Source organism: Perissodus microlepis, chromosome 23 (assembly GCF_051167445.1).
Source record: "Perissodus microlepis isolate ML-2025 ecotype Zambia chromosome 23, ASM5116744v1, whole genome shotgun sequence".
NCBI classification, from domain to species: domain Eukaryota; kingdom Metazoa; phylum Chordata; class Actinopteri; order Cichliformes; family Cichlidae; genus Perissodus; species Perissodus microlepis.
In genome coordinates, this window is record NC_140482.1 from 2,213,220 (window position 1) to 2,330,002 (window position 116,783).

The following is a 116,783-nucleotide window of genomic DNA, read 5'->3' on the forward strand; positions in this document are numbered from 1 at the left end:
TGCTCATTGGTCTGCACTAGAAATCAGTGCAGACCAATGAGAGCAATATAATCAGTGGAACATCATCTTACTGTTGGACTTATTGCTACTGTTTAATGGCTGATTTTTAAACGTCCTCCCTGAGGCTTTAGTTGTATGTAAATGCAGTCAGCCCAAACCATTCACTTTATTTCACCGCAGCACTAAATAACAACAACAATCGCCTCAAGTTACTTTATATTGTAAGGTAGACCCTACAAGTCATGACAGTCACGAAAAGTCGACTCGTATTTTCTTTCTTTTATGTCAATGCCTTGAAAGATGACAGGTGTGATCTAGTATATTAGTGTTGTGTCTCACAGAATAATTGCAGTGCCACAATAAACAAAAGAAAACCAAAAAAAGCCTGTCACTCAACCACTGATGACAACATTTATATTGGCGGAGAACGTCCCCAACAAAAGATCTTAACAATACTGAAAAAGCTTTGTTTGTTTGTTTGTTTGTTTATTTTTTCAATCTAAACCACGATTTATCAAAAATGAATCCAGGCTGTGGATTGAAAAAAGCAAACAAAATAAAGGGGAAAGAAGATTTTATTAAAACGTTATGAAGCAGAGACAGCTAAGCTATTAGGTTCATCAAAGCCATCACCAAAGGAAAGTTGACAGTAAATCCTCAGGTGGAAAGAAGCAAAACTGTAGAAAAACATCATAATTACAAAATGTAAAAGTATATAAATAAATACTTTTCATCATAAAGAGACACTTAAGATCCAGAGAAGACTCACTGGGGCTGGGCAGTACTTCTCCCCAGCTTTTCCTTTTTGCTGAGTGGAGCCAGCTGTGCACTGACACCAAAGGAGACAGGAGTGTCACCTGAGTAGGGGGAAAGGGAGAGATACATCATTCAGGGAAAAACCACAAACAGAGCTCTTGGAAAAAAGCCCTTTTAGCCAAAAACCCTGAACTGCAACACTTGCACTGCCATTGAGTGCATTAGGTACCACATGGTCAGCTCCACTTCAGCACAATTTCAAGGGTAGCTATAGGTTAAAACTGTGCCATGGAATTTTCTGGTTGTGTATATACATCAGGGAAGTGGTGTTACATCATCAAAAACCGACATTAATTAAAATGTACCAAAATAAAAGCGATCTCTCTCTCTGTCATACCAGACAGCAGTCATAGCATTAGCAAGTAAACCAATTGAAACACATGAGTTTCCTCTTGCTAACCACCCTTGGTCAAAATGTGTGATGTACTGAAGTTTGAAAAAGCTGTTAATAACTCCCTGAGCCTGGTTCTGCCGGAGGTTTCTTCCTGTTAAAAGGGAGTTTTTCCTTCCCACTGTCGCCAAAGTGCTTGCTCATAGGGGGTCATATGATTGTTGGGTTTTTCTCTGTATCTATGAAGCGCCTTGAGGCGACTTTTGTTGTGATTTGGCGCTATATAAATAAAATTGAATTGAATTTAATGCATTAGTAAGGAAAGCAGTGACGACTATGGACAGGGGACCATTCCATTCATTTCGCTGGTATACTAGGTATGACTGTGCAACGACAATAAAGAGTCATCTTATCTTATCATGACCATGTGTATAAAATAGGCACGTTGAACAGATGCACTTTAAGATTAACATCTACATAACACACACCTCAACCCTTTTATTTCAGAGGATTGTTATTAATATTTGAATATGCTTTTTGAAAAATCGAGATGTAGGCCTGTGTTTCTCAGCTCATGAACAATTAGTCTTCAGGGGACATTCACTACAAACATGTGACTTATACAATTTGATGCTGGGCATTAAACATAATAATAAACATATTAATAAATAAAGTATGCTCAATAAAATGAGCTCAGACTTAAATTCCATTCCAGCATTCGAGTGGTCCAAATCTTGCTTTAGCCTTGACAGCAGATGCTGATAATTGGCCTTATAAAGCTACCCTTGTACCTACATATTTTAATTTTCCATGGCTAATCTTGAAAGGGTTAGCTACAATATGTGCCTCGTATGCAGAGATAGGCATTCACTCACTTTTCTGAATATTAACTTTATAACCCAATATTTCTCCAAATTTCAAAAGAATAATCAACAATTTAGGGGCGCTCAAACAAGGGTCTGATATAAAACAACATGTGATCTGCATGCTTCCTTTAATAACGGAGCTCTGTCTATTGCAAGTGGCTCAATTGCAATGGCAAATAAATCCCTGTCCCATACCCCATTGTAGTTGGAAATAATTTAGGATTTCAAATTTCGGATCAAACTTAAATACGTACTTAATACGCAGTCCCACTCTACCCGATCAAACGCTTTTTCAGGTTCGAGTAAAAGTACCACTCACAGTTCACACCAGTGGATGGGGGTAGGTTGTATAATATGTTAAACCGATGCCTAATAGTGAAAAACAAGTAACAGCTTTTTATGAAAACTGTTTGGTCAGGAGAGATCATTTCCAGAGCCACCGTTTCTAGATGACGTGCCAACACCTTTGCAAGGATTTTGACATCTGTGTTCAGAAGAGAAACAGGGCATTCAAGAGGGTCCGTATCCTTTTTAGGCAACGGAGAAATAACAGACGGGGGAATCATTTTTGCAGTGAGGGATTTTACAAACACAGACAGCAACAAAAGAGAGAGTAGACCTGAAAATATTTTGAAAAATTCTGCCTGAAAGCAGCAATTTTCCACTATGCATGTCTCTGATCGATGATGTTATTTCTGTGTTTGAGAGGTCCCACTCCAACTTAGTACCCAAGTCAACATCCACAGAGGGACTTTTCATTAAAAAGAATTTCTACCTCAGACTTGTTGGTAGATGAATCTGAGGTATATAATGACTAAAAGAAATCTCTAAATTATAAAACATAAATGAATCTCCTTATTATCTGAATGCTCTACAGGGTGGGCCATTTATATGGATACACCATAATAACGTGGGAATGGTTGGTGATATTAAAGTCCTGTTTGTGGCACATTAGTATATGTGAGGGGGCAAACTCCTCAAGATGGGTGGTAACCATGGTGGCCATTTAGAAGTCGGCCATCTTGGATACAACTTTTGTTTTTCCAATAGGAAGAGGGCCATGTGACACATCAAACTTATTGGTAATGTCACAAGAAAAACAATGGTGTGCTTGGTTTCAACGTAACTTTATTCTTTTTTTGGAATTCTACTAGAAACAGTCGATCATGTTTGTTTGTCAAAGCTGAATTCAGGGCAAACTATGCTAAATTAGCGTTTTTAGCTAACAGCTACAATAAGCATAAAAGTTACTGTACGGCTATCATTTGTTAACATGACGCTTGTTCTTATACATGTAATACATTTATTACCAACCTGAGAGTTTATCCGCTGGTCGTTCGACATGACGAATAACTTCTGAAGTCTTAATTCAGCTCAAGATGCTGTAGATTCCCGTCAGTAACACTTTCGGTCCGCTAGTAAAACGTAGTTCTATTAATCTGCGCTCGACTACTCTTGAACCGGAACTGGATGTAAGTCCCAAAAAACTGAATTTTGGAACTGAAACTGAACGGTGAGAAGTGAATCTGAAATTATTCCAGAGCAAAATTTTTCAAGGATAAAATACAGGTTAAAAGCAAATGAATTCATTTTCAAAATATAAAATTCAATTTCAAATTAGTGATGATCATTTTCAAACCAATAAACTGAATTTCAAATTAGGCTAATTCATATTCAGTTTGTAAAAGCATTTATTCAAGTTAAAATTCAGATTCAATCCGAGGAATTCAAATTCGAATTTAACTTATTCAAATTCAGTTTCTGATGGCACAGATTTCTGCCCATAGAAACCCTTCAAATAAGCCTCTGCAGATACTGTCATGGTTCTCAAGACCTGGAGAGGTCGTGGTGTGTGTTTTTGGTCTTCGCCTCTCCCACCAGGGCAGAACTGGACCTTGATTCCTCGCCTCTGAACCCGCCCTGAAAACACCTGTGGCTCATTCACACTGATGCTGGCAGACTACTTAAGATGGCAAGAGAGGCTGCTTCCTCGCTGGATTGTCACACTACCTAGTCCAGTGTAGCCTAGCCTTTTGAGCATTCCTTGTGATTTCCTAGATTTTCCTCCTAACGTTGTTTTCCTGTGTACAGGCCTTCTAGATTCCCAGCCCGTCTTCCCTGCCGTCTGGATTCCTGTGGATGCGTGTGAGTGAGCATGAGCATTTTGGAGTGGACTATCTGAGTGAGTTGTGGATTGAGTTGGTCGGTGTTTACATCCCTCCTCAGGCCAACGCGAACTGAAGTCAAAACTGTGAAGAAGTGGACTAACGCAGCAAAGCAGGAACTGCAGGACTGTTTTGACTGCACTGATTGGACTGTTTTTGAAGCTGCATCTGAGATCCTGGATGAGCTGACGGACACTGTGACATCATACATCAGTATTTGTGAAGATGTGTGTGTGCCAACCAAGACCTTTTGCACATACAACAACAACAAACCATGGTTCACTCCTAAACTCCAACATCTTCGTAAGGCCAAGGAGGACACCTACAGAAGTGGTGACAGGGCCCTGTACAAGCAAGCCAGGAACACACTGACCAAGGAGATCAAAGCAGCTAAAAGGATCTACTCCCAGAAGCTGGAAGAACGGCTCTCAGCCAACGACTCTGCATCAGTGTGGAAGGGTCTGCTGGAAATCACCAGCTACAGATGCTCCCCACCCACTGTTGAAGCAAACAAAGACCTGGCCAACGAGCTAAATACATTCTACTGCAGGTTTGAGACAGACAGACTCTCACCCCTCACCCTCCCCTCCCCAGAGACATTGTTTCAGACATTGACCCCAACACCACCATCATCCCGGTCCCCAAGAAACCCACCATTACAGGACTGAATGACTACAGACCCGTCGCCTTGACGTCTGTGGTCATGAAATCCCATGAAAGACTGGTGTTAGCCCATCTGAAGGACATTACAGGCCACCAGCTGGACCCTCTGCAGTTTGCCTACTGGGCAAACAGGTCAGTGGATGATGCAGTGAACATGGGGCTGCATTACATCCTGCAACACCTCGACCGCCCGGGAACTTATACCAGGGTCCTGTTTGTGGACATTAGTTCGGCTTTTAACACCATTGTGCCTGAACTTCTCTCCTCCAAACTCTCCCAGCTCAGCGTGTCACCAGCTACCTGTCAGTGGATCACCAGCTTCCTGACAGACAGGAAGCAGCAAGTGAGGCTGGGGGAGATCACCTCTGAAACTCGGTCCCTCAGTACTGGTGCCCCTCAAGGATGTGTCCTCTCACCACTATTGTTCTCCCTCTACACTAATGACTGCACCTCCAAGAACTCGGCTGTTAAACTCCTGAAGTTTGCAGATGACACCACCATCATTGGACTCATCAAGGATGGTGATGAGTCTGCATACCGGCAGGAAGTTGAGCGGCTGGTACTCTGGTGCAGTCAGCACAATCTGGAGCTGAACACGCTTAAGACTGTAGAGATGACAGTGGACTTCAGGAGACATCCCTCAACTCTGCCCCCCCTCACCATATCAGACAGCCCTGTGTCGACTGTGGAGATCTTCAAGTTCCTGGGTACCACCATCTCCCAGGACCTGAAGTGGGAGACCAACATCAACTCCATCCTCAAAAAGACCCAGCAGAGGATGTATTTCCTGAGACAACTGGGGAAGTACAGTCTTCCACAGGAGCTGCTGATCCAGTTCTAACCTGCAGTCATTGAGTCTGTCCTGTGCTCCTCCATCACAGTCTGGTATGGTGCAGCCACTAAACAGGACAGGAGCAGACTGCAGCGGACTGTACGGGCAGCAGAAAGGATCATCGGCGCCCCCTGCCCTCCATCCAGGACCTGCACCTCTCAAGAACCAGGAAACGGGCAGGGAAAATCATCACAGACCCCTCACACCCTGGACACAGACTTTTTGATGGTACAGAAGCCTGCAGACCAGGACCACCCGACACAGGACCCTCGCCATCTCCCTCCTATACAGCTGAACTGTCACACTGCTCCCACTGCCAGACTGCAACTGACCTTATGTACATTCTGTGGTATTCATTTCACTTCATTTCTGTCATCCTGTATTTTCTGTATATAAGATTTAGATTGGTTATTTGTGGTTGGTTTACACAGCGTGTGTATGTTTGTGTATGTACGTGTATGCATTTGTAACTGTATATATCCACACGCGTGTGTGTGTGTGTGTATGTGTGTGTGTGTGTGTGGGTGAATTGTGTTGCTTACATTGTTGAGATATACATTGCTGTGCTTGAGAGTCACCATCTACCAGAACCAAATTGCTTGTATGTGTCTGTGCATATACATGGCCAATAAACACGATTCTGATTCTGAGTTGAAGAGGAGCGTGTGTGCACCTGCCTTGGACCTTCCCTCCCCTTCTGACACCCCTCCACTCCCTGGAGCCCCATGTTATCTGTCTCACTGTATATATGTATATATCCTCACTTGGTGCCACATTGTAAATAAACCTTTACCTTCTCTCTAAAACTTCAGAGCCCTGCGAGTGAGTCCTCTGCCTAATAATCTGTGACAGATGATCTGTTAGCTGTTTGACTCTTTCAAGGATGTTTGATATGAAAGGAAGGTTGGAGATTGGCCTATAATTAGTTAAGACTGCTGGGTCTAGAGATGCTTTTTAAGTAAAGGTTTAACTACAGCCAGCTTGAAGGCCTGTGGTACATAGCTGATTATTAGAGATAGGTTGATCATATTTAAGATTGAAACATTAATTAATGGCAGGACTTCTTTGAGCAGTTTTGTAGGAATGGGGTCTTGAAGTTAACTCAGAAAGACCAACTGGAGAAAAAGAGATGATTTTGAGTAATTTTTTCTCTAATGGTTAGAATTTTATTTGTGAAGAAGTTCATGAAGTCATTACTAGTTAACGTTGAAGGAATGGTTGGCTCAACAGAGCTCTGACTTTTTGTCAGCCGTCAATCAGTGATGAGTAGTAAGATGTTCTGGCTTTCTTATAAAGCCCCAACAGGTAACACTTTATAATAAGTGCACACTACTAAGCATTAGTTAATCATCTGTTAGTTAATGATTATCTGTGTTAGTTAATGGTTACTTAATTATCTCTACAGTATCTACAAAGTATTTCTCATAATCAGTTAATAGTTTACAAGCACTGCTATAAAAACTTTATTCATGATGATTAAGCTAATGTACAACACTTTTTATTAATCATGTTTTCATGTTCTAAAAATCATTGATTAATCATCTATAAATGCTACTCTGCATCAGTTACAAACCAGTCATTTCAGGATGTTCAATGGTATACAAAATCATTGGTAAAAGGTAAGTAGATGCTTAACACACCCTATATAATACTATAAACTCTACATGTACCACACATACTAGTTTCATACTAGATTTTCTATAAACACTGGATATCAGGGTTACATCAGTCAGCTGCTCTATCTTAACAGATGTCTTACAATACATTTATAACTGTCACTTAAAGGCTGCCAAATCTCTTTTTTTTTTCAATAGATTATCTATAAATACTCATAAATACCTTAATAAACTTTAGGAAGTTACAAACCATTTGCTACCTACCTTACAACCTATTTATAGATGTGAAAGTTTCTAAAATATATTGTAACAAAAAACAAATGACAACACACAGGGTGGATCCAGAACGCACTGTATTTTAAAGATGCCAATCACAAAAACATCAGAACAATGCTTACAGATTTGACACACAAATACAAAAATGAAAACAGTGTCATAAACTATCAGCCAATATTTGAAGTAATACAGAACATGGCTGGATGCAAACTATATGACCTGTAGCTCTTTACATAAAGTATTCAAATAACATTTTCAAAAAAGGCGAAAAAAATAGCAGTAGCAACATTAACTTTTATAATTATCTGTGTTTTTTGGAAATGTCATACATATCAGTCTCCCCAATGTACCATTTTTGTGCTTTTTTGCGAGCCACTCGTTCCACTCAATAACTGTAAGGTGATCTGACAGTAGTCCATCTGTTACCCCTGAGTCTCCAGATTTGCTCCTTGTAAGACCTCCAGGCTCTCTCCAGATGTTGGGTATGGGCACCTGTACGATGGTCAACATGCCACCTGCTGTGGTTAACAGTATGGTGTTCATACCCTAAATTTGGGAGTATACGATAGGCCCGCCATTCATTACTTATCACTGAGGAACCAATCCGGACATGAAGGGTAATCACAGGTGAACAGTTTTCCCTCGATGTTTTATTCTTCCTCTCCCCTACTGATGCAGAAACAAAAAAAAGAACACAAATGACTAAAAGATACTATGAAAGGTTGATAAATGTATAGATGTAATATAAAATTACAGTCACAAAAATGTACCTTTCGTTTGTGACCAAAGTGACTCTCATCGATCACAACAAGCTCCCTTCGGCCACCAATCTGCTGACCTGTATGACGTCTCAATCTATTTTTTTGGACATTTTACTGAGTGTTGTTGCACAATAGTGTCATCTATCATTTCGATTTGACGTAATCGCAGACCCTGAGAAAATCTTCAGAGAAAAAAAAACCTTACAAAGAGTAATTTAAATCTATTTCTGTTATATTCCCTCCTATGGTGTCAGCACACTAATTAGGGCTTATAGTCAGACTGACACACAGGTAGCTTGTTTATATTTCGACTTCTTCTCTTTATTAACATAACACAGAAATTACACACACACATATAACGGGGCGTGGTGCCCACTACTGGCGATAGCTTGTATAGCACACCATATACTTTGGTTCACATAACATCTCCTCCCCACTAAGCTATGCGACTGTGGCACCACGCACAGAAACATTTCCCTTAACTAAAGTGGTACTTTTTTTTTTCTTTATTTTTCTTATTCTTTCTCTTTTTTGGTTTTTACAACATTCATGAAAACCGGAACTAACGTTGCTTTCTGTATTAAATTGAGAATAATGTCTCTGAACCCAACATTCTCACAGAACTACTTCAATATACTCACCCATCACGATAACGAGTGGGCGGTTTGTGACTCTCACTGGGTAACGTCTCCTCTGTAACCTGTGTACAATCAGACGGTGGTGGGTTAACAGACTGGGGTGTTTCTGGAGGTATTCTGGTCCCCCAGAACTTGTTCAACAGTCTCTTCCTGCGGGGATGTACAAGGGTGAAGCATGGTGTCACTACCACTCTGGGCTGGTGACATTTGAGAGCTTGTCGGAGGATCCACTGCAACCTGCTGAGATACTGGCTCAGGACGTGTCAGCATCTGATCCACATGATGTTTCCACACTCCTTGTGCTCCCACATTCACCTTGTATGACACTGGCCCAGTCTTTTCCAGTACCGTGCATCCACTTGTCCTTGTCCTAACAGAACTAAGGAGCTAGGACTACTAGAGACAGAAATCAAAACCAAGAGAATCAAAACACATCATGAAATCAAGGATAACTAATACAAACAGAAAAACACTGAGTCCACAGACTGAGGACCGTGACAGTGGAGATACTGGTGAAACTTGCACACTCCAAAAATTATCGCCAACCCCTCCCTCTCGATCTGAGCATAGTTTCATTCTGCTTTGCTGAGAGTCCGTGAAGCATAAGCAATTAGCCGTTCTTGGCCATCAGACATGACATATGAGAGCACGGCTCCAACTCCATATGGTGAAGCATCACACGCCAAGCAGAGAGGCAGTTCAGGATTGTAGTGGGTGAGTATTTCTGGTGAGGCCAGATGTTCTTTAGCTTTCTGGAAAGCTGACTCTCAGGCAGATGTCCACTGCCATTTCTTCTCTTTACTGAGCAGTTCATTCAGCAGCTTCAGGACCGTAGCTAAATCAGGTATGAAAGGCCCAAAATAGTTGAGCATTCCCAGAAAAGAACGTAACTGGAGCTTCCATAACGGCACGCACCTTTTCTGGTGATTTGTGTAACCCTGCCGCATCAATTATGTGGCCCAGGTATTCCACTGACTCCTGGAAGAACAGGCACTTCTCCTGTTTGAGATGCAGGCCATACTCCTCCAACCTGCTCAAAACTGCCTCAAGGGTTGTCTGTTTGTCAGGACCACTGACGAGGATGTCATCCAGATAACAATGGGTGTATGGCAGGCTGAGAAGCACTTAATCCATAGCCTTCTGAAACAACGCAGGTGACGACGCCACTCCAAAAGGTAAGCGATTGAAACAGAACAGCCCTTTTTGAGTCAAAATAGTCAGCAGCTTCTTAGACTGTAGGTAAGTATTTGCTAAGTCCAGCTTACTGAATGCTGACCCCCTGCTAGAGAAGCAAACAGGTCCTCGATGCGTGGAAGTGGGTACTTATCCACACAGAGCTGTGAATTGAGAGTGACCTTGAAATCGCCACACAGTCTCACTGAGCCATCCTTCTTGTTGACAGGCACCACGGGCGTAGCCCAGTCACTATGCTCCACTGGTGTGATCACCCCAAGCTCAGTCAGGCGTTTCAGTTCCGCCTCCACCCATCGTTCGATCTCATATTCACCTCCAGTCAGTCCCAAACCATCTGAGAGTATCTTCTGTACATAATCAGATAGATCGCGCCCAGCCTCTCTTCCTTCTTTTAATCCGACCAGTCTAAGGTTCTTTCGACGAGCCCTGTTTTCTTGATCATCAATCTGGGCACATAGTTGATCAACTTTGTTAATTAGCTTGGCATTATCTTTAGCCAAGACAGCCACCTGGTCCTCTGAGATACGACTTTCAGCTTCTGTTCGCCTCGTTTGAATTGCAGCTATAGAATTTTTAAGTTCTGTAGTGTCAGTTTTAATCAACGTCACATCAGCTGCAACCCCGTTCAGCGTCACTCCGATCTTAGCAATCTCAGCAAACAGGCCCTCTATATCGCTTCTTCCGACCTTCTTCTTGGTTAACAGGTCTGGCAGAGCTAGCTTCTCCAATGGCGACAGTTGGTAGGCGCGACTGCACAATACACTTTTTTTGACTGGATGCCATATTTCGTCCCAAATTTACTTTAAATCTTTTCCAGTTTAGTTAGAGTGCTCCCCAACCTCGAGTGGTATCATAGTAGGAGTTGTTTCAGAATTTAATTTTCATTATATTATCGGCTGGGGTTCAGAGCTTTTCTACGATGCAGCCATAAAACTCCCAATACCTCCCATGGTGAGGTATTGGGAGTTTTACAGCTGGGGTGGACAAGGCTGGGGTGGACAAGGCTAAAATGGTAAATGGTAAATGGCCTGTATTTGTATAGCGCTTTACTAGTCCCTAAGGACCCCAAAGCGCTTTACACATCCAGTCATCCACCCATTCACACACACATTCACACACTGGCTAAGCATCAGGCTTTCAAATGAATTAAAAGTCTGTCTGGGTCTTTGGTTGATTAATAGGCTGGTGTGAAAAATTGCTGCCACACCGCCCCCTCGGCCTGTGCTTCGAGGTTTCTGGTAGTTAGAATGACTCGGGGGTGTTGATTCATTTAAACTAACATAATCATCCTGCTGCAACCAGGTTTCTGTAAGGCAGAGTAAATCGATTTGTTGATCAATTATTAAGTCATGTACTAACAGAGACCCTTGATTGACCTTTGACATAGTTCACTCCTGACTGCATGCAAGTGATGCAATGAAGATAATACAGCATGGGCCGAAGGAGAGCAAGGCTCATGTCAGCTGATATTTTCTTTACCAAAACGTCAAACAATGTTAATAAAATTATCATTCTCTTTTTTTAATTATTTTGGAAGGCTATTAAATCCTTTGCTTAACATAAAACGGGGATATAATTTCCCCAATGCATCAGGAAATTTCTCATGAACCAGATAGTGTTGTTTTTTTAACAAGCGTTACATTGCACCAGTTTCCTTTAAAGCTTTTAATACTATTCATAAGAATTATCCATGCTGCCTACTGATCATTCTGTGATAAATCATTAGTTTATTTCTAATCCAGTGAAAGTGTCAGAGGTGCATAAAGCTCCTAAACTTTAATCTGGCATATCCTGATCTTTAAATATCTTTATTTTGAAAGCTAATTATTTTATTTCATGATTCTTCTTGCCTAATTTGGTTGAACGTTGTAATTAATTATTATTATTATTTTGGATTGACTCTTATTTCAAAAATTTACAGCCCCATGACCAGATTATTAGTTCTGGTTAATGTCCTGGAAAGTAGCAAGTGAAAACAGAGCTACAGTGAGCCAACTTTCAGTGTGGGAGTTTTATAAAGCCCACTTTATTTGTGAGATAAATGAAATAACACTTCATTCTCACTTTCCTGTAACTTTTATTGTTGACAAGTTCCATAGTCTCCTCAGTATAACTAACATCTGTCTGTTGCTCAGGGATCTTCTGCTGGGCTGCTTTTGTTTCACTGCTCACAGTCTGTGTCCCTTACTATTTCCCCCTCCTATCACCATCAAATTCATCTGTACCGAATAGCACAAAAAAGTCAGAAAGTCACAACAGAGATATAAGATAAGATGGTCATAGATACTATTACCTATTATTGTCACAGAAATTCTAAACTATTATTTAATCATTTACCTTCTGTAGTAATGTAGGGCTGTGTAAAATGTGCTGTACAAATAAAACATGGCACCCTGATTGTCATCTCTACAGTCTTGTGCTCCACTTGGCCCCGCCTTATCTTTGCTATTATCACTCTCAGCAGAGAACTTCATTATTTGGTATTAGTGGCAACAGAACTATTTATAAAGGAAAGTAGCCCCATAATAATAACAGGAATAATAATAATAACAATAGCTTATTGTTGGACCTTAACCAGTTGTTGTGCAAGCATTTTATTTTCTTGACAAAGTATGAGGAGGTGACATCCATCCAATTTGTTTTATACTTTTCAAAGTTAGTTATGTAGCCTATTATTAGGATAGATTAGCTCCTGATGGCCACCCTAACCTTGGACTTTAAGATATCCTATCAACTCACAACATGTAGTGACCTTCAGTGAGCCTCCAAAAATAAAAACAACAAAAATAGACACAGCAGGCTTGTAAGTGATCAGCGGTTTAATGTATGCTCTGCAACACTACTTAAGTGGCCAAAGGCTGGATCACACAATATTTAAACAAAGACTTGTCTGAGTAGTGTTGTCAAAAAACAAAAGCTGTTGGATGCTTTCAAAATGATCTGTTGTGCAGAATGAACTTTAAGCATAGAAACCACTTCTAGGACCACTTCTGTTTATTTTCCATACTAACAATCTTGGTCGAGATTTCAGAGCAAATGTTTATTTTTATGCTGACTGCACAGTGTTCTACTCTTCACAAGCCTCTAATTACACTATTAAACTCTTTGTTAAGGTTTTTCAGGGCAGACTCAAGAATGCCAGGCAGAAAAAAAGTTCAATAGGTTATGTACAAGTTCACTTAGCAGGTGCAGTGTGTGTGTGTGTGTGTGTGTGTGTGTGTATATGTGTGTGTGTGTGTGTGTGTGTGTGTGTATGAACACAAGGAAGTAAGTCAACAATTTTCAAATAGGTTTCTTTGCTATCCTAGTCTGAGCCCCAGACATCTGAGGTGATCCAGGCAGTAAGATCCACTGAGGCCCTTTAGGCAAGTGTTGTGATTTGGCGCTTTGTAAATAAAACTGAATTGAATTAGGAGGTGGAGTGTATGCTACTGCACCATAACACAGAGGTATATCCCGTTCACTGTTCCATGCTGATATTAGAAATGGTTTATCTCATATTTGGTCAATGATAAATGGACTGGTTCCTTTATAGTGCTTTTTTACTCTGAGCACTAAAAGTACTTTACATAAATTGTCTCATTCACCAACTGGCACAAGCACTCTTTTCTATGTTCTTTCTATCTGATATTCACACACATTCATACTTTGATGGATGCATCAGAGAGCAGCTTGGAGTTAATATCTTGCCCAAGGATATTTTGCACACAGACTCTGAGCAGAACCATCAACCTTCCGATTAGTAGGTGACCTGCTATACCACCTGAGCTACAGCGACCCCACCATTGTTCAACTGCTGTAAAAAAATTATTTTGCTACAGCAGTTGAAATGATGAGGTATAAACAAAACCTGTTTTATTGAATCCTGTTTTATTGAACACCTGATGGAGAAACCACAAGATTTGCACCTTCGACACTGTGCGTCTTACAAGGTGATCAGTAGCACCACAAGGGATGTCCTTTCACCCTTTACACCAAGGACTTTAGCCACTGGGCAGACACTTTTCATCTTCCAAAGTTTTCTGTTGACTTTGCAGTGTTTGGATCCATCAGTGGGGGTGATGAGACGAAGTACTGGCCTTCGGTGTAGTCCTTTGTCAAGATAAACTTAGCAGTCGTCGGCATAGCAGAAATGTATGCTATGCCTTCTAATGATACTGTCTAAAGCATGTATAATGTAAACTGGTCATGAATTGGTCCTAGCCAGTGTTGGGAAGGTTACTTTTAAAATGTATTCCACTACAGATTACAGAATACATGCCCCAAAATGTATTCTGTAACGTATTCCATTACGTTACTCAACGAGAGTAACGTAACGGAATACTTTGGATTACTTAATATATTATCATGCTTTTTACAACTACATGAATTATTATTATTATTATTATTACTGTTACTGAAGGTCCGCGGCTCCGAACCGTAGTAAAGGGACCTCTGGCTAATACGTCGGGTTCGTGTCGGGCTCGTAGCTGAAAACTAGCTTTACTCTGTTGTCTGGGTCAACTTTGCTAGCGAGAGACAGAGAGAGGCGTTGAAAGGCTGCTCCAACTGAACTTATTGTTTCAGAGGAAAACACGAACACAGTGTACAGTCGAGTCTTAATAGCTTACTTACAACTGGGTTCGTCAGGCTCTCTTCTTGGCTGCAGTGTTTATTATTTTATTTACATGCTTCCAGCTCCCGTTTCTGCTCGGTGACAGCTCGTACTTTTTCTCCCTCCCTCGCTCACAGACACATGACGGGTATGACAGTCCATTCTCCCTGCAGCACGGACTACACTGCCCATCAGGCTACATTACTTAGGTAAATGCCTGTAACATTCTGCCTATTAACTTAGCACAACAACAACAACAAAAAGGCACTCTCTCACCCAGGAAACACACAGTCGCAGAGAGAGCGTGCGTCGCCCTGTAACCATGGCAACCGTAACGCTGCCGCCTGGAACAACAGAACGTAGCTGTCAAACAAAACCCAAACAGTCCTGACCCGCCACAACATGAAACAGGAAAGTACCGCCGTGTAATCCATTTATTTCAACAAAGTAACTGTATTCTAAATACCACCTTTTAAAACTGTAACTGTAACTGAATACAGTTACTCATATTTTGTATTTTAAATACGTAACGGTGGTACATGTTTTCCGTTACTCCCCAACACTGGTCCTAGCACTTTTCCACATAGTAAAATTGGTATGGCCCGGATCCGGCCCACACAATGTGCTTACACATGGCCCACGTACCGCAAAGAATGACGGCCCTTTGGTGGCCCAGACCTGGTTTGCCAGAGGTGGCCCACACATGGACCAGCACAAGGCCAGTTGCAGACACACTGCTGGCTCAGAACAGTTTCAGCTCTGGCCCCAGATGTCACCCTAATGTGTACCTCAATCAAGCCATGTAATAACAACATGTACCGGAACATAATAGTGCAAAAGTAACATGACAAAACTCTGACTGATTCTTATATAGAGCTTTTTTACTCTCCCGATTACTCAAAGTGCTCTATACAACATGCCACACTCACCCAATCACACACTTTCTCTAAACTGAGTGCTTCCTAACTACATTCATACACATTCACACTCTCGACATGCAGACTGGAGGAGCCAGGGATCGAACCACTAACCTTCTGATCAGTAGGTGACCCGCTCTACCTCCTGTTATGTTATGTTACATTAAGTTATGTAAGTGACTTATTTATCATGTGTAACCTGAGTAGCGAAAGACCGTGGGGGTCTGAAAACGATGTGCTGGGAGTTTGGTGTTCTCGCCAGATTTAGTGAGCCTTGACCTCCTGGCTAGCTATCGAGTTGGTGGGTAACAGATGTCTCCAAAAACATGGGAGCACTTTTGCAAATATGCGATGTCTTGATAAACCAAGCAGATATTTGAAGTTTACACAGCTACATTCTCGCCTGAAAAACCTTAAAACTTTATTTTGTGACCCAGAAAGAGTAATAAGTGTAATATTAAAACTAAGCAGCTGCCACATTGTTGGAAACTGGAATTCTGGGATATGGTGGGCCAAGGAAGAATACACCCGACCCGTCCTTGAAATCCGGAGAAATGAAGGACGCATTGTTCGGACGCATTTGGAGCAGCCTTTGAATTGGGAAAGCCTTCGTCGCCTGGCTGTGGCCTTCATATGCAGCCTCCGAAGGATGCAGCCTAGGTTTTGGGACTCAGCTCTTGTCTAATGTGCATTGTGTCTCGTTATGCCTGATTTGTCCCTCCTGTGTTCCCATGTGTCTCCCCCTTTGATAATCACCCTCATGTGTATGTGTTATGTGAGTTCTCCTTTGTTCCTTGCCGGAACATCTGTTCTCCCTCCTAGTTTCTCATCCATGTTCATGTTCTAGACCTTAGGTTTCAGGTTTCATGTTCTTGGTGTTTAGTTGTACCCAGTTTAGTTTATTGTCAGCGATAGCTCCCTTTTGCCTTTGTTTTGTATTCATGTTTCCTCCTAGCTTAATAAACCCCACTCTTACTTAAGTCCAGTCCTGCTACCATTGTCTGCATTTAGGTCGTCTCTCTCAAAACACAATCTGCACGTGCAGCTCTTATGTAGCTGAGCCTTAAGATGCTTAAGGTGAAGCACATTAAGGCAGTTGTTGTTTAATTTGGCAACAACAGTTTTTAGATTGTATAAATAAATGAAATTAAACGTAACTAAATATTTTAGACAAACCGCAGTAATAACTGTATATAGGCTTTATGATAGGCTTGTTGATAAATCTTTGTTGTTAAATCTGGTATTTTTTTATATTTATTTTCACATTTTTACAGCTCTTTATTTTTCATTTATTCAAAAAGTTTCTGCGACTCATGCCCCACTCACTACCTGTGGTTTGCTTCAGTAGAGACACAGACAGAAACCAGGCTGAGCATTAAACAGACTTTCATGTATCACTGTTCACACACACTGCAAGCAAAAAATCTAATTAAAAAGTGCCCTCTGCTGTGGTGAATCACACCTAATTCTAGACAACATTTTGGTGAACATCTCAGCGTCACCTGTAACGTCCCTGCGTGTGTCCCTTACAACCCAAGCATACTACTGCAAAGCAAAAGCCAGTTTGCAAACTTGCACCAGATGTGCCAATAATGCCACCTGGCACTGTTGTTCCTACAGCTGGAGGAAAGAAAAAAAAAGACACCCCACTGATTTGTAACTCAATCACCTGTAGTCAGATCAAAACCCAAGGGAAAGCATGTTCTGTGGATCAGAGCCCAGATTTACTTGGGCGACCTTCATGAGCAGACAAGCATTGCAAAAGTGTTTGCATCTCCAGCACTCGTACTCTAATGTGTGATGAGCCTCCTAATTTTTAAAAGTAGTTGGAGCTTGAAATATGTTGAGGCCTGGATAGGAGAGGAGACAAGAAAGTATTGCTGCTGGTGTTCAGAGCTGCTGACTCCAATTGATCTTTCTGAGTTAACTTCAATAATTACTTCCTCCAAACCATCAACGTGTCTTTTAGACCCCATTCCTACAAAACTGCTCAAAGAAGTCCTGCCATTAATTAATGCTTCAATCTTAAATATGATCAACCTATCTCTAATAATCGGCTATGTACCACAGGCCTTCAAGCTGGCTGTAGTTAAACCTTTACTCAAAAAGCCATCTCTAGACCCAGCAGTCTTAGCTAATTATAGGCCAATCTCCAACCTTCCTTTCATATCAAAAATCCTTGAAAGAGTAGTTGTCAAAAAGCTAACAGATCATCTGCAGAGGAATGGTTTATTTGAAGAGTTTCAGTCAGGTTTCAGAGCTCATCACAGCACAGAAACAGCTTTAGTGAAGGTTACAAATGATCTTCTTATGGCCTCTGACAGTGGACTCATCTCTGTGCTTGTCCTGCTAGACCTCAGTGCAGCGTTCGATACTGTTGACCATAATATCCTATTAGAGCGATTAGAACATGCTGTAGGTATTACAGGTACTGCACTGCAGTGGTTTGTATCATATCTATCTAATAGACTCCAATTTGTGCATGTAAATGGAGAGTCCTCTTCACACACTGAGGTTAATTATGGAGTTCCACAGGGTTCAGTGCTAGGACCAATTCTGTTTACATTATACATGCTTCCCTTAGGCAGCATCATCAGAAGACATAGCATACATTTACACTGCTATGCCGATGACACCCAGCTCTATCTGTCCATGAAGCCAGATAACACACACCAATTAGTTAAACTGCAGGAATGTCTTAAAGACATAAAGACCTGGATGGCCACTAACTTTCTGCTTCTTAATTTAGATAAAACTGAGGTTATTGTACTCGGCCCTGAAAATCTTAGAAATATGGTATCTAACCAGATTCATACTCTGGATGGCATTACCTTGGCCTCCAGTAACGCTGTGAGGAACCTTGGAGTCATTTTTGACCAGGACATGTCCTTCAATGCACATATTAAACAAATATGTAAGACTGCTTTCTTCCATTTGTGCAACATCTCTAAAATTAGAAATATCCTGTCTCAGAGTGACACTGAAAAACTAGTTCATGCATTTATTACTTCCAGGCTGGACGACTGTAATTCATTATTATCAGGATGTCCAAAAAACTCACTGAAAAGCCTTCAGCTAATCCAAAATGCTGCAGCAAGAGTACTGACAGGGACTAGAAAGAGAGAGCAGATTTCTCCTGTTTTGGCTTCCCTTCATTGGCTTCCTGTTAAGTCCAGAATTGAATTCAAAATCCTGCTCCTCACATACAAGGTCTTAAATAATCAGGCCCCATCTTATCTTAATGACCTTGTAGTACCATATCACCCTATTAGAGCACTTCGCTCTCGCTCTGCAGGCCTACTTGTTGTTCCTAGAGTATTTAAAGTAGAATTGGAGGCAGAGCCTTCAGTTTTCAGGCCCCTCTTCTGTGGAACCAGCTTCCAGTTTGGATTCGGGAGACAGAAACTATCTCTACTTTTAAGATTAGGCTTAAAACTTTCCTTTTTGCTAAAGCATATAGTTAGGGCTGGACCAGGTGACCCTGAATCCTCCCTTAGTTATGCTGCAATAGACGTAGGCTGCCGGGGGATTCCCATGATGCATTGAGTTTTTCCTTTCCAGTCACCTTTCTCACTCACTATGTATTAATAGACCTCTCTGCATTGAATCATATCTGTTATTAACCTCTGTCTCTCTTCCACAGCATGTCTTTTATCCTGTCTTCCTTCTCTCTCCCCAACCGGTCGCAGCAGATGGCCGCCCCTCCCTGAGCCTGGTTCTGCCGGAGGTTTCTTCCTGTTAAAAGGGAGTTTTTCCTTCCCACTGTCGCCAAAGTGCTTGCTCATAGGGGGTCATATGATTGTTGGGTTTTTCTCTGTATCTATGAAGCGCCTTGAGGCGACTTTTGTTGTGATTTGGCGCTATATAAATAAAATTGAATTGAATTGAATTGAATTGAATTGAATTGAACTGGCTAAACAGTTAGATGTTCCTAAACCAGAATGACAGTCACTGACAGATTCACAGACCTGCAACCAACTATTCCACCATGCTCTTTTCCCTAGTCCAATCAACCAGACTAGGCTAGGGAAATGCTGTTGCTGGGGAAAAGGAGAGTTGGATGGCCTGAAACTGGTGTTCCAGAACAGTGGAAACAATCCTCAGGGAGAAATCCATCCTGCCCAGAATACCTTGAAGTTTCCCCAGCAGCAGATAGACTGATTGCTGCAACTTGAGGTTCTCTAGTTTGTACAAATTATCTAAAAATAAAAGGTATCCGTACCAAAGCTATCTTCTATATCCCTAACAATAAATCTCCTGACTGTGGTAACTAGCCTGTAGAATTTTAGACAGCTGTTAACTGGACACTTCTTTTGGATTTTCCTCTGGGTACTTTGACTTCCTCCTACTGTTCAAAGATGTGTGTCAGGTTCATTCTTCTCTAGGTCACACCATATGTATGTCTGCTCTCGAGGAACCCATATTAGTAGCAGACATCAATTACAAGGATCAAATTTCACTCACTAGCTTGCAGTTAAAAGTGAGTCAGCATCACTTTTAACCCTTTAGAGTTAAACAAATATGATATTCCAATAAAGTTTATTATTTCAAGTAAGAATGGATGGACAGACAAATGACTATTTAAGACGATATGGTGTTTGTAAGGTTGCCCTTATTCTAGTCTGTTTTAACTTTAACTTACAACATCTTCCAAATTCAAATGCAATAAAAAATACACACATCAGTCTCCCTGTGGAAAGCACATACATTTTTTTGTTTTTCTCTTTTTATGTCAGAAACTCACAGTGGAAGCGAAGCTGGTGATGCATGGTGGAGTGAAAGATTCAGACACCAGTTGCAATTATGCGTTGCTGCTCTAATAACCTGTCCAGGGACTGGAGTTGCTGCAGCATCCCATGAGGATTCCCTCCAGTCGTTTGCAGGATTAACTGAAGTAAATCTTCATCAAGATATTGGGCAGTTAAACTCTCCTCTGTGTTATCCTGAAGATAATGATTTTTAAATGACAAGGCTGATTATGATGGGATCAAACAAATGAGGAATGATGGCATCTTTTCTGTTTTGAGAAAGAAAACAGAAGAATCCATGCGATATATCATCATTTATATTATTTTATTATATTTTGTGTAATTGTTATCCTATGAGTTACTTAACTATTCATTTACTGGGGCAACCCCCACAATTTGTCAAAGTAAGAGCTCCAATTAAACACAGCAGAAACTGCAAACACAACTACATGTCTATTTACTGTCAGCCAAGTTAAAGGCCTCGTTTTGCCATCACTTGTAAGAGAGCCTAAAGTGTGCTTTCTGGAACCAAAAATAACAGGCATGTATAAAAGTGCTTCAGGCACCAACAAACCGGGCATGACATTTGGCTACTTATTGCTGCTTCTGCAGTGAAGCTGTCCAATACGATGTGCATTACAATGAATGTTTTCATCCTATTACAGTATTGTTTCAGGCTTGCTCTCACCTGCAAATGACAGGCATCATGTGGACATACATTATTTGGCTTATTGAAGAACTAGTTCATTTTCTTGGTGAATCCATCATTTAAAAAGTATAAAATATTGTGTTGTATCAAGACAAAATTACATATAATACCTGACTAATGCTTAATGGTGTGTAGTTATTATGACGTGTTATCAAAAACAGCGAGAACAGAAAAACACCAACAGAAAATGGAAGTCAGAAAGACAAAAGGGGAAGTAGTCTGTCTCAAACCGGTTTGACCCATAACGCACAAGCTTGTCTTTAGCCCACTGACCGAGAAACACACTGCAATCACATACACCGCAGGGCTTGCAAGTGGGTGAGCCTAAGTGCACAAAAAGCATAATGTAGTGACCAGTTGCATTTATATCAACCCATAAATATAATATTTCATGTTTTCTTGCATATATTTACTTTTCAGATTATAAATAAATCAACAGAATTATTTAACCATCTTTAAAGCATGAATTTGGTACAATCCTCACCCGTGTACCAGGCTGTAGCTTCTTCTGGTTGGCTTACATATTTACCCAATCCAGTATTTAGATTTATTTTTCAGTTTGCAGAAAACCCGTGCATTTGAGTTACGTTTCAGTATCTAAACATATGTCAGCATACAGTTTTATATCATCTAGCAACATTTGAATTGTTGCTAATGTGGCAAGAATTGTTAGTGAAAATCACACCCACAGAATAATTCGATATCAATTAATTTGCACAGAAAGCAGACAAAAAGAAAAGGAAGTGCTCAATGAGCACTTGGGTGACTTTGTTCTCTCTGCTCTCATTATCTGTGTCAGGGCCCAGAGCTCCATCTGCCATAAGACATAAAAACATAGTAAAAAAAAAAGAGTCTTGAAACCACATTCTGACTTTTTGCTTGAAACAAAAGCAGATTTCTGCTTTTTTCTTGGCAGATTTCTTTGGGGTCGTGATGAAAAGTTATTTCAAATGCCGTGAGTGTGTCAGAGAAAGGAAATGCAAAAAGGCTTTCCTTTTCTTTTTCGGTGACTGTAGTGTTTTATTCATGGATGTGCGGTCCTCCTCCATGACAGAGATTAAACTAAGATGTATCCAGGAGCGATTTAAAATTCCTTTACTGTGTCATTTGAGAGTCAGTCAACTGTACCTTTCAAATTTTCTAAAAGTCATCAGAACATACTCCATTGAGTGAAAAGTAAGGAAATGGAAAATGATTAACTTTCACCCTAATAGACACAACTGCACCTGTTTAGTACATACATGCATTTTAAAATGTTTGCCTAAGTGTAGCTGTAGCTCAGGCGGTCGAGCAGGTTTGTGGTTCGATCCCTAGTTTTAGTTACACACCAGGCTGGCAGGACACCAATCACTGGTATCTTTGCACATACCTCATATGTTTCCATTTTTATCTGTGCAAATGTCTTCAGTGACTCGTTTATTTGAGGCCTTCTTGTCTTTTCAACACAACACTGCGTTGTGGCTCCTAATGACAATTTTATTTATTTATATAACACATTTTATTACATGTAAACTGATTGTGCTTAAGAAAATAAAGACATACCAACCTGTGTAATTTGAAAGTGCCAAAAGACAGTGAAAATGGGAAGACACCAAACAGGAACAGCTATCAAGCGTCAGCCTGTGTGAAAAGAAAGGTCTTAAATGTCATGGTCCTGGGTCATTGACACAGGTTTTGAGTTTGTTCTGGACTTCTGATTCACTTTCTAGAATTCAAGCTTGTATAACTTAGAAACACTAGTGAAATAATGAGTTTATTTTTAGTCCTTGGCTCTTGTTTGTTTGTTTGTTCCCTTTGGTCTCCAGTCTGTCTCTGTCTCATCTCCTGCGTCTCCCCAGGCACGTCCTCATGTCTGCCTGCTCTCCCTGTATTATCTAGTTAGGATGTCTGTATTCCTGGTTCCTGTGTTTTCCCCTTTCTGTTCTCATGTCTCCCTGTCTGTTTGTCCCCAGTCCCAGTGTCAAGTTCACACCTGAGTCTGAGTCTGTGTGTTTGTCTTGTATCTGTGATGTTCAGTTTTGCTTCCCGTCTTGTCAGTTAGACATTGTTCAGCTGTGTCCCCCGGGTGTTTACACTCTGCCCAAACTGTAATTGGTACCAGGTTGTAGTGGCCGTGAAAAGTTGTATCACATGTGCTACATGTGATACATGGCAGGGGATCAAGACACTCACTGGCTACAAAGACAGTCGCACACAAACAAACTCCCTGGACATCACCTTACCTGATACCCTAAACCAGTTCTTCGCCCGCTTTGAACAACAAAACAGGGACACCATCACCCATCCTGCTCTTTCAGAGAGGGACGACGCCCCCACCCAGCTTGAATCAGGTCAGAGCCACACTGCGCAGAGTCAACGCGAGGAAAGCAGCTAGTCCTGACAGTGTAGCAGGAAGAGTGCTTAAAACATGTGCAGACCAACTGGCAGTTGTTGCTGCACAACTGTAGATAAGATGGGGCCTGATTATTTAAGAGCTTGTATGTGAGGAGGAGGATTTTGAATTCAATATGAGAACAGCCCCACCAAGGCTGAAGACGGAGCAATGGAAGAGCACATAGGAGAAGGACGCAACACATAAACTCAATGCTCAGTGGATCTAAGAGCATACCATTGCAACTTCCCTGAACAGGATCCAGAAACAATCACAGTGACAAACATCCAAGACGGATCCCAAAATGTCGACTGGGGAGAAACGTTTCGTCACTCATCCAAGTGACTTCTTCAGTGTCAGCTGACTGCAGGTTTCCCCAACCTTATAAAACAGGACACTTCAACCTTATAAACAGGACATTTGCATGACTGAAACTAGCACGACTGACGAACAATGGGCTGCCAGGTCTGTCTCATGATCATTAATATGAAAATTGTCATGACCACCCAGTGTTGGGGAGTGTTGTACCGCCACATGTATTCCGTTAATACATGTACCGCCGTTACGTATTTAAAATACAAAATATGAGTAACTGTATTCTGCTACAGTTACCGTTTAAAAAGGTGGTATTTAGAATACAGTTACTTTGTTGAAATAAATGCATTACACGGCGGTATTTTCCTGTTTCATATTGTGGCGGGTCAGGACTGGGTTTGTGTGACAGCTATGTTCTGTTGTTCCAGGCGGCAGCGTTACGGTTACCATGGTTACAGGGCGAACGCACGCTCTCTCTGCAACTGTGTATTTCCTGGGTGAGAGAGCGCCTTTTTGTTGTTGTTGTTCTGCTAAGCCAGGGGTCTGATGGCACGACCATAGCTGGACTGGCCATCGGGCATACCGGGCATTTGCTCAAGTTTAGGTGGAGTTTATTTTTGTTATGCTGACTTTTTACAGTCAGTTACAATAACTCGTACTGCGTACTAGCTAGCATGACGGAGTTTCTATACAGCTGGGTGGGTGCTATGATGTTACTGATGTTGAACTTTATTTTATTCATAAGGTTAGTTATTAGAGTTGCCAACTGTCCCGTAAAAAGACGAATCGTCCCGCATTCAGAGAAAATATTACGCGTTTCGTATTGAGCTGAAAAGGAACAGTTTGTCCCGGACTTCAGCTACAATGAAAAAGACACAAAGCTGGAGTTATTCTGTCTTTGCTGCACAGCTGCCTCTTCTTCTCTCATTCTCTCCTGTTGCTACTTCAATCATGAAACTGATCAATGATCAGCTGATCGTCTCTCTTGTTTGTTTATCGCCCACTTTGCGCCAGAAAGAGGAAACCAGCGGATGTCGCACTAAACAACAGCAGCACTTTTAAGCTTGATCAGCTGTTGTTGGAATTGATTTAATATTAATTTCTAGTATCAGCTGATGTTTGCTGGAGCCACAGCTGTAAAGCTGTTGGTCATGATGTCGGTTTGGATATGTGGTGAGAGGGAAACATGAAGATGAAACCAGGAGATGTCCTTACTGAATCATCAGAGCTGAACAGGTGATGGAGAAACAGGTTTACCTTTTAGGTGACATGAATGAGTTGAAGGGAAGTTATGAACTGTTTCTGAGAAATAACACCAGGATCCTTTTCTAAGTAGCTGACAGCTGGTAACTGTGCAGGGGCGGCTCTAACACCAGGATCTAGTGATGGGATTTCCGGCTCTTTTTAGAGAACCGGCTCTTTCGGCTCCGAACCAGCTCTTCAGGTTGTTTTGTTGCTTTAATTAATTTATTATTAACAACGATATAAAATTATACACAAAAGGAATTACTAATGTAAAAAAAAAAAAAAAGTGGTTTTATTTATATATGTTTATATATAAATATATACGATGGCCCCTAGAGACAAAACACGTACAAACTTCAAAACACATTTCTAGCGTTAACTGAACTTCCAAACAGAGCTACCTACATCACTTAAATTACACAATTGAAAGCACGTGTGTATTGTTTGTGTATTTATACACAAGCACTCATATATATTCAAATAATTTAAAAAAAAAAAGTTCATTTACCTGTTACTACCACACACCAAATCAGGTCGTTGGTACTTCCTGGCTTGTGTAGCCACGAGGTAACAAAAGCTCAACACTGCCCCCTAGCATCCTGGAGCACTTCTGTTGTGTTTTGTACGTGTTTTGTAGTTTGTACGTGCTTTGTCTGTAGGGGCCACCGTAAATATACTTTTATTTATTCACTCCACATAAAATGTAATAAATAAATCATAACACAAAAGCCAACTATTTACATTTCAACTTTTAACTATTTAAATTTTCAGCTTTTTCCTTTTAAACAAATTTAAAGTGAAACAACACAAAACACTGCAAACCACAACACAATTAAATATAAATTAAAATATGAAAACAAAAAGAAGATGCATATTCTCTGTCATATGGACCTGCATGAATAAACTTTCTGAATCCTTTATCATCTGCAACTGAAAATAGTTGTGGATGATTACTATACCTTTCTAATGTGACGTTGTTGGCCCTGGTTCTCTTTCTCTCTCTCTCCCTCCCGCTCTGTTCCTGTGCTACTGAGTGTAACTAACGCCCCTCCCCCCTCTGCCCAGCGCAAAGCAGAGTGAAGCGGAAAAAAGTGAGAGAGAGAGAGAGAGAGAGAGAAAAAAAACACGGCTGGCGATAAGGAGCCGGCTCGCGTCGTTCACGTCAAAGATTCGGCTCTAAGAGCCATTTCGTTCGCAAACATCACTACCAGGATCCTTTTTTATGGCTGACAGCTGGTAACTGTGCAGGGGCGGACCTAGCAAAGTTTTGCCAGGGGGCCAGGTAGGGCATTAACAGGGAAAGGGGGGCACCAAGAAATACTTTTCTTTCTTATTCTCATTTAAAATGTCTCGCTTTTAATAAATAATTATCTGAATCTTACAACCAAAGTTTTTATCTGACATAAAATGTATAGAAATCATGCATATACCAACAAGACTGTACATCACTGTCACAACAGCGTTTGTTTTCATTCAAAGGCTTTATGGCTTTAATACCTGGTGGGACGGTTTCCAGTCAAAATGCACTGGCCGATTTTTGTCCCAGTCCAGCCCTGCAGACACTGTGAAATTGATGTGTGTTTTTGTTAATGATACTGAAAGTTTATAAAGAGAAAGAGATGGAAAAAAAAAAGTGCTCCAAGCTGTACAACACAATGAGAAACAGAGAAAGTGACAATGGCAAAAAAAGAAAAACATTCCAAGCTGGACGTCAAACTGACAACTTTCAACTTTCAGAACAAATGATACTGGGATACAGGAGGCCTGTCTGTGAGAGAAGCGCTGGACCCTGTAGTGCATAATAGGTTGTTGCTGTAGAGTGAACGAAAGTATACCTAACAAAGTGGCACAGTGTCCTTTTACTGTCAATAGCATTGCTTTTGTGTCAACAGGACCCCAAGAGCCTTCATTGGGAATTTGATGTGGATGTGGTGAACAACACTAGAGGCCAGACTACAGAATATTTCTCCTGTTTTGGCTTCCCTTCATTGGCTTCCTGTTAAATCCAGAATTCAAAATCCTGCTCCTCACATGCAAGGTCTAATCTTATCTTAATGACCTTGTAGTACCATATCACCCTATCAGAGCACTTCGCTCTCACTCTGCAGGCCTACTTGTTGTTCCTAGAGTATTTAAAAGTAGAATGGGAGGCAGAGCCTTCAGTTTTCAGGCCCCTCTTCTGTGGAACCAGCTTCCAGTTTGGATTCAGGAGACAGACACTATCTCTACTTTCAAGATTAGGCTTCAAACTTTCCTTTTTGCTAAAGCATATAGTTAGGGCTGGACCAGGTGACCCTGAATCCTCCCTTAGTTATGCTGCAATAGACGTAGGCTGCCGGGGGATTCCCATGATGCACTGGGAGTTTCTACTTCACTCACTATGTGTTAACAGACCTCTCTGCACTGAATCATACTTGTTATTAATCTCCGTCTCTCTTCCACAGCATGTCTTTATCCTGTCTTCCTTCTCTCACCCCAACCAATCACAGCAGATGGCCCCGCCCCGCCCCTCCCTGAGCCTGATTCTGCCGGAGGTTTCTTCCTGTTAAAAGTAGAGATGGGTATCGTTTAGGTTTTATCCGATACCAGTACCAAACCGGTACTTTTGAAACGGTGCCGGTGCTTAAACGGTGCTCAAACCGGTGCTTAAAGAATGGAGAACACAAAATTGGTCCAAAAACCTCTCATGTTCAGCTGTTTTTTTGTAAAAAGATAACAATGTTAGCCTTTTCTGCAGCTATAGGGGATTTATGGCATCACTCTTGGCCTGAAGCAGTGCTTAATCAATGGAAAAAAACACAAACTTTGTCCAAAAACCTCTCATGTTTAACTGTTTTCCACTTTTTCTTTGGTCATTTTAGCCTTTTTGGCCAGGGTGAAGGGAGCATCTGCCATCAAACAAGAAGACAGCCGCATTTTATTACAACGGTGTTTGCTAGTTCACCTTACGTGCATTAATGTAATAACGTGGTTAGCCTACTCAATGTAAATTACACACGAACAACATTAAGCTACTCACGCAGAGAAGAACGGCTGCTACTGCCATCATCATCTGTCATCATTTCTGCTACACTGGCAGGGCTAGGGGCCAGGACTCTCCTCTTCGGGTTTTTGGGGGATGTTGCTAACTCCGGGTCCGATAACAGGCACCACACCCGCAGTAGATGTGCACGATGTGAGGTCTCGCAGCAAGCTATCAAATACGGTGCATTTCTCGACTTTAAAAAAACTCCGCTATGCGTCGCCAGGTGTTTCATCAGATTCGAGGTGTTACCTCCTTTGCACAGTATCACAGTATCACCTTAAAGCACTTGTTGCAGGCTGCTGAGTTTGCATTTGCTGTGAAGTACAGCCAGACTTTTGACTGCTTCGCCTTGGGCATTTTTCATCTGTAGCTCTGCTCTAAAAGAATGTACGTACCTGGACCCGCCTACTATCCTTGGAAAGGTAAAATGATTGGCTAGAATCCAAAGTGTATGACATCTCAGGAAAAAAAAGCACCGAAATAAAGCACCGAAATGTGCGCTGCTTTTCGGTCTGGTTACTACCGTTTATGTAAGAACCGGTACCCATCCCTAGTTAAAAGGGAGTTTTTCCTTCCCACTGTCATTTGTCATTTGATTGTTGGGTTTCTCTCTGTATGTATTATTGTAGGGTCTACCTTAAAATGGATGACATCAAGCTGTATGCCAGAGTGTATGAGATGTCAATTCACTGATCCACACCACCAGGATATACAGCACATCAGGGGAAAGCCACAAGTCCCTGGGAACCCCACAGGTAAATGAGAACCATGAAGAGGCTGCTAGGATAGCCGCACCACCAAATACCTGCAGAGAGTAAGCCAACTCCTTAGGACTTACGTGAATGGGAAGAACAAGATCTGGGCAATCAACACCTATGGCAGTCATCAGATACCCAACTGGGAGAAAAAGCTGGCCAAAGGATTTGATAGAAGCCCCACTGACCTTGATGAAAACAAGGAAATGGTTTCACCCCAAGTCCAGCACTCTGAGACTGTAAACGGAAGGGAGGAGGCCAGAACCACTATCCAGGATGAGACCATGAACATCCATCTTCCATAAGGAAGATGGCCACAACTGACCACATGCTTAGTGAATACTTCAGGCAGCGCAACCCTGAAAAAGAAGACCAGCAATGAGAGGAACCATCATAGAAGAACAGGCCCCTGCACAGCATGTGCCACCGGCAAATAGAAGAAGTGACATCCAGAAAACCTACCAGTGGCTGGATAAAGCTGGACTGAAAGATAGTACAGAGGCACTAATCATGGCAATACCGGAACAAGGTCTACCATACCAGACAAGAACCCAGGTGTAGGCTGTGCAAAGATGCTCCAAACCAGGGGTCTTGTCCCTAGATGCGGGGCGATCTTGAGCCACGATCGCCCCGCATCTAGGGGGCAATCGTGGCTCAAGAGTTGGGAGCCTTGTAATCGGTAATCGGTTCGAGCCCCGGCTTGGATAGTCTCGGTCATTGTGTCCTTGGGCAAGGCACTTCACCCGTTGTCTACTGGTGGTGGTCAGAGGGCCCGGTGGCGCCAGTGTCCGGCAGCCTCGCCTCTGTCAGTGCGCCCCAGGGTGGCTGTGGCTACAATGTAGCTGCCATCACCAGTGTGAATGGTGATGGCATGGGTAGATGTGTGAATGGGTGGATGACTGGTTGTGCAAAGCGCTTTGGGGTCCTTAGGGACTAGAAAAGCGCTGTACAAATACAGGCCATTTACAAACCAACCAGACATAGAAGCGCTGCACAAGCGGAAGACAACGGCCGTAGTGATAGCTGTAGCTATACTGAGTGAGGAAGAGGGAGCTCTAGAACATTCTGAGAGAGGAGCTCTGAAAGACATGGAGGGTCAACAACAGTGGTTTCTGTGGTAATCAGACCCCCACGCTGGGGTTGCCAGGATTAACATTTGACAACTCCTGTTAAACGATATCACAGCAAAGCATGTAATCGACACGCTGGTCCACAGTGTCCAGTGTGAAATGGACATGCAATCTGGTTTTGTTTGTTTTGTTTGCACCCTTTTCTGTTTATTTAATGTTGTGTATGTAACGGTGACTTCAGTAACAGCAACTGGGGAAACTGGTAAAAAAGAGAAAGTTGACTTGTTGCTTACTGGACTCTGACATCTCCAGTCCATAACAGCTGAAACCAGAAACAATGCAAATCAAATTTCTAGTGAATCTTTCAGATATTTGAATTATTGTGTGCTTACAAACTGAATGAGTTTGACTCCTTCACAAAATAAATAATATCTCTGCATCAGAGAGTCGGGTATCACATGAGCAGGCTGGCATGCAGGGACTGCATTTGTATTCACCTGGCAGAGCGCATCCTTCTATCCTAGCTTCTGAAAATCAGATCGTAGGAGCAATGGTAGAGTTAGAAAGCATGTGGAGAGGCCATTAAACTTGGCAACAAACAATACATTTGTGTCAGTCCACAGCTTCAAGGCATTCGCAATCTGCTGTTTGAATATGAAATATTTTTGTGTAAATATAATCACTCGTGAGCAGGAAGAAATTGAAAAACTTTAATGGCTTTTTTGGTGTACTTTTACATGCATAAAAAGCAAAAGACACCATGAAAAAACAAACTACCTCCTCTTTGTTTTATTCTTTACATTCCTCTCAAAAACAAACTGGAGTTAAAACCAATTAGTAAATGTGGAGATAATGAAAGATAAAAACACACTGTTGATAATTGCGATTTAAACTATTTCATACAAATGTTTCAACAAAGAATTCCCTTGAAAAAAAAACAACATTGGCAACAGATGATTGAAAAACAAATCCTAACTTTACATCACAAGAATTCCAACGCAAAGCAACCTTAAGACATCAAAAAAGCTCAAATGCTGAAAGTTACAGGCAAAACAAAAAAGTCCGTAAACTTGGGCACAGACTTTTGGTTTGAAAGGATTCAGTAGGTGCTGCGCTCGGGTCTAAACTTTGTACAGTAAACTCTATAATACACTTTGACAAAGTCACTGAAATCCCCCCCAAAAGGAAACTAACATTAAAATAGACAGGTTTCTTCACATCATATTTACTTCATGTCAAAGCAGTGTGAAAAACTTTATTTTGTAATTGTTCCTGTTTCCTCTTCAAATATTTTAGTATTCCTGGAAAGTCTAAAACTAAAATCAATCAAAGAGCCATGTAATGAGTGGTAACATGTTTATTCTGTTGCTTGTAGATGTCCTCACCATGTTTAGAGTCATTTCAAATTTTGATCTTTTGTCTTCATACATAACAAAAAACACGAATTTCCTTGATCTCTATGCTGTTGCTCTTCCAGTGCTGACTACTGCATCATTGTGCCAACGTGTAATTACTCATTCATTTAAAACATATTTAAAAACAACACATTCTTTTCTTTGTTAGGGGAGCGGCCTAATAGTTACTGCCTTTTAAAATACACAGAAAAAATAATAAAGATGAAACTAAGGAAGCTCTCGATGAGCTACATCTTCATTTGCAGTCGCAAACCGCTGATGAAATCAATTTTACTGATGTAAATATTCCAAAATATGTTTCTTAATTGCTCCATCTGTTATATCTAATTAGATTTGTTTAACTTAAATCGATTTGATCTAATTTGACATTATTATACTTTAATATAACACCTCCCCCACAGTCACTGAATGAAAAACCGCTCTAATCACAATTTTTTCAGTCAATGGTTTTGGCAGACATGCTTGTGGTGAATCAACTTTATTAACAGGAATGATCAAAGACACGAAGGCTTTAATTCTAGATGTGTTAAATATTTAGGGCCTTATGATCCATGTCTTATAATAACAGTCAGTGTTGTGTGTTCTACCAAATCAAGATCACAGCAGTGGTGACAATGTGCAAACAACACAGGTCAGTTCTGTGCGTTAAACCTGGAAAGGACTGTGTCTCCAGTAAAACCTCGACTCATTGGTGGTTTCCTGCAGGTTCTGTTGGGGTACTGACGTCTGTGACACTCACAGCACTTCCTGTTCCACCTACTACAGCGGCAACATGCGTCTGCCAATCCACTGTTACGTTCATTCAATACATTCGGATCTCTTCTGCTGAAATATGTGGTTATTTGTGCTGAAATTATTCAAGAGGAATCACGAGGGCAGTGCCATCAGTTTGAGTTTTCTGGCTACAAATGGTATTATTAGTAAAACCTCTATGAACACATCATTTATGAAACAAAAGCACAGAACTGGAAAATATTTTAAGGCTTAGTTCAAGTATTAATCTAACAGCATTTATACTGATGATGCCAATAACCTTCATAAAATGAACTAGAGGTATTCATGGTCCCAAGAGGATGAACACTTGTGGTTTTGACCAACTCTTCTTTTCACCAGTATCCAGCCCTGCAAGGTCGAGGCTGCTCTGCTCTCAGTGTCCTTGTTGGACATTCAATAAATGTTAAAGCGGAGGATGTTGGACATGTTGAACGTGTCGTCCTAACACACATTTGTGAATTTGGTAGATGTAAAAGTTTTCTGTGTCTTTCAATATTCAAATTCAAATGAATTAAAAAAATGAAAGAATTCGACATTGGAAAATGTTTAATTTCTTCATGCTTTGTATCCTGTTTACCATCAGGTCACAATATGTGACAAAGTGTGTGTGGTTTTTATCCAGCTAGTGATTCGGATGTTTATTAGTCACATGTGTATTTTACTACAAAGAACTTTGGCCTTGAACACGTCAGCAGGACACTTAACTTTTTAATTATCAGTCTAGCTCCAGTCTGCATCCTGTATGATCTATGATCTATACACATACAGTGTCTGTAGTTTCTGACAGTTTTAGGTTTTGTGTTTGTTGTGTATTTAATAATCATAAGAAATAAAGTAAAATCATTACCATATGAACATGAGTCTTCAAAGCCCCAATTCCCCAAACCGATGTTCCAAGTCAGAGAATTTCACAAGATTTCTAAATCAATATTATTATTCTCACTAAGCTATTTAACATCAAACTATCAAAACGACTTAATAAACTTCTGAAAATGTGCGTAGCTTCACCGCAGTTAACGCCAGCCCTGCTATTTAAACCACGTTTGGCACAGCTTCACTCTCAACCTGTTTTTGAGGGCTGTCAGCAGTAAACTGGAACCTGTGTCCAGTTCAACTCGCACAAAGGCATTAAACACGTTCTGTCTGGTCAATATGAGGAAGGAGACAAAACCTTCATCCATGTCCAGTTCAAGGAGAGTTCAAATATTTTAGACAGCTGTCTCCTGATCCTCTCTCTGTATCATCTGGTAATGCTGTCTGTTCTCCAGGTACGCTGCCAGTTCAGCATCTTCAGCCTTCTCCGCCCTGTTCTTAGGAGTATCACCCTGAAGAAGAGACGCGCAGCATTACATTAAAAAATGATTATTTTTGTATGACAAAGAGCTTTGTGTTAGCCCACTAAACTTTGTTTGCATTAAACTGTTTACATGATCAAAACAAACAAACAAAACTGTGTGTTTAATGCTGCTCAGTAATGCTGCCTTCACTGTACAGGTTCCTCCCAGTTTCTGAAATGTTGCATTGCATACAAAGAAATGTAAAAGCAGAAAACAAAACTGTTTAGGAACGTTTCTCATTTGCGTCCTTGCTTCCCTGTGTCGGAGGCGGCCCAACACAGAGCAACCAGCTCACCAATCAAGACTCAGCAGTGCACTAAAAACCAAAGAAGCTATCTGAGGATAGAAGCTGCTTTACAGTGTGGGTGGTTCATGTTGTTGGGACATAAATCTATTTACTTAATTACAATATATGGAAAAAAAACATGACCGCAACTAGGACTGGGCGATGTGGCCCAAAATTCATATCTCGATCTTTAGCTGGATGGTGATATACGATATATATCTCAATATTATTTTAAAGCCAAGTAAGAACAAAAAGAGAGTTCTTAGTCAAAGCTGTGTCCCAGATCTCACACACACACTTTTATTAACATGCAGCGCAGATGTACGTGCAAAAATTATATAAATGATCAGCATTTATTAAATAATAACGCTCCATAAATAAAAGAAAACAATGTTGTTTTTGTGCATAACAAAAAGCTCACAATCGTGCAGTCAAAATGTAAACTAACAGACGCTGAGCGTACCCATATGGAAAAGAAATAGTAAAAACTTATATGATTTACTCATGAAAGTGGCCACTTTCTCATTACTTTCATACACTGTTTTAGTAAGTATCCAAAACATACAAGTTTCATTATATAATTTTTCAAGGGATCTTATATCTGTTTTCACTCTTATATGCTTTTCATACAAGTTTCACACAAGACAGATACAAACTTTATAAGATTTATAAATATCTTTTCCATATGGGTAATAACAAGCAGCTGCTCTGTTCTACTGCGTGACTGACAGCCTGGAGTTTGAAATCCTCTTTGTAACCGTGTCTCTTACAGGTGCCATTTATGGTCCTTATACACACACAGTGAAGCAGAGTACGCATCACTCCGCGAGGCTCCTGACTACGGTAGCCGTAATGCTCCAACAATCCATCAAGCGGTGCGGCCTCGTAGCTTAGCAAAGTTGTACCAAAACATTTTTGACAGATTGCTGAGCGCCGTGTACATAAAATCAGTTTGCAGTCAGTAAGCACAACCAGAAGTCATGCATAAGGCGCACTGATGATTTTTGAGAAAATGAAAGGTTTTTATTGTGAGGTTACGAGTTTTGTAAGGTGGTTTGTTTCGGGGCAGGATGCTGGGAGACGGTCTGGGATGCAGCACACAGTTTCACACACTCTTCATTTTGCACTTTTGGCGCTGTTGTAAATGGTGAAGATACTGGTAGTGCTACCTGCACGGCCGCGCAGCCCCACGCACGGGGCGACCTGCGGTAACTCGTTAACGGAGATTTGTCGGGTTAATGCAGTTACGGCGTTAACGTCATTTTAACGAGAGTAACGCTGCAGCACTAAAATAATAATCTTCAAATGTTTTCTTTTTGCCGAGCAGCTCCTCTGTGATAGCTGCCGTGTCCGTCTTGTCGTTGCCTGCAGGTGAAGCGATGGGGGAGGGGGAGAGGCGAGGCAGAGTAACGCAGCGTGGAGACAAAAGTGGACGAAAGAGAGGCAAACTTGCGGCTCCACAAGTATAATTATAACGTAACATAGACTATATTGATATAAACGATATTGCCACATCTCATATAAAAAGTTATCGATATATTTAAAAACTCGATGTATCGCCCAGTCCTAACCGCAACCATAACAGTGGTAAAGCCACGGGTAGGGTTTACGCTCCAGGAAGAGCGAGAGCCAAGCAGGAGAGAGTCCAAGTGCAGAGACATTTTAAGATGAAACAAAGTACTTTATGGTGAATGTTAAAACTTCTCTTGTTTTCTCTCTCTCTCTCTACATCCTCCCCCCTCTCCTCCCCTCAGTATCTAGGTCATTGCTGAGTCCAGTGAGTTAAGAGCTTTTTCTATGCAGTTAAAACCTCCACAGAAAAACTAAAAAAGAAACATATTTGAGACCAGAACACAAACATGTGCTAAAGCCACTGCAATAGTGCTATTTTTGCACTGCATTCACCAAAATGTGCAGTCGTTCATCAGCTCCCCTCTGTAATGCTTCCTGAGCGAGTGTTTCAGACATATGTTCTCCACATACGTGTTGTTCACTACACATTTGTGTTGATGCTTTATTCTCTGAAAAGGCAAATTCTAGCTGTGTGGATTGTGCTTCTTCGCTGAGACGATTAAAGTAAAGAAGACTCGACATACTCCGGGGCTGAGAAAGACAAAATGGAACAAAATGTGTGTGAAGCTTTGAAAGGATTTCTGCACAGATTGGTCACAACATGCAGTTTTCTTCCTTTTAAACCACTTCGTTGTACATTCACCTGTGTGCTTCAGCACTGTCTTGCATCACCCGACCTCTCCTAAGCTTTAGTCATGACTAAAGCTTAAGACAGGGGTGAGTCACTTATTTACTCAGAAGAGCAGACTGTGTCAGTATACGTCTTTATGGGGAAATCTACAACCCACTAATTTTATCTCTGTGACAGAAACATCGTCAAGTAACTTTTGGACATCTCCATTTTCCAGCCAGCCATCGGTGATACTCAGTATATCCAGTAACGATGGCAAAAATACTGTTTGTATGTAGGTCTGTCATCGTGAGCTACATGAATCAGGAGTCAGTCTGCAAATATAAAAAGCAATTTGACACTGACAAAGAAGGAGGGCGTTTCCTTTTTGTTTAACAGAGTCGTGGAGTACTGTAAATACTACTGAACCTACCAGCAGGTCTGTTTTCATGAGTGAGGCTCCTGCTTCGACCAGATAATGACAGATAGTCCTGTGACACAGCGACGCAGCCTGATGAAGAACCGTTTCCCCACTGGTGGTCCGTGATGCAGCACCAGAGAGAAAAGAAGAGAGCGAGCTGTATTTCATGTATGCTGGGAGTGAAACACAGCTGATGAAGAGGCACCCAACTGATTCTGTTTGGCTTTTATGTTTATTCTCTTTAATGTTTTCTACACTTGTTGGAATGCCAGGCAACAGAAAGAGACCAGAGCTCATTGGCATCACCATCAAAGCTTGAATACAGTCAGTTTATTGCAGACAGAGAACACACAAACCTCGTTATTATTCTAAGACTAGTGTTAACACGCAGCCCAAAACAAATCCCCTCAAGTTATTTGTTCCTACTGTAACATCTAAATGTTTCACATACTTACTGTAGTTTTTCAGTGACATCAATCAGCTCACTTGGTGCTGGAAAACAGAGAAGGAGGAGTGACTGTAGAGACACAAGGTTCATCCAACTATGCAAACTGGTTTTTTAACCTTCAGTTAGAATTTCTGCACATTGTGCTTTGCAGTATCATCTTATTATCAGCAACAGTGGTAGCAGTATTTTCACAGTCATAGCCCTGTGAGGTCATCCCACCGACTTGACAAATAGAAAAAGATGAACGGATGGATGGATGGAGCTCTGCCACAGCCTAACAGAACTACACCAGCATGTTTTTCATTACTGTAAATACTAGATCTTCATCTCCACTCGATGCTTTTCTGTTACCATTGTCAAGGATGTAGCGCACCATGTCCTTGCTTCCTGTACTAACAGCATGGTGTAGCAAGCTCCACCCTGACTGGTCCAGGACCGTGAGGTCGGCTCCCCTCAGGTGCAGCTCCTGCAGCTGCAGGTGATATACAGGCGAGATAAACGTTAACAGAAAGGCTTTTTTAACACGATGACAAACTAAATTTGTAATTAAAGTCTAAATGCATCACAATGAGATGTTAATCCTACTGTTAGCTGTTAACACATGGAAAGGATGCGAAAGGTGTGAGAGGTGTCTAAGAGGAACGTGTTTCCATGCAACTTCCTTAAGTTAGCTACGGACAAATAAATAAATATGCAAACACTTATCAGTACTTACCTTCTTCAAGTCCTTGTTCTTCACACAATCCATTAACATTTCTACGAGACAGAGAGAGAATGCAAAAACAAAATCACAGTTTCATTGTCACGTTACAGAAAGCATCTGCATAAACAACCAAACATCATATCATCGTGTCCACTTCTTTGGACATTTACAGAAACAAGTAAAAAAACATGTACAGGCAGTAAATTACTGAGTATTACATCCACGAGGGTCAGAATATTAGAAACACCTGAACAGCATTACAGCTCATCACAAACAACAGCTTCAGTGCTGTGACACAATAATTATTTTGTATATTTATTACATGGATAATTGGTATATTTACTGAGTCATGTTTGTAGTGATAGCTGGCATTTTATGTTCTAATGGAAATTATGAAGCAAACAGGGATCAGCCACTCTGTGGCTACAGTGCAGTAGCTGAATGATTAGATAACGCCACAAAGGATCATCATTATATTGAACATCCCCATGAAAACTGTTCATAGTGTTGTTACTGGGTGAAACAGTTGGTTGGTGTGTGTCTGTCTAAGCCGAGATATGAGATGAATGTTTATTAGGTTGACCTCAATACTTGCTTTCACTCCCTCTCTCTTTAGTAGCTGAGTCCTAATCCAGTTATGTTAGGCTTAGGGTGTGTGTGTGTGTGTGTGTGTGTGTGTGTGTGTGTGTGTGTGTGTGTGTGTGTGCATATGAGAGAGTGAGACAGAAAGAGAGAGAGGGGTGCAAAGAGTGAGTGAAAGGAGGGGGAGAGAAAGCGAGCAGACTTCAAAAACCTCTAAGAGCGTTTGTAGCTGTAAGACAAATCAAAAACAACACACACAGTCGCACACACACACACAACAAAACCAAACACACACTGTGAATTAAATGAATTTAGCCGAGGGAAAGAATTAAGTAAACCAGAGAAAATAAGATTCAGTCTTACGACACAAGAAAGGAGAAAAGGTAGAAAGAGGACACACAAACACACAAACACTCGCACACGTCACTTGGTCCATTGAACTCTTCAGTTTGATGCAGTCAGCCTGTCTGACCCTTATGGGAGCTGCGTCTGTGCGTGTGGATGAAAGCAGATGTATGCATGTACGCAAGAAAGAAAGCCTGGAGTCACATTTCATTAAAACAAACGGAACGAAAACAGGACACAAGCCGAGCCTCACATGTTGAACATCCTGCGTGTCCACTCACAATCATACACACAGCGCTGCACCTGAAACTAATGTTTTACAGTCTGCAGCAGCCATAGAGTCATATTCACTGATGGTTACTGTTTTGTATCACATTAAACTAAATGTGTTCATTTCAGAGTAAAAAACTGGGACATTTTTGCAGAGTGCTGGGATTCCCTGTGTTTTCACACATGTATGTTTAAGGCTTTTCCACCACAGTCCCACACCTGGCTTTGTGTTACTTCATTTGAATAATCTTTGCTTCTTCTTCTTGTACCACACAGTCAGACAACAGGAACACTGCCACAGTGCACTGGCATTGTGCAGGATGTGATTTGCCATTGAAATACTAAAACAAGTAAAGGCTTCCTCGTTAAGCCGGATGGTTTCACTCTTAATCACAGAGGAGTTGTGACAAATTTGGAATCGTCAGACTACAGAGCAGAGTCACACTCTTCCCCGTGAAGACGGTGGGATTTCCTGCCTTTGTTTACAGTAAGTGGATTTTTGTATTTCTGGCTGAACTATGAACAGCGACAGTGGGTTGGATGTGGAAGTGTTCCTAACCCCACAACATCATTCTTTTTAATCACATGGCCCGCTGTGGCTCATGAAAGAGAACTTATTTGTAGAATAACTGTTGGGATACATTATTTTTCCATTATTGAACGTGAGTAATGAGTGATTTTTATTTCAGTCCAGTCTTTTTACAGTAAATCCTCTTCCTGACCTTTTGTCCGACCAAATTCAGAGTGACGTTCTTCTTCAGGTGTTTTTGGAAATACACAATTTGTACAGACTTTTGTTGCCTCTGTTTTTTCTGAAGCAGATGCTGAGCATATGGTTGATGTAAAAATACCACAAACAATGGGATACATGATATCCAAATTTCTGGCAATTCAGTAGGTATAGCGGCGTAGCTGTAGGTCAGGAGGTCGATTAGAAGGTTGGTGGTTCGATCCCTGGCTCCCTCAGTCTGCATGAGCACGACCCCCTCTGTGATGCGTCCATCCACAGTGTGTGAATGTTAGCTAGAAGCACTTAAAACGTAGAAGACGGTGCTTGTGTGGCTGAATGTGGCGTGTTGTATAAAGTGCTCTGAGTGCAGAATAAGAATCAGTCCATTTTAAAACACATGTGACCAGTGGAAATATGAATGTGTCCTTATGCAGCAGCTCACTCTCAACTGGCAATTTTCATGAATAACACTCCTGTATTAGCAGTTATTATTGTTATTAATGATGACTTTAATAACTGACAGCAACAACTGGGTCGTATTCATCTAAAACACAAACCTGCTGCCAAACCAAGTGAAAACATGCAACATCCCAAAGAAACAAAAGCACAGAGGTGCTGACAGAAGAGGAAGCCACGGCTGCCACCGTATGACTCCCAGCATGCTAGAACGAGTGCAGGCAGAGCGAGTCGGAGGAAATGTGTCAGAGAAGAAAAGAGTCTTTCTTGAGTCTCTTCTCTGTCTTTCACACAGACTTGTCAGGTACACGTTCAGCTCTGTGTGGAGCGAAATGTTTGAATGAAGAAATCAGATATCATTCAGTCAGGTCCTACAAGTTAAGCCCTCGATACTGTGTGTGTGTGTGTGTGGCGTGCATTACCTTTTTGTCTCTCCTTTTCTGTTTCGCTCATCTTTTGGCTCTTTTCCCATCTGGAGAAACAATGACACCAAACACGCTGATCGCCTGTTCAAAATAACTACTGTGTTCTTTCATGGTTCAGTCACACTGTAGTAAAAACAGCACAGCAACCTGTTTTCAGCCAGGAAACATCAGTGGCTGCACTGAATCTTTTTCAAGTAGTTATGGCAACAATTTCATTACCAAGAGTCTGAGCATGCAACCATCACAAGATGACTGCACAAGTCGCCTGGTCAGAGGCAAAAGTGTCTCCAAACAATCACGGCCTGACTCGGACTGCCTGCAAATACACAGACTCTGCAGCCAGACTAGCAGCAGCGTTGTGGTTTCTGCCTCCAGTCTGAATGTTACTGATCAGTCAGGTATGAATCGGCTGTATCCCAATAATCATCTGTCAGAGAGCAGGGGATGGGTTATATCTGCTTTAATGCAACCTTGAAACCTTTGTCTGAAAACAGTTCAGTTGCTTTGTTAGCTCTTTGTGGAGAGCGATCAGCTGGCCTGGATAGTCCATCGTAATTTCATTGTTTTCAGTGAAATCAAAATCGAGGCTTTGGCAGAAAGTGAAGGAATCTTGTTGCTGCCGTTTGGTGTTTAACACTTTCAGTACATATGAATATGAAAAAAATAAGGATAAATTATAAGAAAGAACAGATTGGGTGGGTCAGTTCAAACCGGCAGTGTTTCCAGAGTAAACGTTCAGTCTGCAGAAGGTCAGTCACTGTGAAGTTTGAGCAGACTCTACATGCCATCCCTCCGTCTCCTCACCTGCTCTGTGCAGCTTCATGTAGCTTTAATTCAAAAATAACCCCCATGTTATTTCTGGGACACTTTTGATCCCACACTGCTTCCACTTCTGCTGGAACTGTCGTATGATGCAAGCAGTGTGGGATCAGCTCCAGAGGCAGCATCAAAGCAGGAATGTGATATAACCGCGCCCATTGTCTTCCCAGGGTGAAGCATCCTTCAGTATGTTACAGGGCCTTTGGCAGGTGACACAGCTGGATGGCGCTGGAGACTGCACTCAGGGGTAGGACCAGCCAGCGTGGTGTCAGTGATGACGCCTGATTCCCAAACTTGACTTAACAAGAAATGTCTAAAAATGGAGTCCAATAACGAACTCATTCACACTATTGAGATCCTGTTTCTCTTTCTTCTACCTTATTCTAGCTGCTCTGACCTTTGCTGGTTGACTCCTCCCTCAGTTTTCAGCCGGTTTTCACCATTCAAACTTTAAACTGTTCTGCTCCTTCTGCTAATTCCTGTTATATCTTTTGGTGCTCATAACTGTTATACTTTATGAGATATTAAGCTTTTTATGCGATTTTTTGGCCCATTTTGCTGAATGGGACCACATTATCAGTGTGATCACCAGTTTAGTTTGCCGGGCTGAGCCATGTTTTAGCTCAGTGAGATGAGCAGCCGTTCTCAGAGCGGGAGGCCCGGGTTCGAACCTGAGAACCAGTTTGGCTCAGTGAGCTGAGCAGCAGCCTCGACACCAGGAGGCCCGGGTTCGAACCCTGCTCATGGCAACATTTCCTTCCAGCAGACAGTTTAACTTTTTAACCTCTTTTCAGTACAAATTTCTGCTTCTTCACCTGCAGAATCTTCAGTTTCTTCACCTCCTCTCAGCACATAGTTTTACTTCTTCTGCTGTTTTCAGCAGATTCCACTACGAGGCATTCACACTGCATTTTCGCAGGAAATGCAACTTTTTCTAGTTGAATTTATGTTTTTCAACTGATGCCACATGTTACACCAGTCTGTTAGGAAAGACGTTTTATACTTCCTCATCCAGAAATAAACTACTCTACTGCAATTTTATGCGTGTACAAAAATGTTTTTTCCAGACCGAGAGCCAGTGTGCTGTGTAAACAGACTATAGCCTAAGATCACAAGTACAGCAAGTGATCTCTCACACAGCTGTTTAGGGTGCAAAACCTGTACTCATTATTCAGTGCAAAAACGTTTTAATGAGCACGTTACTTTGTCGCTTTAATGAGTACTATTATGTTTTAATGAGCAGAGATATGTGACTTGACTCAAACTGACTGGTTTCATCATTAATGGATGAAAACTATTAGCAAAACATTAACTCACATCACACCGTCAAGAACAGTCTTCCTCAAATCACATCATACTCCTGAGTGCCCATCATGTCTCCTAGTGCAGCTTAAGTAGAGTTACATGAGGGTTAGAGGAGGACAGCCATTTGTGACCGAGCTACCAAATCAGAAACCTGCCTCATACATGTACATGAGAAACTGTAAATGTATCGCACACAGTTTCTAACGTATATAAAGATATAGGAGGCAGGCTTCAGAGACACAGAGATATCCTGTAGATGATCGACAGGGTTTGTCTGTATTATTGATCTCAGAGTTGTTCTGATTTGGCGCTATACAAATAAAAGTGACCTGAACTGAATAAAGTGTATTTGTGGACAGCATCATACACACACACTCTCGGGAGGCTTTGTGTCAACATCAATTATATAAAATCATTCAATACCAAGCTAATCTGGTCCTAACCAAGGAGTCAGTGTGCTATGAGGCGTTCACAGCCTGATGAAAAAACTGTTTATGTAGAGGTATTGTGTACTGATGAAGTGTTTTTAAGCATACTTACTTTTGCCTTTGGTTGGTATCCGCAGCCGTTGTGTTGGAACGATGGATACAACCCGCTCTGCAGAATACATTTAAAAGGTTTCAATGATGCTAAATAGTAAAATCAACACTCTTTGCTGTAAATAGATGAACACTGTTAAAGCTGTACGGCCGGCTTCGATGTGTGTGCATTTTATTTTTTATATTTGGAGTAATGGTGTTTGCTGATCGCTTTCATTCATTTCAAGCATCTTGTTAGTAGTTTGAATTTTTATTACATATTTATTTTTTACATGTTTCTATGTGTTTATTCTTTTATTATTGACAAAAGCTTAGAAGAAAATTACATTTTCAAGACTTCGAGATGATGAACTGAACATAATACATACAGAAATCCAAACATGTGGAAGTTATAATAAATCATTTAAAGAAATATAGATGTTCGTATTCTTTGTATGTGTGATGATGTTTGTGCAAAGTTTGGTTAAGCTGAGGAGACGATACAGACATTTATACATCCATATACTCTGATCATCATCGCTGTTATCTTCAACACTAGTCTGTGTTTATCTCGGCATCGTTGGCTGGATGCACCAACAGGGCTTCACAACGTTTGAGGGTTGACGTCAGCATCAGTGATAAACCCAACCTGCTGCTAGCAGAATAGGTCAGTTGTTCTTTCATGTCTTGGCAGTCGGTGGACGAGGAAAACATTCACCGACACGAACCAGAAAGATTTCTTTTTTTTTCCAAGTCAAAACTTAGGGTTAGGATATGTTTGGGGTTATCACTGATGATGACTTAGACCTCCAACGGTTAGCTTTCAACAGTTACATTACCATCCACGCTGTTCTGCTGTGCAGTAACACAACACCAGATCGATAGAAAAACAACTTTAAGAGGATAAAAAGAGCCACAGAGCTGAAGGGAACTGCTCACTGCTTAGACCCTCCTCCTCTTCCTCACTGATTCCTCTGTGGTCATTAACCTGACTATCCCTCATCTCTAATTCTGGAGAGAGACACTGTTAAAAATATAGCCCAGCAAGCTGCAGGCTGGAAGCCAAACAGACGAGAGCTGCGACACAAAACACGTAAAAAACACGGTGCATATTTAAGAGTCACTAACCGGCTGAGTTTGCTGGTCACAGGTTCTTTGTTGTGCGTCAAAACTTCTGCTTCTGTGCTGTCACTGTTCATGTGCTGCCTTGGGGAAGAACTACAGCAGAACACAAAGGAAACAAAGGTAGAGTGAGCATGCAGCCAGGACTTCGTGTTGCCTGGACAGAAGAAAGAGGCACAGTTCACAGATCCACTGAGCTCTGAAGCTTCACGTATGCATGAAAACACCTGCATGTGCATGTGAGATCTCAACAACATCCTTGTGAATATTTGACACAGAGAGAGAAATGATGAACCAGTCATGACTTTACACTTAGTGACGAGACAGACGTGTTTTCGACAGATCTGAGACTCAAAGTGACGTTATGAGGAACAAAACATCTTCAGCCTCTCTGCAGCATTTTGGTCGGTGTGATTAAAGAAGTAAACGGTGTGATAATGAGCATGATTGAGGTAAAGGCATGGGTAGAGAACAGAGGAAGGAAGTATAAAGCATTTTAAGGGCTGTAAAAGTAGGACAAGCTTAGGGCAAAGCAAGAAGAAACAGCCGCTATGTGAAATTCTCTGAATTTTCAAAACATATGAAACTGGTAGCAGCCGAGGGAGTCTCACAAAGTCCCAAATCTATGGCACCAAGAGAAAATAGAGAGGACACATAGTGCTTTATCCCAGCACTGATGTGGTTGTGGTGGTTGCTCTACCATTGTTCCCATTTTCCTGAAAAGCAAACCTTTGTGGTCATCTGTGTAATACCCGTTCTCTGAGGTGGGAGCAGCATCATGTTACTGTATCTGCAAAAACTCTCAGCCTGCCTTAAAAACACATTGTTGTGATGTGTTAACATTGTTTGGACTCTACCTCACTGTTAACACCAGTATGATGGCACGATATCCATCAGTGGTATCCAAGCAGGAATCAGTTTAAGCACAGAAGTGTGAGTAAGAGGACTTTTAAGTGACTGTTCATTGATGCAGCAGATTCCTGATGGTTTGCTTCTCCATCAGGTTGCACCTCCTCTTTTTCAGCTGCAGTATCTTATGTTTTATGAATTTCAAACAGCAGCTGCCTTTAAGTGGGGAAACGGTATTTCCAGATAAACTTGGCAGGACTTGCCTCCTTTCTTTGTCAGCACCAGAGTCTCTGACCCATAACCCATAGCAGGTCTCACGATCACCTTCCTTTTCACTCTTGCAGCTATCTTTGCAGAACAAACACTTGTCTCCATGCACTCCACCCTGTCTGCACTCTTTTCTCCACCTCTTGTGCAACCATCTGTTGCTTTGGGTGTTTGACCCCAGGTATTTAAACTACACCTGTCAGGGCGCTGGGTCTTTGATTTCTTAGGTTACATTTGGATATGTTGAGTTCTTATGTTATTTTTAGTTATCATCAAGGTCCCTTTAGTTTTGAGTCTTTGTCTGTGCAGTCTGTCTTGTCCTCTTGGACTGTTCTCATGTGTCTCTTGTGTTTCGTGTCTCCCCAGTCTGTCACATGTTTCATGTCTGTGTGTTCCATGTTGTCAAGCTTGTGTTGTCATGTCTACATCCCATTATGTTGCCTGTGGTCCATGTTCAGTGTGTTTAGTTTTGCTTCTCCTGTGGTGTCATGTTCATGTGTGTCAGCTGTGTTTCCACTTCCCTCGTCACCCTTCTGTGTATTTAAGTCCTCTGTCTGTTTTACGTTTGTATGTAGAGTTTTGCATGTCTTCGTTTTCGCCATTGTGTTTCTATATTTTTCTAACAGCCAGAATAAAAGGCTGGATCATCTCAGCAAGATAAAGAAGCTTTAGGTTTGTCTGAGGTTAACCAGCTAAACACTATACTGTGTACCCTGCTTGAACATACCAAACACAATAACATCTGATCATGGATGATACTGAAAAGTAAAAATCTATGTCAGCAGAATCTTCTGTATGACACCCACATGTGTGATCAACAGCTGCATATAAGTTTTGGTCATTTAGGTGAAATGTCTTGTGTAGCAGCCACAGCTCCAAAGCTGCTGCTCCAAGCACAAAACAGAGACTAAAGTCAAGGATTTGTGCTGCTCAGTTGTCTTTGTTTATGTTGTTAAGCTCAGCATCATCTTTGTTTGTGTCTGTGTCAGTCTACACAAAATAGAAACTTTCTTACAACGGTTTTAAGTTTTTCCCACAAAACAGACTCCAATTTTCCAAAGATTTCCAATTCTTGAGCTCCTGATTATGTCAGTCTTGATGCCAAACTGACAGTAAGTGAAGCTATCAGGTCAAAAATCATTTAAAAAACTAAATGTTTTGTGTGTAGGTGTCCTTCAGTGTGTTTGCCAGAGAGACAGGGGAACGGAGAGAAATAGAACAGAGAAAAGTAATTGTAGTGGGAGGAATAACGCTCACCTCTGGCCCTGCGTGGGCAAACCGCTGTGTGTGTGTGTGTGTGTGTGTGTGTGTGTGTGTGTGTGTGTGTGTGTGTGTGTGTGTCTAAATACAGTAGATTGGTGCGACTCTGGAGTGCTCTGACATGCATTACGTTTCTCTCTCCATCCACTGTTTTCCTGACTATCTTCCTCCTGAACCTCTCTCTCCCTCACTCTGCCCCTCGATCTCATCTCTCCTCCTCATCCTCCCACTCAGTGCACTCAGCATTGCAAATCAACCCGCCAACACTCACACACGCACACACAGCCAAAGGGATTTACTGTCAGGATCAGCAGGTTGTGTTGCTATGCTTATACTCATGTTGTACCTGTTACTTTATTTACTGCCTTTTTCTGTTCCACATGCAAATTTGTGTTCACAGTTTGTAGCTCAAATCGCCACAGCTGCTCAGCTGCCAGGAGAAACAGTAAACAGGTTTTTTTGCTTACATTTTTTGTAACATTTGTTTGTTACTTGATGATCATAGTTTGTGACTGGGACACATCAGATCACACAAAAGAGAAGAAATAGAATTCAGGCTCTAAGCTGCCTTCTAAAAGTTTGTTAAAACTAACATTAGTAATTAAATCAGTTCCTTATTAACTAATTAATTATGAGAATCTTCATGGGAGCTCATGCTGCTTTAGCTGCATGTTTGTGGCATTTATGATACTGTACGGGCGAGAATGTCAATCCAGGATAAAAATGAGTGAAAACCTAAAGTGCTTAGGGTGCCTACCACAAGGACTAAATGAATCCCCGGTCCAATCCCTTGCCAGGCCGCCCCTGCTAACCCTCCCCACATTTCTTGGCTGTTTCTATACCGCTGAGGTAAGATGCCAAAAAAGCTTTTTTTGATACATCATGGCCATCAGAGGAACTGGTAACAGGAAGTAATAGGCCACAAATCCCAGGCCTGCTTAGACAAACGGCAAAAGTCATTTTACAGGCATTTTCCTTTCTTCCTTTCATCCAGTATAGAGTCGCAGCAGAGCTGAAGCCAATCACAGCTGTCACAGGGTCCCAGGGAGGAAGCTGAACTACCCGGGAAGAACATGCAAACTCCACACAGAGGAGAACCAGCCTGGCGTCAAACCCAGGACCACCTTGTGTGAAGTGACAACCCACTGTACCAGTTTGCACACTGTGCTACACAAAACTGATGTAATCTGTGCAAAGACTGTAAAAACATACAGTGGGTGTGAAACTAGTGAAAAGACGATGAAAGAAACATTGCTACACATGTTTGTATAATAATAATAATAATAATAATAATAAGTGTTCTAAACATACTGATGTGTATTTGTGCAGCACTTGATGAGCAGAAAAACATGACAAGTGCACTGCTCTGTAGAGAATGGATAATAGTCTGAGAGTGAGCATCATATTATATTTGATGGCTAGACATTTATAAAATTAGTTATTTGGATTTTGGAGTGATAGCAAATGCAATTATGCCCACAGTGCTCTACAAAACATTGTGTGTTGTTTGTGGCAACTGTTAGGAGTCTAAGTGTTTTAAAGCCCTAGATATGGATTCATCTACTGTCAGCTGGCTTTAACTGGTTATAGTTGCTGTAACTGAAATAATAAATATCTGAGATACTAACCACAGCCATGTGGCTGTCACAGATGCCTCAAATGAATCTGCATGCAAGGACATCTCAGACATCTCTGTTGTTTAGCCAATGAAGCTTAGTTCAGACCAGTGAAACAGGCTGGTAAAATCTTTTCCTTTAAAGAGCAACCAATCCTTCAGAGTCAACCCAACACTGTTCCAACACTCTTCTGTTGTCTAAAAACATTAGAAACACTTCATAAAGCCACAGTCTTGCACAAGGTGTCAAGTTACTTCATAATGATGACCATTTACAAGCACTGTACTTCAGCACAATCTGATGAATTTCATGGTTTACAGAACAGAAGGATAGAGGGCTTCCTCATACACAACAACCACAGCCAGGTTTGGACAGGCATCCTCAAGAACTGCAAAGGCCATGGCTCCAACAGTAGCCTCACACTAGCAGAGGAGCTCAACAACTTCTTTGCTCAGTTTGAGACCAAAGAAGTTGATTATCATATAAATGGCGGTAAAAAACGGCACAATCGTAGACTCATGTTTTCAACCCAGCTGCAACAGTCGTGGCCCAGATCGCCAAAAAGTACAGAGCTGCACGACCGCCCGATGTGCCACAAAGATTGTGTCTTGTGAAACAGGATGTGATGTGAAAATTATCACCAGACACCCGCAACGCGGCAAGCATGAAAATGACTGGAGAGAGTTCAACCCCAGGAGAGCTGCTGACGACGGCATCCCAGGGACTGTGGACAAAGCCTGTGCGGATCAACTGGCAGGTATCCTTACCAGGCTGTTCAGCCTCTCTCTGACTCATGCCACTGTTCCCAACTGTCTGAAGGCCTCCACCATCATTCCCATTCAAAAGACTGAAATATACACCGTCAATGACTACAGACCTACAGCCTACAAATGAAGTCATCAAGTGTTTTGAGTGGATGGTGTCAACCGGTTTGCTTACTGAGCAAAAACGGTCCATGGAAGATGCCATCACCATCAGCCTTCACAGACCGGTAAGCGATCCTCACCAAACTGCCCCGATCAGTCAGACTCGGCCACCACCTCGTCCCTCTACTGTGACTCAGCACCGTAACTCTACAGGGCTGCCTTCTAAGCCCCCTACTCTACAGCCTGTCCACACATGACTGTACATCACCCACCCAACGTCATGAAACGTATGTCGACAACACCTCCGTGGTTACACTCATGTCTGACGGAGATTAGACAGCCTACAGGGCGGAGGTAGAGAACTTGTCCCACTGCTGCTCAGAAAATAACCTGAACCTGAACGAGCTTAAAGCAAAAGAACTCAACATGAAGTTCAGGAGGCACAGACAGGTCCACTCCCCTCCCATTATAGAGGGAGAACGAGTGGAATCGGGCTCCACCTTCAGGTTTCTGGACACCTAAATCTCCGCTGATCTCATTTGGAGCCACAACACCATAAACTCTGGTAAAGAAGGCCCAGCAGTTGCAGCACTTCCTCTGTGTCATGAGGAAGAGTAACTGGGACCAGAGGCTGCTACTGGGTTTCTACCACTCCTCAGGGTTTGGTATGCAGGGGTCACAATTGAGAACAAGAAGGCTGCACAGCCACCAATCGGAGACTGGGTAACCTTCATCACTCAGGCCACTCACACCAACTCTACTCAGACCAAGTCCTTTACACTACTCCACTTTACACTACAGCACTTTGCAACCTGCTCTCTATTTGTGCTTCTCTCTTATTTTGTATATTTTTTATATTCCTTCTGTTTGTATATAATTTTCTTGATGTCCTACTACTCGTATTTTATTACTGCACAGTTGGTGTGGAGCACCCATAATTTTACTGTACATGTACAATGACAATAAAGAGCTATTCTATTCTATTCTAAGTGCAAAAAACACATTTAACCAACATCTTAAAGAGACAAACCATGCCATGTGGTTTCTGCTTTGTACCTCAACAGGAAAACAAGAAAAAATCCCACCTCTGCCTCTGTAAGACCTGCGTGACCAAAAAGTACCATCAACCAAGCCTTTACAATCACTGACTTAAAACTAAGACTTGGACTGATGAAGGAAAAAAGCAAAGGGAAAAAAAACAGCAAATCAGTACTCAACATATACTGGAACAGGTAAAACCACAAACCTGTTCTCCAAACAAAAGATGAGTATTGTGGAGCACTCGGCCTCATCATACATGGGCGGTTAGGGGTGAGTATCTGGCCATTCAGTCACTGTACAACCACAGTGACAGCTTGGGCCATATTGACCAAGCTTGGACTGCAGATCCATATTGGACCCAGTGGGAGGACTGGACTTTGTCACTGGCTCTGTTCATGGTTTCTATGGACGTAAGTTCTTTAAGAAGGGGGACCGGAGGGTGTGCTCCAACTACAGGGGGATCACACTCCTCAGCCTCCCTGGGAAAGTCTATGCCAGGGTGCTGGAAAGGAGAGTCCGTCCGTTAGTCGAACCTCGGATACAGGAGGGACAATGTGGTTTTTGTCCTGGTCGCGGAACACTGGACCAGCTGTTTATCCTCTCAAGGATACTTGAGGGCGCATGGGAGTTTGCCCAACCAGTCTACATGTGTTTTTTGGACTTTCGACCGTGTCCCTCGGGGTGTCCTGTGGGAGGTGCTGCGGGAGTATGGGGTGTCTGGCCCATTGCTACGGGCCATTCGATCCCTGTACAACTGTTGCAAGAGCTTGGTTCGCATTGCTGCCAATAAGTCGGACTCGTTCCCGGTGGGTGATGGGCTCCGTCAGGGCTTCTGTTCATTCATTCTGTTCATAATTTTTATGGACAGGATTTCTAGGCGCAGCCAAGTGGCGGAGGGCTTTCACTTCGGTGGCCTCAGAATCTCATCTCTGCTCTTTGCGGATGATGTGGTTCTGTTGGCTTCATCAAGTGATGGCCTCCAGCTCGCACTGGAACGGTTCGCAGCCGAGTGTGAAGCAGCGGGAGTGTGGATCAGCACCTCCAAATCTGAGGCCATGGTTCTCAGCTGGAAAAGGGTGTAGTGCCCTTTTCGGGTCGGGGACGAGTTCCTGCCCCAAGTGGAGGAGTTCAAGTATCTCGGGGTCTTGTTCTCGAGTGATGGGAGAAGGGAGCCGGAGACCGACAGACGGATTGGTGCGGCGGCTGCAGTGATGCGGACGCTGCACCGGTCCGTCATGGTGAAGGGGGAGCTGAGTGTAAAAGCGAAGCTCTCAATTTACCGGTCGATCTACGTCCCTACCCTCACCTATGGCCACGAGCTGTGGGTAGAGACCGAAAGAACAAGATCGCGGATACAAGCGGCGGAAATGAGCTTCCTCCGAGGGGTGGCTGGCCTCTCCCTTAGAGATAGGGTGAGAAGTTCAGCCATCCGGGAGGGGCTCAGAGTAGAGCCGCTGCTGCTCCACATCGAAAGGAGCCAGCTGAGGTGGTTTGGGCATCTGACAAGGATGCCTCCTGGGCGCCTCCTGGGTGAGGTGTTCCAGGCATGTCACACCGGGAGGAGGCCCCAGGGCAGACCCAGGACACGCTGGAGAGATTATATCTCTCGGCTGGCCTGGGAACGCCTCAGTGTTCCCCCGGAGGAGGTGGCTGGGGAGAGGCAGGTCTGGGCTTCTCTGCTTAGGCTGCTGCCCCCGCAACCCGGCCCCGGATAAAGCGGAAGAAGATGGATGGATGGAAGTTCTAGTTCAAGCTAAGGGGTGGCGAGTCTCCTCTTTGGTAGCTGGATGCTCTTGTCTCTTCTTTCTGAAGATGATTTGGTTGTGTCGGCTTCATCAGGCGGCTGTCTCCAGCTTGAACTGGGATGGTCATGGTCCTCAGCAGAAACGGGTGGAGTGAGCACAAGAACAAGTTGCTTCCCCAAAGGAAGGAGTTTAAGTTCAGTACCACTTCTGCAGTGATGAAGATGCAGCACTGGGTCTGTTGTGTTGTTGAGAGAGAGAGAGTCGAGCAGGACAGCAAAACCGGTGATTTCCACGTTTTCTACTTTCAGCTTTCCTACCCTTACAAGCTCTGGGTAGTGCGTGCCCAAAAGAATGAGATTGGTGATCCACAAGCAGCAGAAATGAGCTTCCTCCAAAAAGTGTCTGGGCTCTTAGTGGTAGGATGGAGAGTAGAGCTGCTACTCCTCTACACTGAAAGGAGAAGGTTGTGATGGTTTGAGGATCTGATTAGGATGCCTTGTGTATGCTCCCTGGGTGTTCTGACCATGTCCTACAAGGAAGAGGCCCCTTGCAGATCCCAGACACACTGGGGAGATTACCTTTGTTACCTTGCTTGGGAACACTTTGTTGCCCCCCCCCTCATCTGAACTCAGATGAGTGACAGATGGATGAGTGAACTACAAAGACTATAAAATTATGTTTGAAACTGTTTGAGGATTTTCATGTCTTAGAAAATTCAAATGTGTTATTCAATTATTTTGATCTTTTTACTCTATAATGCAAAACATGAGGATAAAACAGTGGAAAGTCTTATAATAGATAGATGTGCTGAAACCTTTCACTGGTGCTGTATCTGAGGAATGTTTTTCAAGGTTTTCATCCTTAGATCAAACCAATGAAGCCGAGTGCCACAGGCAAACACAGAGATGTCAGGAAGATGAAAACACATCTTTGGCTTGGTTCTTTTCATGGGATTTCTTTACTGTAAGAAAATATTGAATAAAACCAGTTTTCTCCCCAGAAATTCTTGATCCTCTCACTCATAATCTGCTTACCCTCTTCTCATTTTGCCTCATGAGAATTGTTTATGGAGCATCAACAGACAGCTGTAGGTAAGAAATGAACCTTCACGAGTCTATGGTACATGGTTAATAATATGAAAATACGAGTAGAATACAAACGTGTTGTCTACAGATCTCAAGACCCACAACACAAACATATGCAAACACAAGCATAATGATGACAGATTTTCTCAGTAGGAAAAGAAACTGAAGACTCGTCCATTTATGCACGATTAGATTTTATAGACACTAAAACACAAAGCGCTACACTGAACTAGGAATTTCCAATCCCCCAAATCTACATTTTTATATATTTAAATAATAACTAAAATCATGAAATAAAATAATAATGAAAACTTTAAAAAAGGACCCAGGTTTTTGACATCAATCTATACTTTTTCCCCAGATCTGGCCTGGCCCACTGCTTTAGCAAAAGCCTTTGAAACAACAGACTGACTTGATGCCCACTTTCATTACTGGACCACAACACAATATTGGCTTCTTTGTTTTGTTTCATTTTGTATAACCAGAAACATAGAAGCTGGGTGAGAGCAACAGACACACATTAAAACACATTAAGGACACATTTGTGCTTAATGTGCGTCTTTACCTGGGAACAGAGGATGAAGGTGAGTCGGAGGAGGAAGCAGCAGTGTAGACTAATACATCAGTGTTGTCCCTGGAGAAGGTATTAGGTCATGAAATAGGCCCTACAGAGTATTTCGTTTGACAGCAATACGACAAAGAGGTGACTCTTGGAATCAGCTTATTTTGTGTATAATAATAGAGGGTTTCTTGTTGTTTATTTAACTTTTACAGAGAGTGAGTGGGGGAGACACATAGCCAGAGCACGTAGGTCGGACTCGAGCCAGGTGGCTGCATTTCAGCCGCATGGCGTATAATTACCTGCTAAGCCAGGGGACTAAAGTCTTGATTTAAAAAGGATCATTGTAAACATCTATATTTATGGACTGTCGTGGTTGTTGTCCAACTACAGAATTCGCCACAGAATTATTTAAAAGGCTGTAATAAGAAAATTAACAAAGCAAGAATAATTAATAATTTTCTCATGTAAATTTTGGTTGTAAGTAACTGTAACTGGCAGTATTTCTATTGATTTATTGATTACTTCAAGGAGTCAAAGTAAGGCCACGCTTTTCCTTCTCCTTTATGCAGCGTTATGCACTGCGATGAATGGAACAAAGAAAAAATGTTTAATGAAAATTCAGCTTAGTCACAACTGATTTACCTGCTGTTTACTGGGCTAGGGGCGGGGTTAACCAGGTCGGCCATGGCTGAGGGGGAGGTGCCTACAGTTGTCATGACAACAAGTTCAGGGTCCAGGATGAAGATCTCTTCCTGGGAGATTTCTGATACGTAGTTGAGATGTTCCTGAAGGTTTTAGCAAAGAATCAAACGAGAAGGTATCATTAAGGTCACGGAGTGAAAATGACTAAAAACTAGAACACAGGTGGTGAAACCTTACCTGTGCTCGGTCTATCCTGTAGAAACGATCGGCTGTCGTGGCTGAGGAGACACAAAAAGACGGTTTTAGCCAAATAAAGACAACGTGGGAAAATTACTATTCCTGTAAGCATGTCTTAAATTCGGCTCATTTAAAGCAGATTGCTGCAGGCGGTCATTAAGGTTCAGGTCAGCAAATAACTTTGAACATTGTTAATCTGTACATATGCTAGCTCCCACCTCCTGTGCCAATTACTGTGGGAAACCAATAGCCTGCAGAGTAACAAGACAAGACGCTGCCCCCACAGGGTGAGAAACTGTTGTTTCTTACACCATAAAATAATTGTATTTTATTTCAGTGTAATAGGGAACTTGCATTCATTTTGTGAAGACCAAATCAATGACTACTGTGATGTAACAATGACTTTCTAACCAGACTCCATTTTTGTCCCATTGCACTGAGTTCACCTTTGTTCTGCATCATTATAATGAACATGTACCAGTTTAATTCGTGGTCTCGCACAGCCCAGCAGCTGGTAACACAACTCCTTACAAACCATTCTAGGAATGTTATTTTAAAGTCAGATTCTGTGCAGTTTGTCCATCTGAGCAGCTGGTGTAGGAAATATAGGCTAATATAGGAAGAACTGATGAAATTCTTTGTCGATGTCATGAATACATTCATACAGTGAAATAACTTAATAACAAACAAATGTGAAAAGTATTTTGGTCAAAATAAACTGCAACAATGTATTTTTTAAAAAATATCAGCCACCACATGTGTGTAAATTCTTTGTTGTGTTAGAGCAGAAGTAGCACTGATCACATGCGTCCTCCTCAAACACATCCTCCTTATCTCTCTGTCAGGTAGATGCTGCATCTTTTTAAATCCAGTTTTCTGCTCAATGCCAATAGGACACAACCCAGGCAGAGGTGTGTGTGTGGGGGGGTTGTGTTAATGTAAGATAAGATAAGATAAGATAAAACTTTATTAATCCCTCAGGTGGGTTCCTCTGGTAAATTCGGTTCCAAAAAAGCACAGCACCGACAGAAGTTATAGAGTTACAGAATATTATATATATATATATATATATACATACATATATATATATATATATATATACATATATATATATGTATATATATATGTATATATATATATGTATATATATATATATATATATATATATATATATATACATACATACATACATACACACACACACACATATATAAATACAAAGACATATATAGATAAAAATATACAAAGGGGATAAATAGAATAAATAGGAATAAAATAAAAATAAAAATACAAGTGGATTGCACATTTCAAGTATTGAGGTCTATTGCACCGTTGACTATTAACAAAAAGTATTGCACAAAAGGTAATTGCACAGTGAGGTGAAGAGGCACTACAGCTTAGTTGTTCCCCCCTCCTTTGTCCTCCTGTTTCCCCTCCCTCTCCCCTCCAGAGAGGAGTTAAACAGTTTGATGGCGTGTGGGACAAAGGAGTTTTTAAGTCTGTTGGTTCTTGTCTTGGGGAGAAGCAACCTGTCACTGAACAGACTCTTCTGGTTGTTTATGGCCGTGTGCAGAGGATGCCCAGCATTGTCCATAATGTCCAGCAGTTTTTTTAGTGTCCTTTTCTCTGCCACTGTCACCAGAGTGTCCAGCTTCATGCCGACCACAGAGCCAGCCTTCCTGATCAGTTTTTCCAGCCTGGATGAGTCCTCCTTTGCTGTGCTGCTCCCCCAGCACACCACAGCATAGAAAAGTACTCCAGCAACCACCGACTGGTAAAACATCCTCAGGAGCTTCCTGCAGATGTTAAAAGACCTCAGCCTCCTGAGGAAGTACAGTCGGCTTTGGGCTTTTTTTATACAGGTGCTCTGTGTTGCATGACCAGTCCAGTTTGTTGTCCACCCACAGCCCGAGGTACTTGTACTTGTTGACCACCTCCACCTCCTCCCCCTCTATCTGAACCGGCAGTGGATCTTCTCTGGACTTCCCGAAGTCCACAACCAGTTCCTTAGTCTTTGAGGTGTTGAGTTGCAGGTGGTTTTGTGTGACTCCATGCGACAAAGTTCCTCACCAGACTTCTGTACTCCTCTTCCTGATCATCCCAGATACACCCCATGATGGCCGTGTCGTCTGCAAACTTCTGAATGTGGCATAATTCAGAGTTGTAGCAGAAGTCAGAGGTGTACAGGGTGAAGAGAAGAGGGGACAGCACAGTTCCCTGTGGTGCTCCTGTGCTGCTGACCACAGTGTCCGACGTGATGTCCTTCAGCCTGACGTACTGTGGTCTGTCGGTGAGGTAGTCGGAGATCCAAGCCACCAGGCAGGGGTCCACCTGCATCCTGTTCAGTTTTTCCTGAAGCATACAGGGCCGGATGGTATTAAAGGCACTGGAAAAGTCAAGAAACAGGATCCTGACCGTGCCTTTTCCCCCATTCAGGTGTGAGTGGGCTCTGTGTAGGAGGTACAGGATGGCATCCTCCACTCCGACACCCGCCTTGTAGGCGAACTGTAGTGGGTCCTGGGCATGTTGTACCTGTGGTCGGAGGAGGTTGAGGAAGAGCCGCTCTAGAGTCTTCATAAGATGTGACGTCAGTGCCACCGGTCGGAAGTCATTCAGCTCATTGGGCCGGTTCCTTTTGGGGACCGGGACGATGCAGGATGTCTTCCATAGGGCGGGCACTCTCCCCAGTCGCAGGCTGAGATTGAAGACTCGTTGTAGCGGCTCCCCAAGTTCAGCAGCACACGCCTTTAGCATCCTCGGACACACCTTGTCTGGACCTGCTGCCTTTCTGGGGCGAAGCTTCCTCAGTTGTCTCCTGACCTGATCCACTGTGACACTGGGAGATGATTGGAAGGAGGGGGGGGGAGATGTCTTGCTGTTGAGAGAGGGATTGGAGGAGGGGGGTGTCATCATAGTGTCAGGAAGGGGGGGGAGCGAGGGAGGAAGGAGAGTGGGGAGAGGGCTCTGTAGTAAAGGTGAGGGTGGGGGGGTTGTGGGCTGGTCAAACCTGTTGAAGAAGTTGTGTGCATGCATGCACGCACATTTAGCATTGTGTAGGAAGCCTGGTCTTTCTCTATGATATTTTTGGCAAGTTGCTCTGAGAGATAAATATTCATGACATTCTCCAAAACCCAGGATCTGATGGGACTATGTTTTATGTTATTTTGGGGAAGTGCTAACACAGAAACCTGTTTACATTAGAGAACTGTGTCAGCATTTGTCCTGCTCACACTGCCTGTGATAATGCTGCATGGACCTATGATACAATTTTCTAACAATTTGAACATTTGAAATCTACACAAAAGTACAGATCTTGATTGTAGGTCACTGACTGCGTTCTTACAATCAGATACACATTTCACAGCAGCATGTGGTGCAAGAGATCTGGTATTGCTTGCAATAGGTAACAAGATTGAAAAGGGGCACTCAAAATGTAACAAGTTGTGTGTTTGTCCATTTCTCCCAGTGGAACACAAAAAAAACCACCAGTAATGTGACTTCACCACTGCCTTAGAACAGAAGACGGTAAACTTAATCTGCAAAATTTGTAACCATTTGTAAATGACTATAAACATGATTCCTCTGCCATTATGCTTATGAATACATGCATTCATTATATGACACATTCATAGCAGCAAAAACAAAAACATGTATGAGTGATCTGAGCTTCAGCCAAGTTAATTAAAGACCAACAGGCAGCTGATCAAAACTGAATTGGTAACTGCCATTTCAAACAGGCTAAATGAGTGCTGATATGAGTATTTATGTATAAGTCATACTCATGAAACAGGATGTCACCATAATATCATCATACTGGGTAATGACTGAAAACCTTACTAACCTTACTGTAGACACAAACCTGTGCAAAGCCAGATCACACAGTAATTGGATATTAGGATAAAGGTAAAAACTTCTATTATTAAGTAATACTTACAGTCGAGGAAACACCACTTTGGAGACAATCTCTGTGAGCAAAGATTCTTCGGCTTGGTTGCCTCCTCCTGAATGACAAACAGACACCTGATTACAGGTCGGTGGACGAGAGAGTAAACAGAAGCTCAGCCGAAGCGAGGACAAGATCCTCTGGTAATACTGAAAGTCTTGTTTTTCAAGCAGTCATGGCTTCTTGTTCAGCTCAAAAGTAGTCTCCTCCAAATTTACTGCATGATGAATATCTGTTTCGGGCCACATATAAAGCCATGAAAATATAACATGATTAACAGACATCACAACAATGTTGGCATTTGGTTTTAAAATGAATAAATAGAGTAATTTTTACACATTCTCCTACTGTTGAATCTGGAGAAACACCTGCGAGACCAAACAAGCTGCATTCACATTTAAAGTAGATTACCGACCCTCATCAGGTCTGACTGTTAGCAAATTAGATTTAATAAAGACTAACACAATATACATGAACAGAAACATGCACCAACAAACACTCAGGGACTATCACACCTGACCATCAATACATCATTCAATTCAGTTTTATTTATACAGTGACAAATCACAACAACAGTCGCCTCAAGGTGCTTTATATTGTAAGGTAGACCGTACAATAATACACACAGAGACAAACCCAACAATCATATGACCCCCTATGAGCAGCACTTTGGCGACAGTGGGAAGGAAAAACTCCCTTTTAACAGGAAGAAACCTCCAGCACAACCAGGCTCAGGGAGGGGCGGGGCCATCTGCTGTGATTGGTTGGGGAGAGAGAAGGAAGACAGGATAAAGACATGCTGTGGAAGAGAGACAGAGATTAATAACTAGTATGATTCAATGCAGAGAGGTCTGTTAACACATAGTGAGTGAGAAATGGGACTGAAGAAACTCCCAGTGCATCATGGGAATCCCCGGCAGCCTACGTCTATTGCAGCATAACTAAGGGAGGATTCAGGGTCACCTGGTCCAGCCCTAACTATATGCTTTAGCAGAAAGGAAAGTTTTAAGCCTAATCTTAAAAGTAGAGATAGTGTCTGTCTCCTGAATCCAAACTGGAAGCTGGTTCCACAGAAGAGGGGCCTGAAAACTGAAGGCTCTGCCTCCCATTCTACTTTTAAATACTCTAGGAACAACAAGTAGGCCTGCAGTGTGAGAGCGAAGTGCTCTGATAGGGTGATATGGTACTACAAGGTCATTAAGATAGGATGAATGATGTCATTGCACATTAGGGCCGAGTCCCATGGATGAACATGCATTCAAGAATTTGTAACTTGAAGAAATGACTTTTCACTTCACATCCAGCTTTAGTTGTAAGGGGTCTCTGCAACAGCAGGTTGTCTTTTTAATGAGCCTTTACTGAGCACATCCTGCCTACTGAAGACCTTTAAATTGTCTTTGGCAATTTCAAAAATAAAGAGCTGTCACAGGTTTAATCCACATATCCTACAGCAAACAACGTACAATAAAATTACAAAATTCTCTACAAAGCAAACCAATTTAGTTTTAGTCATAAAAATGGATTTCAGTTTGCAAACAACAAAAGTCGCATCAGGATAAAGCAGATGTAATCGCTGTTCCCTGTGAGTAGGTGCGATACAGCAGGCCCTGGATGTGTCCTGTACACATCCAGTCACATTATCTTCTCGAGTCATAATGTCAAAAACTTGTGACAAGAAGTGAGTTGCACTTCTTTATATAGCCTCATTACTGCAACTTTTTGTATGTTGATATGGCGCAGCCTTTTTTTACATCCAGTCTCCAATTAGTTTAGAATGCAGCAGCAGGACTTTTTAACTAGATCAAAAAACAGACAGCACATTACTGAGATTCCTGCCTCCCTGCTCCGTTTCCCTGTTAGCTGTAGACTGAAGTTTGAACGCTTGTTCTCTGTTTACAGAGAAGTAAATGGTCTGAGCCTGGTATCTGTGAACTCCTGCCCCCGTACAACACAGTCAGACACCTAAGACCTCCAGACCAAAGCCTGTGTCTGTCCCACAGATACACAGGATTACGAGTGAAACAGCAGAATCAATCATTATTTTTTCACTCTATATCTTTCTGACTAAAAACACACCATCAGTTCTGGCTGACTTTGCCTGACTTCTCAAACTAACGACTCAACCCCACAGGAAATCCTTTGCTGTGTTTTCAATCCACACCACCTTTCAAAGTATTTGAGGGTCAGGAATATTTTTATATTATACATTTATTTTCATTTATGGCAAATGAACATAATCTAATTATAATCTGTGCAGAATTTTATTATAGAGCTAGTGACCTCCCATCAGTATTTCATTGGAAACTTGTCAAAATATAGATATTTATTGGTGTTGTGGTCAATGCAACATCGAGCTTGGGCGATTATGCAAGTGCTGGAATTTGTTTGGCCAGGTCACTGACTGTTGCAGTGCGGCAGCTTCCTCGATTGGCTTGATTAATTGTAATTCTGTGGAAGTGTGGACATGATTAGGATAAAAAGGGGTTAAGCAGCAGAAGTTAATCAGACAAGAATTCAACATTTCTGTTTATTGGGATTTACTGCTGCCTGCTATAACATGGATTATACCAAGAGATGTGCAGTGTCTGTTTTTCTACTCTATATCATTAATTACACCTGCATATTTAGGCTAACTGAGTGACCACCTGTAGGTTTACAGATGTACTGCTTATAAGGTTGGGGAAACCTGCAGTCAGCTGGATGAGTGACGAAACATTTCTCTCACAACGCTGCGTCCAGATGAACACAATCAACTTCCTGGGATTTCCTAACCCGCAGGATTTAAAGTCACTTGTTGCATGCTCAGTTTGTTTATAGATGTATTTAAAGTACTTCTAAGTTTCTGATTCCTGGTTCCTACGTGCAACAAGAAGATACGAGAGATGGGGTGGACGCGAGCTTCAGGGCCATTATGTTGTCCCCCTGTAACATTTCCAAAGTCGGTTTGAAGTATAAGGAATCCTACATTCAGAAGAAAGCAAATAAAACTGCTGTTACTTTATGGGGGGTTTTGAATATCACTCAATAAACTCAATTTGTTTGTTTGTTGTTTATGTTTCAAGCTTTAATGTGTTTGAGAGCATTTCTCTGATTTGAATGGTTTCATGATAAAACTATGGTACAACTATGGGAGTGTGTGCGCCAGATTTCAGCCCCCTAGCTTTGAAAAATGTATTTTTAAATGCTAAATATGGTGGTGCCAAACTACTGATTCTTTAAGTGTAGCTGAAATCCCATCTTTCTGAGGTCATATTTGACCTAAAAATATCTGCCTGACATTGATTGAATAGTTCTCTGGCTCCACTGAAAATTGTACTTTGAAAATATTTGCATGTGCACATTACAAAAGAGCTCAAATTTATAAAGAAATGTATCATCATCCTACATGTTTTTCAGGGAGATCAGAGAGGGACCTGATATGGAGTGGCCCAGCTGAATGTAGACTATGACTTGCGTGGCTCCTAGTAAATGAAACCATTTAATGATTTGCCAGGTAACCCATTTGAGTTCAGCACTGCAGGAAGAAAAAGTCACCTTCCAGTAGAAGTGGCAGGAAGAGGACAGCTAAAGAAAGTTGTGTTTTTCTCCTCTCAAACGGTAACAGAAAGGCTCGCTGGAGTAAACACTTCTCTCCGCTGTTTGTCTTTACTTGCCTAATCCTGCTGTCATGTTCGGTACCAGTCTCAAGCTGAGTAAAATGCCTGCAGGCTTTGAAAGAAAACCTACAAACCCTTCTAAAAAGTTTGACTTATCTGAGTAACTGCGTCTTCTTTACTTTCTCCGTCTCCACTGTCCTACTTAACCCTTATTCTGCAGCAAGTTCAAAGAAAGCAGACAAAGAATGAGTGAAGTAAAATGCCGACAATACTGTAGGAACAGATACCGGAGTGAATAATAAGCAGACTTTGCTCGAGTGAAATGCCGGTTTTAATTGTCACTGCTTCAAGATGCATCGTCTCTCATTTTCTCCTGAGATGAGACGGGATCAGCCAATCGCTGCAAACGATGTAACACATGGCAGCAGCTTTACCGGCACACAGCAACAATAAACTGCCTTACTGTAAAACAGTCCTTTTCTAGTCAAATTAGATGACAGATTTTAAGAGGATGCCAAGAAAGGTTCGCCGAGATACACAGAGAGATGCGACTGCCAACCAGAACAGCTCCTCAATATGTTTTCATTTTGTGGATACTGAATGAATGCAGAGGGCATTGCTAATATATTGTGAGGTTTTTAGCTGTGGTATCAGCTGTAGCAGCAACAGCCTAACCAAGGTGATCCTTCTCCAACAATATGTTCCAGCTCTTCCTCGGTGGATCCTGAGGTACTCCCACAGTTCAGACTGGATATATAACCCCTTCAACGTGTACTAGGTGTACTCAGCAGGTGCACTGAGAGCCTGTAAAAACTCCACTTAAAGAACAGATTGGATGGACTGGCAGAAGCCAACCTGTGTTTTACAGCTGTTATGTAGGCGTATGCATATTATAGAGCTCTGCTTTGCAAAGAAAAACATTCAAAACACTGAATATCCTGCAACACACAAAAAGTTTACTCGGTAGGTGGTTATAGAAGCTATTTTTTCTCCCGCTCCATCACAAACTGCACCAGTGAGCATCAACAGTCACCAGAGAGCAGGAGATCAAACTGTGAAACAGGCGTTCATTATTCTGGTTGCTATGCAACACAAAGTCTGACAGCAACTCCCAAATTCTCTCCTATTAATGATCTCGCCTATATAAAATTAGGATGTTGTTGTTAAAAATAACATTTACAGTTAGTGCTGCTCTGATTGCACCTAATGAGGAAGATGAAGAGCTTGTGATGTGGATACACGGTGTTCGACAGGCTCAGTTCATCCACAGTGTTTGTCTAAATACAGCATTCACTAGATTTACACTCAAGTAATGGACTTTATCTGCTTTTCAGCAGAGCACAGAAAACTGTTTTTCTTTATCAAGTGAATGAACTCTCTGCACGCTCTGTGAAACCTGCCTGAAAACTGGGTTTCTCCTCTGATCAACAACTGCACAGCTTCTAAATGGTGAATGATGCCGTTCATATTGAGTAGGAAATGACTTCTTCTTCTTTGCTTCATAAATTTTGGACTTTAAACTCAGAGTCAGACGGACAGACTCATTTACCAAAGCACTAATTATTGTGATGCAGTCTTACTCCAAAGTCTGTTAACATAAACCACAGGAAAAGAGAAGCCGCACGCTTATGAACACAACTCAGATTGCACTGGCTAGCGTTCAATAAAAGCACAGCAGCTACATCCCATACAACACACATCTCAGGGTGACAGAACATGACAGTGTGGCATCTCATCAGCAAATTCCCCTCGGCTAGCACAAGCACAGGAAGAGCAGAAAGGGAGGAAGAGCAGAGGATCCTTGATACAGACTCGCTGGAGCGCTGAGCAGGTGAGCTCGCCGAGTCCTGAGACTTGTCATTAAGCTTTGTGATTCAGACTAACCTGTTACAGTCGTTTTTGAAATGCAGCAAGTTATGGTCATTAAAAATGTGTTGAAATGCTCGTGCATCTTCAAAAATGCTGAATATAAAAAAGTTCACATTGTTCTTAATTTAATCTAAAAAGTTTCATATATTCTATATATTTATTACAAGCATAGTCGTTTTCATTTTAATTTGATGACTGCGGTTTATACCCCCTGAATATCACAAATCCTGTAATACTAATGAAAACAATCAATTACTCGTTTTTAATGAAGGCTGGCTCCATCGCTCTGGATGAGAGATGTGGTCAGAGGTTCACTCATGGTGGGCATGAACGTCGCGGTAATGTCTGGCTTTCTTTGAACTTTTCCCAGCCTGGTATGATTGTACAGCATCTTTAACGACTTTAAAAACAATAATTGGGTGCAGTTTGAATTTATTTTGGATTTTCTCTAATACGCACAAGATGAACAGTGTTTATACAGTACAGGCTCAAATGTATATACACACACCACTGCTAATATTTGGTTAAATATTCACCCCAACCAATCACAGCAGATGGCCCCGCCCCTCCCTGAGCCTGGTTCTGCTGGAGGTTTCTTCCTGTTAAAAGGGAGTTTTTCCTTCCCACTGTCACCAAAGTGCTGCTCATAGGGGGTCATATGATTGTTGGGTTTTCCTCTGTATGTATTATTGTAGGGTCTGCCTTACAATATAAAGCACCTTGAGGCGACTTGTTTGGCGCTGTATGAATAACATTGAATTGAATTGAAACGTCCCTTTAACTACACTTTCGGTGGCCATCAACAAGCTTCGGGCATAATTAACGTTGGATATTCAGCAATTCTTCCGAAGAGTTGACGGGGTTAATTTAACCAAGTTTCCTGGCACAAATTTGCAACAGTTTTGAGATCAGTGCTTTGGGACCATCGTCCCAGAAACTTAATGTTAGCCTACTTTAGTCCAAAATGGCAGTTTCACAATGTGAAACTAGCTTCACTGTGTAGAGTCACACTGGTGTTAAAACAGTTCATTACTGGTTCAGGTGTTGCTGATGCACACCCTAACCCTTTCCCTCTGATTTCAAGGTGACGATACGGATCTTCTTCCAGGCAAAACTGTGACATATCTGAATGTAACACATGTATAGTGTACATTTGTTTGAAATGATGAATTTAGAAATGTCTCCAAGAAACATTCCCAACTTGTGTAAATCTACACTTGCCACCCCTTGACAAGGAGAATTGCCAAAATGTTCTTGTCCATGAGGTGTAGTCAAACTTCTGACTACAACTAGAGTTTTTGTGTGGATTTCTTAAGTAATAGGTAAAGCTGGCCCTGAAAGTTGTTCAAACTACTCTAACTTCAGTTTCATTGATTAGCTAAGATGCCCAATGGAAACCTAGTTCAGAGTGATTCACTCCTAGAACCTGAGCAATTACCTGAGTTGGCTTTGCTTTGTGACTAGTCCTTTTGGAGCTTCAGGTAGTTTAAAGGTTTTCTAAAGCACAAGTAACTAGAATTAGCTGTGCGGATTTAATGGTTTTAATCTTTGCTCAACAATCCTAGATATCTCAATACAACTATAAATAGACCTCTCAAATCAGAACTGTACTGTGTAATTGTTTGATTGATTGAGTCAGAAGAACAAAATCATCGACTTGAAGAGACCGTAAGCAGGCAGTGCAGTTTAGTACACGAATGAATGAAAAACATCTACCATTCCAGGTAACTGAGTATTCATGTTGACTTGTTTAATAATTTGGGGATTATATGACAAACCCAACATACTTTGCAAACCAGGTCAAACTCACCAATTAACTTTGCTGCACACAAACGACACCACAGATACCACACGGAAATACACAAGTAATCAGAATACTTCAAGGTCACCAACACATGAAGAAACTCAAACCGAGTCAGATACAGCACAGCATGCATCATGCAGTCACACTGAGACACATGGGGAAAATCTCCTTGAAAACAAAACGCTATTGGAGTTTTTATCTTCGAACGATATCAGGAATCAAAGATTACATTATGTCACCTCACGGTGCGTTTTAGTTCCCCTTCTCTCAGATTCTGTTTGTTTTGAGAGTACCTTTATTCATGTAGGTGCAGCCAGTGTATAAACACAGAGGCGTGTGGTAATTCATTCTCTGACAGTGTTAGGGGTTACATGGAGAATAAAGTGTAGTGAAGACGTGTCTGGATGGTATGAATGGAAATAGCGCTCAGCAATTTGCAGCCATGCTGACGTAAACTGTCATTTGAGGAGAGACTGGAAAGTTGGTTTTGTTTTCTATGTATAATGTTGCCTTGTTTTGTTTCGCTAAACAGCCATCTTTGTAAAAGCCACCGTTCCTGAATCTGTTGCTGGCAACAATACTGCTCAGAAAGCAGCGGTGGATGACAGAAAAGCAGCAAGAATTAGTTCTGCAGAGTGTTATTAGCGGTTGTCACCGAGCTTAGAAGCATCTGTGAGGCACCGGAAGAGACCTGGTTGTGTTGACATCACACATGAGTTGGGGAATATATAGTACGGGATATAATCTGGGAGCTAACGGCTGCACTCATTTCTGAAACAAGATGAATGCTGCAGTTTCTTGAAAAGGGGGATTTTCGCTGGATGTCCCAATTGAGTCAATCTTATTTAAGTAGAACTGGAGTGATAAGGCCACCACTGACTATGACAACAACATTAACACAGATAGCTCTACCAGAGTTGTTAACAAAATGCTGCATTAGGTCTGAATGAGCCAGTGAAGAAAGTCACAGCTTTCAACACCTGGTGTAAAGAAGATTACTGATCGTGGCTAAAAGAGACATTTGGTTGGTTGATGGTGGTAGACGGGGAGGCCAGATTATTCTAGTTTTATGTTTTGCTTGAGAGGACGGCCTCTGGAAGTAAGAGAGCTATATACAGACAGCTAAGCCTGTTAACCACAGATGGAACTAGGTTGGTTTCAAGGCTGGTGGTTGATCTGCTAAAACTGGAACACCTGTGTAAGACTCTCACACATGACACCTAAAATGCTGATAAGAATCTGCAGTCATAGTTTGCAAGACCTCATTTTTTTACCACAATAACACCTGACTTGATGCTGACTCATTAAAAATCCATTTCATCTATTGTGCTCATCCAACATCTGTAAACTGTAAAAGTGTCATATCTGACTTTTTAAAGCAAGAAAACAACATCTAACATCTCAGTCTGGCTTTCAGACTCCGTTAGCTGTGTGACAGTATATGTTGTTTGTTTGTTTGAATCATTAAGCCTTTCATTAACAAGATGGATTCAGGATGTAGTAAACAGATCCCAGAGTTTGGCAGACTGAAAGCTGGTCAGACAGGAAATCTGTAAGGTCACTGGCTTCATTTCTTTGGTAGCATAACTCCTTTGCTCTTTCACACATACAGTACAGCAGGTTTCCATAGAAACTATGTGCACATTACGCAACCATAATGGACACTGCTCGTGCTCATGTGATATTTAGCATCTGACACAAAGAGGAAGGTCTAAAGACATTTTTTCCAGCCAGGCCGAACTGAAAACTGAGCTGGAAACAGTGGTGAGAAGAATATCACGAAAGAAGATGCTGCAGCACATAATGAAACTTTTCTGCACAGAAAACTTCTCAGCAATTTCCAGGAGAGTTTGTACTTAAACATGTATGTTTCAATGTTGGCTTCCTTTATCATGTAAACTCATGTGTTCATCTCCTTGTATTGATTGATTGATTATACTAATATATGACTCTCTCATCTCACAAATATTCTCCAGTTAATTCGTTTCAATCTAAAGTTGTGCTTCTCATTTACGAAATGAAATCTTGAAAGCAAAAAAATAGAGCAGCTGAGTGTAACTGACTTTAATAGAACGTATTTAGCTTATTTATTATTATTATTTATTATTTATTTTAGCTCATCTTCTGTTATAGATGGGAGGGTTATAATACAACACTCGCTTTAATAACTGTGTCCACGTGCCTTCGAATAAACAGCAAGAATGAGCAGCAAATATCGATCAGACTTTATGTGGAAGAGAAACTAAGTCCACGTGAAATGTCTGAAGCTCATTGTTAAGACACACCACGTGGAAGTGACTGTGTCACTGAGCCCATACTGTCTTCTTATTCTTATATCTGTGTGCTGTGTCTGGTGCTTGTGTGATGGAGTAAATATTCCATCAGGGACGGAGGACGACTGATGCCTTCAGCAACCCTGCTGTCAGACGTTACCGCTGCTCTAGCTCTGCTCTGTGGAAACCTAAAAATGAATGTTGTTGTATTAACTGATATTTCCTAAGGTCAGCCTTTGGATAGAAATGTTTCTACTGAAGGCTGAACCCACACTCGTTCACATTTTTACCACAGTTGTCTAGTGTAGAGTAAAACCTACATATGGTATAAACAGAAGTTTCAAGATTTTTTATTTTGAGATAACAAATCTTCATCAGCTAGAATGATGCCATTTGCTCGATTATGTCTTTTTTTTTTTTAAGTTATTTGTCTAACCTTCCATCTTCTTTTAACACCTTTTACCAAGTCAGCCTGCAGTGTGAGAGCGAAGTGCTCTAATAGGGTGATATGGTACTACAAGGTCATTAAGATAAGATGGGGCCTGATTATTTAAGACCTTGTATGTGAGGAGCAGGATTTTGAATTCTGGATTTAACAGGAAGCCAAAACAGGAGAAATCTGCTCTCTCCTTCTAGTCCCTGTCAGTACTCTTGCTGCAGCATTTTGGATTAGCTGAAGGCTTTTCAGGGAGTTTTTAGGACTTCCTGATAATAATGAATTACAGTCGTCCAGCCTGGAAGTAATAAATGCATGAACTAGTTTTTCAGCGTCACTCTGAGACAGGATATTTCTAATTTTAGAGATGTTGCACAAATGGAAGAAAGCAGTCCTACATATTTGTTTAATATGTGCGTTGAAGGACATGTCCTGGTCAAAAATGACTCCAAGGTTCCTCACAGCATTACTGGAGGCCAAGGTAATGCCATCCAGAGGAAGAATCTGGTTAGACACCATATTTCTAAGATTTTCAGGGCCGAGTACAATAACCTCAGTTTGATCTGAATTAAGAAGCAGAAAGTTAGCGGCCATCCAGGTCTTTATGTCTTTAAGACATTCCTGCAGTTTAACTAATTGGTGTGTGTTATCTGGCTTCATGGACAGATAGAGCTGGGTGTCATCTGCATAGCAGTGTAAATGTATGCTATGTCTTCTAATGATGCTGCCTAAGGGAAGCATGTATAATGTAAACAGAATTGGTCCTAGCACTGAACCCTGTGGAACTCCATAATTAACCTCAGTGTGTGAAGAGGACTCTCCATTTACATGCACAAACTGGAGTCTATTAGATAGATATGATACAAACCACTGCAGCGCAGTACCTGTAACACCTACAGCATGTTCTAATCGCTCTAATAGGATATTATGGTCGACAGTATCGAACGCTGCACTGAGGTCTAGCAGGACAAGCACAGAGATGAGTCCACTGTCAGAGGCCATAAGAAGATCATTTGTAACCTTCACTAAAGCTGTTTCTGTGCTGTGATGAGCTCTGAAACCTGACTGAAACTCTTCAAATAAACCATTCCTCTGCAGATGATCTGTTAGCTGTTTGACAACTACTCTTTCAAGGATGTTTGATATGAAAGGAAGGTTGGAGATTGGCCTATAATTAGCTAAGACTGCTGGGTCTAGAGATGCTTTTTGAGTAAAGGTTTAACTACAGCCAGCTTGAAGGCCTGTGGTACATAGCTGATTATTAGAGATAGGTTGATCATATTTAAGATCGAAGCATTAATTAATGGCAGGACTTCTTTGAGCAGTTTTGTAGGAATGGGGTCTAAAAGACGTTGAGGATTATTCTGGATGCTTCTATCAGTAGTGGTCAATAACCCAACTATGGTATTCTAGTTTTTCTATAAAGTTAAATAAAACTGCACTCAAAGATAATAGAACAACAACAACAGAACAAGTCAGTAATATTTTGGCCAATAGTCACACTTTTTACTGCAGATCTCTTTGTAGACACACTCACTCATATTCATGTGCAGGCTATGCACACCATAGAAATCAATATTACCAAGATAAACCTTTCAGGGGGATTCTTAACCAACCAAAACGTTCAAGTTAATAAAAAATAATCAGTTTCATTAACAACAAAAGGAAAAACTAAAATTTTAAATGTTCTTTACTTGATTACTGTGAACATTCGGCTTTCATTGTTACAGAAACGAGTCTGTTTTCCGATTAAAAATAGAATACAAAAGTGTTGAGCAAGCTTTTATTTCCCATGTGTCTCTGAGCCAAACAAGTGTAGAACATAAAGCCCGACATTTTACTACCAACCTGCAGTCCCACAGGGATAGGATGAAGAGAGCAGAAGTCCTAAAGGTAAAGATAAGAGCATGGGAATGTAGAAGGAAACGCACTCACGCACAGACATGGAGCTTAATTAGCTTTACTCCAACTTTTAAAAAGAGTTTTCGTGCTTCTTCACGATTTTGTGTCACTGCATTTTTCTATTTAATAACACAGAACAATGACCCTTTCATCTCAACATATCTCCTCTGCCACTCTTGTTCTCTCTTCTTCTTCTTACCTCTTGTAATCGCTGGATGTGTTCTCTGCAGGTCTCTAAGTCACTGTCACCAGGAACCACGATCAGTCCCAGAGGAATGGCTGGAGATACAGAGGAACAGGACAATTATCCAACAGCACTTTGATATCTACTTATACACTCTGCAGTCCTCAGGACCCCGAGAGTCTAATTCTGGTCATGTAGCAGCGTGACTCAGAGCTGGGATCGCACTTAAATGTTACAAAATATACATGTGAGCGGTCTGCAGTACTGTGGTTCCTATGGGCCAAACTGGGAACTGCAAACTGTTTCCCCTACTGTAAGTAAACACCTTCATTCAGTTAACGTAAGAATTCAATTTCCCTCTGACAAAACAAGCAGCACAAGCAGAAGCAGAAGACGTTTTCTTTAAAATGAGTCACTGAGTCTGTAAAATGACAACATATTGGACAACTGCACATCAGATGGTTTTCATCCAGGGCCAAAATTTAGTATTTAGTGCCAAATTGATAATGGCACCAGTAACTTTTATTTTAATAAATAAGCTTGACCAAGCTGGCTTCCCATCAGTAAGCCGATGTGGATGCTGAAAGAAAAAAAAGTGCCCCACGAGGCAGCCCAGGCCAGCAGCCTGCACCAGCACAACACTGCTGGCTGAACATCACACAGCTCATTGTGCTGGAAAAGCTGTCAGACTGCGTGAAGAGACTTGAACCCACACACACACACACGCACACACGCACACACACACACACACGCACACACACACGCACACACACACCTCAGTGAGGGAGACAAAGTCTACGGTTGCTTCACTAACAGCAGCCCAGTGAAAGCTTGACAGGTTCAAGAAAAGTGTGGCTTGTTTACTTTTTTGCTAATTGACTTCTCTCACAATATTTCTTGAAAGCAGGTGCGGACAGCGGTCTATTAGCCAGACACACCTTCAAACAGTCACCACAGCGCTGCTTTCAAAGGCAGCTGCTGCATTCGTAGCCGGCACACACTGACCTTTTCAAGTAACAGACAAGGCAAAAACATGTAGAACCAGTAAAACAGGCAGATTGTTTTCCAGGGAAACTGTGAACCTTCAGACAAAAAGAAGAACGCCTTCGTTCTCAGACTGCAGTGTTTACCTCCAGTTAGCCATAATTCCAACACTTCAAAAGATCCCTGCTAGTGTTTGGAAGTGTTAGCGCGATTTACAACAGTACTACTGCACTGCTAACTTTACGTTTCTATTCTCTTTCTATTGTGCTGTTTTCAGTGGTTTTGATTCAGCAGCTTGCACATTCGCAATTTCTATTCTCTTTTATTTCCTATTGACTCGGCGCCTGACTGTAAACGCAGTCACAGCTTACAGATAATAAGCTACAACTAAAAGTGAGCTGCTGTTTTGGTTTGTGAACACATTTCACAGATGGTAGTAACAATAAATGTAATGAAACCGTATAGTTATTAAACATCCTTCAACCTTTATTAAAGAGTCTCTGTTCTATGCTTAGCGTGCACAGAGCCACAGGAGTGGCATTGAGATGATACACTGAGCCTCTGGCTATGAAATGTTTTTCTCTTTTTTTAATCGTCTCCCTGAGTGTGACACATCTACAAGCTGAGAGCAGTGATGGACTTACATAATGAAAACTTCTGCAAGCGAGAACAAAGAACGAGGCATAAAATATGATGCTAATTATCTGAAACCAAAACATGCTGGAAATATATTGAAAACAAAGCAATGAGGTAATGCCACTATGAATTCTTAATAAGCAATGAAAAATATTAATATCGATATTTCCACTTTGGGCAAAAGACCTGCAATCATATGTTGTCTTTGCAAATGAAACACATAAAATTTACCATTATTACCAGTTTACAGTGTTATGAAACTGCTGTTTGTAACAACAAAGGTAACAGCGCCACCAAGTGGTCTGACATAGCACTGCATGTGCACGGCTGCAAAGCCCACTGACTGTAATTGTCTCTAATGAGGAAGATCATAGAGCCGTCCCTTTCTACATTCCTGAACCATCGGAGACGTGCGCTGTTCTCTGCTGTCTGTGCAGCATGTAAATGAAATGAGGAGGTCTGACGCGAGCACAGCGATGGGGAACGACTGAGATGGCTGAAAATGAGCATGTTGACCTTCACGCCTCTTCTCCACCTTTCAATCACTGAGCAGTTTTTATTTCCTTGTCAGCCTGAAGATGCTGCTGTCATTCAGCTACGCTGCATAAGCCGACAGTTTATTGACTCTCCAAGCCAACTTTTCATTTAATTACATATTTTTAAAAAGTTGGTGTGTGGCAGGTTCATCACTATGTACTCCTGTCCCTACTTCTTTGAGCTGATGTTATCAAATTCAGTTACTTGCATCCCAGCCAGCAGGAAATTCAGCCAAATTCCAGGTGTTTGAGTGTTGTGTTGGCCAATCAGCAACACTTTACTTGATAAGTGACAATACAGCCACGAGACCAGAACCCATACATGAGGTCCAACAGTACTCTTGGTACAGTGTCCTCAGCTGAGTCCCTGGATGTTGACTGAGACGGATGAAAATATTTGTTTGGCAAACAGCTACAGAAAGCATATGGCAGGCTGGGCTGTCCCACATGTTAAACTGAAGGGATCCTCAGTTATCTGGCAGCCTCACAATAGTGATATAAATATTATTGTCCTAATAACTCAGACATACGTGTGTGTGGATCAACCCAAACTGAGTAACTTCATCATGTTATAAACTTCCAGTAAGGAAGCCACAGCATATTCTTGCTAAGTACAGGTCATATGATAGAAACATAGGAATATTTGTGACATTATGAGTGAAGCGTGCATATGAAGACAGAAGCAGAATGCGTTCACAGCAGTGCGTCAGCAATGTGACTGAGTGGACACACAGATGTTAGTAAGGGTGTCTCTCCTTACATGCTTGCCGTAGTTTGTCCTTGTCGTAGTGCAGAGCCTCGTAGTCACTCATGCTGATCCGGCTGACTCTGATCCTCAGCCTCTCCGGGACCGGCTGCTGACTGAGACACAAACACGGCCCGAAGACTTTTAGCAAATGCTCAGTGAAACCTGCACGTGTCATATGACGCACGCTGCTCACAGGGCTGCTGCTGCAGTGAGCGACTAAAAAGAACATACTCGTTGAGGTGTGGTATAGAGGTTCGTCGTTTGGTTTTCTGAACCATATTGGCCTGGTTTCTGAGGCTGATATGGATGACTGATGGAGCAAGTCTGCAAGGTTCACCGTCCACCTAAAAGCAATACAAAAGAAATAGCCTCAATCAAAAATGCAACCAGCTAAGCAGCCCACAGATTGATACCCAAACGTACTTAGACATCAGCAGAAGACTGAGGTGTTACTTGAGAGCCAGTCAGTGGAAACGATGGGTACAAGTGTGTAAACAGGAAGCAGGTCCAGTGACAGTGCTGGATGTTACCTCAGCCCAAAAGGTGTACATTCAATATTAAAAAGCACATGGCTACAGAAAGAGGCTCATGTGCACCATTTACCTGCACCGGGAGAGGTTTAGTAGTGGTGAGGATCACTTCTCTGCACTGGTTCAACCTCTCACCATGACCTCCAACCTGAAGAGTAGCCTACACACACACACACACACACACACACACTTAGAACAACTTGAGTTCAGACTGCATGGAAGTGCTTTTACACAACACTCCAACTTATGGTGGAAGTTTCAAATCACTAAGTCCAATTAAAGCTCCTATTAAAGAGCTCTGCAGCTGTACAACATAATAATAATAATTATGTAATAATTAGGACAGATCCTTGCTTCTATCAGAAAACGTAAACAGAAAAAGCTAAATGTAGACCTGTCCCATCGAAGTGAAACTCTAAGTTCAACCAGGAGGTTCCACCTGAAACATCTGCAGCCCACAACAAACATTACCAGCTGGTTAACTAGTGAGTTTAAATTGGCCATAGAGCTGAATTCAAGCATGAATAGCAGCCTCTGATAATAAAATAACCTGACGTTGACATATGAGGTCAGGAGAATGGGCAGACTGCTTCGAGCTGATTGGACGGCAAAAGTATAAATGACCACATGTTACAACCAAGGATACAGATGAGCATCTCTGAATGCACAACACACTGAACCTTGAAGCAGACGGGCTATAGTAACAGAACACAGCTTTTGCCCCTCTATCAACCAAGAACAGGAAGTTGAGTGTACAGTTTGCAAAGGCTCACACTGGACAGCCAGACTGGAAGACGATGCCTGGCGTGATGATCGATGACACAGTTTGGTGTAAAGAACAAAGAGCACAGTTCCATCCTGCCTGGTACAAACCGTTCAAGCTGCTGCTGGTACATATCCCCTCGCCACCCTTTGGGTCCCAAGTTCCAAACGAGCATTGTTTAAACTCCACAGCCTGCCAGAGTATTGTTGCTGACCACGGGGTCCTCAAACATGAAGGTGAGTTCACTGTACTCATCAGCCCCACAGCACCTTTGTGATGTACTGAATGGGGTTTGGGATCAAGAACAGGCAGCTGACAGATCTGCAGCAGCTATGTGATGTTATCATGTGAATATGATGACTGTTTCCATCATAATTCTGTAATTATGACCGATTGTTTTCAAGGTTCTGAAAATACTGTCTAAATAAGAACATGTTCTAAATCAAAAACAAAACTGAACACAAGACAAAGGCTCTCAGGTAGGAGCTGGTCATCCTCCTTTGTAACCATGGTTACCAGGACACAGAGAGAACGCCATACCAGTGAAGTCATCGTGAATCCAATGACTTCGATGTATCCGTCGTCGTGGCGTTGAGGTTCAAAGTCATGATGCTCACTGGGGTTACCCCACGGTGTGGTGCCTGCACAATACCTGGGAACACAACAACTACCATCACAAACACAGAAACACCTGCTTCAACATGAGTGTCCAACGCTCTTTATTTGTTTGAATGAACGTTGCTCAAACACCACAACTGCAGTTCTCTTATGATATTTACAGCTGCTCTGCTTCTCTTTAATCTGAATAGGAAATGTGCCTTTGGACCAATGTGACTCTCGCCATTAATGTAACAACACATGACAAACACAACATACTTTTGTAACCAAAGCTCTCCTGATAGGGCTGACTTAGGATCTAGTACCCTTTACATTTGTTAATGCTGCACACCAGGCAGCCTGACTGACATGTGTGTCTTTGTGTTACTAGTCACAGCTTACATAGATGGTAATGTGTACAAGTAGCAGTTTTCTGTCAGTACACTGACTGACCTGGGGATGTTGAGGAAGACCAGGCACTGTAGCTTCAAGTCCTGAACCTTTGATGTTAAATCTGTCCCATCACACTGGAGAGGGAGACAAAGAGAGGAAGAGAGATACAGATGGACTTAAACTCATCACTTTGGCATCATCGTGGAAAAAGTAGCCTTCTGCCATTAAAAAGTCCTAAAATGCCAAAGAGAAGCACAAAGACTAACTGCCTCACTCAGCTGGTCCTTACTCACACTTCCCCACATAGCAAAATTGGTATGGCCCGGATCCGGCCCACACAATGTGCTTACACATGGCCCACATACCGCAAAGAATGACGGCCCTTTGGTGGCCCAGATCAGGTTTGCCAGAGGTGGTCCACACATAGGCCAGCACAAGGCCAGTTGCAGACACACTGGTGGTCCTGAGCTGGCCCATGTGTGGATTACCTCTGGCAAACCTGATCTGGGCCACCAAAGGGCCGTCACTCTTTGCAGTATGTGGGCCATCTGTAGGTGGTGTGCAGCCACGGGCCAGTTGCAGACACACTGGTGGTCCTGATGTCAGCCTAATCTGTGCCTTAATCAAGCCATGTAATAACAACATGCGCCAGAACATGCAAAACAGTGCAAACGTAACATGACGAAACTCTGTTCAGACAGTGAATGGACTGATTCTAATATAGAGCTTTTCTACTCTCCCGATTACTCAAAGTGCTCTATACGGCATGCCACACTCACCCAATCACACACTTTCTCTAAACTGAGTGCTTCCTAACTACATTCATACACATTCACACTCTCGACATGCAGACTGGAGGAGCCAGGGATCGAACCACTAACCTTCTGACCAGTAGGTGACCCGCTCTACCTCCTGAGCTACAGCCTCCCACTGGCAAAGATGAGTAAACACTAGGTTTTGGATAAAGTATACACTCACAAATCTGTCAAACCTGCATTTGAAACGTTGGCTACCATAGCAGTATAGTATTGCAACATGGCATTTGGGTCTTCTAACTAAAATAGAAAAATAGGAACATAAACAGCGCCATCATTGCCAGACCTGACATACACCCTGCCATGACACCAGTCAGTCAGAAGTGCCAGCTTGGTGCCAGATCCGGGCCAGACCTGCTTGCTATGTGGGTCAGAGTTATTGATAACTGCTGGAGTGTCCATAAACCTTTGACTGGGTGTGTGCACACACTGCAGTTACCAATGATAAGTACTCTCTTGCTTGGGCCGTATTCTACTGTATCTGAATACGGTGTATAAGATCTGAATCGGACAGACAGAGGTTTGGCTGACAGCTACTCACCACCACTTTGATGTGCTTTGACAGGTCTTTGGAGCTTCCCATCAGGAAATCTGAGAATGCCGTCTGTGTGAGACAAGCAGGAGTGCATCATGAAATCAAAGCAGGCCCTTATTCTTTGCTTACTGGTTGCACCAGTCACACAGACATGATTGACTGATTGGAACAGAATTTGAAAAACGAGCAGTGGTCCTTTAAGTTGGATCATAGTTAAAGACACATGCTTCCAACATGATTTTAAACTTGAGGGTAAACTCACCCCAGCGTAGAACATCTTATTCCTGAAACGACTGTTAAACTTCTCTGGGTTGGCCTCTGAAACAGTCAGTCAGACAGACAGTAAATGAAGCACATGCTCCTCATCCAGAGCCACCAAACAAGCCACGTCAGAATGTGAATCTTTGTGTCACAGTGGTGTTTGTACCTCTCGACTCGTGAAATTCAAGAGTCACGTGGGCATCAAATCCAAGGCTGAAGTAATTGTTGAAAACATCCAGAGGAAGCTGAGGCCATGCAGACACACACACACTGGTTAACTGAGGTCACATTGGTAAATCCATTGCTTGAGAGTGTGTGTGTGTGTGTGTGTGTGTGTGTGTGTGTGTGTGTGTGTGTGTGTGTGTGTGTGTGTGTGTGTGTGTGTGTCCGTGTGTGTGTGTCCATGTGCGTGCGTGCACGTGTGTATGCACTGACCTTATCAGTTTGCTGTTCATCTGGCTCAGCCCCTGCACTGTGGTTTGGTTCAACCAGGAGGTTCCACCTGTCTAGCTGGACGACTGTTCCCTCCTCCACATGAGACAGGATCTTAGACAGAGGTTCATCTGTGTAGCCCTGAATGCATTCACATACAGAAATGCATGCACAAATATACAGATATGTGACACATTTAAGGAAAATTCTGAGGGTTCACCTTCATCATAGCATGCTTTCCAGCGTGCAAACATCCGCAGAGCACAAAATTAAAATACATTAAAATAAATAAAAAGCTATGGCCCCTCCTGTGGCTGATTATGTACCTATGTTTAAGGCACCACCACAAACCAAAATAAATTTGGGGAGAATGTTGTTCCATCCATCCAGCACTTTGCAGACACTTGTAGAATTCATGCCAAGTCAAAGGCTCGCTAAAACACTTTGCATGGCTTTTTTACTTCATTCTTTACTTTTAAAAAAACTGTCACTTCCAAAATCAAACACTACAGGAGGTGAAACTCGGGGTTAATCCAAACCTATAAACAGACTGGAGGTAAATCTAAACGTAAAAACATGGCAGACACACAAGAGTTAGAAGACATGATAAATGTTGATACAAAGGAGTTTGATTTCCAGCAGCCAGCGGCTGGAGTCTGGATTTATTCATTTTAGATGTGTGTGTGTTTCTTAGTTTGTACCCACCCCTCCCCAGTTAAGGGTCCTAGCAAGGTCATTTCCTGTCCCAAGTGGTAACACAGCAACTGGAGGCTGGGGGGTTAATGCCAGTTCATCAAGACACGATAGGATCCAACCCACCTGGTTCAATGCACACACACACACACACACACACACACACACACACACAGAGAGAGACACACAAAATGACTTTAACTCCACAACCGCATTAAAGTGGCAAATCTCCGTTAGCGAGTTAACGCAGTTTGCCCTGTGCGTGGGGCTGTACAGCGTTAACACGTTAACGAGCTAACCGCGCTAACACGTTGACGAACTAAACGAGCTAACCGCTTCGGGATAGGGTTACCGGGGCCCCACCCTGGAGCCAGGCCTGGGGAGGATCCTCGAGGCAAGCGTCTGGTGGTCGGGCCTTAGTCCATGGGGCAGGCGCAGCTCGACAAATGACATGGGCCCATCCTCCTGTAGGCCCACTACCCGCACGAGGCACTGTTGGAGTCGGGTGCATTGTGTGTCGGGTGGCAGCCAGGAGCAGGCCCTGGCAGACCGATCCCTGACTACCAAAACTAGTGACTGGGACATGAAATGTCACCTCCCTGGTGCAGAAGGTATAGTTGGGTTCACCTCAATGCACAGCTTGGGCTCTGGAACCAGTCTCCTGGAGAGGGGCTGGACTCTGTCTTAGTCTGGAGTTGCCCCTGGTGAAAGGCAGCGGGGTGGGGTGGGTATCCTAGTATCCCCTTGGCTTGCTGCCTCTACGTTGGGGTTTCTCCCGGTGGACGAGAGAGTTTCCTCCCTGCGCCTACAGGTCGGGGAATGGGTCCTGACTGTGGTCTGCACTTATGGGCCAAACAACGGTTCAGAAACCCAGCCTTCTTGGAATCCCTGGGTGGAGTGCTTGAGGGTGCTCCACCTGGAGACTCTGTTGTCCTACGCAGAGACTTCAACACTCATGTAGGCAATGACAGTGAGACCTGGAGGAGCATGATTGGGAGGAACACGAGCGCTGTTTTGTTATTGGATTTCAGTACAACTGTGGTACAAACCACAGTTTGTCCATAACGAACTCCATGTTCGAACATAAGGACGTCCAAAAGTGCACGTGGCACCAAGACACCCTAGGCGGCAGGTCGATGATTGATTTTAGAATCGTATCACCAGACCTGCGGCATATCTTCTGGCCAGTCGGGTGAAGAGAGGGGCAGAGCTGTCAACTGATCACCACCTGGTGGCGAGTTGGATCAGGTGGCGGGGGAGGATACTGGACAGACCTGGTGTAGCAGAGGCCCTGGACCACAAGATCTTCAACTCACACCTCCGGCAGAGCTTCAATAAGTCTGAATGGGCCATGTTCAGCACCTCCATTGCCCAAGCTGCTGCACTGAGCTGCAGACACAAGGCAGTTGGTGCATAGTACGGGTGGAGTACTGATGACTGCGACTGAGAACATTGTTGGGCGGTAGAAGGAATACTTCTACCGCCCGACGAGGGGGACGAGTCGTTTATCTCTGGGGGTGATGTCACTGAGGCAGTGAAACTGCTCCTTGGTGGCAGGGCGCGTGTGGTGGATGAGGTTCGCCCTGAGTTCCTGAAGGCTCTGGATCTTGTAGGGCTGTCCTGGTTGACACGCCTCTACAATGTTGCATGGAGGTCAGGGGCAGTACCTCTAGATTGGCAGACTGGGTTGGTTGTTCCAACTATAGGGGGATGACACTCCTCAGCCACCCTGGGAATGTCTATGCCAGGGTGCTGGAAAGTAGAGTCATTCCGTTAGTTGAATCTCGGATACAGGAGGAACAAGGTAATGTTCCTGGTCATGGAACACTGGACCAGCTCTTTATCAGCTCAAGGATACTTGAGGGTGCATGGGAGTTTGCCCAACCAGTCTACATGTGCTTTGAGGACTTGAAGAAGGCATGTGACCATGTCCCTCGGGCCATTCAATCCTTATACAACCGTTGCAGCTCCGCAATAAGCTGGACTCGTTCCCGGTGGGTGATGTACTCCGCCAGAGCCACCCTCTGTTCTGCATCTCTAGGTGTAGCCAAGTGGCGCAAGGCTTTCACTTTGGAGGTCTCAGAATCTCATCTCGGCTTTTCGCGGATGATGTGGTTCTGTTGCCCTCATCAGGCGAATGGAACAGTTCGCAGCAGAGTGTAAAGAATGAGAATTTGATTTCAGTTTAAATATGCTCCATGTTACACTTTACTTTGCTTTTAGTAAGAGACTTTATAGGATATGAATTACATATTTATTGTTTGATTGTTTAGTCCTGTTGGATTATAAATAAAGATACTGCTCAGAAACTGACTGTTCTGTACTACCTGTCTAAACCAATCAAATGGAAGCTAATTAGTGGCTTTGAACATTTTAACTCCTTAGTACAAAAAGTAAGGTTTCCTTGAAGCAGTGCTCAGATGACACTCGTGCATTTATTCTGCCAGTCAGAGGTTCATTCAACTAAATCAACCTGCAGCTAGTGTAACCTGCAGGGACAGCCCTCTGAAGCGCTCTGCAGAAAGTTGATCACTAGAGATTTTGCAAAATAAAGAGCACAAGTCTCCAGTCAGCAAAGGTCTGAGACTTTGTGATGTCAGAGGAAGAACAGCATCTCTAAACCAGATCTCATGAGGGGAAGCCGAGCCGAAAGTTTGAAACTGGAAATCTATCCATCCATCTATCAACTTCTAAATAATATGCAAATTAAATACACATTATAATTCATTTGATTTGTAGTTTTACACCCTGATTAAAAGCAAGAACGGTATAAGCAGGGCTCTGTACTACTATTACAGTTCTGTTTTATCCAAGCATGAGCTCAGACAAGAAGCAAATGTGCACATTTAAAAAGCTTGGTCCAGCAGGTCCTGGGAGTGCAAAAACACTCTAGCTTTTGCTCTTGTAGCTAATGATCAGCAATTTACCACACTTTTCTTATATCTGAGACTATTTTCAAATAGAGGTAAGAGAAATCATTCCACCTAGTAAATAATTTATTCCCAGGCAGCAGCTGAATGCAAATGCACATGACTTTTGCAAAGTGAACATATTAATGGTACATGTCTGTGTGCATGTGGTCATTCTTACAGTGCCGTCTCCTCCACAGGCCAGTATCCTTAGGTTATGGACTTTACGATACAGCTCCAAACTACAAGACAAAGGTCGATGGTTAATTCAGTTCATTCTAACACAGCAGATCAGCAGATATACAGTGGTGTAATTTTTTGCTATGTTTGTCACACTTAAATGTTTCAGATCACCAAACAAATTCAAATATTATACAAGGACAACATGGTATCATCTTTGTAGAATTGTTGTAATTCAACCTCATTTGAGGGTTTTTGAGGATGAACAGCCTTTTAGATCGGATTCATGTCAGGATTTTGACTAGGCCACTCCAAAGTCTTCATTTTGTTTTTCTTAAGCCACTCAGAGGTGGACTTGCTGGTGTGTTTTCGATCATTATCCTGCTGCAGAACAGAAGCGTCTTCGAGGTCACAAACAGATGGCCGGACATTCTCCTTCAGAAAGCTTCAGTAGAACTGATGCTTCCATTTACTGCAGCCAGTCTCCCAGGTCCTGCCCCAGACCATCACACAACCACCACCAGCCAATTTTACTGTTGGTATGATGTTCCTTTTTCTGAAATGCTGTGCTAGTTTTACGCCAGATGTGATGGGGCACACCGAAAAAATTAAACTTCTGTCTCTTCAGTCCACAGAACACTTTTCAAACTGGGGGTCATCAAGATGTTTTTTTTTTTGGCAAAACTGAGACGAGCCTTTATGTTCCTTTTTGCTCAGCAGTGGGTTTCATCTCAGAACTCTTGCAGGCCAGTTGTGCCCTGCGTCTGTCTTATGGTGGAGTCAAAGTGAGGCCTGCAGTTCTTTGGATGTTGCTCTCTTAGATAAATCGTTACTGTGCTCTTGGGGTAATTTTGGCCAGCTGGCCATTTCTGGGAAGGTTCACCGCCGTTCCTTGTCTTTGCCCTCTGTGAATAACGGCTCTCATTCTGGTCTTGGTCTACTTCCCTTTGTCAGGCTGGTCATAGTTAGGTGACTTCTTGACTAAGAACAGGTGGTGGCAGTAATCAGGCCTGGGTGTGGCTAGAGAAATTTAAGCTTCACCACAGTAAACCACATATACCGCAGTTAATTTATGTTAAACGAGGGTGGGGTGGAATTTTTTCCCTTTAATAATAAACAATAATAAACACCTTCATTTAGTAACTGTATTTAGTGTTTACTCATGTTATCTTCTGTTTATCTAATATTTAACTTTGTTTGATGATCTGAAACATTAAGGGTGACTAACCTTGAACAACAAATAGGAAATCAGGAAGGTGGAAAACATTATTTCACACAACTGTACATGTGCATGTGCACGTACATGTGCATGTATATGTGCACGTACATGTGCACGTACATGTGCACGTACATGTGCATGTGTATGTACATGTGCACGTACATGTGCACGTACATGTGCACGTACATGTGCACGTACTTGTGCATGTATATATGCATGTGTGTGAGACACTAACCCCTCCTTTGGTCCTCCTTGGCTCAAGTCAAACACCTGTCTGGGGTTCAGATACCACATGAAGGACTGCAAAATCTTAGTGCCCTGACCAACAGAGAAGCAGTCAGTCAGACACACTTCGTCACAGTTTTTGTTCCTGTGAGTCCACAGATATGTTCATGTTTGTTTCATTGTGGCCTCAAACATCAACAGTGACATGATTGATCACTAATGTTCTCTCTTTGGTAATGAGTTAGTTAACTACACCAAGTTATTATTTTACTTTTGTTTAGAATTGACTTTGTTTTAGTTTATATTTTAGTTATTTTTCCAGTTTCTGTCCTGTGGTTTACTGCTTTTTATTTAAAATGTAAAACTTTCTGTTGCTAAAAACACCAGATCTAAATCATTTTGGACGAAAAGAGGACTACTACGAGGCCACTGACTGTATGCCTGCACTGGTGTGTATCTGTTTTCATATCTGAGTACCTGGTTTCCTCCACTCTTGGGATTGACAAACACAAGCAGGGGTTTCATAAGTGGTGATGGGATGGGTCGGATTATAAATGGCTTCCACTGCCGCCCGTCCTGTCAGAGAAAAAACAGGATCTGCTCAGATGGTCAAAAGCACAGCAGCTGTTGTTCACTGCAGTATTTAAAAAATAGAATTAAGGACCGAAAACTAAAAGATGTTTTAGCTTCTCATTAGAAGACATCTGAAGGTTTCCTGTGCCAAACTAAAAGCAAGTCATGTCCTAAAAAAAACAGGCTTTATATCATACACAGAATATTAACCAGTCATCATCACGGAAACAATATCGGAAATCAAATCCCTCTTCACTGTTCCTCTCAGCTACAAATGAGCAAGAAGTAATAAATATCACATTAAAATGTAAAAGTAAGTCTTCAATGGATTATCATGACATAAATATGTCTGTAGTTAAACAGGTTATTCTGAATATTGCTAGTCCCTTAACATATATCTGTAATTTATCATTTCAGTCCAGTTGTTTTCCAAAAAAAATGAAAATTGCGAAAGTCATACCACTATACAAAAGTAATGATAAACACAGTTTTACCAATTATAGGCCTATTTCTCTACTGCCTCAATTCTCAAAAATTCTAGAAAAACTTTTTAATTCAAGATTAGAAAAATTCCTTGAAAAACATCAAATAATAAATGTTGGTCAGTATGGTTTCAGAACACAAAGAACCACTTCAATGGCGATAATTGAGGCAGTAGAAGAAATTACTGATACACTGGATAAAAATAAATATGCAGTTGGTATTTTTGTTGATCTCAAAAAGGCCTTCGACACAATCAATCACTCAATTTTATTGGATAAATTGGAAAGATATGGTATTCGAGAGAAAGCTGGTAACTGGTTAAAAAGTTACCTAACGGGTCGGGAACAATATGTTAGCATAGGGCATTACCATTCAGAGAAACTTGGTATTACATGTGGTGTTCCCCAAGGGTCAGTGTTGGGACCAAAACTTTTCAATGTATACATAAATGATATTTTTGATGTTTCTCAAGTACTTAAACTCATACTGTTCGCAGATGACACCAACATATTTTTCAGTAGCGATGATTATACTGATCTTGTAATGACCGTAAACAGGGAGCTAAAATTAATAAAAAAATGGATGGACATAAATAAATTATCATTAAATATAAATAAAACTAAAGCAATGTTTTTTGGCAATTTAAAATATAATATAGAATTACCAATTATCATTGAAGGTGTACCAATTGATAATGTGAGTGAAAACAAATTTTTGGGAGTTGTAATTGATAATAAAATTTCATGGAAACCCCAAGTCAGACACATAAAAACCAAAATTTCCAGAAGCCTCGCAGTTTTGAACAAAGTGAAACAATTCCTTGATAAAGATGCACTTCGTACTCTGTACTGTACCCTGGTTCTTCCATATCTTACATATTGTGTGGAAGTGTGGGGAAACACATATAAAAATACAACTAATCCATTAGTCACAGTACAGAAACGAGCACTGCGTATTATTCACAAGGCTGGTTATCTAGATCATACTCACAAACTCTTTCTTCAGGCAAAGTTACTTAAATTCCAGGATCTGGTTAATTACAATACATCCATAATTTTGTATAAAGCTTTTACTAAACTTTTACCGGCAAATTTACAAACTAGATTTGAAATTCGAGAAAAGGTTTATAATGTGAGAGGCTTGGAGAATTCAAATTACCCAGAACTCGAACAACCCGTAAAGGTTTTTGTGTGTCTGTATGTGGTGTGAAAATCTGGAACAGTCTGAGTTTACAATTGAAACAATGCAAAAATATTCATAGATTTAAATTCCTCTACAAACAGTTGGTCTGGTCACAGTATACTCAATGATGTTTTAGTGTGCTCTGTAATGTCTGTTCTCTTACCATTGCTGGTATGGATTCCAAGAGAGGAAAAAAAAAAGAAGAGTGTGCGTATGTATGTACATATATGTACATGTGTGTGTAGATATATGTATGTATGTATGTATGTATATGTATGTGTGTTTGTTACTTGTAATTATTACTGCCTGTTACCTGTGGTAATGCAATTTATAATTTATATATTCTGTATTCAGTTATGAAGGCTCTAATTGTTGTTTGCGAGCTGCCGTTTAGATGCTTGCATGTGCCCGGGGCTGTTGATGGGTCTGTATGCAATGATGGGCGTAGCTGCGGGAAGTTTATTGTTTTTTTTGTTGATGAGTGAGTATAGGGGTGGGATTTAATAAGTTTTCTTCGTCCCACTCCTTTTTCAGGCAATTTTTGTTTTTTGTTTTGTGCATTTTATCTTCAATATAGGTATTTGTTGTGCCTGAAAATGAACAAATAAATGAAATGAAATGAATGAATATTTAATGTGTGACTGTAGAACAGCTCAGACTGTTCCTCATAAACGTCCTGTTACACATGAAGTGAACATGCAAGAAGCCCTGCTTTGACTTTTATGAGAATTTAATAAAGTGAGTGCATCTTCCGCACACTCACATCAACATTTTACTAAAACGAAAAACTAAAATAAAAATAGAAGAAAACAGAACTAGAGTTAGAAAACAGACTGACTGTGGTATTACAATCAATTACAATCATCTATAGCTATTCGTAAAAATATCCATCCATTCGTCCTCTTATCATTTTCAGGGTCGCGGGGGGGCTGGAGCCTCTCCCAGCTGTGGCTGTGAAGGTTCTCAGTCTCCAGGTCATCGTAGTTTGAAAGAGGAGTGAAAGAAGCATCTATGTCCGCTGTGACGGAACGACCATCTTTGAACAGAGGGCGGGGCTTAACACACCAACTATCTGCCATCTATGATACAGCTTTGAGATCCTTCACATCCTGGGCCACTTGACCTCAGGAGATCACATGATAGGGTGGGGCCAGGTTTCACAATGGGCCCACCTGGCTGATTGTGACCTACACCCGTTTTCACACCTTGTCTCACGTGATTAGGTAGAGGATCAATAGGGGGTCCATGACCCTCTTGGGGACACTCATAGGGCTTAAATCTGGGACTCTCCACCAACTGTCTCTTAGAACTGAGAAGTTTCTTCAGTTCTAAGAAACGTCTTCAAGAAACTCGAACGTCCAGACGCTTTTCTTTCCAAGCTCCTCAGACTACGATGGCCTGGATGACGGAGAACCTTCACAGACGCTGGCTGTGTCTGTCCCAGCTGGGATAGGCTCCACCCTATATCAGCTGTCTTAGGGGGAGGGCCAGGGTACACCCTGGACAGGTCGCCAGTCTGTCGCAGAGCTAACACGTAGAGACAAACAACAGCTCACACTCACATTCACACCAGTGGGCAATTTAGAATGACCAATTAACCTGACCCCACTAACGGCATGGAGAGTGGACGGAGGAACCCACACAAACACGGGGAGAACACGCAAACCTGGCCAGGTGGTGGAACTGAACTCAGGACCTTCTTGCTGTGAGGCAACAGTGCTCACCACCACCCTTAATGGAGTCATATAGCATCTTTACAACGTGTATAAATGTAGGTAAGGCACTAACGTTGATGCATGGACTGTACAAAGATGTTAGCATGTGAACCGGGGCTGAGCTTGCCCTCCATGTTTGGATGATATCATCGGAAACGTGCTGTTCAAAGGTTCTTTTTCCAAAAATAAAATATATAAAGTGTTCATGTGTTGATTTAAGATGACAAAGACTCACAAACACTAGACAGGCTTCGCTGTTTGCTTAAGATGTCAGAGTTCAAGCTTTCTCTGCAGTATGACTTAGCCCACCCTGTAGCACAAGACTAACCTCTTTTTTGCTGCTTTTCCTCTTGAACGATGTTCTCTTTTTCTTTTTGCTGGACTTCATCGATGACTGTGAGATAGAGAAAAAGCAGCTGATTTCACATCATTTCATCAGGATGTACTGCCATCACTACTCCCCTAAACAGTTCCTTTTATTCTATCCACACACCACTTAAAGTACCTGCAGTAACATGAAACCACTGATCTGACTGATGGCTGCCTGAATGACAGCAGACAACAAAATGACCTCATAATTGAAGCAGGATGAACATCCGAAAAGCCATAATCACGCCAACACCTTAGCAGAAAGCACTAAGATCAGCGTTACCTGATGGCGTTTGACCCGAATTATCCATGTGGGTGGAACTATGAGGGCAGCATGAGCACCCATTGGACAAGCTTCCTCAATTTGCTGCAGCATGAAGCAAGAAACCTTGTTGTGGTACTAATGGAAGAAATGCATGGTTATAATATGTGCATTTATTGAGCTCTGGAGACATGAACGGCATCAGTTTGATACCCACAGCCTGTTTGCACCACGAGCAGCTGATGGCAACAATCTCTTTACTGTGGAACGCAAACTTCTGCTGGAAGCCCTGAAAGCAAAGAAGGAGAAACTTGTTTCCACTTCTGTTCAGTTAAAGATGCAAAGCAGATGTTTAGGACAACAGCGCTACTGCTCGTCAGTAAGACAATCATTTCCACACCTTCCCACACTGTCTGCATTTGCCTTCTTGTCGTCTCCGATGCACCCAGTGATGGCGAACCACAATGGGCTGAGCACACACAAAAAACACAGCAGAAATTTACAACACTCAGAATTCAACGAACATGAGTGTTTATAGCTGTGACTGTACGATGATCCAGCTGCAGCAGCAAGTTTGAACCCCCAAAAAACTCAGAGAAAGAAAGAAACCAGAACTCACCTCTCGAATATTTCTGGATCCTGATTCTCTGAATGATGGTTTACACCTGAAATTAATCTGGAGCAGAGAAGAAGAAGAGGGTTACCGGGGTCTAACGGCACACTTCCTGGGTAAGCAGCACATAATGTTCACAGCACTGACACGCCTGTGGGACCAGGGCGATTAGGTGTCATGTGTCTTACAGTTAAGGGTCATGACTTCCTCAACAGGACTCGCTGACAGAAAGGAACAAGCAGAGGGCCCCCCCCAAGCATCAGTTCAATAGCCCTGAATTACGTCACACAGGTGTGACGACACACATCTTTAGTTAGCACTGTGTAGCGCTTCCTCCATCCTGGCATTGTCTCTGCAACCAATCGTGGCCCTTTTTGATAGTTTCCTACACCAGAACACTGTCAGAAAGCAGCTTCAGATCAATGACCTCCTTGTGTTTTCAGATCAAAGCACCCAAACCGTCAAGAGTATCAGATTACCACACCACAAGAAAAACGAGAGGACCAAATTTGAAGGATTTGGAAAAAAGGACCCTGACGGAAGAAGAATTTTCAGAGGACGTGTCTGCCCTGGATTAGCTTCCACATTGATTCACTCAGTGTCTAAATACCTACACTTGTTCCCAGTGGAAATGACATCTCCATCAACAATAATTATTTTTGAGTGGCATATGCCAAACCGCCCCTCATCCCATGCTGCTGTGCAGTGATTCATTATAATAGACTGATGTAAGGTTCAGACAGCACCCACGATCAACCTGTGCAGTCCCATCAGACCGAGGATCAGAGAGGAGGAGAGAGGACAGAGAAAGAAGACAAGGACGAGTTCTGTGTATCTCACTCTAAAGCTGGGGTCACTGACGGGTAGGGTGGCATCCATAAGAATAGCTTTAGAGCCGGGAAACTGCAGATCAGACAGGACGCTCAGTCAAACACAGCCTGTTGTCCTCTGCTCACAAATGACGAATGATGAATTCGACTGCACTGACATACAGAATCATTACCAGCTGCAATCAACACTGGATCCATGTTAGATTTCCGGGTGTGTCCAACTCCAGTCCTGGAGAGCTATGCTCCTGCAGCTTTTAGATGCATCCTTGTTCCGACACACCTGAATCAAATGAATGGCTTGTTATCAGGCCAAACGTGATGGCTGCTGAAGAGGGAATCCAACCATCGGATTCAGCTGTGTTGGAGTAGGGATGCATCTAAAAGCTGCAGGACTGGCGCTGGACACCCCTGCTCTAGAGAGCGTTCAGTTTGCTTCACACTTCTCTGTGATAATAAAGGCACAGAGTCTCTGGGACAGAGACTAACCTTACTGGTAGTCATAAGGACTAATATACACCTCTGTCTTCATGTATCCTCACAGGCAGAGTTATACCTTCTCCAGTTGTTCTATGCAGACGGTGTGAGCAACGATCTTACAGGCAGCACACTTCCTTCGACTGACAGACTTTTGCTAGAAAGAAAAAAGGGAAAAGGTGATCAGCTCTGAATAGAAATATTGATTAACAATTAAATCACATGAACAGGAGAAAAACAAACATGGTTCTTGTGTTATAGTCGTTCATTTGCTTTATGAGCCTCAAAGAACAGCAGTCACTATGAAGCCTTAATTCCATCTATGACCACTGGGAGACAGTCCTGCACCACGTGAGTGAAACCACCACAGATACACAACATAGCAATGATATGACTTGACAGTATCTAAAAATATGACGGCTTTGTGCGTGTGATACAGCCAGCATGTGTCTGACAGTGATATGAGCTGACACGGTGCTGGAGGAGAGCAGCTTCAGTGTGTATGTTATTATTATGATAGAAACACAGCGATCCGTGTTTACTATCCCAGATGAATCAAAGCACTCAGGGGTTCAGGCCAACATAACTTTTTTTTTTCAGTCCAGTGGCTCAGGAGGTGGGCAGGTCTCACTCATATACACACATTAGAAGAACTATATTATCTATTGATTTACTTGTCGCTATGTCACTGAATGATAAGACAGAATACAGGAGAAACTGGGACGAGTTCATGCTTATCAAACACAGAACGGCTATTTTCAACAGAACCCTGTTATTTCCTTGTGATCGGACACTGAAGGCAGCCTGTAACCAGCACAGCTCTTCCCCACAGCCTGTGGAACTGACTCGGCTGCATCTTTTTACAAACCTTTGGACTTTTCACATATTTACAGATGTTTACAAAAGCAGCACTGCACTGATTTTTTAAAAACACAGTAGTGAAAATGCTCTCGCATCACCAACTGAAAAGGTCAAAGGTCATTTGCATCTGATTAGTGAACATTTTTATATTCACCCCATGCCGGCTGAGCCCTTCCAACTAAAATGAGGCCTGTGAGATTTTGGCTATTTGATTGTCCCTGACCGGCCTGAGTGAGGTCGACGGGAATTAGGATACAGACAGAAACAAGTATACGTCATGCAGGATTTTCCAGCCACCAAACATGAATGAGTACATGAGTTTACATATGTACTGTAAATGTGGTGGAACAGCCTGTGGGAGATATTAGTTTGCTATCCCTGAACGCTAACGGCTCACATTAAAAAGAGACTGATGCAGAATGTAAAGTTTTTAATAAGAGCTGCACTTAAGTGTTTATGTGGTAGTGTCAGAGGTGAAGCTGTGTGCTTAGTTTGTGGAGAGCAGGCTGCTGTGTTTAAACTACCATTACAAGACTGAACATGCAGAGAAACACAAGAACTCCACTGATCCAGAGCAGAACGAGACGGATTGGGGAAAAGCCAAGCGGACAATGTGGACGGTTTCTCCTGGAGACAAAAGCTGGCATGCTTGGATAGGCTAGGTGTGCTAGGTTGTTCTAGTCTGAAGGAAGATCTTGTTGTCACTAATGCAAATGTCCTTCACATCTCCATCTCAGAACTTTGATGCACGTGTTCGAGCCCTTTCCAAGGGTAGTAGGCGGGCCCAGGTACGTACGTTCTTTTAGAGCAGATTACAGATTAAAAACGCCCAAGGCGAAGCGGTCAAAGTCTGGCTGTACTTCACAACAAAAGATGCAAACTCAGCAGCCTGCAACAAGTGCTTTAAGCTGATACTGTGATAGTGTGCAAAGGAGGTAACACCTCGAATCTGATGAAACACCTGGCGTAGCGTTGTTTTAAAAGCCGAGAAATGCACCGTATTTGATAGCTTGCTGCCAGACCTCACACCGAGCACATCTACTGTGGGTGTGGTAAATCTCCCTTAGCGAGTTAGCACGGATCGCCCCGTGCGTGGGGCTGGACGGTGCTTATCATTTTGCAGAAAAAAAGAGACCGCTAAAAATAAAAACATGAGAGGTTTTTGAACAAAGTTTGTGTTCTCTATTCTTTAAGCACCGGCACCGTTTCAAAAGTACCGATTTGGCACCGGTATCGGATAAAACCTAAACGATACCCATCCCTAATTGGGACTGGGAGTGTGATGCACTCCTGCTAACTGGTGGTGCTCATAGCTGTTTCACTGCATCCACAGAAGCTGGAAGGGTTGACCAGTCTAAATTCTGCTTCTTGCTGCTTCCAGTAACTTGTCATTTGTTTAAAGCTGTTGCAAAGAAAACTTAACAGTATGTTTGCTGAGCAGCCAGTACACACTGTGCAAGAAGATGCTGCACTTTCACACTGATCTCCTCCAGATTATTATGCGTGTTCTCCATAAGTCGGTTGCTTAGTTGTTGATGTTAATGCAAGAACTTGTAGAAAGCAGCAGACATTGAGCAGGTGCACGTGGAAGCATGCGACTGTATAAACATTCAGTGTAACACAGTAAAGAAAAACCTGGAGCCATGTATAAATCACACTCTACCCCAAACAGAACAACGAGCAGTGTGAGTGCAGGCGGCTGCACAGAACCCGGGCCGGGCTGGATACACACAGGCAGATACTAACCAGTAATCTGGCAATACAGTGCTGTTCTCCCACATAGCAGTAGTCTCCAGACACGTTTGTTTCAAACCAGATATGATCTCCATACACAGCTACCTCCTACAGAGACAAATATGGAGAGAGACAAAGACGAGATAAGAAAAGGACAGAAGCCGAAAGAAGAGCTGCGGTACCTACGGACCGTCAATGAAAGATCTGAAATATCAGCTCACTGATGAAATGTGCACAGTGTTTGACAGAAGACATTTCAAATCACTGTGAAAAATACTGTGAGTGAACCACGATCAGCTAGCAGGAAAAAAAAACCCATACCCAAATGTTAATATTTCATACAGTATGATTCAGTCTAGTATGCTTCTCATTGGCAGACACAAGATGGACTGAAGACCCACTGTAATGCTTTCCTGATTCCTAAGCATATGAAAGCCGTAGCTTTCCCTCTCCTGATAATCCAGCAGTTCTGCTGAGCAGTCTGACATGGCATAAAGAGCCGACCCTGTACGTCTCCGTCACACTCACAGTCCAGTCCACAGTGCTGGAGATGTTTGCTTCTGGGTCGGTCCTGGTCAGAGAGGATGTGCTGGGCTGACAGGGAAGATGGTGCAGACCGGACTTGGCTATGGCTTTTCTGGAAACACAAAGACCAGGAAAACTGTCAGCGTCCGAGAAAACAGAGAAAAAGCAAAGTCGTCAATGTAACAAAAGGTGACAGGAACATATGTGGAGGTCTATGCACGCACGCACGCGTGCAAGCAGTCGTGTGAATGCTGAGGCATTTACACTATTGTCAATGGAAAATTGTACTTAGTAGTCAGTATAAGCTTTTAGTGATATAAGTTTGCATGTGGTAGAATACTGCATGTTGACCTTTTGATGACTTAGGCTGTTGTTCACTACAAGACTGTGTGTGCATTCCAGAGTGCTCTGGCATTCACACCCTGGGAGCATGGGAGAGGTCGTAGCTTCTCTTATTGTTTTGTGGTAGGATAAACGTAACTATGTCAGTTTTAGGCTACGTGCCTTTTGTTTAGATGAAATGCTGGACTTCCAGACCAGCACGTTTAGGGGAGTCTTTATGGGGTCACACTCTGACCCCACACACGCACACACACACACACACACACACACATATGAACATCCACATTCCAATGTAAGGAACAAACACGTACTGATGTATAAAGACCAGGGCAGAGTGCGAGTCCCTGAGCCCTCACTCCGTGCGAGCGCTCTGTGGCTGCTCTTGCTGCAAGTAAAACTGTGCGTTTCTCCTCTCTGACTCTCAGCTGAAGAAGTGTCTTAGAACAGCGGTCCCCAACCCCCGGGCCTCGGACCGGTACCGGTCCGTGAGTCGTTTGGTACCGGGCCGCGAGAGTTGAGGCTCAGGTGTGAAATGTATAGTTTTCAGGGTTTTTATCGGTTTTCGGCGTTATTTTGTTATTGTTTTTATCGTTTACTCGGTTTCCCTGGGTCTTTTCACGTGTGTTATGAATAAATCTTCTTTTTTTCGGTACCGGTACTAGTTTTATTTTGTTGTATTTATCCGCGACACCTTAAAGGCCGGTCCGTGAAAATAATGTCGGGCATAAACCGGTCCGTGGCGCAAAAAAGGTTGGGGACCGCTGTAATAGAATACATCTGGACAACTATTGAGTTCCTAATCTTCAAGTCACTCCTGTTTTCTGCTGTTAAACCACTTCCACAGTTTCTGTGCTACTTTCATGGTTCAATTTTAAAATATTCTGCTATTTCTGCTTGATGGCTATATCTGTTGGTATTTATTACTTTTACACATTTTAAAATATTAAGCTTTTTATGAGTTTTTTCTCCTATTGAAATGAATGGAAAACATCCCAAATTGCACTCAAACTTGCTTCTTTTCTAGCTCAACTCCTTCCTCACACTTTCACGTACAAACACCACTCCAACTTTAAAATGCACTCAAATTATTGGGCTACTACCAAATAATTCAGCTGTTTCGTGTCTCTTACCGTTTTCGTAAAATCCCTGTTCAAGTTTTCAGTGACACCGTGAAGATTTTTCAGAAAATACATGCGTCGCTATGGTTGCTATGCAGCTCAGCTAGAGCGCACCACTCTAGTTTTCTGTATCTGTTCTTCACGTCTGACCAAATTCGTCTTCCTCGCTCAATTTTCACCCTACCCTACACATATCATACATCGGAACGTAGGTATTTTTGTTAGGATTCAGGAAATGTGACTGTTATTATTGTGGGAATTACAGATTTCTGCCAAATGGCCTCAAAGCAACACAGAGTCTTCAGACTCCCCATTCACAGTCTGTGGAGTCTTCGATGCAAAGTCTCTGACGGGACGCGTTTTCAAATCGTCATAAATGATGTCATGTACAGACGGGAGCCCAACATATCTTCAGACAGCCCTGCTCACGATTCAGTCATGTTTTTGATACCTTTTACCATTAATTGTGTTTGTTTCAGGGTACCAATCTGTTTGTGGAAAACACCAGACACACTAACACAAAGAAGCAAAGAAGGTCGATGAAGGTTGCACAGCAGCGTGGGGAGTTTGGGTCTTTCTTATTTGCACATTTTTCCCTTTTCATTTTCAATAAATATGAAGACATTGACTATTCAAAGTCATTCACATTTGGAAAAGAAATGTTTATTATTTATTTGCATAAACCACGAGCTACGTGGGAGTCAGAAGCTGCTCTGCACATTTCAAACTGCTGTGATTCTGGCTGACACAGTGGTGCGTGGGTGTAACACAGCGCACGTACAGCATGTGTGGGCAGTTACGGCTGTGCTGGTGACTGCATGTTATGTGTTACTGGTAACAAGAAGTCATGTAAGCGTCCCAGTTTGGGCAGATGTACAGCACCACACATCAGAGCATAACTGAAGTCTAACCAACAACTACACGTAGCAGAAGCTTCAGCTGCCCAGCCAGGCTTCTCAGAGGCAGCTCCTCCACACTGCTGACTGCCTGTTAATCACGATGAACACTGAGATAACAGGCAGCTTAGTAGAAAACAGGCGTTGCTCATAATCATCAGAAAAATGTCAAAAGCAGCCACAGAGCAAAATAACTAGCAGGGATTTCAAAAAATCCCGCCCCCCCTAACAGGCATGATGGTGCGCCGCCTGTTACCTTAACCCTTCCTTACTTCATATCACACTCACATCTATGTTTTGCCACAAAATTGTGTAGCATTTGTCATTTTTCTGACAGCTGTAAACATGAGTATTAAAATACGGTGCACTGTTTTAGACATTTATCACAGGCTATTAAAAAGAGGTTGTATTAAAGCATCATTCATCACCAACACCCATCCAAACAGGGTGCCCTCCACGACAATACTTAGCATTTCTGCCTGCAGCTCACTGCACACATTCTGAACGTGCCACAGACACACACAAACATACTGCTGTGACTTCCCAAGTGTTTGACCACGTTTGATATGTAGTGACGGATCATCATGAAGGGTCGGTTGGTAGAAATGGACGTTACTTCTGCTAAAACCATCAGACATTTTCCCTAATTTGCATCTTTTTTGACTGCAGGGCTTTGAACACGCTGCTGTGTGTGATATAAACATTCCCACAGCTCTATGTTATGGTGTCATTTCAACATTTCCACAGACTTCTTTAATATTCAATATGCAGCTCAGTTTTATTTAGTGCTTTATGAAGCACGGCAGCCTGAAAGAAAGCTCTTTTTCTTAGATTATATTTGTACGCGAAGCAGAAGGCGAGACGTTTAGTGAAGAAGCTGCACTTTGTTTCAGGGAACACAAACTTTACTGTGAGGGTTTGAGAGAATTAGCCTGTGTGTGTGATAACTGTGCAGACGTTGTTCTCACAGCTGCCACAAGAAGACTGAAGCAGGTATTTGTAACAATAGTGAAGTCAAGTGGTTTCTCATTCTTATTTCTGTCGGGTATCTCAGAAAGGAAACGCCAGCATTGTTCAGGGTCTCGAACCAGCTACTCGCGCTTTGCTAGTCAGCTGCTCTAACCTCCAGTCTTCATCTCACCAAGTAGCTCAAAGTTTGATTTGAGTTGCCAGTGAAAAACACAGCAGCATAGATCAGCCCTCAGATCCTGCAACGGTAACGCCAGTGTCATGTGATCACTGACATTCAAATATTCATTAGTGTAGAGCTAAAGGTCATAGCTCTCTCTGTTACATTACGAGGTGTCTTTAAGCCGATTGGTCTGCTCAGCTATCTTCAAAGAAACACTGTGTCTCGCATTAAGCAGAAAAATGATCTACAGTGGCTTTGAAAAGTATCCGGCCCCCTTGAACTTTCCCACATTTTGTCACATTACAGCCACAAACATGAATCAGTTTTATTGGAATTCCAGGTGAAAGACCAACACAAAGTGGTGCACACGTGAGAAGTGGAACAAAAAATCATACATGATTCCAAACATTTTTTACAAATAAATAACTGCAAAGTGGGATGTGCGTAATTATTCAGCCCCTTTGGTCTGAGTGCAGTCAGTTGCACATAGATGTTGCCTGATGAGTGCTAATGACTAAACAGAGTGCACCTGTGTGTAATCTAATGTCAGTACAAATACAGCTGCTCTGTGACGGCCTCAGAGGTTGTCTAAGAGAATATTGGGAGCAACAACACCATGAAGTCCAAAGAACACACCAGACAGGTCAGGGATAAAGTTACTGAGAAATTTAAAGCAGGCTTAGGCTACAAAAAGATTTCCCAAGCCTTGAACATCCCACGGAGCACTGTTCAAGCCATCATTCAGAAATGGAAGGAGTATGGCACAACTGTAAACCTACCAAGACAAGGCCGTCCACCTAAACTCACAGGCCGAACAAGGAGAGCGCTGATCAGAAATGCAGCCAAGAGGCCCACGGTGACTCTGCACGAGCTGCAGAGATCTACAGCTCAGGTGGGGGAATCTGTCCATAGGACAACTATTAGTGGTGCACTGCACAAAGTTGGCCTTTATGGAAGAGTGGCAAGAAGAAAGCCATTGTTAACAGAAAACCATAAGAAGTCCCGTTTGCAGTTTGCCACAAGCCATGTGGGGGACACAGCAAACATGTGGAAGAAGCTGCTCTGGTCAGATGAGACCAAAATGCAAAACGCTATGTGTGGAAAACTAACACTGCTCATCACTCTGAACACACCATCCCCACTGTCAGATATGGTGGTGGCAGCATCATGCTCTGGGGGGGCTTCTCTTCAGCAGGGACAGGGAAGCTGGTCAGAGTTGATGGGAAGATGGATGGAGTCAAATACAGGGCAGTCTTGGAAGAAAACCTCTTGGAGTCTGCAAAAGACTTGAGACTGGGGCGGAGGTTCACCTTCCAGCAGGACGACGACCCTAAACATAAAGCCAGGGCAACAATGGGATGGTTTAAAACAAAACACATCCATGTGTTAGAACGGCCCAGTCAAAGTCCAGATCTAAATCCAATCGAGAATCTGTGGCAAGATCTGAAAACTGCTGTTCACAAACGCTGTCCATTTAATCTGACTGAGCTGGAGCTGTTTCAAAGAAGAATGGGCAAAGATTTCAGTCTGTAGATGTGCAAAGCTGGTAGAGACAGACCCTAAAAGACTGGCAGCTGGAACTGCAGCAAAAGCTGGTTCTACAAAGTATTGACTCAGGGGGCTGAATAATTACGCACACCCCACTTTGCAGTTATTTATTTGTAAAAAATGTTTGGAATCATGTCTGATTTTCGTTCCACTTCTCACGTGTGCACCACTTTGTGTTGGTCTTTCACCTGGAATTCCAATAAAATTGATTCATGTTTGTGGCTGTAATGTGACAAAATGTGGGAAAGTTCAAGGGGGCCGAATACTTTTGCAAACCACTGTATGCTGCCAGTAAATTAGTCTGACTATAGAATTAAACTGAACCAGCACAATAATACACTGCTGCTTAGTTATTATTTAGTTACATGTCACTGTAATTTTTTAACATCTGAGGAAAAAAAATGTATGTCTGCAAAACATAAAACATCAGTTCTGTCAGGTGTGTGTGTGTGTGTGTGTGTGTGTGTGTGTGTGTGTGTGTGTGTGTGTGTGTGTGTGTGTGTGTGTGTGTGTGTGTGAGAGAGAGAGAGAGAGACATACGAGAGGAAGTTGTCCCATGTATCCTGGTAAGGATTGTAATAAATGCTTTGCTGGGGTCCATCTAGTGGTGAGGAACAGCCTTTATGGAGCATGGAGCCACATGAGGTAGCATCTGCTGCAGCTGCCCCAACATCAAAGCTCAGGCCTGCTGGAGCCGGCTGGCCAAGGCTGGGACTGGTCACGGAAGTCGACATTGCGTTCGTCAACTTCGCTGTACTGTGACTCGACTCTAATGGATTATATCGGCCGAAGACGCCAAACCCTGCTTCGTTGTCCTGAAACACGGAGTCTGCCGGAAGCAAGTGTGAGGAATTTCGTCTCAGACAGCGAGGAGGCCAGAGCAAGGGCCGGGCTTTGATGTTCTCCGTGACCACAGCCTGCGTTAGGTGCCTGTGAGCTGCCAGGGTGAAGCTTTCTTCATCAGCTTCATTATCGCTTTCTTCTTCTTCACCTGACTCAGAACAGGAGCACGGGGAGACATCCATGTCCTCTTCATCCTCTTCTTCCTTTTTCAGTCCTGTGCCCATCTGCACTACGCTTGCCAGTAACATAGAGGATCCCAGTAAATGAGGTTCGATAGATTTCACTTTCGAACGACGTGCACAGGAGACTGAGCAGCAGGGACGATGTCTTCCTCTCGTGGTGGCCCCCTCTGCTGTCGCAGTTCCTCTTCCTGGTCCTTCACTTGCATTTGTTAGCCCAAGCTCGATGATAGACTGTCGCTTCTGTCCACTAGCCACTAGCAGGCCAACACTTGGGCGTCTGCGCTGGTCAGTGCTAACCAGAGGCAAACCGACAGAGGAGCGTCTGGACTGTACTAATGCTACAGAGGGCAGACCGACGCTAGAGCGCCTCCTGGCTTTACTGGCCTGAACAGAGGGACATTTGTGACGCACTGCAGCAAAATGCTTTTGTCTTTTTTGACGTCGACCAAAGTGTCGCTGGAAAAACAAATCCATCTCGTCTTGGAGAGCGATATAGTACACTGCTACTCAAGATGCATCTGATGAGATACGGTTGGGTAAAGAACACACAGTGGCCTTTCCTTGTCTTCATTGACTGCGGGTTAACAGTCAGATATCAGATATCCATGCGACCGAAGATTGGTTTCCTCCACTCGAAGCTGGTCTAGCTACTGCTGGACATCTCTGACTCTCCAGCCCTCCTTTGGAAATGCTGCAGAGGCAAATAGGCAGTTACAGAAATCTGTCATTTCTCATCAACAGAGAAAAATTTTCCCACCAAGGAGTTTACTGAGGTTAACGACTAAAAGAATCTCCAAACAAATCAGAATGAATCAGCTGTTCTCAGGTGTGATGATCTAACTTGCTGTTTCATGATGCAGTGCTGCTTTCTTCAAAGTCAATCAAATTATGACCTCTGCACCAAAACATCTGACACCCCCCCCCCACACACACACACACACACACACACACACACACACGGGTGTGTATTCATATCCTCGTGGGAACATCTCATTGACATAATGCTTTCCCTAGCCGCTCACCCTAACCTTAAAAAAATGAATGCCTAACCATAACCGTGACACTAAAACCACATTTTGAGTCTCAAACTTGTGAGGACCGGGATTTTGGTCCCCACAAAGACATCTAAACAGGTACACACACACACACACACACAGACCTACTAAGATCTACTGTATCATAAATATAAACTAAAGCTCATACAGGGTCACATCATTATTGTAGGATCTTTACAATATAAAGTGAAACTGAATTGAAACGTTTAACTGATAAGTTGCTTTACTAGCAGCTACACTGTTCACTGCAGCTGTGAAGCTGCTTCCAATGAAAAGGCTCATGTGTGAGCACAGGGACCGTAGTGTGACGCAGCACAGCAGGGTGGACTGTAGTGTCACGTATCTTAATAAAACACTCAGCTTCACTTTCCAGTCAGAAGAATCACTCAAATTAGAGTTAGAGTTACTAAATAAACGTAACATTCGATCAGTCAATCTAATCTTTGTGGTTCTTCAGAAGAAGTCAAATGTAAATATAACAGTGCTAAAATAAATTTCAGTTCCTGATTCGTTTGTAGTTTCTAAAATAGAGATAAGTACATCCTGTAGGTGTTTCATGGTGTAGAGAATATGAATGCGTCCCTGCAAGACCTGACATATTTGAGGAACCACATTTTGCTGAGTTTGAGAAGAATCAATTTATGCCGTCCCTCAGAGACAAAGCATGAAACCAAAGCTCAGCTCTGAAATCTGACCATAGCCACATACTTAGCAACTGAAAAATGTTGCATCAATTTGACCTCCAACCGCTGACTGAAGTGTGCGAGTGGTTAAAATTAGATTCCTGTGGATGTGTGGCACATAGGCCAGCTATTCAGTATTTGTATAAACTTCATCTTCTGTGGTCTTTGAAATATGAATTTGGGCCCTGCGGCTGTCGACGCTGTCTAAACAATACGATCCTCAAGAGTCAGCAAGACCAGAAAAGACCAGAAAAGACCAAAGAAGTCATCAGTAGACGAAGCTGTGACCAAACACAGCTTTTTCTTTCCTTTTTAACTAGAGAAATCTATTCTACGTGGAGCTTCCTGCGGTGTGAACAGGCAGATTGTTTAAACGGCTCTTCATCCTTAGAAAAAGTGAAGTGAGGAAGCATGCTTCGTAGCTTTGGCTTGGTGGGTAGCAAACAGGAAATGAGTGTAGATATTTAATCAGGAGATTATGAGACTCAGCATATAGACAGTTTGTACAAGTCACACATTAAGTCACACGTCTGAACAACACGGTTAAGCACTAGGTGTGAACGACCAACTCATTTTACCATCCGTGGCTTTGTTCTTTGTTCGCCCATCAGCAGTTTATTAATGCTCACACTGAACATTATACTCAGCAATAAGCTCCAGCTTCAGCAGCTGGCAAACCAGTTAAACCCCAGAAAAAATTCATTACATGAAATTACATATCAGGACATAATAATCAAAGATCACTGCTGATGTCTTTCCTCCTCGGCATCATGTTAGCAACACCCGAATGCTCCAGACCAGCAAACTACGGATCTATGAAACCTTAAAGCTGTGCTTTAATTTACCATCACTGTACAAAGATATTTGTTTGTGTTTCTCGTCTTAATAAATAACAGAAAACATTTTTTATAAATGAAAGTCAGCCAAGATGACTGGATGGATGGAACTTAAGACAGTTTTGAACCGTTTTTGTTCTAGTTCCGTTTTTCTAACACTGAATTTACAAGAAACAGAGCGAGGCACACACCACCACAAACAAACCTCAATGCGACAGATGAGATGATAACAGTGGGGCAGAACATTTGACATGTGGTGTGACTAACTGAACGTATAAGAGCAAACTGAAGATCACGCAGCGCATCGGATGAGGACAGTAAAGCGAGAAAAAGGCGTTTAGAACCGTGAAGCTGAAACCTCGGGTATCACAGGAAGTCCCATCACAGACTCATTAGCCCACCGAAACCTCCCCTGTTCGCTTACAGTAATTAGCTTGACATTCAGCAGCAAACGGCTCTGCCACTCATCACGTTCAGAGATCATCACACTGACATACATTTCCTTCTATTCTGAATCTTGAATGTGGGCACATTTTGATCCTTACGGTTACGTAACCACAATCAGAACCAGAGTGACTTACTGCAGCCTGATGTGACTCGGATGATTGATCTACAACTTCTTAGTTTCCAACACAACAGTTGTTTTTTAACTGGGATAAGCTCAAAAGAATCACATACAAGTTATATTACAGTAACAGACTGGATACGTCTACAGTTCCTTCTAATCGAGTTCTAATATTTTCCTCCGCGATGTGTTTTCTGTTACATAACGGCTTCTTTCTCCGGCTCTAATCCCACAATGGGCCAAAGTGAGGCAGAGATGGGATGAAAGTACTCAGTAATAACCCATCAGACATCACCGCAGTCGAGCTGTCAACAAATACTTTTTGTTATATAATCTTTAAAAATGTAAACGTGCATTTTTCAAGCAGCCAAACCAGTTGCTGTCGCTCTACAAAGCCAAGCTTCCCACAGAGCAGTTGCAGTTCCCAGCACTAACTGGGTGCTTAGCAGAACACCGTGCAACCACACCACACAGCTGGAACAGTTGTGCGTCACAGGTGCGGTCTCACTGCAGTGCATGTTCCTTCAGTTATTAGCACCATTACCATTTTTCTGCTTTATTTCAAACCTTAAGGCTCTTTTGATACTTAGAAGAAAAATCGAATTGTCGTGTTTCTGGTAAAACTCTCGCGGCGTGCTTGCCAAACTTTAACTGTGCTGAATGAATAATCAGCAGGGCTGTGGAAAAAGCAGACTGATGGATGCATCAGGGGTCAACCACAGTCCACCATCTTTAATGTAAAACACACTAAAATAGACAGTTTGACTCTTTGGAAAACGCTCAAATAACTTTGAAGTTGGGCGTGAGTACGCGCAGCCACACTGCCGCATGCGTCAACACATTGCTGCTCGGAGCTGGGCTCAAGTGATGCCCTGCAACACAACTTTGCATGTTGGGATAATTTACTAGTATGTGCAGCTTTAGTATTGGTGGTCCTGTACAAACTTGTGAACACCAGCAGGGTTTTTGACTGCTTACATACAGATGTTCAGACCAATGCACACTCCCAGTAACTTTCACTGGTCAAGTGAGGGACTCTGCGATGCAGAGAGATGACACAATAGTCATGTTCTCTAAATGTTTTCCAACACTTTACTTCTTCAAGTTAAATGACACAGCTCAGTGACAGTTATCCTGTAGCAGGTCACAGAGTGCTCAGCTGGATGTTAAGTCTTCTCCCTCGAGTGTCATTCAACATACATACAATGTTGACATTGTGGTGCTCCGAGGCATCCACTGTGGACGAGCTCTGCACTCATTTCCATTAACAACAGTCATTTCAAATTCTTTCACCATCTCTCACTGACACGGTGGGATGAAATTACCCATGTGTGTCAGAAAAATGTTGTGAAATTAATCACAAGAACAAAAAGTCTGCTTTAAAGTGTGGCTGGGGTTGATTTAGACGATTCTCAATAACCGACCAAGTATTCACATGATTATCATCATGGGACGATAACAGTCATTGCAAACAGGAAACAAACGTGGTCTCCGTCCAAGAATTTGATACAGCACGTCATCGTTTGACTGGCTAAGTGCATGCAGCTAAAAATACTTCTTATTGGCTGGTGGAACCCACAATGAGACATTAATAAGGCTCCACCATCCCATCTTGGTAAGCTAGCCTTGACATTTCAAGATGTACCGCTCTCACTAAGCAGTGCAATAAATGATGTGTGCAGCGCTGTCAGTCTGTGGCATGGTCTGGTGGTATAAATGCCTGAGGTACAAGGGAAGAGGCCACTAAGAACAGGTCTGCATTGAAAGCATCTTTACAATGAGCAGCTACTTTAGGAAACTATTTTTACACTTCACCAAAAAATAAAGATTTTTAGTCCGTAAGTGTGCCAAAGGGTGTGAGACGTTGCAGAGCTCTGATCTGTTGGCTTAAATATTTGCATGAAAAGCAGTGGTCTGCAATGCAAGCACACAAAGAGTGCTCTAGATAAATGTGGTTTTCCTCTATTGGAGTGAAACAACGCCTCAGAGCTATGTGGCAATCACCTCTATACACCAACACTTCATTATTAGAGGGGCTTTGCAGCTGTCACACATAGCAATCAGATTATTTTACATACTGATGGCAGATTTTTGGGGTCTTTTCTGGCTTTATTTGATAGAAACAGTGAAGACTGACGGGGAGGGCCGCAGGTCGGATTCGAACCTGGGCCGGCCGCTCTCAGCCATACTGTAAAGCATATGGTCGCCTGCTGCCCCAGTGAGCTATGATGGTAGATTTACCTCAGCCTGTTTCTTCTACCTCCACTGCAGGCAGCGTCTGAATCAACATCCTGGTGATTAATACACCAATAGGACTCTGTCATGTGTTACTGTTTAAACTGGTTTCATCTTTGAAGGCGTGCAGTGACGGGAAACAATAACTTACTGTAATGTCTCACCAAAAGTAACAAGAACGTTCTCAAAATGTTGTTTGTTTGTAACATTTGTTACAAACAAACAGAAATGCAGCAATAACTGAGACTAACGTTTGTCAGACCAATGGCTGAATTTTACAATATGTAACATTGACCTTAATAAATGCCTTCCAGACTTTATGTGAAGAAAAAACAAAGTGCAATGAGTGCACTTATGCCTGCGACAAAGTAAAGGTAACTTCAGAACGCCGTCACGCTCTGCACGCCACCTGAGCCATCAGATGAACCACAGGTAGGACTTCCAGTCATTTCTGCCGCTTCAGGCTTGTTTGCTTTGCACCACGATCTGCGTTTTTCCATCACTGAAGAGCAATTTCTGATTTAAAGAGACGGTCAAACACAAGACTACAAGAACTGTAATTTAACTATAGCTCGTGTTCTTAATATGATGCTTGCAAAAACAATCCGTTTATAAAACTGCATCAATGTACATGTGCAGCAGGAAGTGCTTCCTTTGTTTCACCTGGAACTACAGATGTGTAGTTCCAGGTGAAACAGGTGGAACACATGTGGATCTGCCTCACATCCATATACAACCACAGATACTGACTGCAAGGCAGCTCACAAAGTTCTTCAGCCATCCAGCTGCATCCAGCAAGAACAGTGCCACATCCTGCCGTCACTGCAACGCTCACCGTGTATTACACAGCTGAACAGCAGCGCACAGTCCGGCACTGATGAAACACTGACTGGAATGTGACGTGGTTGATTAAGTGGTTATATGTAAAGTGCATGTAAAGGCCTCCTTACAGTTCATTTTTAAAGTCTGGCCTCAGACCAGTCGCCAGCCCCCCTCATGTTCTGATGCACAGATCAGACTTTTCCCACAGAAGCACAGACAGGTTCGTCTTTATTGATCCCAAAGTTTTGATCTGCAGTGGTGCAAAACAACACCTACACACCGAGTTACTGGGAAAACATTTCCTGGAAACAGAGTCAAAATTAATAATAGCAATAATAATAATAATGGCAACAACAACAAAGAGAGACAGCTAGCAAAGATGTTTCCTTATTTTCTCAAATGAATGCAAATAACCTCTGCCTCTCTGGCCCCACCCTCACATGCACCCAAAGCCTGGTGGGGGGGGCGGGACTAAACCAACCACAGGAAACCTTCACAGTGCACTGGGAAGACATTCAGGATCCAGAGCAGCAAAACAGTCAGGCTGAGATGTTTATGTTGGACTGATGATGTTGGCTTCGAGGGATGTCTAATAATACAGGAACAACAGTCCACAGAGCTGATACACTGACTCTCTCTCTGTCTGTCAAACCTCCTTTTCTGACATTGTCACTCTCTCTGGTAGCTGCGCCCTGCTCTTATTACCACTCTGCACCATTGTCAGGCAAAACAGAGACACGCTTCTAATCTAAACCACAGCGAGGCAAAGTCACTAAAATCACACTAACAAACACACAAGTAGACGTGCGTAAGTAATGGTGCTAACATACCTCTAATCACAAGCATTTCAACAGCAGGGCAGTAAGAGGACGTGTCACAGTGTCATCTGAAGGCAAACTACAGACACTACATCAACCTTTCAGTTCTAGTCTCTCTTCTGGTTCCATCTGACATGACTGATGCTTTCATTGCAATGACGATACAAGAGTCACAATCCAAAGGGAGCAGCTAATTTCCACAGCATGCTGGCCTTTGGCTCAGAAATGCACATTACATGTAGAACAGCACTCACACACTTCAGTTTCAGGGTGTGAGGAGACGCGCAGAGCTGCTCCTGCCCCTGACCTGGGTACCACCCACTCTGTGTGGAGCTGGTGCAGCTGCACACAGCTGACAGGATATTTATGTGTCAAGGAAGGTGGCTTTGATCCACTTGACGAGTGACAAGTTTGTCGTTTTATTTTCAATTGCTGAATAAAATCTTCTTTTGGTTCCGATTGCACTTCCCCCACAACACTCGGACAGTTACGCCCCTTCGTCGCTTGGACTCTGTGGGGCACAGAAAGTCTATGTGCTGCTTGCCTCTGGACAGATGTTCTAGCTGTGTGATACTGAGATGGAGGCACTGAAGCTGAAGAAGCTAAAACACAGAGTGCTGCACAGTCTGCAATAAACTCGTCACTCCACTGTGGACAGATTAATATTAATCGAATACGGACCAAAATTACTTGAAACAGACATCCAAAAAGGAGAAAACTTTTCAGAGTTTCTGACTGTTCTAAAGTACAAAATCCTGTAAACAATGGAGTTCCTGTCAGAGCTACGCTGCCTGTCGTCCACTGTGTGTAGCCTCCTACTGTCATACATGCACCGCAGCACTGGATGTTCCTGCAAATTCTTCAACTCCGAGAAAATGTCACAGATCTTCCACACACACACACACACACACACTTGTTACAGGACAGCGACTGTGGCCTCCTGCTACACTGGAGTCTACACCCTTTATATGAGCAAAACCTACAGCTGTGCAAAGATGTCAGCTCATCTTACAAGTGCCCCTGTATTCCTGCTAGACTCATCATTACTGTTCTGCTCTCTGTTTGAAGTAACAAGAACAAGGAAGAACACAGCACTGCATCAGCCTGCAAGAACACAGACTCAGTGTGAGTGGATTCAGCCTCATGTTCAACACTTTCTTTCACTATCAAACCCTCCAGCTGAGACATTATTATTATTGTTAAGACTGTGTGGAAATAATGCTCAGTCAACTCAACACTGACTTCATCTTAAGTTAGCATGTAGCAAACTTTTTAACCTAACAAATATTTAAAAATCAAAAGGAGAAATTAAAAGCCAACCTGTCAAAGAAAGCAGAAAACTATCCATCCGTGAGTCCACGCCTCTTATTTGTCGAGCTTAGACTAAACCCTGGTGTACGGTGACGGCTATTAGGAACAGAGGGGAGGGAAGTGTGTGTGTGTGTGTGTGTGTGTGCACATAGGGGGGTTAGGGGCGTGTGCTAAGAGGAAGAGAGAGTGGGCGTGGCCCCGAGACACGGAGAGCCTGAGAGAGGACTAAAATAACTACTGTATTTCCTTGACAAGCCGAGTGCAGAGCTGTTTGATAAATGCTCACACACTGACACACACACGCACGCAGACACACAGACACATACATACAACCAGCCTCTGTGAGAAAGAGGAAATTGAAGTAACACACAGCGAGTGATTATGACACCACAGTCTTTCAAAGGCACACCGAGCTATTCAGAGTAGGTGTAAAGTGAGGACAGACGAAACACAAAGCACCCACTCAAACACAAAGTCTATGACTTAGAGCTGCAAAGGACATCTTTACACCAGCGCAGGAGGGAACAATCAAGAGCACTGAACAGTGAGCAGTTCAGATAACCATCAGACCTAAAAATACATCCCCGATTCCAGCCGGGATGCCGTGTTAAATACAAACAAAAATCAGAAAGTCCTAAACTTTGATTTGATTCACTACAGAAAACATGTTCAATATTTAACTTAAAACCAACCACGTGACAGTGAGGTCATTATGAATGTGATGACAGCAACAAAGGTGGACGGGGCCACGTTTATCGCTGTGCAGCATCCTGCCTTCTTTTAACTACAGGCTGTAAACTGGACGTTTGGGAGGGGACTGGTGTCCCGACGGGTCAGACTATTTAACACCAGCTAGACGTGAAAAGGTTCCAACCTGAGCCCTGCTTTTTTGGTTTGTTTTTCCACAATAACTCCAGCACATTGGATAAAGCTTGCTGTGGTTTTACCTTTAAAGTGGGAATATTTCGGGCCCTCGTGGTCCTTCAGGTACTCGTCACCATGTAGCACAGGTGGCTGCTCAAAACAAGCTACAACGTAATGTCTACACGTTGATGCCAGGTTCATCTTCATAATCAGTGTCATCATTTAACATGTAGATTATTTAGTCTATTCACACACACAGCAACCCAAATCACCCACTAGTTGCACACCACGGTCAGTGACTCACTAACACTGACACTTTCTAACTAAGCTGGAAGCACAGCTGTCATCTTTATTTCTGTTGACCTGACAACTACAGCCCCCGTTGCCGTGGGAATTGTGTTCCCAGTCCACAGGATCACTAGTAAACCACTGGCAAGGTTATACACACAGACACAGATGCACATTTGCACACAAACAATCCTGCTGTGAGTGCCAGCGTGAGCAGGAAATAACAGTGCAGAGACTTACAGCCTGTGTGTGTGTTGCCTCTGAGCATGTTTCAGGCATATCTGGCCTCGCCAAGGTCTCTTATATGAAGCACAGAAGGCAATAGCTCCACCTACTGGTCATTAACAGATGTTACACCAACAAAGTGCAACTCTCTCTTAAGGTCTTGTTGTCGCTCTTTCAGCCTTACCTCCTGGTGAACAGCTTGAATCCAGTGAAGGACTTGGAGCAGCCACTGTGGATCTCCTCTTCCTCCACACAGAAAAGAGGCAACAAGGATGGGCCGGGGGCAAAGGAAGAAGGCAAAGAGGAACTGGATGAGGATGCAGAGTTGCAGTCTCCATCATCTACTTTAACATTTTGTAACCACGTTCCTTCCCCTTCTGCGTTTGTGTCCACACTGGTTTCTTCAAGCTCACCACTGCAGGCCTCCGGGTCAGTCTCGTGCTCCAGATCTGTACCTGCTCCCGGTTCCGAATCCATGAGAGAGTCTGTTCAGGTCCTGTGATCTCACATTGTGTTAGAACGACCTGCAACGCTCCTGGATTTCTGGGTAGTCTTTGAAAAGCATGACGTTAAAGACGAGTCCACTTATGACTTCAGTCCAGCTCCTGTGTTACAAAGGAACTCCCACAGGACCACTTTAATTATTCCTCCTGCCTGCAAGTCCTTTACACTCTACCTCTCAATGACACCAGCTTCACTCAACTTATACAGATGTGAGATATGACCTGAAATCACGAGACAGAGAGTGAGTGTACATTGTGTCCACAGAGATATCATTAAAGGACCACACGAGCAATCACAACATGTCAGTAACTGAAGTGTGTCCTTACACAAGACACTACATGGTTCTCCTGCAGTTACTTAAGAACACTACTCTAAGCACAGCTCAACTAAATGTATTGTGCCTCAGTTACAGTGACCCATACACTAAAAGAGTTCTAGCAGTAATGACAAAAGTTACCTGTTACTAAAGTGTCTAAAGAATTGTGATGTAACGAACACAACTCTAGTAAAGCCTTAAAGTGCAGTTCAACTACTGTTAGCCTGAATAATAATCAACACTTACGAGCTGGTCAAGGACTTCAAACATGGCTACCCAGCAGAAGCTACAAAGTCAATAATCCACAAGCCAAAGGTCGTTCACAAGAGAGACAAGGTGTGTGTGTGAGTCTACAGACGGATTAGTGCGTCTTGAGGGAGAGTTAATCCTTCCCAGCCGTCCACATGTACGCCTGCAGTAAGCAGCAGCAGCTCACAGCCACTCACTCTGCATCTCACCCTCCACACTTCTTCCTCTCCTCTTCTTCTTCTTCAAAGTTTACACTCAGTCTTCTTCGCCTCCTCCTTTTGGATTCGTGTTGAGTTTAATGACACTTCATGTAACGTGGATACTGACGCGCGTGCGCAAACACTATAACTACTGTAGCAAACTGCTGCACGCGCAGTTTGGTAAACACACACTGATCCTGTGTAGTACTACTCGGCCGGCTAAACCCAGGAAGTGGATAATGAAAACAATCAGGGCCTCGGCGTGAGTTGCCTTGTCACGTGCCTGACTGAATGTCTTTAAATGAATTAATGCTGCTGTTCACTATACATACATTTTATACACACACAAGAAAAAAAGAAAGAAAGAAAGAAAGTGTAAAAAGTTTGTTGGTGAGAGATTTTTCAAATTGACTGTTGAGTTGTTCTCTGCTGCACTGCAGCTCCATCGCACTTCCTATGGGCTCAATATTTTGTACTTGTAAATCGGTTTTGTATGTGTAAAAAAAATTTGTGTGTGTGTAAAAAAGATGTGTATGTGTAAAAAAAATTTGTGTGTGCGTAAAAAAGATTTGTATGTGTAAAAAAGATTTGTGTGTGCGTAAAAAAGATTTGTATGTGTAAAAAAGATTTGTGCGTGTGTAAAAAAAATTTGTATGTGTAAAAAAAATTTGTGTGTGTGTAAAAAAGATTTGTATGTGTAAAAAAGATTTGTATGTGTAAAAAAGATTTGTGTGTGTGTAAAAAAAGGTTTGTATGTGTAAAAAAGATTTGTATGTGTAAAAAAGATTTGTGTGTGCGTAAAAAAGATTTGTGTGTGCGTAAAAAAGATTTGTGTGTGCGTAAAAAAGATTTGTATGTGTAAAAAAGATTTGTATGTGTAAAAAAGATTTGTGTGTGCGTAAAAAAGATTTGTATGTGTAAAAAAGATTTGTGCGTGTGTAAAAAAAATTTGTATGTGTAAAAAAAATTTGTGTGTGTGTAAAAAAGATTTGTATGTGTAAAAAAGATTTGTGTGTGCGTAAAAAAGATTTGTATGTGTAAAAAAGATTTGTGTGTGTGTAAAAAAGATTTGTATGTGTAAAAAAGATTTGTGTGTGCGTAAAAAAGATTTGTATGTGTAAAAAAGATTTGTGTGTGCGTAAAAAAGATTTGTATGTGTAAAAAAGATTTGTGTGTGGACTTAGCCAAAAAAAACCCTGCAAGTTACAAGTACGAATTTTGACCCTATTTTTCTTCCTTTCATCTGATTGGTCAATGTCACGTCAATCACAAATGTAACAATCCAATCAGAGAACAGATGGGTTTGGCTGTCGGAGGGGAGCTTTTTTTGAACTGCAGGTCTTTGAAGGGAATAAATGCCCTTTTACATGCCAACCCAGCGTTTTCCTTCATCACCACAAAGGAAAACAGTCTGTGGTCGTCCGAGTTTGGTGATTTTTATGTCACAGGTCGACGTGTTTAATATAGGGACTTCCACAGCCTTTTCAACAGCGCTGCGGACCGCGGGGTGGGGGTGGGCAGTGTTTTGGAAATGACAGTCTTCATTACAAAGCTTTCTTCGTTATGAATTAGCATAGATGTTTTTATTGAACATTTGAAGAACTAGCAAAAAAAACAGAAACTCTTGTAGAGGACATAAAGTCAGAGATAGAAAAGACAAGGAGCAGGTGCATCTAGTACAGGTAGAGCTGCTGCAAAAACCCACAGAGCCCAGCAGCCAGCGCAACAAATTCTGGATCCTTTGCTTTTAGTTAGCAGTTAGCATTAGCAGCACATCCTGCGTCCCATGTGAAAGGACTTTTATGCTGCGCACTGTGACTCACAGCAATGGTCCCGGGTCAGCCCTGACTTTGTGTTAAACTAATCCTAAAGTAATAATGGTATTTCTAACCACTGATATAGCACAACTTTATCCTTTCAACAGCTGCTGAAAGTTAGCGGACCTAGCTGCTATCGGATATTTATATAGAGATCCTCCAGCTTCAAACTGTATTACCCTTCAAGGACCTGCAGTTCAAAAAAGTGCCCCTCCGACAGCCAAACCCATCTGTTCTCTGATTGGATTGTTACATTTGTGATTGACGTGACATTGACCAATCAGATGAAAGGAAGAAAAATAGGGTCAAAATTCGTACTTGTAACTTGCAGGGGTTTTTTTTTGGCTAAGTCCACACACAAATCTTTTTTACACATACAAATCTTTTTTACACATACAAATCTTTTTTACGCACACACAAATTTTTTTTACACATACAAATCCTGATTTACAAGTACAAAATATTTATGACCACATTTTGAGCCCATACACTTCGCTCTCTCTGCAGGTCATTACTATAAACCAGGTTGATCAGTTTGCGCACGCAGCCTGCTGTGAGTCTACCTTGAACATTTGCGTTGGCTCTATACTTCAGCCTCACTGAAACACATTCACGCACAGACTTTAGCGACACTGATCAGCCGTTGTCTCTGCCCTGCTGTAAATGCCCACATGAGGGTGCTGTGTAACGGACAGCCACTCGGTCCATGACAGGATTTTACTTTCTGCTATATTTGTTTTAGATTAGTTTCTTTAACCCGGGATTACCAGACAGTCGTTACTGTGGTTTCAGCAGTGCTCGGAGGTTGCAACACTAATACAAGCTACACCATCACCGAAGAGGCTGTGACTCCTGCTTCTTATCTGCTGCATCCGTTTTATAGGTTTACACTTTCTAACATCAGCTCATTGACAGGTTTAATACGCGGGAGGGAAAAATCTCAATTTTTCAGATTTCACTGTCTCGTCGGGGCGTTTTCACGCCGGTAGTGGGTTTACTGTGGTCTGAATCCGTTCTTGATTTTGTAAACTTGTAGCGTTTTCCGTGGTTTTCGTTTCTTTTCACAGACAAAATTTCAAGCAAACAAAAAGGCGTGTCTACAAACCACGTGAGAATATTCAGTCCGCTCATTGGCCAGAAGTATCTGGGGCGGGAGCCACAAAGGTAAATAGAGGAAGAAGGTGCCGTGTTCTGGTTCTGGACGCGGGGAGTTAACGTTCATTTCACGGTGTGTTGCTAGCTTGTACAGAGCTTTGCACCTTCCCACATTGAGACGACAGACCGCACGTCACTACGGGCCGTTTCGCTCTCACGTGGTGGTTGGTTAGGATCACGTCCACACCATAATCTCACCGCTCGATCGATGTGAAAACGAACACAGCTTTAAGGCATCTGATCAGAAATGCCGTTCACATTTTTAGGCTAATAAGCAAATATTAATACCTCACTTATCACATGTCCACTGCCTCTTACACAACACGTGCACCTTGGTGTCTGCCTCAAACAAAGTGAGACAGTCAGAATTCGTGAGTGAGCGCAGAATTAAATGTGGAGAAGAATTACTGTGAAAAGCGGACATATTCGCAGCTTTTGCCCAACCCTGAACTCTGACAATGAACAGCTGATCATTTAGAGTCCACGCCACACTAGACCAGGATTGTTCTGTGCAAACATTTTGCAATGAATTCTAAATTTCATTTTGTGATACTTTTTACAAGAACTGGTCTGCATGCAACAAGCGGAGGACGTGTGAATTAGCATCCAGGCAGCATTCACAATGCTTGTGTATACACACACATATTGATATATTATATATATAGATACACACACACACCTGCTCTTCTCCTTTCTATTTCACTGTTCTCTCTTGTCCTTCGCCCACTCCGTATTTCCATGACAAATAAAAAGCCACTCAGCAGCATGACACACAATTCAGAGAAATCCTTTTAACTTCCAAACACCCACAGCTGACCCATTTTCTGTGTTTCTATGTAAAGAAGGGCTCAGGTTCTGAATCGTAACCATAACTCTATACAGCCCGTTCATCTCATTTCTTCTCTATAGATGATATTTACGGAGTCAGAGGGACACTGACAACTGATAACACAGTGGAAAAGTGTTGTGTTCACAGTTCATTTGTTCCGTTTGTTCATAAACACACACAGTCCAGAGTAATCGATCACTGGGACATGCTCAGTCCTGACTCTTCTGCTTATACTATTATAAGCAAATGTTTCACTTATGTGTCAATGTATGTTTCAGTTACAGTAATACGTGTGCAGCAACATGGGTTTTCAATTAGGACAACATGGTGCAGTGGTTAGCACTGTGCCCTCACAGGAAGAAGGTTCCTGGTTTAACTCTCCTCAAGCATAGCTTTCCTCTGGGTACTCCAGCTTCTTTCCACAGAACAAATACATTAGGTGTATAGAATACGGTGCTATATGAAAATGAAGACTGTCTATGTAAGATTAGAGAAGCACTCTGTAAATGCCGCTTTGCTGCAGCAGTGAAGGCAGAGCCAGCTGATCCTGGTTCTGTTTACAGATTTGAAAATTCTGCACTGGTCTGAAGACTTCGACCACCAGTGTGTGAGTGTGTGTGTGAATGTGTGTGTGAATGTGTGTGTGAATGTGTGGATGACTGAATGTAGTGTAAAGCGCTATACAAATACAGGCCATTTACCATTTCGACAACAGTGAATGTTGTCACTAGTTGTTATTATTGCCATTAAACTGAGTGTCTAATATTGTAGGCTATTTATCTTACAGTGTGAAGCTCTGTGAGTGGCAGCTGTTGTGAACTGGAGCATGTATTTGGTCTGTGGAAGGAAGCTGTGGGTGTTTGGAAGTAGCATGTCTTTATCCTGTCTTCCTTCTCTCTCCCTAACCAATCACAGCAGATGGCCCCGCCCCTCCCTGAGCCTGGTTCTGCTGGAGGTTTCTTCCTGTTAAAAGGGAGTTTTTCCTTCCCACTGTCACCAAAGTGCTGCTCATAGGGGGTCATATGATTGTTGGGGTTTTCTCTGTATGTATTATTGTAGGGTCTACCTTACAATATAAAGCACCTTGAGAAGGCTGTTTTTCTGATTTGTCGCTGTATAAATAACATTGAATTGAAAACTGCTGCTGCATGCAGAGTGGACTGTGGACCCATCCCATTTAAAGGTCACACCCAGGACACTGGACCAGTCAAATGTCACAACTTTGATTCTCTTTAAGCCAACACGGTCACCATAACTACATATTTAAGGAAAAGCATTTCATTGTGAAGCTTGTTTGTTTTAACAAATTATATGCTGGGACATATTGCACTGGAGCAGGTAACTGATTGCACAGTTAGAGGTTTGATCTGCAATAAAACTGTTAAGCTCTTTATACAAGACTGAGATATTTTCATTTTGCATGTAGCCACACTTCACTACACCTATGCACACCTTGCATACAGCTGTATTGTAATAACACGTGAGTTCCCAGAATTAGAGTTACACTAAGTATTCAGCGTGATGTGAGACGCTGATGAGTCACGAGTATAGATCTGCACCATCTTCCTACTGACTGTCAGCTCCATGTCTTATTGTTGGTGTTGTCACAGAGCGACAGTGTTGAACAGACCTCATGGGGCCTGATCCACTGCTGATTGGCTTGATTAGTCATACTTTTCTTACTTTCAGTCAGATGATAGAGTTTAGTTTTAAGTGATCTTCTGTCCATTGTGGGGGACAGTACTGATCAGAGACATTGATTGACCTACTTTCTGTATGAGGGCGTGCAGACTGATAGCTAATGCTAACTAGTTCTTTCCTTGTTGAATGTAGCAAAGTAATCATGACAGAAATGAGGAGGAATGGTAACAAAATTGTGATGAGTTATTGCTCTCTGCAAAAACATCCCATTCCAGTATAATGCAGCTGACCCATGACAGCATTTATTGTTGTCAGAGTCATCACAGCGTGTCCCAACAGCACAGACCTGTCAGATCAGCCCACGGCGTTTATATCCATGGAATGAAAACCATCTACTTCCTGGCTAATGCAGATAAAATATTTGAATGCATGCTTGTCAAGTGTTTGGCTCCGATGTCAGCTTGTTTGTATCACGTGTCCACAAAGTTTTAATAAATGCATGTGTCCTTACACATGAGCAAACTGATGTTAACTAGGCTTAATTTCAGTTGATAAAAGGCACATAAACTATTTCCTTCAGCATAGAAAGAGAACTTCAGTCTGATAGGCCGCTTTTCACTTCCCAGTGTGTTCGTCAGTGTGTAATTGATGACAGATACATGAAGAGCAACATCAGTGAAATCAGAGAAAGATATGATAACTACAACACAACATTTTATGTGTTTATGTACATAAAAAAACACTTATGGATTATTCGCTCCCAGCAATCTTTAGCCAGGAGTGAAAATCATTCTTGTGTTTTTCCTCCTTCATCTGCAGTTCTCACACAGTTTATCAAGCTTACAGATACTTGAGCCTCTGGCTACTGAGCAGGATTAGACAAAATGTGCTACCCACAGGTCATGTATGTTAGGGGACACATACAGACTGAACAGAAAGGATATTTCAAAATGGGAAATGGTTATATCCTCTTTCTTGTTAAAGGCACATCCTTCATGTATGAACTGGAATGATTCTTATATAGCGCTTTTCTACTCTGAGCACTCAAAGCGCTTTATACAACTAATTCATTCACACAAGCACGTTTTCTAGGTTGTTAAGTGCTCAGTATCTAACATTTATACACATTCACACTTCGATGGATGCATCAGAGAGCAACATGGGGTTAGTATCTTACCCAAGGATATTTGGCATGCCTGGGATCGAACCACCAACCTTCCAGTGAGTAGCTGACCTGCTCTTCCACCTGAGCTGCAGCCATCCCGTAGCTGCTTGTTTAGACATTGGCAGTTCTAAGTTTTATTGGCTTTAATCCATCAAGTTCTGTTCTGTTTGTTTAAAAAACATGATGCCACTTAACTCAGGATGGACGCTTAGTCCTTATAGCTGCTGAATTCAAACTAAAGGCTGGATCGTATGACACGCAGAGCTAGAAATCAATAGAAAACAGCCAAGCATGAGCTGTGAGGTGTTCAGTGTTTGAAAGCCAAGTGCATCGTGCTGTTTATAGCATCAGCTGCACCTCTTCCCTGCCTGTAGGCAAACCGTAGTGGATTTAATCTGCAGTTTCAGTACCCATGAAACCAAAGCATCACAACAGTTGTATGTGATACTGGTCATTAAAATCAGCTGGATGATTCTTTGGAGCAGGAATGATAACAAACATCAGGAACAGTGTGAGTATCTACGGACTGCTGAAATACGGACACCAAGCTGCTGTCGGCTGCTCCGTGCGGGTCTTTAAAAGAAAAGCTGAAATTCTGTCAGAAGAATTCTTAGAGCTGACATGTTGAGACAGAGACGGATGGATCAGGTGACAGGCCGTCATAATCACCACTCAGTGATAAGGACTCCAGCTGGTGAGACCACCAGCCAAAGCCTAACCCACACTTTTGGAGTTATAGAAGTGTTCCTCTAAAATATCCATCTGTGGCTTCCTAGCTACACTCAAAAGCTGATTCGCTTCTCCTTGTACAGATCGAAGTGCTACACGATCAGGGTTTAGGGAAA

At 42.4% G+C, this 116,783-nt stretch overlaps 1 protein-coding gene across 5 annotated transcripts; it reads right to left on the reverse strand.

The window, feature by feature from the left end:
- Positions 1-30,603: 30,603 nt before the first annotated feature.
- Positions 30,604-107,347, reverse strand: LOC146360715 (diacylglycerol kinase zeta-like). 5 transcript variants are annotated; one of them, XM_084920423.1, is made up of 38 exons: positions 106,695-107,346; positions 97,876-99,051; positions 92,303-92,411; positions 91,787-91,882; positions 89,259-89,336; positions 88,716-88,778; positions 87,882-87,938; positions 87,663-87,731; positions 87,480-87,551; positions 87,284-87,400; positions 86,960-87,025; positions 83,156-83,254; positions 82,689-82,771; positions 81,236-81,296; positions 78,158-78,271; positions 77,456-77,593; positions 77,187-77,265; positions 77,022-77,077; positions 76,766-76,828; positions 75,470-75,543; positions 74,960-75,071; positions 73,730-73,816; positions 73,358-73,470; positions 73,139-73,239; positions 70,238-70,317; positions 69,985-70,023; positions 58,150-58,216; positions 54,216-54,256; positions 53,979-54,121; positions 53,340-53,408; positions 44,052-44,141; positions 42,946-43,002; positions 40,279-40,328; positions 37,486-37,526; positions 37,122-37,242; positions 36,778-36,814; positions 36,335-36,434; positions 30,604-33,421 (listed from the first exon to the last, which is right to left on the reverse strand). In XM_084920423.1, exons 2-38 carry the CDS (start codon positions 98,832-98,834, stop codon positions 33,305-33,307), a joined length of 3,918 nt encoding a protein of 1,305 aa, XP_084776549.1. In that variant the 5' UTR covers positions 98,835-99,051; positions 106,695-107,346; the 3' UTR covers positions 30,604-33,304. The 5 variants fall into 5 exon arrangements, with proteins under 5 accessions (XP_084776549.1, XP_084776550.1, XP_084776552.1 ...); XM_084920424.1 differs by lacking the exon at positions 69,985-70,023 and having other exon boundaries at positions 106,695-107,347; XM_084920426.1 differs by lacking the exon at positions 53,340-53,408 and having other exon boundaries at positions 106,695-107,344.
- Between the last annotated feature and the right edge of the window lie 9,436 nt (positions 107,348-116,783).

Bases quoted from the DNA above. Each gene is read 5' to 3' on its own strand.
- LOC146360715 (XM_084920423.1), bottom strand. From the start codon at position 98,834: ATGGATTTGTTTTTCCAGCGACACTTTGGTCGACGTCAAAAAAGACAA. The intron at 87,401-87,479 runs GTGGGTATCAAA...TTCTTCCATTAG, and splicing joins GCTCGTGGTGCAAACAGGCT to TACCACAACAAGGTTTCTTG. The intron at 70,318-73,138 runs GTAAGGAGAGAC...CTGTATCTCCAG, and splicing joins GGACAAACTACGGCAAGCAT to CCATTCCTCTGGGACTGATC.